The sequence below is a fragment of the Bubalus bubalis genome, chromosome 5 (assembly GCF_019923935.1).
Source record: "Bubalus bubalis isolate 160015118507 breed Murrah chromosome 5, NDDB_SH_1, whole genome shotgun sequence".
Lineage (NCBI taxonomy): Eukaryota > Metazoa > Chordata > Mammalia > Artiodactyla > Bovidae > Bubalus > Bubalus bubalis.
Window position 1 is genome coordinate 17,357,801 of NC_059161.1, and position 144,179 is coordinate 17,501,979.

At 43.3% G+C, this 144,179-nt stretch overlaps 3 protein-coding genes across 5 annotated transcripts in view; 2 read left to right on the forward strand and 1 right to left on the reverse strand.

Annotated features, from left to right (window-relative positions):
• Positions 1 to 2,037, forward strand: part of RGS16 (regulator of G protein signaling 16) — a 6,542-nt gene extending 4,505 nt beyond the window's left edge. For both annotated transcript variants that reach the window (XM_006048616.3, XM_044942753.1), the window contains exon 6: positions 134 to 2,037. In XM_006048616.3, the coding sequence (XP_006048678.3) occupies positions 134 to 355 (222 nt within the window). In that variant the 3' untranslated portion in view covers positions 356 to 2,037. The remainder of the gene's footprint in view (positions 1 to 133) is intronic.
• Positions 2,038 to 13,725: 11,688 nt separating this feature from the next.
• RNASEL (ribonuclease L) lies at positions 13,726 to 33,656 on the forward strand. Its single transcript, XM_006048615.4, has 7 exons — positions 13,726 to 13,864; positions 16,459 to 18,119; positions 25,796 to 25,881; positions 27,305 to 27,510; positions 28,393 to 28,522; positions 30,636 to 30,766; positions 31,431 to 33,656. The coding sequence occupies exons 2-7, from the start codon at positions 16,646 to 16,648 to the stop codon at positions 31,573 to 31,575; spliced, it is 2,172 nt and encodes a 723-aa protein (XP_006048677.4). The 5' UTR covers positions 13,726 to 13,864; positions 16,459 to 16,645; the 3' UTR covers positions 31,576 to 33,656.
• An 8,858-nt stretch (positions 33,657 to 42,514) lies between these two features.
• Positions 42,515 to 104,390, reverse strand: RGSL1 (regulator of G protein signaling like 1). 2 transcript variants are annotated; one of them, XM_044942755.2, is made up of 22 exons: positions 104,378 to 104,390; positions 100,962 to 101,044; positions 97,276 to 97,350; positions 95,725 to 95,854; positions 93,797 to 93,901; positions 92,608 to 92,769; positions 90,568 to 91,535; positions 82,053 to 82,115; positions 81,407 to 81,629; positions 77,092 to 77,199; positions 70,159 to 70,264; positions 65,586 to 65,779; positions 63,086 to 63,203; positions 62,561 to 62,675; positions 59,992 to 60,118; positions 58,261 to 58,432; positions 55,166 to 55,304; positions 54,800 to 54,924; positions 51,242 to 51,351; positions 45,484 to 45,576; positions 44,370 to 44,436; positions 42,515 to 43,251 (listed from the first exon to the last, which is right to left on the reverse strand). In XM_044942755.2, the coding sequence occupies exons 1-22, from the start codon at positions 104,388 to 104,390 to the stop codon at positions 43,215 to 43,217; spliced, it is 3,333 nt and encodes a 1,110-aa protein (XP_044798690.2). In that variant the 3' UTR covers positions 42,515 to 43,214. The 2 variants fall into 2 exon arrangements, with proteins under 2 accessions (XP_044798690.2, XP_044798689.2); XM_044942754.2 differs by lacking the exons at positions 42,515 to 43,251; positions 44,370 to 44,436; positions 45,484 to 45,576; positions 100,962 to 101,044; positions 104,378 to 104,390 and having other exon boundaries at positions 50,767 to 51,351; positions 97,276 to 97,916.
• Between the last annotated feature and the right edge of the window lie 39,789 nt (positions 104,391 to 144,179).

Sequence of the window (144,179 nt, forward strand, 5' to 3'; positions counted from 1 at the left end):
GGTCAACTCAGCAGAGCCCCAGTTCCTGGTTCAGAATCCAGTGCTCCTTCCACTGCCCCCTGCCAGTCCTCCCAGCCCCCTCACCTGGCTCTGATTCCCCCATTCACCCATGTGCTTGTCCTCCTTCCCACAGGTGAATATAGACCACGAGACCAGGGAGCTGACCAGGACGAACCTGCAGGCCGCCACGGCCGTGTGCTTCGACGCGGCGCAGCGGAAGGTGCGAGCCCTGATGGAGAAGGACTCCTACCCGCGCTTCCTGAAGTCCCCCGCTTACCGGGACCTGGCCACGCAAGCCACAGCCGCCTCTGCCTCCCCGTCCAGCAGCAGCCCAGCTGAGCCCTCGCACACCTGAGCCTCAGGGCCTGGAAGGAGCCAGCCGGGCAGAGAGATTGAGTCACCCACCCCCGAGGTGCTGTCCCCATGGGGGAGGCAGGTTCTGCAAAGCAAGAGAGGACAGTGAAGGAAAAAGCTGACCCGGTGACACCCTCACCTCCAGATCCTTGGGACTGAATTCCATGCGTGAGAGGGTCATCCCACTTCTAGGACCTGTGGACCAGGGCTGAAGATAAGGGTTGTGTGGGGCTTTCAAGGGGGGGAAGAATGATGGTACAAGAGTCATCATTGGCTCTGGCGATTCTCAACAGGACAAGGGATATTCCCAGGGGGCTTTGGAAAATGCATGGATAAAGGGGAACTTGAAAATGAGGGAGAGAAAGACAACCAGGTTAGCCAGTTTTGCTTGTCGAGCGGTTGACCTGTTTTCCTAACTTCCAGACTGTCCTGGGCATGAAGGGAGCCATGAATGTGGAGTCTTCCCATCCTGTCCTCTCACCTGCCTCTGGGCTACTGGTGGTGGTAGGTGGTGGTGGGGGGGGGTCCCCTAGCTTGCACTTCTCAACACTTCTGTGTCCAGCCTGGCAGTCTTGTCAAGGCCAGAGAACCAATGTGATGCTTGCCCCGAATGAGATATTTACCTCAAAAACTGGCTTTCAAGCCCCTCTCCAAATCAGTAGAGAGGCCTGAAAACAGGCCATCTTGCCCATGCAAAATGAACCTTGGTGCTCTTGGTGGGCTCTTGTGGGGGCCTCTGACTCCGTGTGTGCCGCTGGGTCCACCTGTGAGCAGGACCTGCTGAGAGCCTCTTGCTGGGATGTGCCCCCTCTTAGCTCTGAGCTGCCTGGAGCAAGACGTGGGGCCTCTTGGTGAGCAGCTTTAGTCCAGCCCTTATGCTGGGCAGGGTGGAACGAGGGAGAAAGAGCTCCTGGGAGACAAACCTCATGGCAGTTACAGAAAGTCCTGTTTAAATCAAGCTAATATTTTATTTTTGTGAGGAGAAGAACAGGGAAAAAGAGATTCCCCAGGATGGAAAGGGAACCTTGTGTTTCTTTCCTGTGGATTGCGGGGGTGTACTCACTGGGGTGTCCATGGAAATGAGGCAGGGACCTCGATGAACTTGGACAGCCTGTAGAAGCTGGGAATGAAACTGGGGCGGAGAGAGGCTGCTGGCAAGAGCAGGTCTAGGGGGAATCAGAACCTGCTTGTCACCCCAGGGCATCACCAAACACCCATTCCCTGGTGGGACTTCTGCCCCGGCTGGGCTGGGGAGGTGAATTAACCAGGCAGCCCCTCTTGCCCCCAGGGAATCCACACTGTTCTCTCTGCGCTAGGAGCTCCTCCAGGAGAAAAGTATTTAAGCCTAACATATTGTTGGTTTTGTGACAATGGTCATGGCACATTATTTTTTATTGCTGTTGTCGTGTTGTTGCTATTATTATTTATTGTCATTTGCGCGTCTGCCTCTCCTGGAGAATCCACAGGAGCTGGTAGCCTGGCTGCCTCTGTCCAGCAGATGCTACCTCTTGAAGTGCTGGGAACCTCTTGGCGCCCGCCAGGAACTCCTCGCCATTTAAATATTTATTTGTTGTTGACCACGGGAGCTGGTTTCCTAAATGTGAATGATGTACTTATTCAACCCCCGTTTTCCTATTGCAGCATGTTATTTTATTGTGAAATAAAAATAAAACCCAAACACGAGATTGATCCTGTCTGCAAGGACCATATGGTCAGGGGATGAGGGAAGGGAAGTGCTCAGGGCAGGGGGTGCCTTGTGGAAGAGCTGGTCTCCGGAAATGTCACAGGACACACGGGGAAACTTGCTGGTGTGTGGGCAGAGGTGCACGTCCAAGGCCTGAGTTTGCCTGGTGACTGGTTCTAACGGTGGCCTCCAGGATGGTAACTTCCTTCAGCTGGCGACGGCCCAGCTCATGTCAAGCTATTGTGTCCTGTTGACGGTGAGCCTAGCCTGGGACCTGGGACGCTTTGCAGCAAGGCTGCAATGCTTGCACCTGGATACACGTCTCCTCCAGCAACAAAATACAAAGGAACTGTGGGACTCAGCCGTGTGCATGCACAGCTGGTGCAAATTCCGTACCCAAAAGATACAAAGAGACCAAAAAACACAACTGCCACTTTTGAGCAGCCTAGAGCAAAAATAGGGTACTGCACAGGCACCCTGCACACACCACCACCTAAGGGGTGGACAGAACACCTAGGCTACCCCTCCTGCCTAAGCCTGAACAACACTCCACCCTCCCCTCCCAAAGGAACCAGCTCCCGCTCCTCCGGGAGCGAGCAAGCGAGGGGACCTGCTGTCTGCTCTTGCTCCCCACTGCTGCAGCAGCGGCCTCAGTTGAGCCGTGCCTGAATTGTCTGGCTGCCAGTTAATTTCTATTGATGGGGGAAGGCCAAGAACCCTGGCTGGTAACAGTTGGACCCGGCTCAGCTGTCATTGCAGAGCCCATCTCCTCTGTCCACCTGACCCAGCATGAGCTGTTCCCGGTTCCTGGAACAGCAAGGGGTGGCTCCCTCTGGCCAAGTAGCCACACATTATCAGTTGCAGGGGTTGGGGCGGGGAGGGGGGGCACTTCTGTGCCATTTTCACCTTTGCCCATTTCCAATTTGCATTAGTGTACTTTTGGGCTTCCTTCATAGCTCAGTTGGTTAAGAATCCAGCTACAATGCGGGAGACCTGGGTTCGATCCCTGGGTTGGGAAAATCCCCTGGAGAAGGGAAGGGCTACCCACTCCACTACCCTGGTCTGGAGAATTCCATGGACTGTATAGTCCATGGGGTCACAAAGAGTTGACATGACTGAACGACTTTCACTTCACTATGAATTCAAGGAATCAGCATTCCTTATAATTTCATAGACATCTCTGAGATGAACTTTGGGAAGCAACGTGATGCTTGGGACTACTCCATTCCCGGGGAAGAGAATGAGCAGTTTGCACTGGGTTAGAAAGAACTTGGCGTTAGGCTTGCAAGGATCAAATCTGCTCTTCCTCTGCCAGTCACCTCCTTGTTCTTCCCAAATTCTTCTCTAAGTTAAATTATCTGTTTATATACAAATCTAGGCTTTATATTGACTTCTATTTTCCCCTCATTGTTAGTCTTCAGAGAAAGCAATGGCACCCCACTCCAGTACTCTTGCCTGGAAAATCACAGAGACGGGGGAGCCTGGTGGGCTGCTGTCTATGGGGTCACACAGAATCAGACATGACTGAAGTGACTTCACTTTCACTTTTCACTTTCATGCATTGGAGAAGGAAATGGCAACCCACTCCAGTGTTCTTGCCTGGAGAATCCCAGGGGTGGGGGATCCTGGTGGGCTGCTGTCTAGGGGATCACACAGAGTTGGACATGACTGAAGTGACTTAGCAGCAGCAGTGTTGTTAGTCTGAGTAAAGTGACCAGACTTCAGGTACATTAAGTAAAAGAAAAGCCCATGGAATCATATTTGAAGCCCAGATCTAAGGGGCAGTTGTGTGTGTGATGCCAGGAGGGATTCTGAGGTTAAAGGTCAGAAAGGAAGATGGGAACAAACACCAGGGCAGGCCCTGATCTCGTTTAGTTCAATGACAGCTCTGTGAGGTAGGTGTGATCACCCTCTGATACAGACAGGGAAACTGAAGCTCCCAGGGGTGGGGTCTGGGGGAACATGCCCAGGGAAGCCAGTTTGAGAGAGGGGCAGAGATGAGACCTGAACAAACCAAGGGGGATGAGGTGGGAAGTCCAGTCTGTGAGAGATGGTCAAGGGATATGATGCATGAGGGAAGAAAAAAGACGGTACCCAGAGAGTCAGGAACATTGTCCCCATTACTTTCCTTCCACCTTTTTGTCTTTGTTGTTTTTTTTTTTTAAACATGCATTTATTGTATGTAGTGCATCCTGCATGCCTGGCAGAAAACCCAAAATAGCTGTAACTGTAGGTGGCCTCAGTTAATGGTGGATGGGGATTCTGGGTAAGTTCAGACAAGGGCACAAATGTGTATTTTCTGATGCAGTATAGGCTTCCCAGGTGGCTCAGTGGTAAAGAATCTGCCTACCAATGCGGGAGACTCCGGTTGAGATCCTGGATTGGGAAGATCCCATGGAGGAGGAAATGGAAACCCACTCTAGTATTCTTGCCCGGGAAATCCCATGGACAGTGGAGATTTGTGGGCTACCATGCATGGGGTTGCAAAGTCAGACACGACTAAAATGACTGAGCATGCATGTATGGCTGCCAGTAGGAAATGGTGGGTGTGGTCGGCAAATGGTAGAGCAATGAACAGGGGAAGATGGACTTCCAGGGACTGAGGTGGGTACTGGCAGGCTCCTCATCCAGTAAGTCCATCCTCGAGGCTTGTTGCCCTCTCCTAGCCCTTCTTCACATACAGGATGGTCTTGAAGTCCATGGTGTAGCCTCAAGGTGGTAGGTACTCATTAGAGATAAAGAAGACTCTTGGCTGACCTTGGAGATCAACGGCTCTTGGTCTTCCAGGTGTCAGGCTCAGACCAAACACGGGACCCCTGTGGTATTGGTTCTCAGGGTGTTAAGAGATTTCTTGAAAATCTTGCAGCCAGCAAGAAGTCTCCAGCATCTTTAAACTCACCAACTCAGTTCGTCCCCCCAGCACTTCAGGCTTTGGCTTAGCACCCAAAGCCCTTCTTGAGTGGGCCGCCCATGCTTCTCCGGCCTCTGCTCTCTCACCTGCCCCTTGAAAACAAATCGTACACGGCTCCCACACTCACCCTACTATTCAAGCCTCCTGCCTTCTGCCTCCTGGCCCACCTCCCTGCTGGGTTGCCTACTCTCATCACAGCTACCTACGGCCTCCTTTATCAGCCCAGGGAAGCAACTTTCAAAAGCTGGCCCAAGGGTCTTTCTGGGGCGCCATCCCTGAGCCCTTGGGTCTGATCATGGACACCTGTGCTTCACCTGTCCCCACTGTGCCAGTCTTTAGCCATAAAGCAGTGATCAGAGCACTCCGTGCCTGCATTCAAGCCCTTTAGTGGCTCTCCTTTGACCCTGAGTGAGTCCAGCTCTCAGGATGACATACAAGGCTCTCTGACCCGACACAAGTCCCTCTTATGACTTCCCCCCCGCTCAGGTGGCTCTTACCCACCTGCTGTTTTTCTCTGCTTGGAATGTCTTTTTCCTTTTATTTGTTTTTAACAATTAGAGCTTGGGAGCTGTGGAGGAGAATGCCCTCCTCAAAAAGCCTCTCGAAAATCTAGCAAGACCATCACCTTCTTAAGTGAAGCTTTCCCAAACATCCATTTCCGAGAATCTCTCTGACACTTCAATGATTCTAGGACAGCCTTGCCAACTAAAAAAAAAGCTCATAACCTGAAAGTTGAGAATTGTGTTTATTTATTTGGTGGGGATTTTTAGGACTTCAAGCCCAGGAGGCAGCATCTCAGGTAGCCCTTGAGAAACTGCTCTGGGGGATGGGGGTGGGGGTGACGGTGTGGTGGGGTGAAAGGGGAGGCGGGGAGGAGGGTGGGGAAGGGAGTCAGATTATACAGAAGTTTGCAACAAAGGAGGCAGATAGTCTGAACATCGAAGATTATTGTTAATTAAGGAAAATCAGCTACCTCAAGGAATTTAGGGCTCAACTATGTATGGGAAGATGAAAGAGTCAGGGCTCACTGAACTCATTCCTTTCATATGCATCTCAGCTATCTGGGGCCTGTATCCTTTTTTTTTTTTTTTTTTTTTTAAATTTTGTTGCATCCTTAGTCACTGTAGGGAGTGGTGGGAGCTGACAGCTACTGGATTGCAGGCACTGTTCTCCCTTCTGGGGGCCCTTGGGGCTCAGAAATTCATTTGGAGGGCAGCATCTCAAACCGATGCCTGTGACATCCTTGTTTATAGATGTGGCAGGAGATATTCCTTTTCACACCATCTTCTTACCTTGACTACTTCATGTAAGACATGACACTGTCACGTACCTCTCCACAGCTCTTTTTTTCACTAAACCACTCTCTTCAAGATTGGGGGCCATATTATTTGATCCAATGGGAGAGAACAGACCATGGCAGAGTGAAATCTGGCCTGTAGAGTTGGAATGTTGGAGTCGAAACTGGTTCATTCATTGTATGACCTGGGGGAGTTATTAAACCTCTCCAAAGGCTTAGGTCTCTCATCTGTAAAGGAGGATAATAAGAGTGCATGCACCCTTCATAGAGCATGGAATGAAAACGTGTTAGGCACAACACTCATGTCTCATGAATATTAAACTGTAATTATTATCTGATTCCAGGTACTCAGCATGGTCAATAAATATTTATTGACTTTTGAAAAGAATGGAAGAGTCTCAATTCAAAGCCAGGATTCCAAGTCTACTTTTCTAAGTATAGTACAGCTGTTTCCATACTGTATTTTATTTGCTATGAAGGGCATTCCAGAATTCCAGGAGAGGGAATCAAGTGTTGAGACATTAATCCCGACAATATTCACTTAAAGCCAGGTTGGCTGATGCTGCTTCCCCATCAGTCCTGTTGTTTCCTGTGACTGTGGAGGCCTGGCCCAGCCCTCACCAGGCCATTCCACACTCTCTGCTGCCTCCCTCTGGCTATGTCAAGTCAGGCTATGCAAACTTTTTCCTTGGAATTGCCTGTTCTTCAGTCGCTAAGTCATGTCTGACTCTGCAACTTCATGGACTGGAGCACGCCAGGCTCCTCTGTCCTCCACTATCTCCTAGAGTTTTCTCAGTTTCATGACCATTGAGTCAGTGATGCTACCTAACCATTGTATCCTCTACCATCGCTTTCTTCTTTTGTCTTCAATCTTTCCCAGCCTCAGGGTCTTTTCCAATGAGTTGGTTCTTTGCAACACATGGCCAAAATATTGGAGCTTCAGCATTAGCAATAGTCCTTCCAATGAATATTCAAGGTTGATTTCCTTTAGGATTGACTGGTTTGATCTCCTTGTTGTCCAAGGGACTCTCAAGAGTCTTCTCCAGCACCACAATTTGAAAGCATCAGTTCTTTGGCATTCAGCCTACTTTACGCTCCAACTCTCACATCCATAGGTGACTTACTGGAAAAACCATAGTTTCGACTATATGGGCCTTTGTCGCCAAAGTGATGTCTCTACTTTTTAACACACTGTCTAGGTTTGTTATGGCTTTTCTTCCAAGGAGCAAGCATTTTTAATTTCATGACGGCAGTCACCATCCTCAGTGATTTTGGAGCCCAAGAAAATAAAATCTGTCACTGCTTCCACTTTTTCTTCTTCTGTTTGCCATGAAGTGACGGGACCAGATGCCAGGATCTTAGTTTTTCTGAATGTTGAGTTTCAAGCCAACTTTTTCACTCTCCTCTTTCACCCTCATCATAAGACTCCCTTGTTCTTCTTCACTTCCTGCCATTAGAGTCATATCATCTGTGTATCTGAGGTCGTTAATATTTCTCCCAGCAATCTTGATTCCAGCTTGTGATTCATCCAGCCTGGCATTTTCCATGATGTACTCTGCATATAAGTTAAGTAAGCAGGGTGACAATATACAGCCTTGATGTACTCCTTTTTTAATTTTGAGCCACTCAGTTGTTCCATGACCAGTTCTAACTATTGCTTCTTGACTTGCATACAGGTTTCTCAGAAGACAGGTAAGGTGGTCTGGTATTCCCATTTCTTTAAGACTTTTCCACAGTTTCTTATGATCCACACAGTCAAAGGCTTTAACATTGTCAATAAGGCAGAACTAGATATTTTTCTGGAATTCTCTAGCTTTCTCCTTAATTTAATGAATATTGGCAGTTTGATCTCTGGTTCCTCAGCCTTTTCTAAACCCAGTTTGAACATATGGAAGTTCTTGATTCATGTACTGCTGAAGCCTCGCTTGAAAGATTTTGAGCATAACCTTGCTAGTGTGTGAAATAAGTGCAATTGTGTGGTAGTTTGAACACTCTTTGGTATTGCCCTTCTTTGGGACTGAACTTTTCCAGTCCTGTGGCCACTGCTAAGTTTTCCAAATTTTTGGCATATTGAGCACAGCACTTTCACAGCATCATTTTTTAGGATTTGAAATAGCTCAGCTGGAACTCTGTCACCTCCCCTATCTTTGTTTATAGTAGTGCTTCTTAAGGCACACTTAACGTTATACTCCAGGATGTCTGGCTCTAGGTGAGTGAACACACCACTGTGGTTATCTGAAGAAATCTCTAGTCTTTCCAACACCATTGTTTTCCTCTATTTCTTTGCACTATTCATTTAAGAAGGCCTTCTTATCTCTCCTTGCTATTCTCTGGAGCTCTCTATTCAGTTGGGTATATCTTTTCCTTTTTTCCTTGCTTTTTGCTTCTCTTATTTCCTCAGCTATTTGTAAGGCCTCCTCAGACAACCATTTGGCCTTCTTGCAGTTCTTTTCCTTTTGGGATAGTTTTGGTCGCTGCCTTCTATACAATGTTACAAACCTCCATCCATAGTTCTTCAGACACTTTGTCTACCAGATCTAATCCTGTTTGTTACTTCCACTGTATAATCATAAGGGGTTTGATTTACGTCATACCTGAATGGCCTAGTCAAAGCTATGGTTTTTACAGTGGTCTGTATGGATGTGAAAGTTGGACTGTGAAGAAAGCTGAGTGCCAAAGAATTGATGCTTTTGAACTGTGGTGTTGGAGAAGACTCTTGAGAGTTCCTTGGACTGCAAGGAGATCCAACCAGTCCATTCTGAAGGAGATCAGTCCTGGGTGCTCTTTGGAAGGACTGATGCTAAAGCTGAAACTCTAATACTTTGGCCACCTCATGTGAAGAGTTGACTCATTGGAAAAGACCCTGATGCTGGGAGGGATTGGGGGCAGGAGGAGAAGGGGACGACAGAGGATGAGATGGCTGGATGGCATCACTGACTTGATGCACGTGAGTTTGGGTGAACTCTGGGAGTAGGTGATGGACAGGGAGGCCTGGCGTGCTGCAATTCATGGGGTTGCAAAGAGTCAGACACGACTGAGTGACTGAACTGAACTGAACTGAACTGAATGGCCTAGAAGTTTCCCCTACTTTCTTCAATTTAAGCCTGAATTTTGCAATAAGGAGCTGATGATCTAAGCCCCAGTCAGCTCCAGGTCTTGTTTTTGCTGATTGTATAGAGCTTCTTCATCTTTGTCTGCAAAGAACATAATCAATCTGATTTTGGTATTGACCATCCATTGATATCCATGTGTAGAGTCATCTCTCATGTTGGAAGAGGGTGTTTGCTATGACTAGTGTGTTCTCTTGGCAAAATTCTGTCAACCTTTTCCCTGCTTCATTTTGTACCCCATGGCCAAACTAGCTGGTTATTCTGGATATTTCTTGACTTCCTACTTTTGCATTTTGATCCTCTATGATGAAAAGGACATCTTTTTTTGATGTTAGTTCTAGAAGGTGCCATCAGTTCAGTTCAGTTCAGTCGTGCCTGACTCTTTGTGACCCCATGAATCGCAGCACGCCAGGCCTCCCTGTCCATCACCAACACCTGGAGTTCACTCAGACTCACGGCCATCAAGTCAGTGATGCCATCCAGCCATCGCATCCTCTGTCGTCCCCTTCTCCTCCTGCCCCTAATCCCTCCCAGCATCAGGGTCTTTTCCAATGAGTCAACTCTTCACATGAGGTGGCCAAAGTACTAGAGTTTCAGCTTTAGCATCATTCCTTCCAAAGAACTCCCAGGGCTGATCTCCTTTAGAATGGACTGGTTGGATCTCCTTGCAGTCCAAGGAACTCTCAAGAGTCTTCTCCAACACCACAGTTCAAAAGCATCAATTCTTCAGTGCTCAGCCTTCTTCACAGTCCAACTCTCACATCCATACATGACCACAGGAAAAACCATAGCCTTGACTAGACGAACCTTTGTTGGCAAAGGAATGTCTCTGCTTTTGAATATGCTATCTAGGTTGGTCATAACTTTCCTTCCAAGGAGTAAGCGTCTTTTAATTTCATGGCTGCAGTCACCATCTGCAGTGATTTTGGAGCCCAGAAAAATAAAGTCTGACACTGTTTCCACTGTTTCCCCATCTATTTCCCATGGAGTGATGGGACTGGATGCCATGATCTTCATTTTCTGAATGTTGAGCTTTAAGCCAACTTTTTCACTCTCCTCTTTCACTTTCATCAAGAGGCTTTTTAGTTCCTTTTCACTTTCTGCTACCGCACAATTGCACTCAACTCACATGCTAGTAAAGTAATGCTCAAAATTCTCCAAGCCAGGCTTCAGCAATACGTGAACCGTGAAATTCCAGATGTTCAAGCTGGTTTTAGAAAAGGCAGAGGAACCAGAGATCAAATTGACAACATCCGCTTGATCATCAAAAAAGCAAGAGAGTTCCAGAAAAACATCTACTTCTGCTTTATTGACTATGCCAAAGCCTTTGACTGTGTGGATCACAATAAACTGTGGAAAATTCTGAAAGGGATGGGAATACCAGACCACCTGACCTGTCTTTTGAGAAATCTGTATGCAGGTCAGGAAGCAACAGTTAGAACTGGATATGGAACAACATACTGGTTCCAAATAGGAAAAGGAGTACGTCCAGGCTGTATATTGTCACCCTGCTTATTTAACTTATATGCAGAGTACCTCATGAGAAACGCTGGGCTGGAAGAAGCACAAGCTGTAATCAAGATTGCCCGGAGAAATATCAATAACCTCAGACATGCAGATAACACCACCCTTATGGCAGAAGGTGCCATAGGTCTTCATAAAACTGGCCAACTTCAGCTTCTTCAGCATCAGTGGTTGGGGCAAAAACTTGGACGACTGTGATATTGAATCGTTTGCCTTGGAAATGATTGAAAATTATTCTGTCATTTTTGAGACTGTGCCCAAGTACTGCATTCTGGACTCTTTTGTTGATGATGAGGGCTACTCCATTTCTTCTAAGGAACTGCCTAATTTTGCTCTTATCTAAGTTTGACTCTTTCTTTTGGAATTATATCCAAGAGATATAACCTTTAGTTTTGTTTATTAATGCAGTTTAATAATGATGTGAAACATTAATTGAATTGAAAATTATTAACATAATTGTTAAGAGAGCACAGTAGGTACAGGGGTTACAGTAAGATTTCTTTATTCAGCAGGGCTGAACTTAACTTAAAAAATTGAAGCTCTTGGTGTGGATGTGGAGAAAAGGGAACCCTTGTGCACAGTTTGTGAGATTGTAAATTGTAAATTTCTCAAGATAGAAAACAGTACGGAGCCTCCTCAGAAAATTAAAAATGGAACTGTCATATGATCTATTAATTTCTCTTCTTTTCTTTTTATTGTAGCTATATGGGATAATGGGTGTTAACTAAACCTATTGTGGTAATTACTTCATAGTATATGTGAATCAATACATCGTGCCATGTAACTTTAATTTCTAGAATGACATATGTCAGCTATTTCTCAATAAAACTAGAGGGAATTCCCTGGCAGTTAGGACTTGGTGCTTTCACTGCCAAGGCCTGGGTTTGATTCCTGGCCATGTGTCATGGACAAAAAAAATCAAAATCAAAAAGTAAAATAAAACTAGAAAAAAAATTTTTAATGGAAGCTCTTAGGTAATAAGAACAAGGTGTTTGGGGCATATTAAGTGCTGATCACAAGGTAATTCACTGTTACTGAACCTTTTAAATTGGCCCAGCTGTTCAAATTACTTTCTGAGGAGAAGAAAGATTTAAAACTTAAATAATTGAGGAATGATCCTAAGGGTAAGGAATGTAATGTAGTTAGGTGCTAGATAATGGAGTTTCAGTTTACATTATTTAGAAAATCTCTCTCTTGACTCATAATTCCCATTCTGGTGTTTTCAACCTTCTTCATTCTACTTATTATTCTCTGTAGGATTTTCCCCATAAAGCACATTATACATAATTTACTTATTTTGTTCATTTTCTGGCTTCTCCCACAAGAATGAGGGTAGGCATCTTTATCTGTGCTGTTCCTTGAGGTAGCTCAAATCTCTAGAACAATTGAATTCACTTAATCACTTTGTGCCTCATTTTCTCCATCTGTACAATGGAGTCAAAATAGCATCTATCTTAGGACTTAAGTGACTGAACAACAACAAAAATGTGTATTTTTTGTTCGCCCAGAACAGTTCCTACAGCATACTAAAGAGCTACATAAATGCTTGCTACTACCATCATTATTATTAGTTCAGATAGCAAAAGCAGTGTGTGCAGAGACACGGAGGTGGGAAGCAGCATGATGTGATGGGGGACTGGATGGTAGTAGTGATGATACCCATAAGGAACTGGGATGGTCAGGGCCATGATATCATGACCTGAAATCCTGTTCAGTTCAGTTCAGCCGCTCAGTCGTGTCCGGCTCTTTGCAACCCCATGAATCACAGCATGCCAGGCCTCCCTGTCCATCACAAACTCCCGGAGTTCACTCAGACTCACGTCCATCGACTCAGTGATGCCATCCAGCCATCTCTTCCTCTGTCGTCCCCTTCTCCTCCTGTCCCCAATCCCTCCCAGCATCAGGGTCTTTTCCAATGAGTCAACTCTTCCCATGAGGTGGCCAAAGTACTGGAGTTTCAGCTTTAGCATCATTCCTTCCAAAGAACACCCAGGGCTGATCTCCTTTAGAATGGACTGGTTGGATCTCCTTGCAGTCCAAGGGACTCTTAAGAGTCTTCTCCAACACCACAGTTCAAAAGCATCAATTCTTCGGTGCTCAGCTTTCTTCATAGTCCAACTCTCACATCCATACATGACTACTGGAAAAACCATAGCCTTGACTAGATGGACCTTGCATTTCTCAATGATTAACGGTTTATTTCTCCCTACTAAGATGCAAGCTCCAGGAAGACCCCCCACGAGGCATTTGTGTGATGAATCACTGTATCCCAACATCATTCAACTCCCTGCCTGAGGTCACCCAGCAGAACAGCCACAGCTCTGGACTGCCAGCCCTGTGCCCTTTCCAGAGTGCCCAGGCGAGTGAGGGAGCTTGGGCTTTGGGCTCACCCAGCTTTCCTGAGCCTTGGTTTCATCATCAGCAGTATTGTTAGGGGTTGACTGGGTACATATCTCTTGTGAAGCAATGAACAAAGTGCCGGGGACCCAGTCAGTGCTTAATAAATGTTTATTTACCGTTCATTTCCCTTAAGAAGATACGGGATTTGGAACAACATGGTCGGGATGGAACTGGATGCTGTGACCTGAAAGGCCGCAGGCATAGCGGCAGGATGCATACGGCCTCCCTGCCCCCTCCCCGCCCCGGGCTCCTTGGTCTATGGGATTCTGCAGGCAAGGATGCTGGAGTGGGTTGCCATTTCTTCCTCCAGGGATCTTCCCAACCCAGGGATCGACCCCAGGTCTCCTACATTGCAGGCAGATTCTTCACTGTTTGAGCCGCCAGGGAAGCCCGAAGATGCTTCTAGCTCAGGCCGCCGCTGCCGAGTGTGGGCGTGGTCAGCGTTCCCTCCTCTTCCTGTCACTCTCTGGGCTCCGCCCCGCGAGCTCAGTTTCCAGGAGGGGCTGTTTTCCTGCCGGCAACAGTATTTGACGGTTAGATGCCGTCAGAGGAATGACTGAGGACGAGGCATCTACGTTTAGAAGGTAGGATACGCAGAAGGAGGAGAGCTGGGAAAGCTTGAGAAGGTGTTTTCTTTGAAGGATTCCTCGGGCTTTGGGGACTGGAAGTGAAGTGGGTGTGGAATTGGGGGAGAGGAAGGAGCACACGGAGCCAGCCGGCCAGTCCCAGGGGACCCTTTGCACCTAAGCCCTTCTGAGATTTCCAGGGTTCTGTCATAATCCACACATTATTTCTTCAAGGCGTCTCTGTTTATCAGGCTCCTCTGGTCATGTGGGCAAAATGAAACTGAAAGCAGGACTCTCCTTTCGCAGGGCTTTTGTTGAGCTGTTTTTATTTTCTACTCTGATATTTTACTCGGAGTTCTTTTATTATTGTTATTATTATTCTTCCCTGGAGCAGGAAATGGCAACCCAGTACTCTTGCCTGGAAAATTCCACAGACAGAGAAGCCTGGTGGGCTGGCTACAGGCCGTGGAGTCTTACTACTATCTTTTTTTTTTTTTTTTTTTTTTGCATTTCCTCATAAATTAGTCTAAGGTGTGGTGTTCTTAAATGATTGTATTACTTTGAAGTTAGCAGTTGAAGGGAGCGCCTGGAATAAATAAAGGAGCAGAGAAGAAAAGAAGTTTGAACAAACCCTGAATCCTCCAGGTTTCTTTGAGCTTCTTTCTTTCCTTGATCTTTTCCAGCCCACCTCACATTCATTATCGCTAAAGTTGTTTACACAAACATTTGATCCAAAGAGTTCATTGCTGGGTGACTGTGCTTCCGCTGCACATTTGGTTAGCTCTCTGAGGATAGAGGCTTTGAGACTGTCAGGCAGGTGGGACTGCTGAAAAATGGTTGCTTTGTGATTTTTGCAGCAGAAGCAGTTATAAACATTCAGGTAAGTTTGCTGCCCTCTGCTGTCTGAATTGTATCTAAATTGCTCAGATCTGATGGAGGGCTGCTACTTCAGTCGTGTCCGACTCTTAGCAACCCCATGGACTGCAGCCTACCAGGCTCCTCTGTCCATGGGATTTTCCAGGCAAGAGAACTGGAGTGGGGTGCCATTGCCTTCTCCGCCAATGGAGGGCAGCTGGGCTAAACTGACCCCTCATAGGTTCCCTATTTGTGTAGCATGTAAAGCACTGGGTGGGAAGAACAGGGTGTGTTAAAGTTTTTTTTTTCTTTTTTTCATAAAGTGATGTAATTAGCTCTACCATTTATTGAAGGCCTATATTTTACCTTCTCCCTACTTCAGTGCACTTTATATGGGGGACTGTATTTTTTGTCATCCCTATTTGAGGAAACAAAAAATTCAGACTCAATAATCTAAGGTTACACAATTAGGAAGAGTCTAGAGTTACACAATGGCAACCCACTCCAGTACTCTTGCCTGGAAAATCCCATGGGCGGAGGAGCCTGGTAGGCTGCAGTCTATGGGGTCACTAAGAGTCAGACATGACTGAGCGACTTCACTTTTCACTTTCATGCATTGGAGAAGGAAATGGCAACCCACTCCAGTGTTCTTGCCTGGAGAATCCCAGGGACGGGGGAGTCTGGTGGGCTGCCGTCTATGGGGTCGCACAGAGTCGGACACGACTGAAGCGATGCAGCAGCAGCAGAGTTACACAACCAGGGGCCAAACTTAGATCTTGCAGAGGTGGGAGTTCGAGTTCTGTCCCCTACTCCAGGAGTCCCCACCCTCTGGGATCTGATGCCAGATGACTTGAGTTGGAGCTGATGTAATAATAATAGAAATAAAGTGCACAATAAATGTTATGCTCTGAATCATCTCCAAACCCACCCCTTCCCCACCCCCAGTCTGTGGAAAAATTGTCTTCCACAAGACTGGTCCCTGGTGCCCAAAAGTTTGGGGACTTCTGCTTACTCTACACTACTTTGAATAGGAGTGCACACTTTTGCACTTGCAAAGAGCCAGGAATGGACTGAGCATGCTTAACCAGAAATGCAGATTGATGAAAAACACATATTTTCTTATTAAACAAGGGTTCTGGTTTTTTAAAGAGGCCATTTATTTCTAATAAGAGTGTGTTTATATGGCATTGGAAAAAATGTATTAATATAGGTTGAGAATCTTAAAAACAATCATAGCCTTTGGTCATTCAGTTCTTTGAAATCAATTGTAAGAAATCTATTATAAGATCTATCATAAGAAAACAAGATCAGTTCAGTTCAGTCCAGTCGCTCAGTTGTGTCTGACTCTTTGCCACCCCATGAATCGCAGCATGCCAGGCCTCCCTGTCCATCTCCATCTCCTGGAGTTCACTCAAACTCACATCCATCGAGTCGGTGATGCCATTCAGTCATCTCATCCTCTATCGTCCCCTTTTGCTCCTGCCCCCAATCCCTCCCAGCATCAGAGTCTTTTCCAATGAGTCGGCTCTTCACATCATGTGGCCAAAGTATTGGAGCTTCAGCTTCAGCATCAGTCCTTCCAAAGAATATTCAGGACTGAACCCCATGAACAGTATGAAAAGATATATATTTATAATATTCAATAAAAAAAATTCTATAGTAAATGTATTTTGAAAACATTGCTAGTAAAGTTAATTTCTCTAATTCAAATGTTTTCTCACTCTTGTAACACTACAAATTACCTCTCTCATCTCCAGGTGAAAAGTCAGAAGACTGCAAGAGTATTGTGCCTCCTCATACTGGTGGTCTGTAGCCAGACAATTCCTATTTCCCCTGACAGGAGTTTCTAACAGTTCCATGTCTCTTTGATCAAATTCCAAGAAGATAAGTTTTCATTTTCTCAAAGAGAAGGCAAGAAAATTGTAGCCAGTGGTATATACCATCATGGAGACTGAGAGCCATAACAACCCTCAGGAAAGACCCACACCCTCTAATAATGGGAAGGCTTCAATGGAAGACAATCATTCGTTGATTAAAGCTGTTAAAGATGAAGACATTGAGTTGGTCCAGCAATTGCTAGAAAGAGGGGCTGATGTCAATTTCCAGGAAGAATGGGGCTGGTCACCTTTGCATAATGCAGTACAAGTTGATAGAGAAGACATTGTGGATCTTCTGCTTAGTCATGGTGCTGAGCCTTGTCTGCGGAAGAAGAATGGGGCCACTCCCTTCATCATTGCTGGGATTGTGGGAAACGTGAAGTTGCTCAAACTATTACTTCCTAAAGTAACAGATGTCAATGAGTGCGATGTTAATGGCTTCACAGCTTTCATGGAAGCTGCTGTGTATGGCAAAGTCGAAGCCTTAAGGTTCCTGTATAACAACGGAGCAGAGGTGAATTTGCACAGAAAGACAGTGGAGGATCAAGAGAGGGTCAAGAAAGGAGGGGCCACTGCTCTCATGGATGCTGCTAGAAGAGGGCATGTAGATGTCGTAGAGATCCTCCTTCATGAGATGGGGGCAGATGTCAATGCCCGGGACAATAGGGGCAGAAATGCTTTGATCTATGCTCTTCTGAACTCTGATGATGAGAAGGTGAAAGCCATTACTCGCCTTCTGCTGGACTATAAGGTTGATGTCAATGTGAGGGGGGAAGGAAGGAAGACGCCGCTGATCTTGGCAGTGGAAAAGAAGAACCTGGATCTGGTGCAGATGCTTCTGGAACAAACAGCTATAGAGATTAATGACACAGACAGCGAGGGTAAAACAGCACTGCTGCTTGCTGTCGAGCTCAAGCTGAAGGAAATTGCCCAGTTGCTGTGTCGCAAAGGAGCCAGCACAAAATGCGGGGACCTCGTTGCAATAGCGAAGCGCAATTATGACCCTGACCTTGCAAAGTTCCTTCGCCAGCATGGAGCCGTAGAAGACGTTTGCCCTCCTGCTAAAGCCTGGAAGCCTCAGAGCTCACGTTGGGGGGAGGCCCTGAAACATCTTCACAGGATATACCGCCCTATGATAGGCAAACTCAAGATCTTTATTGATGAAGAATATAAAATTGCTGACACTTCCCAAGGGGGCATCTACCTGGGGTTATATGAGGAACAAGAGGTAGATGTGAAGCGGTTCCCTAAAGGCAGCACACGGGGACAAAATGAAGTCTCTTGTTTGCAGAGCAGCCGAGCCAACAGTCACGTGGTGACATTCTATGGCAGTGAGAGCGACGGGGCCTGTCTGTATGTGTGCCTTGCCCTGTGTGAGCACACGCTGGAGAAGCACTTGGCCGACCGCAGAGGAGAGGCTGTGCAAAACAAGGAAGATGAATTTGCCCGCAACATCCTCTCATCTCTGTTTAAGGCTGTTGAGGAACTACACCTGTCTGGATACACTCATCAGGATCTGCAACCGCAGAACATCTTAATAGGTGAGTCCCCAGTCTTCTCCAGAAATGTAGGGTCTTTATTTATCAGAGGAACAGCTTTTCATGGCAGAATAGGAAAGAACTAGAGTCAGTGTGAATTGTTCAATTTGAGGATGAATGTAGCAAATCCATAGATACAGTGCGGTTTCTCCTGCTACCAGGTAGAACCTGTATTATTCCGTGTGGAGGTGAAGGAAGCTCATGGAATACCAGGCTAAGCTTATGCTGCCCTTGGCAAATACAATTATGAATGTGGGTCTTGGATGGAGCCAACTCCAAGTTCGAATTCTTAGAATAGTCTGCAAGTAGTAGAATCTGGAAAGTGTGTTCCTTCAGACAAGGTGGCAGCTAACGGTGAATGTTGTGTGTGTGCTCAGTTACTGTGAAACTTAACGGCAAAACTGAGGTCAAACTTGGGATCCAGGATAAGATGTGACACAAATGAAACACACTGCAAGCAGGCTGAACAAGTCAGTGTGCACGCTTGTAAACCAAGACCATACACTAAAGCAATGTTCAAGGAAACAAGCAGAGCTGAGTATAAAGTCCCAGGAGACAAGGTAGTGCAGAAGTAAGAGCCTCGGCTTGGCCTTCCTTGGTGGTCCAGTGGTTGAGAACCCGCCTGCCAATGCAGGGACACATGTTCGATCCCTGGTCCGGGAAGATTCCACATGTCGCCAGGCAACTACACCCATGTGCCACAACTACTGAAGCCCTTACTCAAGAGCCTGTACTCCACAGCAGGAGAAGTCACCGAAACGAGAAGCCCATGAACCAAAACTAGGGAGTAACTGCTGCTGTCCACAGCTAGAGAAAGCCATCTTGCAGCAATGAAGACCCAGTGCAGCCAAACATAAATAATAATTTAGAAAGATCCTCAGCTTCAGCCAGGTTTAGGGAGCCTTGCAGCCTAGTCCCACCACTTTGTAGTTTTGTAACCTCAAGCAAGTTGCTTAATTCTGTGAGTGTTGGTTTCCTCACTTGGGACTGATAATACCTCCTTCATAAGGTTGTTACAAAGTCTAAGTGCCGTGTGTCAAATGGACAAGTCACCTGTACATGGTATGTGCCCACTAAAGGCCAGGTACTTGTCTAGAGGGCTAAGGCGGAAGTGGATACCTAACCTACAGATATGCACTAGTTTAAACTTGGTGTAAGGGACCAGGGCAAAAAGAAGGTATGGGCATTTAGAGGCAGAGAGCAGTATATAAGGTACTGGAAGAGAGAAATGGGTACACATAAGATCTGGCTTTAGTTTGAGGACATGTGCTCATGCCATTCCTTCCTGGTTTTAAGCAGCTTTGCTGAGGAGATGGACAAGGGCCAGAAGTATGTACAACTCTACCTGGTGAGAGAGTCTTTGAGGTTCATTCAGGGGTGAGGACCTTCCCAATTCTATCTGCCGATCTTGATGCGAAAGGGTCACACATCATGTTCTAAAGAAAAATAATCTCTGACTACCTATTCTTCAAAATTTCTAGCACCATTTCTTCCATACCTAAGCGTGAACAATAAAGAATCGATTATATTTCTGCATCAAGGTGGTGAACCTAGCACATACTTCAGACTCTTCCCTGTATTAAATTCTTCAAATGATGGGAAAATATTTTTAAGTGAATTTGTAATTAAAATCAACATTAAAAAAAGAATTCTTAGAGGACAAAATCCTTGAGGAATCTTGGAGAGACTAAACATAGATAGGATGGGATTGAAGAATAGCATAGGAGCCCAGGACAAAGTCAGAAAGCCACAGAAAAACATCCCTCATGAAAGTGGGAAGAGTACAGAAAAGCACCACTCAAAAGTGATGGAAGCCAGAAATGAGAGAACCAAGGACCAGAGAGCAGGCAGATTGCTACCTCAGTAGAAATTAGGAAGATCAAACCCTGGGCTTCCCCTCTCCCCTAGGGACCAAGCATCTATAACAGGCCTTTTTGCCTGCAGACAAGGGGACTGCTTGAGACATTGAGTCACTGATGATTTTAAGAGAAACACTCAAATATGTTCCTTTATATGGCTGGGAAATATTCCATATATTACATATATATGTACCACAACTTCTTTATCCATTCATCTGTCGGTGGACATTAGGTTGCTTCCATGTCCAAGCTACTGTAAATAGTGCTGTGATGAACTTTGGGGTATATGTGTCTTTTTCAGTTATTGTTTCCTCAGGGTATGTGTCCTGTAGTGGGATTAATGGGTTATATGGTAGTTTTATTTCTAGTTTTTAAAGGAATCTCCATACTGTTCTCCATTGTTGGTGTATCAATTTACATTCCCACCAACAGTGCAAGAGGATTCCCTTTCCTCCACACGCTCTTCAGCATTTATTGTTTGAAGTGGGGGGTGGGGGGTGGGGGGTGGGTGGCAGGGAGAGGGTGGGACGAATTGAGAGAGTAGCACATAACATTACCATGAATAAAATAGATAGCTAATGCAAAGTTTCTGTATAACACAGGGAGCTCAACACAGTGCTCTGTGACAAGCTAGAGGGGCAGATGGGATAAGATTCAAGAGGAAGGGATATAGGTATACTTATGACTGATTCACATTGTTTTATGGCAGAAGCCAACACAATAGTGTAAAGCAATTATCTTCCAATTAACAATAAATTAAAAAACTCATAAGAATTCAGAAAAAAAAAGAGAGAAACAAAGAGCTGTTATACACACAGGCTATCTGCCAAAGCAACTATTAAGTGGCATGGCCCACTTACCCCAGAGCTTCACTGAAAAAAAAGCAAAGCAGAAGATCTGACAGTGCTCTCATCCCTCCTCTGTGTTGGATGGCATTAACAGAAGCAACTCACAGGATGTCAGGGAGTTTCAACTGCAATGTAAAACATACAGTCAAAAATCACCTAAGAGTTGCTGGTAGACTTCCCTGGTGGTTCTAGTGGTTGGGACTCCCTGCTTCCAATGCAGGGGCCCTGGGTTCCATTCCTGGTTGGGGAACTAAAATCCCACATGCCACACAATGTGGCAAAAAAAAAAAAAAAGTTATAAGAGTTGCTGATACTGAAAGGTTGTTGCTGAACCACGAAAGACGCCAGGATTCTTGGCCTCCAGAGGAGAAGAATTCAATCCAGGGCCAGTGACAAGGCTTGATCACTCAGAGCTTTTGTGTAATAAAGCTTTATTAAAGTATAAGAGATAGAGAAAGCTTCTGACATAGAGATCAGCAGGGGGCAGGAGTGCCCCCCTGCTAGTCTTTAGCCAGATTTTATATAGCTACTAGAATTCTGCTAATTAGAGAAAGGAAATGTCTCAAAACTCAGAGACTGGCACCAGGCCCCTCACCCACAACACACATTTTGAGATAACGTTGGCATCAGGTGAGTCATCCCGGGTTATAAAACAATTGACATGAATCTTGAAGAAAGGCAGGTTTCCAAGTAAATATAGAGTTTCATTAACATAGATTAGGGGAACAATGTGTGAGTAAAACATACTGTTTTGTCAAGTGGGTTCTGAGTCTTAGGCGGAACTGACTTGAAGACAGAGTCTAGGGTAAATACATAGTTCATTAACATAGCTTAAGACAAATGTTTCCATAAGAAAAATGCATGGGTTAGGTCAAGGTTTGAGAAAAGTTAAGTTCAGAAATGCTGGGCTGGATGAAGCACAAGCTGGAATCAAGATTGCCAGGAGAAATATCAATAACCTCAGATATGCAAATGACACCACCCTTATGGCAGAAAGTGAAGAAGAACTAAAGAGCCTCTTGATGAAAGTGAAAGAGGAGAATGAAGAAGTTGGCTTAAAGCTCAATATTCAGAAAACTAAAATCATGGCATCTGGTCCCATCACTTCATAGCAAATAGATGGGGAAACAGTGGAAACAGTGGCTGACTTTATTTTTCTGGGCTCCAAAATCACTGCAGATGGTGACTGCAGCCATGAAATTAAAAGGCACTTGCTCCTTGGAAGAAAAGTTATGACCAACCTAGACAGCATTTTAAAAAGCAGAGACATTACTTTGCCAACAAAGATCCGTCTAGTCAAGGCTATGGTTTTTCCAGTGGTCATATATGGATGTGAGAGTTGGACTATAAAGAAAGCTGAGCACTGAAGAATTGATACTTTTGAACTGTGGTGTTGGAGAAGACTCTTGAGAGTCCCTTGGACTGCAAGGAGAGCCAACCGGTCCATCCCGAAGGAAATCAGTCCTGAATATTCATTAGATGGACTGATGCTGAAGCTCAGATCAGATCAGATCAGTCACTCAGTCGTGTCCGACTCTTTGTGACCCCATGAATCGCAGCACGCCAGGCCTCCCTGTCCATCACCAACTCCTGGAGTTCACTCAGACTCATGTCCATCGAGTCAGTGATGCCATCCAGCCATCTCATCCTCTGTCGTCCCCTTCTCCTCTTGTCCCCAATCCCTCCCAGCATCAAAGTCTTTTCCAATGAGTCAACTCTTCGCATGAGGTGGCCAAAGTGCTAGAGTTTCAGCTTTAGCATCATTCCTTCCAAAGAAATCCCAGGACTGATCTCCTTCAGAATGGACTGGTTGGATCTCCTTGCAGTCCAAGGGACTCTCAAGAGTCTTCTCCAACACCACAGTTCAAAAGCATCAATTTTTCAGTGCTCAGCCTTCTTCACAGTCCAACTTTCACATCCATACATGACCACAGGAAAAACCATAGCCTTGACTAGACGGACCTTTGTTGGCAAAGTAATGTCTCTGCTTTTGAATATGCTATCTAGGTTGGTCATAACTTTCCTTCCAAGGAGTAAGCATCTTTTAATTTCATGGCTGCAGTCACCATCTGCAGTGATTTTGGAGCCCAGAAAAATAAAGTCTGACACTGTTTCCATTGTTTCCCCATCTATTTCCCATGAAGTGATGGGACCAGAAGCCATGATCTTCGTTTTCTGAATGTTGAGCTTTAAGCCAACTTTTTCACTCTCCACTTTCACCTTCATCAAGAGGCTTTTTAGTTCCTCTAAAATGCTGAAGCTGAAGCTCCAATACTTTGGCCACCTGATGCGAAGAACTGACTCATTTGAAAAGTCCCTGATGTTGGGAAAGATTGAAGGTGGGAGGAGAAGGGGACGACAGAGGATGAGATGGTTGGATGGCATCACCGGCTCAATGGATATGCTGCTGCTGCTACTAAGAGTCGTGTCCGACTCTGTGTGACCCCATAGACGGCAGCCCACCAGGCTCGCCCGTCCCTGGGATTCTCCAGGCAAGAACACTGGAGTGGGTTGCCATTTCCTTCTCCAATGCATGAAAGTGAAAAGTGAGAGGGAAGGTGCTGCAGTCCATGGGGTCTCAAAGAGTCGGACACGACTGAGCGACTGAACTGAACTGAAGTTCAGGTGGAGTTACATGTCATCATGGCAACACAGAATTTTAAGAGAAACCTGTTTTAAAATTTGTATAGAGAAGGGGGAAAAAATCTTAACATTTGTAGTTTGTTTCCTCCTGCCACTTAGAGAGATAAAAAATGTCTGATGCTTGCAGCCTATTTCCTCCGTTTGGAAACCCCTGACCCTCCTGCCTGTTACCCTCTCAATACCATGAAAGAGAGGCATGAAACAGGAGAATTTTTACCCAAAGAAACCTAACTATAACCAAGTGTATAACTTTCCCATGGCTGTGGAAAGAAATTGTCACAAACTTGGTGCCTTAAAACAATAGGAATTTAACCTCCCATGGTTCTGGAGGCCAGAAGTGTGAAACAAGTTCCACTGCTGCAAAGTCAGGTGTCAACAGGGCCAAAGTCCCTCTTGATGCTGTATACAGAAACTGGGCGTAAGCTTTAAAATCTTTATAGCACTTTAACAATGTCTGTTGAAACTAAAAATAAAAAATTGGGCTCAGATGGTAAAGAAACTGCCTGTGATGCAGGAGACATGGGTTCAATTGCTGTATCGGGAGGAATCCCCTGGAGAAGGAAATGACACCCCACTCCAGTATTTTCGCCTGGAAAACCCCATGGACAGAGGAGCCTTGATGGGCTACAATCCATGGGATCACAGAGTCAGACAGGACTGAGTGACTAACACTTTCACTTTTCATGGGAAAAAAAAATCAAATGCTAGAAGAGATGTGAAGTGTTCATTAAACACTTTCAAATTTCTGTAGCAGAAAACACCAAGTGGCTTAAATAAGTGAAGGGAATTATTGAAATAATTGAAAACAGTCTATGATTTATGATGTGGACCCCGTCTGCTCCTTATTCTCCATGCATTCCTATCTGGAATTCTCTCTTCCCTTTCTTCCCCATTCCACTCACCTATCCAATTTCTACTGATCTTTTCTCTCTAGGCATCTCTTCCTTTTTTTTTTTTTGGCCTCACCCTGAGGCTTGTGGGATCTTAGTTCCCTGACCAGGGATTGAACCCATGCCCCTTACACTGGAAGTGTGGGGTCCTAACCACTGGGTCTCCAGGAAATTCCCTAGGCATCTCTTCCTTAAATAAAACTTCCCCCTCTCTATGCAGCCATGTAGCTCTTCTCATGGTACACTTTTAGGGCATCCTGAACTTTTGGCTAGCATTTTCAAAACTGCAATTAATGTTTAGCCATGTATTTATCCCTTTACTATTGGTCTCCTTGCCCAGAGACTCTACACTCTGTAGAGCAAGGACTGTGTTCTCCTTCCTTGCCATCATTTTTTCTCTCATGAGACATTTGTTGAACAATTTGATGGGTTCATTTTTGTTAGACTCTGGATTTCCCTACAATGCTGAGGTCCAAATTCATAACGAAAGGGCTCTGAGTACACAGTTGCATGGGCTGGTATCTGCGGTTACCCAGCCTTCCTTCTCAGACTCCTTTAAGCCACCTCTTTGAGGACAAATCACCTTTCACTCTGTTCCCCACCTCTCTTATCCCTGTTTCTGAGGACTCAGTGGCTTCCTTCAAGGGAGGAAGATGCTGAAGCGGGGAGGGAGGCAACGACTCATTAGAAGCACGTGGTTGACTCGTGGTCACAGATGACAATGTCATAGTGGGCAGTGGCGAGTGGGCTTGATTTGGTGGAATGCTATGCTAAGGTGGTGTTGGATTTGGACCCTTCGGCTCTAAGGTCCAGTTTTTCTTCAGCTATAGGACGTAACCTTAACTCCTGCCAGCAGCTTCTTTACAAATCTGTGCTCTTTGACCCCAGGAATTGCATGAAGGGGGAGCTGGCTGTACTTATCCTCATGCTTCCCCAACCCATGGCTTGGGATGAGTAAAATGTAAATCTTGCTCTTGGCAGATACCAGTAGGTCAAAGAACTCAGTGCACATGACTGTTTTGAAAAGTAAACAGGGCAGATATGAGCTCATCATTGTCTTCCTCAGCGATGATGGATTGTACATTGAGTTACAGATTTATGTAAACTAATTCTAACATGGGGATTGAGGATTTTCTTTTTTAAAAATGTATTTATATATTTTTAATTGAAGGATAATTGCTTTACAGTATTGTGTTTGTTTCTGCCAAACGTCAACAAGAATCAGCCACAGTATACATGTCCCTTCCCTTTTGAACCTCCCACCCACCTTCCACCCTCTAGGTTGTTACAGAGCCCCAGTTTGAGTTCCCTGAGTCATACAGCAAATTCCCATTGGCTATCTATTTTACATATGGTAATGTAAGTTTCCATGTTATCCTCTCCATACATCCCGCCCAAGAATAAGCAATTTCAATGCATCTCCACAAACTCTCCTTTAGATTCCAAGAATGGTGCTTGCCTGGCAGATTTTGATCAAAGCATCAAGTGGACTGGAGATCCACAGGAAATCAAGAGAGATCTAGAGGTAATTTCTAGAAACAGTTTTCTTTTCCGTCTCTCTACTTCCTTATTCGTTCATTATCTTACTTCCTGTGGCTGATTAAAGGACATTCCTATTTTGCCTAGGAAAGAAAGAAGTTTCAAGGCATTTCCCTGGTATGATGGCCCTCACTCCCTTGCAGACAACAGCATCTCTCTGGGTGGGTGTGGAGTTGGTCCTTGCTGTGACCGTTTCTGTATCTCTTTGGATGTCTCTTTACCCTCACAGGCTAAATAGCAAATACATTGAGCATGCCACATTTCTTGAGGAATTACCTCCAGGAGATTTCTCCAGAATAATTCCACAATTCCTGTAGGAGGTATTTGCTGCCTGAAGACAAAGTAAATGAGATTTCTTTTCCCACTCTATTCAAATGCATGTGCTAAACTCCTAGGAGGGCCAGATACTAAGGCCCTCTGAAGCACATGGGAATGATGGGATTGATCCCCAGCTCAAAAGAGACTATATTTGGTCCCACAGGTTAAGATCCTAAATAACTGTTTCCCCAGAGAGGAGACAAAGCAGGAGACATATAGCCTCTGTAGACCACAGCTCCTGGATAGACTCTGAGCCATTAGGGCAGCTGGCCCCTGGAGTTCTCCAGGGTGCTGAACTTCCAACCCAATTGGTAAGAGTTCTCCATCCATGCCTGGCCTTTCTGGCTCAGCGGCTCCAGCTTTGAGCTCCTTCCCTGACTGGTGTCTTTCTTAATGCAGAAGTTCCTGTGCTGGTCTCCTCCCTAGTCTTTCTTCCCTGCTGTGTCCTGACTCCTGGGGTGTTCACTGTGTTCTTCTGGACCTGGTCTGGCTCTTTAATGTCCTGCCTGACACAGGCCCAACCCAAAGTCCCTGTTCCTAGCCAGACTCTGAGCAACCCCCTCCCCTTGTTTAAAACCCTCTCCCTTTCCCTGGTTTATCTAAAAATTCTATCTGTACTTTGAGGTCTAGCTCAAATTCCTCTTCCTCTACACAGTCTGCTCTGACAGCTCTGGCCTGGGATTATCTTTTGCTCCTTATAAACCTAAACTACACTTTCTTGAAGAGTTATCCATGCCCAAGCCCATACCCAACCTGTGGGCTCCTTGAGATTCTACCCATTTTCCATTTGCTCATAGCCTGTGCCCCACCCTCCAAAGTTCCCCAAATAGAGTGCTAATTCATAAGCACTTTTGACTTGATTTATGGGCTTCCCTGGTGGCTTAGATAGTAAAGAATCTGCCTACAATGCAGGAGACCTGGGTTTGATCCCTGGGTGGGGAAGATCCCCTGGAGAAGGGAATGGCAACCCACTCCAGTATTCTTTCCTGGAGAATCCCATGGACAGAGGAGCCTGGTGGGCTACAGTGCATGGGGTTGCAAAGAGTCAGAAATGACTGAATGACTTTCATTCACTCATGGCTTCTGTGCAGGCCCTGGGATTGCTGGTCCTGTATGTGGTAAACAAGGGAAGCATTTCTTTTGAGATGCTGAAGGATCTAAGAACTGAAGAGTTGATTGAGCGTTCTCCAGATGAGGAAACTCGGGACCTCATTCAGCATCTGTTAGTCCCTGGGGACAATGTGAAGGGCTATCTGAATGGCCTGCTGGCTCATCCCTTCTTTTGGAGTTGGGAGAGGTAAGGAAAACAGTGTATATTACAGGCCTCTAGGATGGAGATGGTGAGTGTATTAGTCAGGGCTCTTTATATTGGGTTGGCCAAAAAGTTTATTTGAGTTTTTCCATAAGATGTTACTACAGAAGAACCACAAAGAACTTTTCAACCAACCCAATATATATACAAAATAAGGAAATGCCTCATGCAATACTGGGGCTGAGAAGTTCCACCATCTGCCCTCTTGAAGCTGGTGATCCAGGAAAGTCAGTTGTATAATTTAGTCTGAATTCGAAAACATGGGAACCAGAAGAGCTGAGGATGCAGATTCTAGTAAAGGTCTGAAGGCCTGAGAACTTGGAGAACTGAGGGAAGGAGTAGAACTATGTCCCAGCCAAAGTGATCAGCAGGGAGGGGGCAAATTTCCCCTTTCATTCTGTTCAGGCCACCCATAGATTGGATGATGCCCACTCGCACTGGGAAGGGCTGTCTGCTTCACTGGTTCAAATGCTAATCTCCTCTGGAAACATCCCCACAGACACACCGAGTAATATTTAATCTGAGTGCTGTGTGTGTGGTTGGTGAAATTAACAGATGAAATTAACCATCATGGTGAGGTGGGCAGGAGTCAGGCTGGGAATCAGCAGACCCAGGCTTTTCTCTCAGCTTGGAATTTCCTGGGAGGATGTCATCGGAGGAGTGACTTAACTTCTCTGGATCTGATTTTCTCCACTGAAGAATAGAAAAATGATTCGGGCAAAAAAGAGACAGCGAGAGCTTTCCTATTGTGCAGATTGTTTAGAAACATGCTTGTATTACTCTTATCAAATGCCAAAATCTAATAGTTTTCTCTTTCTGGGAAAAGTGGGAAGGGTGGAATGATCATGATCATTCTGTCATTCTTAGCCGCTACCGGACCCTCCGGGATGTGGGAAACGAATCTGACGTGAAAACACGAAATACTAATGGCAAGATCCTCCAGCTTCTGCAACCTGAAACATCTGAACTTCCAAGTTTTTCCCAGTGGACAAAAAAGGTATGAACAACTCCTATGGTCTGGGAGTTATTCCAGGAATAAGAATCTGTGTCGTGTGTTATGTTGGTTTTCCTAATTTTTTTTATACTATGAGCCTGGTTCAGTCAAGGGGTAAGAGGGCTTTTCCTTGCCCTCCTCCCATCCCCGACCCCCTCAGCTCTTCTGGGTCTCTGCTCTAGGCGAGGTCCTCCTGAGATACTCACCTAGGCTCCTCTTTAGGATGGACTTGTCACAGCCCAAAAGCCTTTTCCTCTTCTGTGACTCTTTCTCTCAGGCCTTATTTTCCGAGTGAGGTCTATTTCCACTGTGACACGAGCAGCTGATTAAATAGAGTTTAGTCCAAGGGAGGTACTTCCACAGGGGCATTTCCATCCAGGGAGCCTGGCTGCCTCTGATGCCGGTGAATAGCCCAGCATTGAGCATCCACACACTCACACCTACTTTCTGGATGAGAAAACAGAGAAACAAAAAACAATCATCTTTCAAATTCCTTCTCTTCCAGAGAAGGTCCACCCAACTTGAACTCAATATAGTGGAACATGGGCTTCCCAGGTGGCACTAATAGTAAAGAACCCGCCTGCCAATGCAGGAGAAACAAGGGACGTGGATTTGATCCCTGGGTTGGGAAGATCCTCTGAAGGAAGGCATGGCAACCCACTTCAATATTCTTGCCTGGAGAATCCCATGGACAGAGGAGCCTGGCAGGCTACCGTCCATAGGGTCGTACAGAGTCAGACATGACTGAAGCAACTTAGCACACATGTACTTATGGTGGAGCATAATAATTAATCACTCATTCAGTCTAATTGGCACCATCAGAACTTTCACTATTATTAATTAGAAGACATCTGTCAAATACAAGTATGTGTTAGGACCACATGAGGTCATGGATATACAAAACAGAGTATAGCATCCAAGTGGGGCTGAGACACCTACAGAAGGGATGGCTGTGGGATACATGCTGAGTACCCCTGAGACATAAGCAGAGCATTATGGGAAAATCCATAACTCCCGTCTTTGAGTGGGACCAACATCTTTCATATCTTGGGCTTGATATAGGGCTCTGCTTCTCCCATACCTCCTCGTTTCTGGGTCTCATTTTGCTTTCCTTCCCTTGTCTGCCTCTAGACCACACGTCACACTCGTAATTGCTGGCTTAATCTGTCTTTCCCGCTGCCCAGTAAGTTCTGCAAGGAACTGATGGTACCACCCAGGCAGCCTTCTAGTCACCAGTTACTCTTCCTAAGGGACCCTCTGGCTTCATGGTTGTTGCATCTTATTCTCTTACTCCAAACTATTTCTAAATATCAGAACTATCTACAAAGAGTGTGAGCACAAATAGCCAGTGGAAATTTGCTGTATGATGCAGGGAGCTCCAACCAGGTGCTCTGTGACAACCTAGAGGGGTCGGAAGGGGTGGAGATGGGAGGGAGGTTCAAGAAGGAGGGGACATATGTATATACTTATGGCTGATTCATGTTGCTATATGGCAGAAACTAACACAATATTATAAAGCAATCATCCTCCAATTAAAAAATAGAAAAATAAATGAAAAAAAAAGTGAGAGCACAAAGAAGAAGGCATTACTAATATGAGAGCAGCTGTCCTGGGACACCTAGGAACAAGGAGAAACATGTAACCTTTGGAACCATAACTACAAACAAAACAAAGAACAGCCACACTCACTACGGCAACGGCTGCAAGGCCTGGTCTCAGTCAGGACAACCCTCCTTAAAGAGGCAATGTAATCAGGTTTGAATTTAGAAAGGTGGCTGCAGGATAGCAGTACTGTATAGTATAATGAGCCAGTTTCCTCATGTAGTAGCCAACGATTTCCTAAACCGTGTTTTACTGTAGTTAATTTCTATGAAAATAATTCTCTTGGAAAATAGATACACAAATTTAAAGTTATCTATGGTCCCACATCCAAATACACCCGCAATTAGCACTATGGTGCACCGTGTTTACTTCCATTCTTTTCTATTAATTTGCCTTTATTAATTAGTAGTAATTTTGGCCTATAGTCAAATTTGTATTCTGCCTTTTTGTGTTAACATTCTATCAGGATTTATTTTGTATTGTTACCACATTTTTGTGTAATTTTTTTTTTTAGGTTGACAAATCTGTGATGGAAAAAATGAATGTGTTTTATAAAAAAGGGAATACCTATCAGAACACTGTAGGTGACCTGCTGAAGTTCATCCGGAATTTGGGAGAGCACATTAATGAACAAAAGAATATAGAGTAAGAACTGTTTTCGCTCTTATAAGTCATATATGAGACGAGAATAATTTAAAAATTCAGGTTCTAAGTTTACATCTGCTATTGGATGGAAAGAAGAAAACTTATTTTGATGAAGGGAAAGTCATTCCTCCCTTCTGTTTGGGAAAGGCCCACCACAAGGGTCTTATAGTCAATGATGGACATTCCCATCAGGTTCTTGTCTTCGTTTTCAGTTTTTGTTGAGCCTGCTTGAACAGAAGGTCAGTGACTCTAATGAGAAGGGACACAGGAGACTCGGTGGCTGGGTAAAACAAATGTACATTGTAGGTGTAGCCCCATGTTAATTCAGTTAGCTTTTGCTCCCAAAAACCTCAGTTGCAGACTCACCCAAAGTCTGCAGTTTTCAGGGCTCTTTTGGATTTCAGCATTGTAGATAAGAGATTGTAGAACTGTATTATCTCCATTTTATGGATAATAAAACTGAGGTGCAAAAAAACTGAAGTTGCCGAAATTTACTGTTAGACGAACAGTCAGGAGATGAATCTTGCTCTGTCAGATTCCAAAGTCTTTATTTATTCTGCTATAGACACCAGGGGAGCAAAAAGAATCTCCAGGGCCATCTGCTGTAAAAGGGAGGATGCAGAGTTTGGGGCAAGCATATCAAAATATTTCTGTTTCATTTCAGGATGAAGTCAAAAATTGGAGAGCCTTCCCAGTATTTTCAGGAGAAATTTCCAGATCTGGTCATGTATGTCTATAAGAGACTACAGAACACAGAATATGCAAAGCATTTTCCAAAAAATCTCAACCTGAACAAAGCCGACGTGTGATGGAATTGGTGGTGGTGAGCAGGCTGGCCAGCCCTAGTGCCTTTTGAATTCAGGGAGGTACAATTTTGCTGTGTAAGTCATAACTCTCTGGGCCTCTTGATTTTTTATTTTTATTTTTTGGCCATGCCATGCAGCACGTGGGATCTTGTTTCCCCCACCAGGGACTGAACCTGGGCCCTCTGCAATGGAAGTGTGGAGTCCCAGCCGCTGGACCACCAGGGAATTCCCTGGGCCTCTTGACTAACCTGGTTGCTTGTGAGTGATGAATTGGATAGCCGATGTGTCAGTTCCTGGTGCGGTGCTCCACATTCTCCACATTCACGACAACAAAAAGCCTATGCTCAAACTACTTTGGTCCTTAGTAAAGCTTAGTGGCAGGAGCTGAGAGGGCATCCTGCTGAGATGGCATCCTCTTGCCAATTGCACCGAAGGAGTGAGTTCCTGGACCCCTAATGCTTTATTTTTACATCAATTATCTCATGTAATTCTTCCAACGACCTTGCAAGATAGGATTAATGTCCCCATTTAGGAACTGAAGAGCCCGACAGACTCAGGGAGTTTGAACAACTTGACCCAGCTTATATAGCCTGCACAGAGTGCCATATAAACGGATGTGGAGTTATTGTTAACTCTCACTCGGTCACCTTAGAACGTAATGACTAGCTCAGAGCTCTTCTGCATGAGACCCAAAAAAAATAGGTCAAAGGGACTCTAAGTGGTTCATTCGTTCCATTCATTCATTCATTAATATTTGTTGAGCACTAACTAGTATGTCTAAGCACCAATTATAAGAACCACGTTCCTTCTAGAATCACCTGTGCTGGTTTCCTATGGCCTAAGGCAGTATTTTTGAACTGTTGACATATTTTTGAACTGTTGACAATCTTGCCCTTCAGGGGCCATTTGGCAGTTAAAATGGCTGTCCGAGCAGAGGGTAGGGGGTGGTACTGGCGTTCTAGTAGATAGATGTCAGGGATGCTGCTGAATGCTCTATGATATGCGCAGGACAGCACCCGCCAAACAGAATGATCCAGCCTAAAATATCAGTGGCTCTGAGGATGAGAAACTCTGCCTTAAGAGGCCGTGACACCTCTGAGCTGGCTGGGAGCCCAGGACTGTGGAGTGTGTGGCCCACCTCACAAAGGAGTGACCAGAGTTTGATGTCTTGCTTTAGGATCTGTAATGAGACAGCACCTCCCCAGGAAGTCCTCTGAAGCCCCTCACTTTCCACACCCGAGTCTGAGTGTCCTATCTGCTCCCTAGCACCTACAGCCACCCCAGAGCATGCTTCTCTCCACCCAGAGCATGGTTCTTCCTCTCTGGAATCTAAGCTCCTCAGGGCCCGTGATATATTGGTGTGTGTCATTACAGCCTAGCAAAATGTCTGCCACATGGCAATGATCAATAATTATTCATTGAAGAATGAACGATCCATCTTATAGATGAGTAATATTTGTAGATGACATTTTGATGGTGTTTTATAATTTATAAATGACACCTGCATATTTTATCTTTTAGTTTTAAAAATAACCCTGTAAGCTAAGTGTTATGATCCTCATTTCGCAGATGAGGAAACTAAGCTTAGAGACAGATTGATTTACTCTAATGCATAGGAAATGTGACTGTCTTGATTTGAAAGGATTTTTCTGGCATGAAGTCTGATTTCTTTCCATTTATCCTCACTGGCCTGATGTGCTACGGTTCATGGGGTCACAAAGAGTTGGACACGACTGAGCGACTGAACTGAACTGAACTGAATCCTCACTGTGGTGGTGAAGATGAAACTTTGTAATGAGAAGAGCTGGGGAAGAACATGTCTCTTAGGTTCTTTTTAAAAAAGGGGGTGGGGACTTCCCTGGTGGTCCAGTGGTTAAGAACCTGCCTGCCAATGCTGGGAACAGGGCTTTGATCCCTGGGCCAGGAAGATTCCGCAAGCCGAGGGGCCACTAAGCCCCTCGTTGTTGTGTCGCACAGCTACCGAGCCTGTGCTCCAAAGCCCATGCCATAACTAGAGAAAGCCCACAGCACTGAAGATCCAGCACGGCCACAAATAAACAGATAAATAAAAATTTAAAAATACATACATAAAAAGAAGGCGGTCTCTGTATAGCTCAGGGAACTCTACTCAGTGCTCTGTGGTGATCTAAATGGGAAGGAAGTCCAAGGAAGAGGGGATATATGTGTATACATATAGCTGACCCACTTTGCTGTACAGTAGAAACTAACACAACACTATAAGGCAACTGTATACCAATAAAAAGAAATAAAAAGGAGATGGAATCGACTTCCCTGGTTGTCCAGTGGTTAAAACTCTGCTTCCAATGCAGGGGGCACAGGTTTGATCCCTGGTCAGGGAACTAACTGGCACCTCAAGCAGAGGTGCCAGTTACACAGAGATGAGGGGAGCTTGCCTGCCTAGAATGCGCTAAACAACTGTGCATGCCTCATGGCACAGCCAACGGATAAATTAAAAAATATTAAAAGAAGATGGTCTAAAACAGGTGTTATGGAATGAAATTAACAAGTGCTGGAAGAAACTTAAGACTTCTCTTTAAGGATTCAGGAGCAGTAGTTTTCAGTTTTAAAAGTAAGATTTGATTTTCTGATTTGTAGTGAGTACCTAGATATGACAATCAAATGTCCATTAGTAAAATTCAGTAAAACTTTGAATTATCTGAATGTCTGATTTTCTGAGTGACATTTCCTCTTTAGAGAGTGGTGATATCTATAGTAGGAAATGCTCAATGATTAACTCCTGGGTAAATTTTAAGAAAGGCATTCTGCTCTTTAGTAATGGGAAAAGGAACCTAATTTTAGCCCTCCATTAATCTGAGACACCCTGGGTGTCCTTATAGAAAAAGATCTGATCATTTTTCTCCCTGCTTTAATTCTCTAAGGGTTTCTGTGGATATGCTGCAAATATTTCTGATTCAGTTGCCATTATCACAAACATTTAATTGAGCTTGTAGTTCATGTTAGGTACTGTGTTAGGCACAGTGATTCTGTGCATGGATTTGTCAAGCAGAGGTGCCAGTTACACAGAGATGAAGGGAGCTTGCCTGCCTAGAATGCACTAAACAAGCAACATAAGAGAGAAAATTATGTTAAGAATAATCATTACCACCTCTTGAGCACTCAGCGCTTTCTAGAGCCGAATACTTTTACATATGACATCCTGAAACACATGTGACATTGCCATAAGATGCAATTATTCCCATTTTATATAAGATACAACTAATGCCCAGAAAGGGTTGCTAAGTATGGGTAGTAAGTGGAAGAGCCAAGGTGCAAACCCAGTTCTGCAAGTCCATAGAGTGTGGTTTTTCTGGACAGTCAAAGATGGCTTTTCATCATCCTTTTCATCATCTAGTCCTCAGCTACAGGAGTTCAGGTAGGCTGGGTGGTCACTGTGTCTTGGGGCTTTTCATCCATTCCTTCATTAAGCCTAGGAGGTCAAAATTACCCATGACCTTCAGAGCAACCAAATCCAATGGTCCTTCTCTGTCTTCATTAAGCTTATACCACAGCTGATTCAGGTAACTGTTCTCTTGCCCATGCCTCTGTCTTCTTTAGCACCCTCAGCATCACACTCACCTGCTTTCCTCCCCGCTGGCCTTTGCCAGCTAGCTCCTCCTCTGCTCAAAAGCTAAACACTGAGTGTCCCCAAATTAATCCTCAAGCAAGTCACTCTTTTCTCTTTCCCTGTAGTGTTCTTTTCAAGAGCTGTGACTAGTATCATCATAAACAGGCAGATGATATCCATGTTCTGAAATTTATCCACCTAGTTGCCTACAAATTATCCGTCTTTTGCTTCTTTTCCCCCCGTGCCCCCATATCCAGTCTATTAACAAGTCCAGTAGGTTCTCGCACCAAAATAAATTCTAAATCTGTTCACAGCCATTTGTGTCTGCTGTGCTCTGACCATCATCATTTCTTGTTGGACTGAAACATGAGCCTTGAAATTGGCTACTGTGCTTTCGTCCTCATGCTCCAATAATCTTTTATCCAGAAAATGATCTTGAAAAAACATGGGTCACGTCGGGTCACTTCCCTGATGAAAATCCTTCAGTGAGTTTCCATGGCAGTTAGGATAAAACCCAACTGTTGCCACCATATGCAGGGCCTTATGTGAGCGGACGGCATCTGTATTATTGTGCCCATTGCTTTGCTCTCTTACCTGGCAGGCTCAACTCCTCCCATACTGGCCTTATCTCTGTTCTTCGAGAATGCTGAGACCTTTGCCTCCTGGAGTTTGTGGCTCTTGTTCACCCCTCTGCCTGGAATTTGTATCTAGTTCCTTTCCATCATTTAGTTCTCAGCTACAGTGTCTGTACTTTGATGGGACTTCCCCTTATCCAAAGTTGTTCCTAACTGTCATTGTTTTTGAGGACACCATAGCACTATCTGAATTTTATATGAGATTATAAAATTTTTTTCACATAAAAAAAAACCTTTCTTCTTCATGATGATGAGAACATAAGCTCCGTGATAGCAGGAATGCTGTCATATTCACCATTATATTCCATCTCTGACACTTAGTACAGTGCCTGGAACAAAGCAAATTTTGATATATTTTTATTGACTGGAGAAGTAAATGCTTCTATGAGTGTAATATGTCACCATTAAGTTAGAATTATCTCATTATAAGCCTTTCTTTAATATATAAACATCTAGAAGGTCGAGATTTTTTTTCTTGTTCCTTGTGTTTGGCACTGAATAGGTGGTTTGGTAAAATTCATTGTTTGGTTGATCCTTCCGCCCCCGGGGGCTCTGTCATGTTAATATGGGTCTCTCAATGAATGCTGAGGGCCCGAAAAATACACAATTGAAAAGTGTGACAGCAGGTGTCGTGTGGGAGGCAGCAAAGGACATTAGGACGCTTTCTGGTGTCTCTCAAATTATTTCAAGACATTTGCCTGTAAGAGAAGCAGATGTCAGGTCCCTAACTTCCCCTGGCCTGTGGAAGAACCAAGTGGTAATAGAGTCAGGCCCATGGACTCTCAGTCTGTCATCCCTCGCACCAGCCCAGCTTCCTCTGAAGTTTGTTTGCAGATGAAACTTTCTTTGCTGTTAGCTTGCACACACTTAAGGCAACAACTGTACCCCACGTGCTATATTCAGAGGTAGGTGGTGTTTATGCCTGTTTCCCTGGAGCCTGGTACAGTGTCTGACATGTTATAGGTGCATAGGAGATGCTTCTTAAATTCACTATAATTGATTTTTGAAGGGTTCCTCCTGCAGCCTGGGAAGCTGGTAAGTCATGGGGCTCACTCCAAGGGCAGCTTCTTCTCATTGCCCACTCTCCTCCACTTCACGACAGTGGGGTTTCAGGATGCTTTGGGTAAAGTGCAGCAGAACCTTCCTCCAGAGGAAATGTTGGGAAACCCAACTTTCCCTTTGGGCTCTCAGGATTGCCAACATGGCCAGCACAGTGCCTGACATATAGGAGGCACTTAATATCAGTTGCTGCTATTGTTAATCACCTAGCTCATGACAGGCTTGCAGCAAATCTTTTATGCTCCTTCTCTCTTCTCCTATTGCAGGAAATAGAAATATCAAGGGGAAAAGGGTCACAATGTCTCATTTCTTCCACAGTGTTTTTCACCGGAGTCATGCTTTAATTGCTTTATGGACTGTTTGCTTAGCTTAAGAAAGGCTGATAACAAATAGAAGTGAGTGGAATAAAACAGGGGGATTGGATTTTCAGAGGCTCTAGAGAAACATTAACAGGATTAGACATTAATAATACTTATTCTTATTGTTTTTAAAGATTAGTATGTGCCTATCGCTATGTTTATCCCTAATATAAGCCTATGAAAGCTTAACACAAGAATCCTAAAGTGATTTTGTGTTTCCAGGAGGAGTGAACTCCAGCAGGGAGAACTATCAATCCAGAGACTTTCATTCTGTCTTTCTGTCCTGAAAATTCTCTCCTCTTCTGGAGTATTAGGTGGGATTCTGTTTTTGTGATTTTGTAAAATTGAGATAATCAAGTAGGATTTTACTCAGTAGCTCTTTTAATAAAGCCCAAATGAAAGTGACTGAAGTATGATAGCTTTGTATTTCTTTCATGATAAAGCCTCAGTGGCCAGAAATCCAGGAAGGAGGTGATTATGCCCCATGAGTCATGGCGAGAACAGTGTTTTGCTATCTTCAGTGATTAAAGAACAAGAAACACTACAGTAAACAAACCAAGATCTCTGTCCAATTCTCACATCCATACATGACTACTGGAAAAACCATAGCCTTGACTAGACGGACCTTTGTTGGCAAAGTAATGTCTCTGCTTTTGAATATGCTGTCTATGTTCATCATAACTTTCCTTCCAAGGAGTAAGCGTCTTAATTTTATGGCTGCAGTCACCATCTGCAGTGATTTTGCTGCTGCTGCTAAGTTGCTTCAGTCGTGTCCTACTCTGTGCGACCCCACAGATGGCAGCCCACCAGGCTCTGCCATCCCTGGGATTCTCCAGGCAAGAACACTGGAGTGGGTTGCCATCTCCTTCTCCAATGCATGAAAGTGAAAAGTGAAAGTGAAGCCTCTCAGTCGTGTCCGACTCTTCACGACCCCATGGACTGCAGCCTACGAGGCTCCTCCATCCATGGGATTTTCCAGGCAAGAGTACTGGAGTGGGTTGCCATTGCCTGAGCCCCCCAAAATAAAGTCTGTCACTGTTTCCACTGTTTCGCCATCTACTTGCCATGAAGTGATGGGGCTGGATGCCATGATCTTAGTTTTCTGAATGTTAAGCTTTAAGCCAACTTTTTCACTCTCCTGTTTCACTTTCATCCAGAGGCTCTTTAGTTCTTCTTCACTTTCTGCCATAAGGGTGGTGTCATCTGCATATCTGAGGTTATTGATATTTCTCCTGGCAATCTTGATTCCAGCTTGTGCTCCATCCAGCCCAGCATTTCTCATGATGTACTCTGCATATAAGTTAGATAGGCAGGGTAACTAATGAATTTATGGAGGCTCAGTGTGGACAAGTCTGAGAGATGAAAACTCCAGAGGGACTCTGCTGTTAAAGGGATGGTAAAGATTCACACCTCCATGGACCATGTATCTTATTGGAGGAAGTCCTTTTAGAATTTTCTCAGGATTTAGCTCTTTGGTTATACCACTCCTGGTCAATCACTTTCTTCATGTTCTGAGAGGTTAGGGGAAATGATGGAAAGAGGGAACCAGCAACTAATGTCTCCGCCCCCAACTTGGTGCCTGGTCCCTGTGGTGTGCACTTGGCCTGCAAGACTTCAGGTTACTCTCCACACAACCCTATGAGGGTAGACACTGTCACCTCCATTTCACAGAGAAGGGTGTTGGGAATTCAGGGAGGTTGAGTAATTTGCTGGTGATCACAGAGTTCCTAAGGAATGGAGAGAAAACCAGCCTGCGTCAGGGGAAACTGGAACTCTGAAGGAAAGGCAGCAGGGCCTCCTGCTTGGGCTCTGCTGGACAGGGGAGCACCCATGTGCCAGAGACTCTGGACGACAATGGCTGGCCCCTGGTTTTGATCCAGAATGGGGAGTAGTATTTCTACTAACCTCTTCAATTGGAAGTGACCTTAGGAGTCTTCTGGGAAGTAACATCCCTGTGCCCTTTAATGAGACTATGGGAGGCCCACAATTGTAAACATGGCTGTCTTCTATTCTGGCTAATGATATGCGGAGCTGGTTGAGGAGCAGGGGTGAGGACCAGCCCCCCCGAGGTGCTGCACAGGAGAGCGCCTCTCTTCTGCAGTGACACCTGGGTCATTTGGAGGCACTCATGATGATGGACTACTTCTACAGAAAGAGGAGCGATTTATATCGCTTCTAGGCCCACAGAACTGAAAAGCTTCCGGAAGGTGGAAGACAGATCTCTCTCAGGCTCTTTTGCTCTGTTTTGCTCTGTTCTTTCTGTCAGCCTTTAGTCTGAATGGGTTATATGAGCTTCCTTTAAAAAACAAAGTTCTGAAAGCATCAAGCATTACTGGAATATGAAAATGTTTCATAAGGAAATTTGGATATTTCTTCTTTATTGTGCTGGTCACAATTGTATTGATTACTAATTTGATTTTCTGGTTAACAGCACCGTCTACTCTAATGGACTGCGAGGTCAGCGTAATTGGCTGTAAGGTCAGGGCAGCCATGAACTGCATATTCTGTTTTCTCCACTCCATTCTCAGTGCCCAGCACAGTTTGCTTACAAATGCTTTCAATGTGTATTGATGACTCAACTATTACGTGCATTACTGTGCTAGGTGTTGGAGGTATGAAGAACAATAGGACATGGTCTCTGCCCTGTAAAAGTATATAGTCTAGTAAGCGAGGCACAGACGTGCATGTTAAGTCGCTTCAGTCATGTCTGACTCTGTGCGACCCCATGGACTGTAGCCCGCTCGGCTCCTCTGTCCATGGGATTCTCCAGGCAAGGATACTGGAGTGGGTTATCATCTCCTCCTCCAGGAGATCTTCCTGGCCCAGGGATTGAACCCATGCCTCTTATGTCTCCTGCATTTGCAGGTGGGTTCTTTACCATTAGCACCTCCTGGGAAGCCCATACACAAACAGGTATCTCTGAGAAGTGGGGGGAAACTGTTGCAGAAACAGAAGGGTAAAAGGAGAAAGGAGATAATCAGAAGATGTCAGTGCTGTGATGTCTCTTATCACCCAGTGGAGAAGAAAGGGAAGGTCATTTTAGATAATCATGTTGCTGGAGGTTGGAGTTCATGAGCAGGAGAGGCAAGAGATGAATGTGGAAACCTAGCCTGTGGTCGAGTTGTCAACGGTCTTGTGTCTGCCACTAAGGAGCTGAGGCTTTTTCAACTGGGCAAAGAAAGCCTGACAGTCAGCAAGGAAACAGTCAGCAAGGAAACAAGACCTTAGTCTCCAATCACAGGGACTGGATTCTCCCAACAACCTGAACTAGCAAGGACATGGATCCATCCATAGAGCTTCTATAAAGGAATGCAGTCCTGCACACCTTGATGTTAGCCCCATGAGTCCTAGGTCAGACTTGTGACCTTCACAACTGTCAGGTAATAATTTGATGTTGTTTTAAGCCACTAAGTTTCCAATCATTCATTATGGTAGCAACAGAAAACAAATACAAGGGATTTCCCTGATGGTCCAGTGGCTAAGACTCCACATTCCCAATGCAGGGGGTCCAGGCTTGATGCCTGGTCAGGGAACTAGACCTCACAAGCCATAACTAAAGTCTGCATGCCGCAACTAAAGATCCTGCCCGAGGCAACTAAGACTCAGCACAGTTAATTAATTAATTAAAAAGAAAAAGAATACAAGGGACAAGAGTAGACCAGCTTCCTTACCTGTCTCTTCTGCCTCAGCCCTTTCCTTAGAGGTCCATGGCCCCTGTAGGTCTATTGTGGGGACATCTCTTTCTTCATTCTGATGATCCAGGACCCAAACATAATTTCACAGAAAAAGAAATAGCTCAAAGAAAAAACTGCAGCTCACTGGGCTGTGGACCAAGCTTGCCCACATCCAGGTTTTGCTTACCCTGCACATGTTATAAAAATTCTAGACATCTCGTTCTTTTTTATTTTTCTTTTTCCTTCCTTCCCCCTTTCTCCCCCTCTTCCTTCTCTCCCTCTTTCACTTCCTCCTTCCTTTTCTTTCTTTCATTTTTTCCCAAGTAAAGAACTCTGACAGCACTGGGTTTGCAGCTCGAGCTGATTGTCAATGTCCCCTTTGAGCTGTGTCCCCTTTGAGCTCATCACAGCCTCTACCACCTTGTTATCCCTTGGGGGTTACTTTACCCTCTCACATGACCCACCTGCATCCTACAGGTGATTGACTTTGGGACATTTACCTACTTCTGGTGTAATCTCTAACACCAGATCTCTGAGGATCTGAAGTTTCTTATTCTCTCACTTCAGGGATCTCTGAAGTGAGAGAATAAGAAACCATGGGAAGCAATCAGTGAGACTCAATGAAAGAGTACAGTTTTTTCCTACTCAGAGTGGTCCTCCTAAGTGTCATGTGGCCTTTTAAATAACATGCTTGCATATGCTTGCACACCTGTGCATGAATACACCTATGAGTGAGCGTGCAGAGAGAGAAAGAGAATTGAAAAACAAGCAAAGATCACAGTTATGAATGAGCCCACTGAACAACCTTTCTTTTCCTTCAGTGGGACCCACTTACTGCCAGCCTATGGGTCCAGCCTTGCCTCAGGCCACTGCAAGGGTAGGCAGGCCACGGCCCTGAGTTGGTAGTTTATTAGATCCTCGTCCGTCACCTTGTTGCTGGCCTGACATCTTCTCTGGTTCCATGTTCTGATTTCTGTTCTTTTGGACCAAGCTCATTCCTGGTACCTCAGTTCCAGTAACAGAGCTCTTCTTCATCCTTTTCCTGGCATCTTTCCTTAGTTTCTTGCCTGAGTTTTGGGAACTGGAATTCTGTCTCATGCCCTCTGCTGCTTCTGTTAACTGAAGTCCTTTTCTGGAGCCCTGGCCCTGTTGGGGGAGGAGGAGGCCTTACTCCCTTCCTCTGGGTCCCCTTATGTTGGATGCTTGCTCTGCTGGACTTTGTCCCAGTGCCCAAGAGGCTCCCCACTCCTTGCCTATATCCAGACCCGCCCTAGGCATATTTGCCTACAGTATTCCTGGACCTGTCATAGCAGGTCCAACAGCCCCACCCAGATGATTCTACAGTCCTGGGTGAGCATGAGTCCTGCTGTCCTCACATCTTAACATTTATCATCTTGAGAAAAGTCTAGGGAATAGAGGTCATCAGCATAGCAGGATACTTTGTTTGGAAATTAGACCAGATTCTCCAATAAGCTTTATAATTTTCCCTTGTCCTGCAACCCATGGAATCAATGAGCCATGTGGAGGGCTTATTTAGGATATTCTGACTCATTTTGCTCCCAATTGTCTTCAAAGGACAGAAAATGGGCCTTGTCACTCTGATGACAGTAATTTGGCTTGTAGGCTAGACATTTTCCTGAGTCTCTTTATTGATTAATTTGGCAAATGGACAGAATTCCAGGGAAGAACTCTTCCTTTGGTGTAGAAAGCTGTGCAGATGGTCACCATGCAATGAGAACTGGCCAGAGAATTGGAAGTGGTGTGTTCTGGTCCAGACTCTGAAATTCATTTACCTTCTCTGTGTGCCAGCTCTTCATCTATTTAAAAATAAATGATCTCAGACATGGTCACTCACAGGGTTGTGAGGATCTGCTGAGACAACGGGGGTGTGAGTCATTGTCCGAATGGGAGGATCCTTGAAACAAAAGATCCGATCTGATAAAACAGTACCTTGATTCCTAGAGTGTTTAATGCCATTTGCACATAGGTCTCCTGGGATTCTTCAACCACCTTGCATCAAGGATTTGCTCAAGGCCATGTGGCTGCAGAGTGTAACAGGTTTCCAGACCCCGAGGGTAGGTGTTCTGTTGCACACCCACCATGGAAAGACTGTCTCTGACTCCAGGATGGGATGGGGTGGGGGGCAGAGGTGCTTCTCTCCACTCCCATCTTAGCCACCACAGTCTGGTCCCGCAATGTCCGGGCTGCTCCCCCACTGATCTTTCTGGGGGCAGATGGCGTCAGGGCATTTCATTTCTGAGCAGAAAAGGTTCTGTCAGCAGGAGGAGGCTTCTGAGAGATGATGTGCCTCTGTTGGGGTCTGACTTTATTACTTCTTCTCCTTTTTGGTGCTGGGTAATTTTGGTCTGAAGGAAGAGAGAAGAGTGGCCAGTTATCACAGTGGCATTGAGGTAACCAGCGCTGTACTCTCTGCTGGTTGGTTGCTGTCCTCCCCTTCAAGTGTGGCGATGGCCAAAACCGAAACCCTTTTACCCCCAGCATTCTTATCCTCATCTTCCTCTTCAAGAACTTGTAACTCTGAAGCAACCCATTGTCTTTCTGTGCAAAGAGCCCCCAAAGTTTCTGGCTTGTCTTCCAGGCACCAGCACCAGCAAATGATACTTGGGCAGCTCCAAGCCCCTGTTGGACTTGCAGCAGATCTGAGAAGGTGGGATGGCTGGTGAGAAGCCAGGCCTGCCATTCATAGAGCCTACTGTCTATAAACTTGACCTTCCAGTAGCTCTTTGGCACTGTTTCCATGACGCCCCTAGGGATTCTCCTATAGCCCTAACTTACCATCAGTCCCGCTCTGATGCTTGTACAGAAGTGAATTAGGCTAAATCGGATTTTGACAGTCTCAAATCCTTTCCATCCTTATTGCAATATCTGGCCATGCAGAAGAATAGCTCTTCTTTCCTGTCTTATACATGATACTCTGGAGGACTGGAGTATTAGTGTGCTATGTTGCTTCAGTCAAGTCCCACTCTTTGCGACCCTATGGACTGTAGTCTGCCAGGCTCCTCTGTCCATGGGATTTCTTCAGGCAAGAATACTAGAGTGGGTTACCATGCCCTCCTCCATGGGATCTTCCCAACTCAGGGATTGAACTCATGTCTCTTACATCTCCTGCATGGCAGGTGAGAGCTTTACCCACCAGCACCACCTGGGAAGCCCCCAGAGTATTAGGGCAGCCAGCAACAAAAGATCATGTGGGACACTTCCCCCAACAATAGCATTCTACTGGGAGGTGGATCAGGGGCTCCAATTTCTTAAAAGTGTCCGTTTTGATGGCGGTGGGCAACAACCCATAGAGAAACCCTTCCCTCACTACCCTGCCTATAAGCCTCTTGAGAGGCTCAGCTTCTGGTTCTGTATGCCAAGGGGTGTCGGGATGTGGAGCTAGGTTTCTCCCCCCCTCCCATCATATACTTGGACAAAGTAACTTCTTCTGGACCAAAGAAGAGGACTTCCAGCTCATGCCTACCCTGGGACAGGACACAGCTGCATGGCAGAGATCGCATGTCTTGACTGAGTAAAGATGCTAGATGAAGCTAAAGACAAATACAGAGAAAAACACATCAGCACTAATGGCACAGGCACTCATCGGAAGGTCATTCCAGGACGGCCTCCAGGGAAGGAGCCGGGAGAGGGAGGGGGAAGCAGTGGTGCTCCAGGGACACTCAGGAGCCTCATTTCTGGGCTGCAATATATATGTATTTTTTTGTCTTAGGAGACATTTCATTTGGATGCAGAGGTCATGATGCCAACCTCATAGATCCAAGGAAGTAAAATAAGGAGATTAATCTGCCAGAGGAGCACTAGAATCACAAGACTTTAGGGCTGTTTGGATTTTACAGATCATGGGAATGTTCTGTAGCTGCCTCCCTCATTAAGCAACAAGGGGACATAAACGGACAAGCAGGTAGGGCAAGCTGGCACCTCATGCCTTCGGGAAGCAGAGAAGCAGTATCTCCCGGCCTGGAAACAAATGCTGACAACTGGGATAGAAAGGAAAGGCTGGTTGGGAGAGACCATGTAGACCACAGAGGCAGGTTTAGTGCTTGGGGGTGGAACTGGCTCGAGGCTGAAGATGGGGAAGAAAAAAGGATGTAGCAAGGACCCCAAAATGTGAAGCTAGAGCCAGAGAGTTTATTACAGGGATAAGAAGATCAGTAGCAGGAGCCTCTGGAAAGTAGACGGTGTAGGGTGGAGGTCCTGTTTCAGTCAGCAGGTACTCTCAGAGGGAGGAAAATGTTCCCATTGGGATGTTACTATTGTCTCTTAATAAAGATCACACACCATGCCTGGAAATGGTTGAGAGCCAGGAGAGAGATAGAGAAGCTTAAGGCATTCCCCTTCAAGGGTCTATACCAGGAGCCATCATCAGGAAGATATAATTATTCAAATGAGAGCTGTGCATGGAGCCCTGGAAGGGTGGTCAGGAGACCTGGTTCTCACCCCCATCCCTTGTGAGTGGCAGTCACTTCACATTTTGGGGGTCTTGGTCTCTTCCTGCTCAGTAAGGAGACTTGGCCTCCCGTCACCCTCTAAATGAGTAGTGGACTTTTGACATCAGTGGACTTCCACCTCCAACTCACAGTTTTGGATTGAACTTCCTGCCGCATCCCGAGGTTGAGGCCGCAACCACTCAATACCTCTGCACAAGGTGAATCTGAGGATGGCTTGGTCTCCTGGAAGGAAGAAGGGGCACAGCACAGTGGTGCCCAGCAGAGTAAGTCTGTGTAAGTCAGCAAGAAAGCCCCTGTTTACCATTCTTCAGATTATAGGATGTGAGTCATAGAACACTACCTCCACCTCCACCACCTCTGCAACGGAGATCGGGGGCGTGAGCCTGAGACAGGGAAGCAAGATGGCCCAGGACTCTCCAGGCTGAGAACCCAGGTGGCCTGACCCTTAGCTCAAGGCACCCTGCTGCCCTCTTCAGACTTCTGAAAAGATTTGGGCATTTGCTTCCTGGGAACTCAGCAGGAGGAAGGGAGCCAAAGGCTGGATGCTCTGGGGCCACTCCTAAGGGACACTTTCTGGCTCTTCTGAGTGAGCAGCATTTGCCCTTCCTGCCTCTCCGCTCCCTCTCCTTTGCCTCTCACTGCTCCTCTCCTCCGCTACCCCCACCGGCATCCCCAATAAGCCCTTTCACCCCCAGGGACATTCTGCCCCACATCCTAAATAGATTGCTGATTTCCGTCTGCTGATGTGACACTGACAAGAATGACGAGCAATATTCATTGACCCTTGGGGTGACTGCAGTAGGAGAGGTAGATGATGTGTTTCGGACTGAGGTGAGGACACTCTCAGAGGGGCAGGACACTCCACACCAGCCAGCCTTGCTTCCCTTACCATTTGGGGGGGTCAGCCAGAGATGCACTGAGGTCTCAAGGACCCTTGTTTGCATTACAGGAAGCAGGTGGGGTGCTTGTTTGTGGGGGATGGGATAGGGGCAGGGGTGGGTGTCTGGGGAAGTGGACGTGAGAATGGGGCGGCTTTGAGCTGAGACGACAGGACACTCAGCTCCTGCTGTCTCAGGATGGTTAGCGGCCATTTTTAAGTTTCTTGTCCTGTCTCTGTGTTTTGTCCTGATGCTGGTACAGTTCACAGATCTGTTATCTTTGTTCCCCGAAATTTCTACTGCAGACACATCCAGCCTTACCCCTTGCCAGGCACTTCCCTGTGAACCCTACTGCCTCTCTTTAAAATTCCCTTTTTGGCTCAAGTACTAATCTCACAGCAGGTATCTGGGAAGGGGCTGAGTTTAACTGCTCTGCATTAAGAAAACATACATATGTATATATTTATTGATTAATATATGTTAATAACTGTATAAGCCTCTCATAATCACACTGCTGCTGCTACTACTAAGTCACTTCAGTCGTGTCTGACTCTGTGCGACCCCATAGACGGTAGCCCATGAGGCTCCCCTGTCCCTGGGATTCTCCAGGTAAGGACACTGGAGTGGGTTGCCATTTCCTTCTCCAATGCAGGAAAGTGAAAAGTGAGAGTGAAGTCGCTTAGTCGTGTCCAACTCTTAGTGACCCCATGGACTGCAGCCTACCAGGCTCCTCCATCCATGGGATTTTCCAGGCAAGAGTACTGGAGTGGGGTGCCATTGCCTTCTCCACATAATCACGCTACCCAGAGATAATTCTATTGATACTGTATTTCTAAGTTCTTTCCTGTGTTTCATAAAAATTACATAAATACATATTTATATATATTTACCATGCTAAAATCATACTCTCCCTCCACTTCCTAATTTTCTTACTTAACACTATATCCCATGCCCGAGGTCAGGGGCGGCAGCGGAGTGGAACAACCCCATGTCCAAGGAGCGGTGGCTGCGAGGGTGCAGGAGGGCCGAGAGAAGCTACTCCACATTCAAGGTCAGGAGGGGCGGCGGTGAGGAGATACCCCTCGTACAAGGTAAGGAGCAGCGGCTGTGCTTTGCTGGAGCAGCCATGAAGAGATACTCCACGTCCAAGGTAAGAGAAACCCAAGTAAGACGGTAGGTGCTGCAAGAGGGCATCAGAGGGCAGACACACTGAAACCATACTCACAGAAAACTAGTCAATCTAATCACACTAGGACCACAGCCTTGTCTAACTCAATGAAACTAAGCCATGCCCGTGGGGCAACCCAAGACAGGCGGGTCATGGTGGAGAGGTCTGACAGAATGTGGTCCACTGGAGAAGGGAATGGCAAACCACTTCAGTATTCTTGCCTTGAGAACCCCATGAACAGTATGAAAAAGGCAAAATGATAGGATACTGAAAGAAGAACTCCCCAAGTCAATAGGGGCCCAATATGCTACTGGAGATCAGTGGAGAAATAACTCCAGAAAGAGTGAAGGGATGGAGACAAAGCAAAAACAATACCCAGTTGTGGATGTGACTGGTGATAGAAGCAAGGTCTGATGCTGTAAAGAGCAATATTGCATAGGAACCTGGAATGTTAGGTCCATGAATCAAGGCAAATTGGAAGTGGTCAAACAGGAGATGGCAAGAGTGAACGTTGACATTCTAGGAATCAGCTAACTAAAATGGACTGGAATGGGTGAATTTAACTCAGATGACCATTATATCTACTACTGTGGGCAGGAATCCCTTAGAAGAAATGGAGTAGCCATCATGGTCAACAAGAGTCCAAAATACAGTACTTGGATGCAATCTAAAAAACGACAGAATGATCTCTGTTCGTTTCCAAGGCAAACCATTCAATATCACAGTAATCCAAGTCTATGCCCCAACCAGTAACGCTGAAGAAGCTGAAGTTGAACGGTTCTATGAAGACCTACAAGACCTTTTAGAACTAACACCCAAAAAAGATGTTCTTTTCATTATAGGGGTCTGGAATGCAAAAGTAGGAAGTCAAGAAACACCTGGAGTAACAGGCAAACTTGGCCTTGGAATACGGAATGAAGAAGGGCAAAGGCTCATAGAGTTTTGCCAAGAGAATGCACTGGTCATAGCAAACACCCTCTTCCAACAACACAAGAGAAGACTCTACACATGGACATCACTGGACTCTACACATGGTCAACACTGAAATCAGATTGATTATATTCTTTGCAGCCAAAGATGGAGAAGCTCTATACAGTCAGCAAAAACAAGACCAGGAGCTGACTGTGGCTCAGATCATGAGCTCCTTATTGCCAAATTCAGACTTATATTGAAGAAAGTAGGGAAAACCACTAGACCATTCAGGAATGACCTAAATCAAATCCCTTATGATTATACAGTGGAAGTGAGAAATAGATTTAAGAGACTAGATCTGATAGAGTGCCTGATGAATTATGGACTGAGGTTCGCGACATTGTACAGGAGACAGGGATCAAAACCATCCCCATGGAATAGAAATGCAAAAAAGCAAAATGGCTGTCTGGGGAGGCCTTACAAATAGCTGTGAAAAGAAAAGTGAAAAGCAAAGGAGAAAAGGAAAGATAGAAGCATCTGAATGCAGACTTCCAAAGAATAGCAAGAAGAGATAAGAAAGACTTTCTCAGTGATCAATGCAAAGAAATAGAGGAAAACAACAGAATGGGAAAGACTAGAGATCTCTTCAAGAAAATTAGAGATACCAAGGGAACATTTCATGCAGAGATGGGCTTGATAAAGGACAGAAATGGAATGGACCTAACAGAAGCAGAAGATATTAAGAAGAGGTGCCAAGAATACACAGAAGAACTGTACAAAAAAGATCTTCACGACCCAGATAATCACGATGGTGTGATCACTGACCTAGAGCCAGACATTCGGGAATGTGAAGTCAAGTGGGCCTTAGAAAGTATCACTACGAACTAAGCTAGTGGAGGTGATGAAATTCCAGTTGAGCTCTTTCAAATCCTGAAAGATGATGCTGTGAAAGTGCTGCACTCAATATGCCAGCAAATTTGGAAAACTCAGCAGTGGCCACAGGACTGGAAAAGGTCAGTTTTCATTCCAATTCCAAAGAAAGGCAATGCCAAAGAATGCTCAAACTACTGCACAATTGCACTCATCTCACATGCTAGTAAAGTAATGCTCAAAATTCTCCAAGCCAGGCTTCAGTAATACGTGAACCATGAACTTCCAGATGTTCAAGCTGGTTTTAGAAAAGGCAGAGGAATCAGAGATCAAATTGCCAACATCCGCTGGATCATGGAAAAGGCAAGAGAGTTCCAGAAAAACATCTATTTCTGCTTTATTGACTATGCCAAAGCCTTTGACTGTGTGGATCACAATAAACTCTGGAAAATTCTGAAAGAGATGGGCATACCAGACCACCTGACCTGCCTCTTGAGAAACCTGTATGCAGGTCAGGAAGCAACTGTTAGAACTGGACATGGGAACAACAGACTGGTTCCAAATAGGAAAAGGAGTAGTCAAGGCTGTATATTGTCACCCTGCTTATTTAATTTTTATGCAGAGTACATCATGAGAAACGCTGGGCTGAAAGAAGCACAAGCTGGAACCAAGATTGCTGGGAGAAACATCAATAACCTCAGATATGCAGATGACACCACCCTTATGGCAGAAAGTGAAGAGGAACTAAAAAGCCTCTTGAAAGTGAAAGAGGAGAGTGAAAAAGTTGGCTTAAAGCTCAACATTCAGAAACGAAGATCATGGTATCTGGTCCCATCACTTCATGGGAAATAGATGGAAACAGTGGAAACAGTGTCAGACTTTATTTTTGGGGGTTCCAAAATCACTGCAGATGGTGAGTGCAGCTATGAAATTAAAAGATGCTTACTCCTTGGAAGAAAAGTTATGACCAACCTAGATAGCATATTCAAAAGCAGAGACATTACTTTGCCAACAAAGGTCCATCTAGTCAAGGCTATGGTTTTTCCAGTGGTCATGTATGGATGTGAGAGTTGGACTGTGAAGAAAGCTGAGCGCTGAAGAATTGATGCTTTTGAACTTGAACTGTGGTGTTGGAGAAGACTCTTGAGAGTCCCTTGGACTGCAAGGAGATCCAACCAGTCCATTCTAAAGGAGATCAGCCCTGAGTGTTCTTTGGAAGGAATGATGCTAAAGCTGAAACTCTAGTACTTTGGCCACCTCATGTGAAGAGTTGACTCATTGGAAAAGACTCTGATGCTGGGAGGGATTGGGGGCAGGAGGAGAAGGGGATGACAGAGGATGAGACGGCTGGATGGCATCACCGACTCGATGGATGTGAGTTTGAGTGAACTCTGGGAGATGGTGATGGACAGGGAGGCCTGGCATGCTGCGATTCATGGGGTCGCAAAGAGTCGGACACGACTGAGGGACTGAACTGACTGAACACTATAAAATAGATGTGCTTCCCTGGTGGCTCAGACACTAAAAGATCTGCCAGCAATGTGGGAGACCCAGGTTTGATCCTTGGGTCAGGAAGATCCCCTAGGAGGGCATGGCAGTCCACTGAAGTATTCTTGCCTAGAGAATCCCATGGACAGAGGAGCGAGGTGGGCTACAGTCCATGGAGTCACAAAGCATGGGACACAACTGAGTGACTAAGACTTTTGCTCTTTCAAATGGTAGGGCTGGATGGAGATAGTTGGAACAGGAACCTTCACCCATGGTAGTGAAGTAGCTTGCCACCTCCGTTACTGACCATGGAGTCTGAGACCTATGTCCCCAGAGGCACCCCGGGAGGTACCGCCAAGGAGGAGTGTGTGGGTGGGGTACCCTTTTGCTAGCACTGAGAGCCACAGATAAAATAAGGTGTTAATGCTTCTCTGAGGGCCAAGGTAATAAGATGGCCACCCCCCAGCAAATGCCCTCTGTGAAGTCTTACAGCTGGTCCTTCTGGGCTTTGCTCTCCCTTCATGAGTCTCGTCTGCTAGAGAATGGGGCTGTGGGTCACAGTGAAGCTTACCTCCACTCCAAGGAGGGTACTTGTACACAGGTTTGGGAGAAATTATTATGTCCTTGAACTTCTTTCCCATGTACTGGAAGTAAGACTGGATTGCCTTCCAGGCACAAAACCTATGAGAAAAATGGCTTCGAGTCACAGAGAGAAAACCACCCACTGAAGGGGCTGGACCACTGAGCACAGAGGAAGTGGGTGGGGACAAGTCCTCACAGAGAGAGGGTCGTGTCCTACAGAGAGGAGGAGAGCCCTGGGCCTCAGAGTGCTGCCTGCCAGAGGCCCTCTGAGGCCGCCTCTTTGTCCAGGCCCGGCTCCAGGGAATGCCTGGCCTGGGTGGGATGTTAGGACTTCCTTCTGGAATCACCAGTGAATGGAGTCTGTAAAGAATGTGCAGCACTGAGGCCTGGGTGGGGCTAACTGCTGGGATGCTGACTTCAGCCTTAGAGTGGGGCGGGGGGCGGCGGGGGCGGGGGGTGGAGGGGTTGGGGTGGTGGATGCGGGTGGGGGGCGGGGTGAAATCACTACCTATAACCCTACCTGGAACAGTCAGAGTGTCTGACTGGCCTCCTCCAGGGGCCTGATTCTTAGTTTCCAACCTGTCCCTTAACTGGGGGCTGTGATCCCCTCAGCTCATTCCCCAGAGTCCTTTCCCTGGAGTAGACCCTGGTTCCTCATGTAGACTCACTGCAACCTAGGAACTCTCACTCCCTAGAAACCCTGGAACATTCCCCACCCTTCCTCCATGGCCTCTAACCCTTTGCTCTCTGTCAGCCTGCCCTTGGATGGCAACCTCTTGGAGGTCAGTCTTGGTGTCTTGACCTCCACCCTTCCTCCTCCTCCCTGAATGGTACTCTATTCATTCACAGTTGGTTTTTCCCATTCCACTTACTGAACTGGGTGTCCCTTTCATCATGAACCACCCACTACGCCACAAATGCATTCTTTATGGTGCTTAAGAGACCAAGAGACCTGGCTTCTAGTCCTGGTTTTACTACTTACCAAGTGATCCTGGGCGAGTCCCTTAATCACTCTGAACCTCAGTTTCCTCATCTATAAAATAGTGACAGTAAGACTTTGCCCCACCCACCTCACAGCGTTGATGAGAGGCTGTCTGGGGTAAAGTGCATGAACACAGTTTGCACAACATGAAACTCTGTAAGTGCACAGGAAAGGAAGTAAAGAACTGGCTCCATGAGGATTAGGGATTCAAAGCCTGCCTGAAGCACCTCTATACTTCCTCAATAGGTCTGAGGAAGAGCTGAGCACTGACTCCAACCAGGAACAGCATGTATTTCTCAGGGGCTTCTAAATGTCTGGAAAGTTTCAGGATGAGTTTCCATTGAGTCCTGGTTTGGAGAACTAGAATCAAGTTTAGATTTAAGTGCTAGATAAAAATTGGTGTTCAAAAGGCTAACCTGGGAGCTTCCCTGTTGGTCTAATGGTTAAGACTCTGTGCTTTCACTGCAAGGGGTACAGGTTCGATCCCTGGTCGAGGAACTAAGATTCTGCATGCCACGTGGTGTGGACACACACAAAATAATAATAATAAAAAATAAAACAAAAGGCTAAACTGATTATCTTGATCTTAGATTTTTGTATTTTTTTAATTCTACATTAAATAATTTATTATCTTGGTGATTTTAAAGTAAAGGCTGATGATGGGTAAACAACCTGTGGTTTAGTCACTGAGTCATGTCCAACTATTATGACCCCATGTACTATAGCCTGCCAGGCTCCTCTGTCCATGGGATTCTCCAGGCAAGAATATTAGATGCCCATCAGCAGATGAATGGATAAGAAAGCTGTGGTACATATACACAATGGAGTATTACTCAGCCATTAAAAAGAATACATTTGAATCAGTTCTAATGAGGTGGATGAAACTGGAGCCTATTATACAGAGTGAAGTAAGCCAGAAAGAAAAACACCAATACAGTATACTAACGCATATATATGGAATTTAGAAAGATGGTAACAATAACCCTGTGTACGAGACAGCAAAAGAGACACTGACGTATAGATCAGTCTTATGGACTCTGTGGGAGAGGGAGAGGGTGGGGAGATTTGGGAGAATGGCATTGAAACATGTATAATATCATGTATGAAACGAGTCACCAGTCCAGGTTCGATGCACGATACTGCATGCTTGGGGCTGGTGCACTGGGACGACCCAGAGGGAGGGTATGGGGAGGGAGGAGGGAAGAGGGTTCAGGATGGGGAACACAGGTATACCTGTGGCGAATTCATTTCGATATTTGGCAAAACTAATACAATATTGTAAAGTTTAAAAATAAAAATAAATAAATAAATAAAAAAGAATATTGAAGTGGAGCCATTCCCTTCTCCAGGGGATCTTCCTGACCCAGGGACTGAACCCAGGCCTCCTGCATTGCAGGCAGATTCTTTACTGACTGAGCTACAAGGGAAGTGTAAACAACCTTTACTTCTATTTTAATAAACAAAAAAAATTTTTATTTGTAGGAGAGGGGAACCCTTAGGAGTCAGAATCACAAAATAGTCTAAATGTCCAAATCAGCCTGGTCTGGGAACATTTCAGCCAGCTGTCCTCTGGTCACTATCCCCTAGGGTACTGCCTGTCACTATGTTGATGGCATGAGCTGGAGCTGGAGTAGATCACAGGAGTTAATAACTGGCTGGGAAGACTGTGAGGACCTGGGCCAGTCTCTCAGCCCAAGCCATGACAAGCAGGTTCTGAAAGCAGTGGGCCTCACGTTGTATCTGTCAGGCAGCCATTTGGTTAGTTTAATGTTTGTATTTTGACCTTCACAGATTCCTCACCATGTTTTCACTTTGAGTTAATGGCCACATTTGCTACTTTAATCTTGAGAGATATGGCATGCAAATCTGATTGTCCATCTCCTTTGAAAATGGAAATATCTATAGTCGTGCCCCTAGTGATAATTATGGGATTTCAGCCTAACAGAGCAAAGGTTTTCTGGTTACTGCCTTCATGAGACTCCTTGAGCACAAATACAATTGTGTTAGTCTTGACAGAATTTCCCCCCAAGTACTTGCAGTCCACTCTCATCCTTGGGGCCTTCCCAGGTGGGGATAATGGTAAAGAACCTGCTTGCTAATGCAGGAGATGTAAGAGATGCAGGTTTGACACCTGGGTCAGGCAGATCCCCTGGAGGAGGAAATGGCAATCCACTCCAGTATTCTTGCCTGGAGAATTCCCATGGACAGAGGAGCCTGATGGGCTGCAGTCCATGAGGTGGCAAAGAGTCAGACGCGACTAAAGCAACTGAGCACACACGTACCCTCATCTTTAGGTGAGGAACCAAAACCTAAGAAACCTAACACCTCTTCCAAGCAAGCCCAAAAGAGAGGGGGAGCCAGTTACACACCCCTTGCATGGCTTTCCACCCTCTCACTCAGTGTTCAGTGTGAGGGATAGAGTGGGTGAGCAGGAGAAGGACATACCACTGTAGTTCCCACGAAAGTAGAAACTGAAACAGAGGGCTAGAGGAAGACAGAAAGGTCTCTCAAAAGTCAAATGTGTTTTTCTGACCTCATGGTCCTCAGATGAAGGGAGAAAGTTACCTTTTCCAGAAGTACATAATGATGGGGAAGACAGACATGATAGCCCCATGGAAGATGCTCCGATCCAGGTGGCCGTCTGAAATGGCAGTAAGGATCGCGTCCTTCTGGGCATCAGAGATGTTCACCTACCCACAGAGTGGGAGCCTGTCACTGGCAGAGGTTCCAGGGAAGGCAGGAAACCTCTTTTGGACCTCAGGACTTTTAAGACCATCCCCTCCCCAAAGGCAGAAATTTTTAATGGGACTGCTAGGTAAAGGTCATTGGGTTGACCCAGACTTAGGAGGTGCCTTATGAAAGCTTTCAGGATTCTTATAGGGGCAAATGCTTCTTGGCAAAAGGCCAGAGAGGAATGGGGGTCCTCCTTACTCTTAGCCTTGGAGGGACATCTGCATGCAGGTACAGCTTTAGGATGATACTAATTTTGGACTTCATTAGGATCACATCATTTTCGTTGTATGCCCGGTTGACTTGTCGCACACGAGCTGAACTCACCAAATCATTAAATCTAAAAAGAAGTAGTAAAGAGGAAATCAGCAAGGAGAAAATGCAAAATTAAACAGTGTTTCTGGCCCAGATCTATTTCTGTCCTAAAAACATAAGAGCTAGTCCTGAGCCAGGTCATTCATTCAATCATAATTCATCCATTGGCAAATGTTGAGCACCTACCACATGTCACAGGTTATGCCAAGTGCTTCTTCAAGTATATTTCTTCACTGCAAGCTCCCTTATTTATCCCATCCTCCCTTCTTTACCCATCCTGGACCTTCATTGGTTTTGCCTGCAACTATTTCAAGAGCTAAGTGTTATCTTGCTCTTTTTTCCCCTCCTGTGCTGACCCTCTCACAATTACCACCACTCTCTGAAGCAACGTATTCCTTTCCTTAAATTTTTTTTTATAATAGTAAAATATGCAGGACATACAATTTCCAGTTTAATCATTTTTAGGTGTAGAGGTCAGTGACATTAAGTACATCCATATAAACTGTGAAGTCATCACCATCAACTGACTCCAGAACTGTTTTCATCTTCCCAAACTAAAACTCCATACACAAAAAAACACTAACTCCCATTTTGTCTTTCCTCCAGCCCCTGGCAGCAACTGTCGTCTAGCAGTATATTCTTTTACTAACCAAAATATCTGTCAGTTATACCTTAAGTACACAGCATACTTCTCTCAGGCCATTTTAAATCTTAACCGTTTAAAATCTTCCTAAGAGTAGAGTACCATGGGCCTCCCATTATCAGCTTATTCTGCATGTCCATTCATATACTTGATCAGCGGGCAGTTATTAAGGTTTTACTCTGTGCTGGTGCAGTTCCAGGAGCAGGGGTTCAGCAGTGAACACAGTAAACTATATCCTGCTTTCCAGGAGCTCATAATCAGTGAGAGGAAGAAGACACATTTACGTAAACAGATGAATAATTCAATATGCAGTAGAATGCTGAGGAGACAACAAAAGGGGATGAGTGATAGGAAAGGGGGCAGGCACTGAGACTTGTACAACGAAAAAGAAAAAGACAGTCATCCGAAGATCTGAGGGCAGGGGCTTCTTCCCGCCAAGAGGGCAGGAGTGCAAAGGCTCTGAGGCAGGCACCATCTTGGGAGGGCACCGGTAAGACAGAGCAGAGACCCTCCTTGCTAGAGCGTGGGGTGAGTGGCAGGTAGCGTGAGGTCAGCTCCAAGATACAGACAGGCTCTGTTCATCAAGGCTCTTTAGGCAGTGAGAGGATGTCTGGACTTCCTGCCAGCGGGAATGGGAAGCTGCTGGCACGCTTTAAACAGGAGAGTGATATAATCGGTCTACGCTGAGAAAAGGCTGCTCTGGTTGCTGTGTGGACAAGTTTGTAGAGGGCAAGTGAGCAAGCAGAGATGATGGTGGCAGGACTTGGAGCACCAGGGGGGCTGTTCACGCTGGTATTATTTTTCTGCTCCTCACTCGCCTCCCCCTTGAACACTTAGAAAACAAACAAACAAAAACCCTCACTAACCGCTACTCATCCTTCCAAGTTCAGCTTAGGTGACCTGTCTCCCAAGAAACCGCTCCTAAGCACTCAGTTGTCTAAATGTACTTCCTGGGCTTGACTTGACAATTATCATCCTACTTCTTAACTTCCATTTGTGTTTTTTCTCTGCCATCCCATTAGTCCGTGGAGGTCTTGGAGAACAGAGAACATGCCTTAGCAGGTTTTTTTTTTTTTATATCTGCAATGCTAAATTCAGTGCCTAAGAAATAATAAACAATCAATAAATATATGTGGAACTGAGCCAAACCCTTCCTTGGGGTACCAAGGGAGGGAGATCTCTTAACCAAACACCCCTAACTGGTGTGCTGAGTTATCAGGTAGGTGCCCTGCATGTCTAAAGAACACATTGCCCGATCCTGATGGCATACCCACCATACACACTGCTGGGACCTTTTCATGAACTCGCTCGCTTTTCTGTAACTAACTGAGGCAAATAGTTACAGAGAGCTATTCATATCTCTTTCCAAGTATTTTTGCCTGTTGTTACTTTAATTTGTAATTTATGAAAATTGAAAAACTATGAACATGAAAAGAAAAGGAACTTGTTGTTTTTGTGAAAACAAATTTGAATGCTTTGGGATGTTTCAATAAAGGCAAGTTTCTATATAAAAAATTGCTATTGGGACTTCCCTGAGGCCCAATGTCTAAGACTACCCTCTTTCAATGCAGTGCATGAGGGTTCAATCCCTGGTGGGGGAACTAAGATCCCACATGATAACATAAATTTTAAAAACTGTATTAAAAAATGGCTAATGAGATCAGCTAGACTCCAATTTTTAAAAATTAAAAAATTAAAAATTACTACTGAGTTAGATAGGTGTGGAAGGCAATTTTAAATGTTGAAAAAATAAGTATAAAAATCCAGAAGGATTAAATTGTTTTGCAGTAACTATAGTTTCTCCCTCCACTACAGAAGAGAAAAGTTAGAAATAGTAGATCACATTTTAGGTATGGTTTACACAAGAAAAATATGTAGACCTCCAATTAGTGGAATGGTTTTGGCTTTACTTCAAGTTTTACAGGTAAATTTACATGAGTATGTTTTAACTTAAAAATTTATCTGCTTAATGTCATACATTCATATACACATATTTTATTGTTATACTTCCTTGCTTTAATGAAAGAACTATTGGTCCAGTTATGCAACATAAGTGGACATCTATCATATTAACAAATAATAGGGAAAAAGTGCTCCACTTTCTGGGTATAAATAAGTGCATTTCAACAGCGGGAACTGCAGAATACGGAGGAGCTTTTAAGATTGAGAGGAAAGAATGGTGGGCATGGATTCAGGGACCTTACACAGTGAGGTTTTCAGGTGGAGACTGCTGCCTGGCAGAGCTGAAGTCCTTGTGTCTCTTCCAGGCCACTGCAGTCTTTGCTGGGAGGAACTAAGTGTGGAAAGCCATGAAGGGAAGGAGAAATAGGAAACTTACTTTTCCATTTCAGAAAAGAAATAGAAATCATTGACGGCATAGTTGATGATGATAATCCTGTGACCAAATACCCGGCGCTTCATAAGGACGATGTCTCCATTTTCATGATCTGTGCTCCGGACACTGGGATTTGGCATTAGGCGTCCTGATATGTTTGGGGCTGTGGAGAAATCTGAGAGAGGGGGAGAGGGAGGAAGAGAGAGAGAGGAATTAACATTTATCAATGGGATCATTCGTCACAATTCTATAAAAATAGCAAGAATACTGACTAAACCTTTTACGTGTACATGCTGTGTGTTTGGAGCGGGTTGCCAGGCCCTCCTCCAGGGGAATCTTCCCCATCCAAGAATCAAACCCATGTCTCTTACATCTCCTGCAATGGCATGGGGGTTCTTTACCACTAATGCCACCTGGGAAGCCCCTACCCTTTTATAGCACTTACTATTGCCAAGAATAGTTCTAAGAGGCTTTACATGTATTAACTCATTTAATTCTCACAACAACACAATTATTATTTCCATTCTACAGGTGAGGCACAAAGTCACTCATGCAGGATCCTCCCGTTAGAAAGTGGCAGATTCAAATCTAGGCAATCTGGCTCCAATATCTGTGACTCTCATTTTCTGTCTTGCCTGAAAAATGGGATGCCATAAGGGCAGATCATATGCTGCAAATTCATTACTGTATCTCCAGCACCTGGAAAAGTGCTGGCCACACTGTGGATTCTCAAAAAGTGCACTGAATGAACAAATGAACTAATGAATGAGGGAGTTGAATAAATCCATACAAACAACATGAGGAAGTAGTTTTGTAACATGTGAGAATTCAAAGTTCTTGAGACTGATCACTACCTGTCTTTTCTGGCTTCTGAAACAGAATGCACTGGGCTTACATCCTCACTATGTGGAACGAGGCTTGCCTTCATACCCAGGACCTGGAGTTCTTGCTAGACCCCAGGCTAATGCAAGCATTGAAAGCAAACAGGACCCTGCAGGGCCTTCCCAGGGACAGACACCTCCACCTCCACCCCCCACGTGCCCTGCCTCTTGTTTGAAGAAAAGCTTTAGCCTCCTGGGCCTTCTCTGAGTTCCAAAGCACAAATTGAATCAGACAAGTGAGAAAATGCAGCAGCAACTAAGGAAAAGAGTCAAGCAAGACAAAATAATAGTAGTTATCCGTAGTTTATCCAACCAAGGACCTTTGGTTCCTCTTCAAAGGCTATAGATAATAATCTATATGAGCCATATCCTTGAGTTGTTTTTTGGACACTAAAACCCCAATCAAGTGAAAGAAGTTAATTGCATGCTGACCACCAGCATGTAGATCCCAGACCAATATGAACCAGAAGGTTGATGAGGTTGACCCCCAATTATCTCACTACCAACCAATCAGAAGAATATCAATGAGCTGATCAGGTACCCTGCAACCCTCTCCCTCATCTTGCCTTTAAAAATCCTTCCCTAAAAGGCAACAGGAGTTCGGGTCTTTTGAGCATAAGCTGCCCATGCTCCTTGCTTGGCTCTGTGTTGGATGCCTCGCAAAAAATGCTATACCTTTCTTCACCACAACTCAGTGTTAGAAGACTGGCTGTGCTGCAGGTAAGTGAGTGAACCCAGGTGTGGTTCTGCAGTAGCATGACATAAAGCAGTAAGCTCTGTAGCTTCTTACCTGGGTTAACCCTTGTAGCTAAAATATCAACAGGGAAGAGGAATAAATAGAGAAGTGACTTACTTTCCTTGCTGTGTACTTCCAGGTGAAGATAGTCTTCAAGTTCCTGGCGCTTATGGGGATGAGACATAAATCTGCGGTAATTACAAAAGCTCCTAATAAAGCTGATCATCTTCAGCCAACCTCTCTTCTGGGGAAAGAGAAAGGAGAGTCACATATTCATTAGCATAGCCTGCTGTTCACTGAGTCTACTATGTGCCAGAAACTTAACATTCATTACATTGAATCCTCATATCTCCTTTAAAAAGAGTAAGTTTTAGCTTCAATTTAAAAGTAAGGAAACTCAGGTCAAAGAACTTATATAACCTTCCCCAGAATAAGCCAGAATCACCCAGGCATGGTTGAGGCCACTGACAATGTTCTTTCTACCATAGTCTTCCTACAGTGAAGATTTGAGATGCCATGAATGGGAGAGGGCATGTGAGAGCTAAAAACAGAAAGAGACAGAGGACAGAGATACACATGACTCACAGGAAGGGGAATAATAGCTCAAGCAGATTTTGAAATGTTGAAGAAATAAGGAAATGAGTAAATCATTTCTAAGCATTATAAAAGGAAAATATAACTACACATGTACACACTCATACACTCCCCCCACCACCACCACACAGGGACACATTAAAAATGCATGTTACATTTCTTCACCTATTTCTTAATAGATTACCAGTGACAATTCTCTAGTTTATTTACCCCTTGAAATGGCAACCCACTCCAGTGTTCTTGCCTGGAGAATCCCAGGGACTGGGGAGCCTGGTGGGCTGCTGTCTATGGGGTCGCACAGAGTCGGACAGGACTGAAGTGACTTAGCAGTAGCAGCAGCAGCAGCAGCTGATATTCAGAGCTAGAAAGAATCTTGATTAACTAGTTCAGTTGTCTCATTTCATAGAGAGGAAACCTCAATGTAAGCTTGGCTTTAGAGAGCTAGTGAATGAATGAATTTTAGTTGCTAATTTGTGTCTGACTCTTTTATGACCCCATGGACTGTAGCCTGCCAGGCTCCTCTGTCCATAGGATTTCCCAGGCAAGAATACTGGAGTGGGTTCATTTCCTTCTCCAGGGTACCTTCCTGGAGATCCCTCCAGGGATCAAACCCGCAGTCTTCTGCAGGTGGATTCTTTAATGCTGAGCCACCTGGGAAGCCCACAGAGAGTCAGTGGCAAAGCATATAAACTACTGGATTTAGCGTCAGAAGTTTTGAGTCTGGAGCCCATCTTCACCTTAATTGGGTAATTTGGGTCAATTTCCTTAATGTATGTCTCAATGTCTCCATGTGAAAGATAGAAACAATAGCCTTCAGGGTTATGGTGAAGGTTAGTCATAATATATGTATATCACTATGTGCGGTGCTCAGCACGAAGCAGGAACAAGTACATGCTGAATCCTTTTTACACCTTGTTAACCAACAGCAACTGAAAGACCTGAATTAAAACTCAGCATCCTGGTGTTGGATGCAGTATTCTTTTCACTCTCCCAAATGATCATTCATGGTACTCTGACATAGAGTTGGGTTGACCCACATATGGAGGAAATAAAAAGGAGAAAGAAGGGAGCAGCATGTTATCATACCTGGGGTTCTGCATCAGTGGGCATAGGCATTATTTTTTCACTATTCTAATATAATTGTTTTTATTTCACCCAGTGGGTATATAATTTGATATAGTTGTGACTATAATACATACATGATTTGGAGTTCTGTTGGGTTAAAAAATTTCTTTGTCACATCTTTTTAAAAAAATTGAATGAAAATTTCTTTAAACTGTACTCTACAATTTTCAAAAACTTCACACATGTGATTTTATATAGTCCTATAATAACTCTTCCTTCCTGACCCTTATCTTGTCCCTCCCTACCTTTCATCTTTCTGATGACCAGTTCTACAACATGCTGATCAAGTGATTATTTAAGAGGAGTATGTACTTTTTTTCTCAAACCCTATGAAGAGACTTTCCTGAATCATATTCCTGTCTCCTCTTTCTTTCCCTCTTCTGTCCTCCCATGGGAGAAAGCATGTGTTCGATAATTGATGAGCTTGGAAGCAGGACAGGGCAGGCTTTGTTCTTTAGCCTCCAGAGTTCTCTCTGGGAGCTGCTGGTCTGCAGACACCTGTGTTCAGGCCTGCCTTTTGTCATACAGCAGGGAGCTCACCCAGCTAAGTGGGGGTCTAACTGTTCGTCTTTGTTAGTGACTGGACATGTAAGAAAGTAAGGGTACAGAGAGGATTATTAAACCCACTTGACTTCACAGCCAATCCATGTCCCCCAAATCAGCTTTCAGTAGTTAAAAACCAACCAACAAACTGACATTTTGATCTCCATATGACCAGCCTCTGTGCCTGCCATTCAACTGGTTCTAATCACAAATAGCGAAGACAGGGGTTTCTTGAAATTCCCTCTGTAACAATTGCTCTGAGCCTCAAATTCTTCCGTTGGAAATGGAGATTTGAAAACCTATCCCAAAGAGTAGCTGCTTTGGTGAATAAATAAGCTAACAGTGCAAGTCTTCTGTGTGGTCGGCAATGCCTAGGCGTGGTTTCCCGGTCCCCAGTCTTGTCTTTGCTATCTTCCCCACTGACCTGGGATTCCTGCAGGTAAACTGCCGTCTTTGAGGGCTTCTTGGGTGAAGCTATTGGTATTTCAGCTTCCTTCTCCAAAGGTTGAGGTGGAAACAGTTCTTGGTAATCTTTAAACCTGCAGCAGGAGACCAGGAATATTAAAGAATGCAAAAACATGGTACATGAAAGATAACAGTCCAGGCAAACCTCTCTCAGCTTTTGGAGGAAGGGGAATTTGGTGAATGGTGAGATATTCAAAAACACTCCTCTAACCATTCCAATCCTTTGCTCACGTCAGTCTGTTCTTCCTGACCAATACTGTAGTGTTCCTCGCTCAGGGAGGTGAACAGAAATGTGTGTGTGTGTGTGTGTGTGTGTGTGTGTGTGTGTGCAGGTAGGCAGGTAAGAGGGTTCAGGGCAAGTTCAGCTTTTATTTTGTAGGGACACTTGGCAGTGAACCGTGAGAGTAGACTCTGACACTAATGTGACTTTCAGAAGTCAACGAGCAGCTTCAGAGAATCACTGCCTTCACCCAGCAACACTCACCACTTTTCTTCCAGAGATCTCATGACAAAGCCCTGGAGCATTAACAACGTTGTTGTGCTGACATGATGCATGAGAGAGACTTCCTTGATAATAGGGGCATTACACTGCAGCATTTGTTCTAAAAAATGCAAGAGAGAAGAAAAGTCATCATTTTCTTAGGTACCGTTTCTGAGGTGGCTAGGATTTTTTTCATCCAAGAGCCTTATGGTTCCTTGTTCTCTATCTGGCCAGATTCAGCTCTCCACAGTTTGTTTGAAAATCTCAAAAGTACATTTGGACTGCTATGTGTATGCGTATTTGTAGAGCAAATACTTCCTGGTTTAGTCCATTCCAAATTTCAAAGATAAGTGCTTAAGGGGAAAGCAATATTTAAAGGACTCCATTTCTGCAGCTAGTTTGAAGTTTTCAGTTAAGAGAATAGAGGAATAAAGGATTAAAGTTAAGTGGCTGAGGCAGATGGGAAATCCAAGATTACCAATAAATATTCTAAGGGCAATATGATTCTCCAGGAGTTCAAAGACTACTGTGTTCATTAAAAAGATTTAAAAGCTTATTAAGGACAGGATCTGCATATTCTTCTTTCTCTTCTAGCTCATTCAAAATGATGCACAAAACTTAATATCCTGAGACTCAACAAATAAATATTACTTACAAGTAAAGACCTGCCCATTTTAGCTTCCCTGGTGGCTCAGATGGTAGAGTGTCTGCCTGCAATGTGGGAGACCTGGATTCGATCCCTGGGTCAGGAAGATCCCCTGGAGAAGGAAATGGCAACCCACTCCAGTACTCTTGCCTGGAAAATTCCATGGACAGAGGACCCTGGTAGGCTACAGTCCATGGGGTTGCAAACAGACATGACTGAGCAACTTCACAAGTAAAGACCTGCCCATTTTACTGCTTTTTCTTCTTTCATAATTTATAACCTATCTTGGTTTAACACAAGCAAAACACACACACAAGCCTATCTGTTCATCTGTTCCAAAACAGGAGGCTTCTTCATTGCTTTGCAAGAAGATTTGTTTACCTCCAGGATGGGATCATGCTCACCCTCTTTGGTTTTCCTCTAGAATTATAGGTCAGTACTTGACTTGCAGTTTCTGCTTCTGGACAAGATGAATTTACATGGATCAGATTTACCCTCCTGCCTTAGGCAAGAAAATAAGGCAAAACTTACGCAACAAAGATTTTCAGGGAGACAGTTCTCCTTCTCAGCACCTTTCAGTACTCTTTTCATCCCATAGATGGTGGACACTCTAGCTTTGCATCCTGCTAACACATGATTTTGGATCTAACTCCAGTCTACTTGATGTGAAGGATCAAATGACTGGAGTTTGAATTCAAGTTTCACTAATTGGACAAGTTAGTTAACTTCTCCATGTTTTACTTTCCTCATTAGAAAAATGGAGTTATTTATCCCTACCTTCTAAGTTATTTATACCTATCTCTTAAGAATTAAATTAAATCCTACTTTCAGGGTTGAGAGGATATATTTCACATACAAGTACAAGTATCTTCTTTTACTTGTGGTATTATATTTTGGTTTTATTATTGTATTATTATTTTAGTTTTTCTATAGCAATTTTCCTACTTATAAAAAACTAAATACTAACACATGTTAAGAATTTAAATAAAACTCTTGCTTCAAGCACATTCTGATTTTAACCCACTATCCATTCTGTCTTATCAATATTATACTTCAGGATGGTTACATATAAAAGAACAACAATGCATGTAGTTTTTTGGGCCTGTGTATTTTTCTTTCAGTTTTATCTTTAAGAAAAATAATGATAGATTTGATTTGTTTTTTCTTCTTTGAAACACTGCATGTTATCACTTATATGTGGAATCTAAAAAATAAAAAAAAAATGAATATAACAGAACATAAACAGATTCACGGATATAGAGAATAAGCTAGTGGTTATCAATGGGAAGAGGGGAGGGAGGTGGCACAAGATAGGAGGAGGGGATGAAGAGATATGAACTATGTATAAGATAAATAAGATATAAGGATATGTTGTTGGATAAAGAAATGGCAACCCACTCTAGTAATCTTGCCTGGAAAAACCACATGGACAGAGGAGCCTGGTGGGCTGGTGTTCATGCGGTTGCAAGAATCGGACATGACTTTGTGACTTCACCACGACCACCAAGGATGTATTATATAGCACAGGGAATATAGTCTTATATTAACTTTGTATAATATAATATATAATAATATATAATATAGTAATTTATAATAACTTTAAGTGGATTATACTCTATAAAAATGCTGAATCACTATGCCCTATATCTGAGACAAATCTAATGGAAATTAACTATACTTCAGTTTTTAAAAGTGGATTTATTATTATTCTCTGCTTTCACCGTCTTCAGCTTTGTCTCAATACTGCCCCATGTGGCCGCTGCTCTGTTCTGCTTTCTCAGGGATAGAGCAGTCTCTTCCCCAAACCTAAGATTCTAAAGAGTAAAGGAAACAATTTCAGGAGAGGAGAATGCATACCAGGAGAGTTTTTTCCGTGGAAGAAAGTCTTGATTATGTTTTCAAAGAGAGACTTATAAATCTTTTCATTTGTCTCAATGCTGATCTTCTGTATGGCGACCAGGAACTGCAATGGGGTTTCAGCCCTCCGTTCTCTGAGGAACTCCCTGAAGAACTCCAAGTGCTGTGTGTTTAGGAGGACTTCTGTCAAGTTTCTGGAAAACAAGAAAGCATCGTTGACAGCGAGAAAGAGACGGTGACCCTGGATTCTTCTCCAGTTAGGGAATGGGGAAGGGCCTCTGCCAGACTTCAGGGCTTTGAACTGTGATTGAAGAGCAGAGTGGATAAATTGGTTACTCTGCTTGTTTCCTAGAGATTAACTTAATGTACCCATCCTAAGCTTGGTCTAATCATTTGACAACCCCAATGGAAGAAGAGAAGGAGTATTTTAAAGGGGCTTTTTTTTTTTTTTCCAAGGAAAACTTCTTCCATTATGGATTCATTGGCAGTCATTTCAGCAAGACAGAGCATGAGTGACCAGCAGTTGTTATAGATCAATATTTCTAAATTTCCACTGCTGATTTCTTCTTTCACTGTTTCTTGTGTACAGGTGTTGCCCTAATGTTTCAACTCAATTCTCTTGACTCTTGCCTTATGATTTTTTTCTGCTAGGTAATCTCTACATCCTCTGTGGTTTCAGTTTTCATTGACATGAGGAAGTGACTTTCACTGTTATGGTGAAGCTATATCTCTAGTTTCTGTGAACTCCACTTCACAATTTCAGCTGCCCATTGAACCTTATCTTTATGTCATTTGTCATTGGTAGAACCTCTCCATACAAATTCACAAGTTGTCCAACTTGTTCTTCTCCTATTAAATACTTGTCTTGTTAAGAATGATGTTAGCTATAAGTTTTTTCTTTTTATTTATTTATTTAATTGAAGGATGATTGCTTTACAACATTGGTTTGATTTCTCTCATTCATCAACATGAATTAGCCCTGAATTAGGTTCCTCTGTGTATGGGATTCTCCCAGCAAGAACACTGGAGTAGTTGCCATTTCCTTCTCCAGGGGATCTTACGAAGCCAGGGATCAACCCTGGGGTTTCCTGCAACTCCTGCCTTGGCAGACAGATTCTTTTACCAGTGAGCCATGTGGGAAGCCCATGAATTAGCCACAGGTGTACATATGATCTCTCCCTCTTGAACCTCCCTCACATTTCCCACCCTTTCCCACCCTTCAGGTTGTTATAGAGCCCCAGTTTGAGTTCCCTGAGTCAAACAGCAAATTTCCATTGGCTATCTATTTAATATATGGTAATGTATATGCTTTCTCTCCATTCATCTCACCCTCTCATAAATGTACTTTTAAAGAATGAGATGATTCCCTTCTAAGTTTATTGAGAATTTTTATCATAAATGGATGCTAGATTTTATAAAATGCTTTTAATGCATCAATTGATATACTTGTGTGAAGTTTTTTCCCTTATTTTATTAACATGATGCATTGTATTAATTTATTTTCAGATGCATTATTTGCATTCCTGGAATAAATCCCACTTGGTTATGGTATATAATCCTTTTTAAATGTGGTTGAATTTGGTTTGCTAATATTTTATTGAGGATTTTCACACCTAGGTTTGAGAGGGTTATTGGTCTGCAGTTTTCTTATGATAATTTTGTTTGGCTTTGGGATCAGGACAATACTTGCTGCCTCATAAACATATTAGAAGTGTTCCTGAAAAGATGCTCAACATCACTCATTATCAGAGAAATGCAAATCAAAACCACTATGAGGTACCATTTCACACCAGTCAGAATGGCTGTGATCCAAAAGTCTACAAGTAATAAATGCTGGAGAGGGTGTGGAGAAAAGGGAACCCTCTTACACTGTTGGTGGGAATGCAAACTAGTACAGCCACTATGGAGAACAGTGTGGAGATTCCTTAAAAAACTGGAAATAGAACTGCCTTATGACCCAGCAATCCCACTGCTGGGCATACACACTGAGGAAACCAGAAGGGAAAGATCACGTGTACCCCAATGTTCATCACAGCACTGTTTATAATAGCCAGGACATGGAAGCAACCTAGATGTCCATCAGCAGATGAATGGATAAGAAAGCTGTGGTACATATACACAATGGAGTATTATTCAGCCATTAAAAAGAATACATTTGAATCAGTTCTAATGAGGTGGATGAAACTGGAGCCTATTATACAGAGTGAAGTAAGCCAGAAAGAAAAACACCAATACAGTATACTAACGCATATATATGGAATTTAGAAAGATGGTAACAATAACCCTGTGTACGAGACAGCAAAAGAGACACTGATGTATAGAACAGTCTTATGGACTCTGTGGGAGAGGGAGAGGGTGGGAAGATTTGTGAGAATGGCATTGAAACATGTAAAATATCATGTATGAAACGAGTTGCTAGTCCAGGTTCGATGCACGATACTGTATGCTTGGGGCTGGTGTACTGGGACGACCCAGAGGGAGGGTATGGGGAGGGAGGAGGGAGGAGGGTTCAGGATGGGGAACACATGTATACCTGTGGCAGATTCATTTTGATATTTGGCAAAACTAATACAATTATGTAAAGTTTAAAAATAAAATAAAATTAAAAAAAAATCCAAATATAAAAAAAAAAAGAAGTGTTCCTTTTTCCTCTATTTCCTCAAAGAGTTTGTAGACTATTGGTAGCATTTATTCTTTAAATATTTCATAGCTTTCTCCAGTGAAGCCATCTGTCTAGACTTTTATCTGTGAGATTTTAAATTATTAATCCAATTTCCTCTCTTGATATAGAGATTTACTCACATTTTCTATTTCTTGAGTCAGTTTCAGAAATTTGGGTATTTCTAGAAATTGCTCTATTTCATCTAATTGTCATTGTCATACTCCTTGCATTTTCTTACAAACAGGTTAGTTTCTTTAGGGTCAGTGGTCCTCTCTTCTGGTCCAGGTTTTGGAAATCTGTGTCATCTCACTTTTTCCCTTTTGTCAGTATAGTTAATGGTTTATCAATTTTGTTAATCTTTACAAAAAACTTATTTGTGCTTGGATTTTCTCATTTTTCTTCTCTTCATATTATTGATTTCCACTCGTTTATTATTTACTTCCTTCTACTTCCCCCGAGTTTAGTCTGAATATATCATTCCACCACCTTTAGTCTCCATTGTTTTTTTAACTGAAGTATGGCTGATTTATAATATTATATTAGTTTCAGATATGTAATATAGTATTCACAGACTTGAAAATACTAAATTTTCAAATAGACTTGAAAATCTGTTAAAACACAGAATACACAGGGTGAAGGGACATAAAACATAACAGTAGAAAGCTAGATTGGGGGAATTCCTGGGTTGTCTAGTGGTTAGGATTCCACACTTTCACTGCCAAGGGTGCAGGTTCAATCCCTAGTCAGGGAATTAAGTTTCCACAGCTGTATGGAGTGATCAAAAAAAAAAAAAAAGAAAAGAAAAAAGAGAGAGAGAAGGAAAAGAAAAGACTTCTTTTATATTCAACTAAACTAGGAACTACATATTTCTGTAGACATAGTGGAGAGTGGTGAATAGTACAAACTGGAACAGCAAAAGGAATAAATGATTGAATTTCAGGGAATAATTCCAGTTCCTTAAAAGGGATAAATGATTGAACTTCAGGGAGTAATTTTAGTTCCCTGAAGAGGAGGAAGCTCCATCTAGAGAATTTAGAAGAGACAGAGGACTTATAACCCTCAATGAACATTATCAGTAACTGAAAACATACTTCTGGAAGCTTTCTCTATACAAAATATTCTGCCAGTGACATTGACTAACAAATTTGTATGTGCTAATACATCTCTATCATCTATAAGAGAACTTTTCATGCAGTCAGTCATTAATAGATAATACTAAATTAAAAAAAATAAGTGCCTGAATGAATGACATGCGTAAGAAAATTATCATCAAGTTGAGAAGGTGGAAAACATACTTAAAAAATTAAAAAGTAGTAAAAAATAGAACATGGTAAGTTCTTGTATTTTAAAGGTTTATTACTTCAGAGGAGGTAGAAGTCATAGCAGATAAACAACTGGAGAACTTTATTTTGTAGAGATGGAACTTATGCTAAGGTGAGTGGAAAGAAAGAATGGGCATTTCTGAAAGAAAAGATCACAGACTCTTTGTCTAGCATTGGGAACTTAGAGGCTGAGACAAGAAGTAAGGAGCTAGTTAGGAGACCACTACAGCTGTATGCAATCCACAAAAACACAAACTGGCAAGGATATCCATACAAAAATGTTTCTTGGGGTACTAGTCATACCAATGAAAAAGTAAAGATAATATACATGTCCATTAAAAATATATAGTTAAATAAACCATGCAACATCCATACTATGGAAGAAGGTAAATCTATTTATATTGACATGAAAGGATATCCATGATAGCTTGTTAAGTTTTAAAAAGTTATTGTATAATATTCATTGCATGGTGCAAATTTTAGAAAATAAATAGTGATTTAAAATAACAAAGTATCCCTGTGCATGCACAGTATGATTAAGGACAGCGTGTGCATGAACATATTGTTGTGACCAGATCCTATGTCTTACCTGGGTCTTATCAAAGGCTTCCTCACATTTGCCCTTTTAAAGAATGACATTCTCCTTTTTGAGCGTAAAACCATCTTTGGTTCCCTGAAAACTTCCATAGTAAAATCTAAAAATAAAATTACAAAAGTGAGGAACATCATATTATAAAGAACACTGCAGACAGTAAGAAAGAACAAAGTACGAAGGACATTATCAACATTGAATGCATGTAGAAAAACCAAAGTCCCCAGTGGCCAGTGGCCTGAGATAGCAGCTGTTATGGGGACTTGCTCCCTAAAACTCTCCTTCATGGATCACAGTCTTGTCATGGCAAAGGGACTTATGTAACTCTATGAAGCTATGAGCCATGCTGTGCAGGGCCACCCAAGATGGATGGGTCGTAGTGAAGAGTTCTGACAAAACCTGGTCCACTGGAGAAGGAAATGGTAACCCACTCCAGTATTTTGACTGGACTAACCCATGAACAGTATAAAAAAGCAAAAAGATATGACAACAGAATATGAACCCCTCAGGTTGGAAGGTGTCCAGTACACTACTGAAGAAGAGCAGAGGACAATTACTAATAGCTCCAGTAACAGTGAAGCAGCTGGGCCAATGTGGAAACAATGCTCAGTTGTGGACATGTCTGGTGGTAAAAGGCTGATGCTGTAAAGAAAATATTGCATAGGAACCTGGACTGTTAGGTTCATGAATCAAGGTAAATAGGACATGGCCAAGAAGGAGATGGCAAGAGTGAACATTGACATCTTCAGTTCAGTACAGTTCAGTGGCTCAGTTGTGTCCGACTCTTTGTGACCCCATGAATCACAACACACCAGGCCTCCCTGTCCATCACCAACTCCCAGAGTTCACCCAAACTCATGTCCATCGAGTCGGTAACGCCATCCAGTCATCTCATCCTTTGTTGTCCCCTTCTCCTCCTGCCCCCAATCCCTCCCAGCATCAGGGTCTTTTCCAATGAGTCAACTCTTCGCATGAGGTGGCCAGAATACTGGAGTTTCAGCTTTAGCATCATTCCTTCCAAAGAAATCCCAGGGCTGATCTCCTTCAGAATGGACTGGTTGGATCTCCTTGCAGTCCAAGGGACTCTCAAGAGTCTTCTCCAACACCACAGTTCAAAAGCATCAATTCTTTGGCACTCAGCTTTCTTCACAGTCCAGCTCTCACATTCATACATGAACACTGGAAAAACCGTAGCCTTGACTAGACGAACCTTTGTTGGCAAAGGAATGTCTCTGCTTTTGAATATGCTATCTAGGTTGGTCATAACTTTCCTTCCAAGGAGTAAGCGTCTTTTAATTTCATGGCTGCAGTCACCATCTGTATTAATTTTGGAGCCCAGAAAAATAAAGTCTGACACTGTTTCCACTGTTTCCCCATCTATTTCCCATGAAGTGATGGGACCAGATGCCATGATCTTAGTTTTCTGAATGTTGAGCTTTAAGCCAACTTTTTCACTCTCCTCTTTCACTTTCATCAAGAGGCTTTTGAGTTCCTCTTCACTTTCTGCCATAAGGGTGGTATCATCTGCATATCTGAGGTTATTGATATTTCTCCCAGCATTCTTGATTCTAGCTTGTGCTTCTTCCAGCCCAGCGTTTCTCATGATGTACTCTGCATAGAAGTTAAATAAGCAGGGTGACAATATACAGCCTCAACATACTCCTTTTCCTATTTGGAACCCGTCTGTTGTTCCATGTCCAGTTCTAACTGTTGCTTCCTGACCTGCATATAGATTTCTCAAGAGGCAGGTCAGGTGGTCTGGTATTCCCATCTCTTTCAGAAATTTCCACAGTTTATTGTGATCCACACAGTCAAAGGCTTTGGCATCTTAGGTATCAGTGAACTAAAATGGATGGGAATGGGCAAATTTAATTCAGAAGTTCATTATATCTACTACTGTGGGCAAGAATCCCTTAGAAGAAATGGAGTAGCCCTTATAGTCAACAAAAGAGTTTGAAATACAGTACTTGGGTGCATCTCAGAAACAACAGAATGATCTTGGTTCATTTCCAAGGCAAACCATTCAACATCACAGTCATCCAAGTCTATGCTCTTACCACTGAAGCAAAAGCAGCTTGAGTTGACCAGTTCTATGAAGACCTACAAGACTTTCCAGAACTAACACCAAAAAAGATGTAGTTTTCATCATAAGGGATTGGAACGCAAAAGTAGGAAATTAAGAAATATGCAGAATAACAGATAAGTTTGGCCCTGAAGTACAAAATGAAACAGGGCAAAGGCTAAGAGAATTTTGTCAAGAAAATAAGCTGGTCACAGCAAACATCCTTTTCCAACAATGCAAGAGATGACTTTACACATGGACGGCACCCAATGGTCAATACAGTAATCAGATTATGTTCTTTGCAGCCAAAGATGGAGAAGCTCCATACAGTCAGCAAACACAAGATCTGGAGCTGATGGTGGCTCATGAGTTCCTTAGTGTAAAATTCAGATTTAAATTGAAGAAAGTAGGGAAAACCAGTAGGCCATTCAGGTATGGCCTAAATCAAATCCTTTGGGATTATACAGTGGAGGTGACGAAAAGATTCAAGGGATTAGATCTGATAGACAGAGTACCTGAAGAACTATGGACAGAGGTTCGTAACACTGTATAGGAGGCAGTGACCAAAACCATCCCAAAGAAAAAGACATGCAAGAAGGCAAAATGATTGTTTGAGGAGGCTTTACAAATAGCTGAAACAAAGAAGAGAGGTGAAAGGCAAAGGAGGAAGGGAAAGATACACACAACTGAAGGCAGAGTTCCAAAGAAGAGCAAGGAGAGATAAGAAAGCCTTCTTAAGTGAACAATGCAAAGAAATAGAGGAAAACAATAGAATGGGAAAGACCAGAGATCTCTTCAAGAAAATTGGAGATACCAAGGGTGCATTTCATGCAAAGATGGGCATAATAAAGGACAGAAATGGCAAGGACTAAACAGAAGCAGAGATATTAAGAAGAGGTGGCAAGAATGCACAGAAGAATTGTACAAAATAGGTCTTAATGATCCGGATAACCATGATGGTGTGGTCACACCTAGAGCCAGACATCCTGGAGTGTGAAGTCAAGTGGGCCCTAGGAAACATACTACAAACAAAGCTAGTGGAGGTGATGAAATTCCAGCTGAGCCATTTCAAATCCTAAAAGATGATGCTGTTAAAGTGCTGCACTAAGTACTGTATATTAGCTACTGAATATATGACTTTACATATAAAAACACATATAGATTATAAGTATATGGATAGAGAAAAATATGCTATGCCAACACTAGTCAAAAGAAAGGAAGAGGACTTCCCTAGTAGTTCAATGGTTAAGAATCTGCTTGGCAATGCAGGGGACACAGGTTCTATCCCTGGTTGGGGAAGATTCCACATGCAACTAAGCCCATGCCCCACAACCACTGAGCCCTCACTCTAGAGCTCATGCTTTGCGATGAGAAGCCATGGCAATAAGAAGCCCACAGGCCGCAACTAGAGAGTAGCCCCCACTAGCCTCAACTAGAGAAAGCCTGTGCACAGCAATGAAGACCCAGCATAGCCAAAAGTAACTTTTTAAAAAAAAGAAGAGTATTAATTTTATACAGAACAGTCTTCAGAGAAAGGAGAGATATACATAATGATAAGGGGGTCAACTCTCTAAGAAGATACAACAATTTTTAACATACACGTGCCTACTGGAGTATCAAACTATGTGAACAAAACAAGAGCTCTATGCGCGACAGAACTACAAGGAGGAAAATGTAAATCCACTTTCAAAGTTGGACACTTCAACACTCCTCTGTCACAGATGGAAAGATCCAGCAGGCAGGATATCAATAAGGATCTGGTTGAAATCAACAACACCATCAATCAACTGGAGCAATCAACTAGATGGCTACAAACCATTTTATCAAACAGCAGTGGAACACACTCTTTGCTGAAGCTCACATGAAACATTTACCAGTGCTAAACACATTCTGGGCCATACACATACCTTACAAAATTTAAATGAATAGAAATCATACGTCTGCTGTCAGATCACAAAGCACTTAAACTAGAACTCAATGACAGAAAGATAGCTGGAAAAATCTCAAAACACATGGAGATTTAAAAACATACTTCTAATAACACATGGGTCAAAGAAGAAATTTTTAAAGTATTTTAAATTAAATAAAAATGAAAGCACAACTTATCAAAATTTGGGAGATGAGAAAAAGTAGCAATTAGAGGAAAATGTATAGCATTACATGTGTATATAAAAATAGAAGAAAGATCATCTAAATCAATCCTCTAAGTTCTACCTTAGGAAAGTGAAAAAAGAAGAGCAAATAAAATCCAAAGTAAGCAGAAGAGAAGAAATAATAGAACTTAGAGCAGAATTCAATGAAATTGTAAGGAAATCAATAGAGAAAATCAATGAAGACAAAACATGGTTCTTTGAAAAAATCAATAATATCAATAAGTCTCTGGCTAGACTAAGAAAAACAGAGAGAGGACACAGATTACTTGTATCAGAAATGAAAGCAAGAATATCACTACAGATACCATAGATATAAAAAGGGTAAGAAAAGAATACTAAGAAAAACTCCATGTCACAGTTTGAAAACATAGATGAAATTGTTTGAAAGGCACAATTTACCAAAAGTCATACAAAAAGAAATAGATGATCAGAATATATATATATATATATTTGAAATATGAAGATCTTTGTATTGCATCTCAAAGCCCATCAATAAACAACCACTAAGAAAGAGGCACTAAAGGAGCAAGAAGATGGAGGGACTTAGCCAGTTGATGTCAGCAAGTCTGATATCACAGTCCTTCTGAAATCACTGTCTGTCCCAGTCCATCCCAGCATTGGCACAATGAGCTCATGAACAGAGTAGGTAGGTGAAAGGGATGGAGGCTGTGTATGGACCCAGTAGCATGGGCCCCATACTCATTAAGGCTGATTTAGCTACCAGTGCTGCCGAATGTTCAACTTGCCAGCAAGAGACAAACACTAAAACTAAAACTCACATATTTCAACATCCTTCATGGAAAACCAGCTACCCACTTGGTGGCAATTTGATGACACTGGACCTTTTTATTCTGGAAGGGGCAGCTGTATTGGACTGGAACTGACATGTATTCCTAACGGTGAGGTTTCAGTTAGCATTGATATTTGGGGCTTACAAGTGTTTGATCCCCTGAATAGGATCCCCCGTAACACTGCCTCTGATCAAGAGATATACTCACAATATAAAGCGGATTGGCAAAGGGCATACAATAGTTGGATCCACTAGTTTTGTCACCTATGAGAGCCGCTGGCCTGGTAGAGTAACAAAGCCATTTTTTGAAGGTCTAGCTGTCTGTCACACCAGCTTGGAGATGATACTTTTTGAAAAATGAGGCATCATCCTCCAGGAAAAACCGAAGACCATAATATGGTGCTGTGGCCCCCAGTGAGTCAAATATTGAATATGAGAATCAAGGGATGACAGTAGAAGAGATCCATTTATCATCAGTTTTGGTGACCTACTTAGGGAAATGTTTAATCTTTACAACTTTAGGTTCTGTGGATCTGGACCAGCGCTGTCCAATAGAAATATAATGGGAGCCACATGTATTATATAAATTTAAAATTTCTAGCAGTCAAATTTAAAAAACTAAAAGGAAAAGAATGAAATTAATTTTAGTAATGTGCATTATTTAACCTATTGGTACCAGCTATATTTCAAGAGCTCAATGGCCACAATTGGACTAGTGGCTCCTGTATTGGACTGTGCCAGCTTGGAGGTCCAGGATCCCAGAGTGGGAATGCTACCACTAGGGACACAGTAGGAGCTCAGTCACTTTAAGTTCCTTATGCCAGAGGCTAGCAGGGAGGCAAAGGAGTCACTGCACTGGCGGGGCCATTGACTATGGTCATCAGTTATGTAGCAGGGGCTGTGCAGAATGCACTTGGCCCTCCTGGTATCCTTTGTCCAATTGTGATGGTAAATCAACAGGTGAGCAGCCACAGCCTGAGAAGTCCTGATGATCAAGGGCTCATGTCTCTCAGGGGTGAAAGTCTAGGTTATCTTGCCAAGTAAGTCCCCTGAGACCAGCAGAACCACTAGCAGAACCATAGAAGGAATCTGTCACGAGCAGAAAAGCAAGGAGAAAAGGAGTATTTGTTGTGATCTCCAGACAAGCCATAATAGTGTGTGTCAGCCTTTCTTAACATAAGTTCCCTAGGAAAGGAAGCCACCAGACTCCTGGAAGAACTGTTCCAAGATGGGGTAAAATTTCCTTACAAAGTAAGTGGACAATACTGAGTGCTCTGGTGCATGCCTTAGCTCATTTCTTCAGGAGCAAAGCACTCATTTTCCCAGCTGCCTGGAGTTACTGGCTGCTGCCACAGGTGAGGTCCTCTCTGGAAGTGTCTTTGGCCAAAGGGCACTGCCTGACCCAAGGTTATGTCCTCCCAAAGTCAGTCACATCCCATTTGAGTCAGTGAGGAGGTACAAGTTTCTTGCCTCAATGAGGGACAACTCTGAAGGGCTATCTTAACTTTAGAGCTTCCTATAGGATCTGCTGATGTTTATCATAACTACCTCACAGTTCAGCATCTACCTCTGCCCAGTTCTGCTTTCCTCATGCCCATATGGGTGTTATTTCTAAGAACATACCCCCCCAAAAATCTCCTTTCACAAAACTATGACTCCAGAAATCTTGGTAGGAGGCAAATCTGTATTGTTGAAAACCCCAGAGTGATAACTAAGTAAGAAGGTAGGAATTAACAATTTCATCATCGTCTTCATTCATTTACAATTGCATCTGACTTTCATGATGCCCTTCTTTGGCTTTGTAGGAGAAAAGACAGACATGGTCATTCTCTGCTGACCATCTTTTTTTGGTTTATGCCTCTTGTGGTTTTGAGATTCTCTCTTACCTGGTTGTCTCACATCTATCCTTGAGTTTAAACACTTACCTATATGAGGTACTTTTTCACAATATATTTTGTAGTCATCACTGATCTTCTCTATGGCCACCTTTGGATACTTATAACAGAGTTCCTCAAAGGCCATTTTCTCTATGTCTATCAAATAGGGGAAAACAAAAATGGAGTCTTGTCTACTCTGGTATCAAAGATTCACACACTTTTTTTTTTTTTTTTGCAAGTATTGTCTTTAAAATGCTATTTAGGTAGGACAATAGTGTTTTACTGGAATGTTTATATAGGAAATACAAGTTTCCTAGGCCAAATCAGAAGCAAGAAAATACTGCCTCCCCTATCCTCTAGAATGGGGGCTTTTGCCTTTCTTGGGGAGACCTGACCCGTGGAAATTTTCTGCTTAAGGGTAACTGATATGACTTTGGAAGAGGCACTAAGTGTTAACATATATACTAGAAGTAATTCATCCAAATGAATATGGACCCTTTCAAACCCCATCTAGTATAGGGAGGAGCTGCAAACGCATTCAAACATTCTGCTATTGCGCCAAAAAATTTGATGCAATTACCTTCAGAATTCTCATATCTCTGAATATCAATAGTTGTGAATAATTGTCCTTTGAGAGTGAATTATTTTTTTCTAAAGGTAGTTATAGATCATGTCTAGTCATGCATGGTGAATTGGGAGGGAATGACTTTCTGTATTCAAAATGAGATGGGACTGTAAGGGTGAGGCAGCAAGAGAAGTTTTAATGAGGTATTGCTGCTGCTAAGCTGCTAAGTCACTTCAGTCGTGTCCAACTCTGTGCGACCCCATAGACGGCAGCCCACCAGGCTCCCCGTCCCTGGGATTCTCCAGGCAAGAACACTGGAGTGGGTTGCCATTTCCTTCTCCAATGCAGGAAAGTGAAAAGTGAAAGTGAAATCGTTCAGTCGTGTCTGACCCTCAGTGACCCCATGGACTGCAGCCTACCAGGCTCCTCTGCCCATGGGATTTTCCAGGCAAGAGTACTGGAGTGGGGTGCCATTGCCCAGGCAATCCTAAAGGAAATCAGTCCTGAATATTCATTGGAAGGATGAATATGAACTGATGCTGAAGTTGAAACTCCAATTTTTTGGCCACCTGATGCTAAGAACTGACTCACTTGGAAAACACACTGATGCTGGGAAAGATAGAAGGTGGAAGGAGAAGGGGATGACAGAGGATGAGGTGGTTGGATGGCATCACCGACTTGATGGACATGAGTTTGAGTAAGCTCCAGGAGTTGGTGATGGACAGGGAAGTCTGGCGTGCTATATCCATGGGGTCGCAGAGAGTCGGACACAACTAAGCAACTTAACTGATACTGAAAGGCAATGGCAGAATAGCAGCACTGTGCCTCCCAAGGTCAAAACACTCATTCGTGTTATAAGCGCTGAGATTTAGGGTAAATCTCATCACCCACAGCTTCCCTGAAACTCTAGAGCAGTCCAGGACTTTTGCAGGTTATACTGGTGGGATCTAGGAGGCATACGGGGTGTGGCCCGCTGAGCGTCAGTGCCCTTAGGTCAGCATAGTCACTGTCATCGTTACCGTCTCTCAGTCAGAAGACTGCAGTGCTAAAAGCAGTGGATTATTGCTGCTATCGATTCAGTTTTCTAGTCTTTCATCAATCCCTCCCTTGCTGAGAAACCTTGGGCAAGACTCTTACCTCGGCTCAGTTTCTCTACAAGACATATGAGAGTATTCTAGCTCTGATGCTCAGAGAGTTTATGGCATCGTCTGAGTGGAGGCATCAGCCTACTTGGGGAGCCAGGGCCCGGACTTGGACAAATGCACCGGAGGCCCTTCACTGGGGTAGATTTGCATTTCAAGAAAGCAATGGCAGAGGGTATGCTGGAGGGAGGGAGGGGGCATCTCCATGGAGGTGATTACCACTCTTCCTGATCCCTCCTGGCATTTCATGGCCATCAAGGGGAATGCCCCTTGCCCAGCATGTGTAGGGTCAAATTTATCAGCCATCCTTTCTTTCACTTTTCTCTTGATTCCTGGGAGAGGACTGGAATGTTTGGGATTTAGAGAAGGGGAAATCCTAAGGTAAACCAGATGGCCTGTTCATGCTAGCTTTTAATAATTCATGCCCGAGTATGTTCCAAAGGGCAAGCACCCAAACCACCTGCTTTGTACACAGAGTGCACATCCAAGTTTTAAAAGAGGTGAGGGTTACATTTTTTAGTGTAATCTAACAAGTACTACTTGTTGAGGACCTACTTGCTGTGCAAATACATTACCGCCTATCCTTTCAACAATGCCATCATCCCCGTTCTGTAGATGAGGAAATGAGACTCAGGGAGATACAGTGGCTGGCCAAGTAAGCTCACAGAGCAAAGGAGTGGTGGAAATGAATTTTCAAAGATCTTGATTACAAATTTCATGGCTGCAATCACCATCTGCAGTGATTTTGGAGCCCAAAAAAATAAAGTCAGCCATTGTTTCCCCATCCATTTGCCATGAAGTGGGCTCCAAAATCACTGCAGATGTTGATTGCAGCTATGAAATTAAAAGATGCTTACTCCTTGGAAGGAAAGTTATGACCAACCTAGACAGCATATTCGGAGAAGGCAATGGCACCCCACTCCGGTACTTTGCCTGGAAAATCCCATGGATGGATGAGCCTGGTAGGCTGCAGTCCATGGGGTCGCTGAGAGTCAGACACGACTGAGCGACTTCACTTTCACTTTTCACTTTCTTGAATTGGAGAAGGAAATGGCAACCCACTGCAGTGTTCTTGTCTGGAGAATCCCAGGGATGGGGGAGCCAGGTGGCTGCTGTCTATGGGGTCACACAGAGTCGGACATGACCGAAGTGACTTAGCAGCAGCAGCAGACAGCATATTAAAAATCAGAGACGTTACTTTGCCAACAAAGGTCTGTGTAGTCAAGGCTATGGTTTTTCTAGTAGTCATGTATGGATGTGAAAGTTGTACTATAAAGAAAGCTGAGCACCAAATAATTGATGCTTTTGAACTGTTGTGTTGGAGAAGGCTCTCGAGAGTCCCTTGGACTGCAAGGAGATCCAATCAGTCCATCCTAAAGGAGATCAGTCCTGGGTGTTCATTGGAAGGACTGATGTTGAAGCTGAAACTCCAGTCCTTTGGCCACCTGATGCGAAGACCTGACTCATTTGAAAAAGACCCTGATGCTGGGAAAGATTGAGGGCAGGAGGAGAAGGGGACAACAGAGGGTGAGATGGCTGGATGGCATCGCCGACTCGATGGACATGGGTTTGGGTGGACTCCGAGAGTTGGTGATGGACAGGGAGGCCTGGCGTGCTGCGATTCATGGGGTTGCAAAGAGTCAGACACGACTGAGTGACTGAACTGATTACTAGTATGTATGTCATAACTCAATAGAATGTCAAAAAACAGTTATTACCAGCTTTTACAAAATGAAATGGAATAACATAGAGAGTATGAGAGTATATAATCTTATGTAATAAGGACAGGTGTTGCTTTGTGAAAAAATTTTAATATATATTTATACACACACATACATATACAGGTATATGTTTCCCAAAATGAAGTCAAAAGTATTTATCGTGCTTTGAAGTTTGAGAAATATTGCAGTACTCTGACTGCCTCAGCACTGATAATTAAAGCAGTTTGTTCAATTTGAACAATAGTGGCTACTCTTACTATTGCCAAATGTTGTGTTAATAGCTTTCATGGATGGTCTTGGGTCATCTTCACAACAAGCCTATTATTCCCATTTTACAGTTGAGAGAAACGGGGCTTGAAGATAGGTTAAATACATTGTTCATGTTCACACAGTCACTAGCAGAGCTAGGATATAAGCCAGATCTGTGGGGCAGCAGGGCCTTGTGTTCCTAATCAAGGCTCTCCACTGCCTGGGTGGCTGGTGTGTTACGTTGGGGGAAGCGAGTGGCTATTGAAAATATATTCACAGAAATGTCTTAGACCTGATTCTGGGGAGGAATGGCACATGTTTTTCAGATGCATGAAATGGAGTAATCAGTATATAACTGTGGTGATGTCTTGGTGGGCATGAGCCTGGTCAAACTTGAGTTCTCTGGTTCCCTTTCAGAGCCAGTGGGGGCCTCTGCAGTCAGTCAGTCTGGATTCAGATCTTGACTCTGTCACTTACTGTGTGACCTTGGAAATGTAACTTGTCCTTTCTATGCCTCAGTTATCCTGTACTTACCTCACATGTTATTTGGAAGATCAAATGAGGTCCTCTTTATCACCTTTGCATTGCATAGTGCTGACACATAGTAAATACTTAATGTTAAAATACTAATATTTCAGAGCTGCTTGTATGTAAGGATAAAAAAAAATTATGGTGACTGACCTTACCTGCCAGAAACACTGGAGACTTCCTTTCTACCCGGAGGGACCCACCTTGCTTCAGGTCCTCAGTAGCTATCTTTTGCCATTGCATAGATTCCATTTCTTCCATGTTAGCCAAACCCTGGCTTAACTCCAGTGATTCCTCAAATCTCTTGTAAAGAAGAATGATATCTTCTTTTCTTATAGATTCTTTTTTACGCCACTTGGTGCTGATGAGCCTGCTCTGAGTCTAAGAGAAGGAGATGGTGGCAGACAGCATTTGCTATAGGAACTAGGCCAGAAGCAAGATTTTTACAGTTTGGTCCTTCTTTGCCTCCCTGTCACATGGACTCTGATTATTTTCAGTTTGTTAAGAACTATTGTTCCTTTACAGATACACACACACACACACCCCATATATACCACACATCTTCAAATCAAACTCTTTCTCTATAAGTGAGAAATTCTATATGAATGTGACTTCTTCAAAGCGAGCTTATGCACTTGGATCTTTTTCCTTGAGAGGTTTCTCTTTAGAACATGAGACCATCAACCCCAGTTAATAGAAAAATAACATTTCATTGACTTTAACAAAGAGCACTTCTGAAAGAGCAGTAACTCCCTTTTCTTCCCTCAACCTCATGATTCCTCCCCAACTCAAAGTCCCTCCTACTGTAAAAATGAGAAACCAGTAGTCCTCTTCATCCAGGAATTCAGTATACCAGGGGCTGAGGATCTGAAATCCAAATACAACATAAGCATTATGAGGAGATGCTTGCTGCCTTTGTCCTGCTAGTATTCACATGGGAGAAGAGAAGGCTGCAGATTCTGGATTCTCTAATTTGGAGATATGGAATAGCAAACATTAGCCATGACCAACCAGGAAGTATTCCTTTGCCTCTCTGAATATGACAGCTCCCGTCACAGCCTCTCTCTGAATCTCAGAGAACAGTGATTGATATTTACTTAAGAAGAGGCTTCCCTAGTAGCTCAGATGGTAAAAAGTTTGCCTATAGTGCAGGAGACCAGGGTTCAATCCCTGGGTCAGAAAGATCCCCTGGAGAAGGGAATGGCGATCCACTCCAGTATTCTTGCCTGGCGAATTCCTTGGACAGAGGAGCCTGGCAGGCTACAGTCCATGGGGTCGCAGAGTCGGACACGACTGAGCGACTAACATGTTCACTTTCACTTTGAGAAGAGAAGCAACAAATCCTTTACTGAAGGGCAATTATTTGACATCTAATACTTATTTATTCCCTTGTAAAGTACTATCTCATTGAATTCTTAAAAGGGTCCTGGAAGCCAGGCATCTCTTTTTGGTATGTCTATTCTTAACGTCTCCCACTTGAAGACCTTACCCACTTGAATACTCCATCAGATTAAAACAAACAAATAAACAACAACGAAAAAAATCCCACAAGTCAGTGCTTAGCTAGATTGATTTATCTGCGCTTACTTTCATTCATTTATTTATTTGATGACTATTTTCTGAGCGCCTCCAGACACTGTGCACATGACTGAAAACACAGAGACCAATAAGCTACAAGCCTAGTTCTCAAGGAGTTCACTTTCTAGTATGACTCATGCTATGATAGAGGTGAGAACAAAGTTCTTTGGGAGCAGAGAAGAGGAAATAATTAGCTATGTTTTGAGTTCAGAAAATCCAAGTAAAGTTCATAAAGGCAAGAAGAATTAAATCACAATTTATACCTTGCAGTATAAGTAGGAGCTCACCATTCTGACATGGAGTAAAGAGCATTCAGCTAATTGGAAGAGATTAAGCAAAGAGACAGAGAAGGGAAAGAAAATGTATGAGAACAATGAGTATTCCAGGATGGCTGAGCTGTAGCTTTCTTGTAAAGAGCTCAGGGCTGGGGCAATGGCAAGGAATGAGGTAGAGAAGGCCAATTGGGACTATATATAAGGAACTTGAATGGTTTGATAAGTAGTCTGGACATTATTTTACGGGCAATAAGTTGCTTATAATAATTTAAAAGGAATGTAAGATTGTCCCCAGAAATTGCCCAAGTCATGCTGCCAAAAGGTGAGTTTAAGAGCATGAGTTTTAATAACTTTATCAGATCTCCTAGGCTTCTGAGGAAACCAAAGTGAAGTATATTCCTGAAAGAATTCAACTCAGTGATTGAATAATAGCAATCTATAATGCAACATAGTGATGGATAAGCTCTAAATATATATGTATCAAATACTAAAAATCAACATGTGAAATGAGTATTCCATGGATGTCTATTTAGGTTTCAAAGATTTATGAGTGGCGACATCAGCATCATGGTATAAGATGCTCCCTTGTCTCTCTCCTTCAATTTACAACTAGTGAACACCCACAATTCAACAAATGCATCTCTGTCCAACACACCAGGATGCTCACGGGGTCCACCCATCTGTACACTAAAGATGGGTGGACTGGCAGAAGCATCCACAACTCCAGCTCCTTCTCTCCCTTCCCTCCCGGCACCTGATCCAGGTGTTCCCGGACACAGTGGAGACGTCCATCATCCCAGGGCCCCAGGAAGTGATGCAGCGACAGCAGCAGTACCACCAGCAGCAAAAGGTACCAGACACCCCAGAAGCGCAAGCGGCAGCCGTGAGGACACCAGTGGCAACGCTAGCGGAGGCGGTGGAGGATGGAAAGTGCCACTTCTCAAACGCAGCCAGAGGCACTCAGGTAAGAGAAAGCAAAAACTTGTGCTGCATCACCTCCTACTAAGAAACAAAAGAAAAGCCTCTAACTACCAACGTTTTGAATTGTTGTTGTTTAGTCGCTAAGTCATGTACAGCTCTTTTGTGACCCCATGGACTGTAGCCTGCCAGACTGTAGCCTGGAATTCTCCAGGCAAGAGTACTGGAGAGGGTTGCCAATTCCTTCTCCAGGGGATCTTCCCAATTCAGGGATTGAACCCACATCTCCTCCATTGACAGGTGGATTCTTTACCTCTGAGCCACCAGGGAAGCCCTTTGAATTGTTATAATCAAGTTTTAAACCTTTACCTAAATAAGGATGTTTGCTACTAATATTCAAATGCACTGGCAGAGGAACAACTTATCAAGCGCTATGAAGAACACAGTCACACGGTATCATTAAAAGAAAATGATGGTTCTCCAGAAACCAATTCTCCACTAAAGTCATGAAATACTACAATCTAACTGACAGAGAATTCAAAATCGTATCATGAAGAAAATCAGTGAGCTGTAAGAAAAAATCAGAAAAGCAGTTCAATGGGTTCAGGAATACAATTACTGAACAGAGGGATACTTTACCAAAGAGACTGAAACTCTAAAAAAAAAAGAAACAAACAAAAATTCTGAACCTGAAGAACTCGATAAATGAGACAAAGAATGCATTAGAAAGCACTGGAGGGAATTCCCTGGCAGTCAAGTGGTTTAGGACTCCATGCTTTCCCTGCTGTGGGCCCAGTACAGTCCCTGGTTGGAGAACTAAAGTCCTATCAGCCACATGGCATGGCTAAGGAAAAAAGGGAAAAAAACACTGGAAATAGAGCAGACTCTACTGAAGTGAAGACTAGCACACTCAAAGGTAGAAATCCAGAAATGATCCAGAGAGAAGAGGAGAGAGAACTAAGAACTTAAAAAGAAGAAGAAAAAGGAGAAGAGGAGGAGGATGAGGAAGAAAAAGGACAAGAGTTTCTACAAGAGCTATGTGATGTCATCAGGAAGGGCAACATAAAGCATATCCCAGAAGGAGAAAAGAAGGGAAAGGGAGCAGTGAGTTTCTTTAAAGAAATACTATAAACCTGGGGAAGGAACTTGATATACAAGTTCATGAAGCTAAGAGAATACCTAATTATCATGCCTCAACACAAAAGGACATTCTCCAAAACACATTGTTTTAAAACCGTCCAAAGTTGATGACAAAGAATTTTAAATGAAGCCAGAGGGAAAAATAATGGTAACCTACACAGGAACCCCCATTAGGCAGCCAGCAGATTTCTCCTATCAATTATCTAATAATAGTAAAATAATATCTAAAAACACCATGATTGTTTTTTAAAATTTAACCTACTATTTTTATTTTTCTATAGTTCTTTTTAGTTAGAATGTTAAGAGTTTCCTTCAGAATTGAGTTCGTCCATCACTTGGTACTTTCTTGGCCTCTCTTCAGGACAGTGTGTAAGGAGTTAGATAGCAAATATTTCAGTCTGTGTGGGCCACAGACCAAACTTTCTGTTGCAATGATTTAACTGTGTAGTTGTAGCACATGACAGCATGTGCTACAAACAAATGTACTATAAACAAATGGGCATCAGATCAGTCGCTCAGTCGTGTCCGACCCTTTGTGACCCCATGAATTGCAGCATGCCAGGCCTCCCTGTCCATCACCAACTCCCGGAGTTCACCCAGACCACTTCCATCGAGTCAGTGATGCCATCCAGCCATCTCATCCTCTGTCGTCCCCTACTCCTCCTGCCCCCAATCCCTCCAGCATCAGAGTCTTTTCCAATGAGTCAACTCTTCACATGAAGTGGCCAAAGCACTGGAGTTTCAGCTTTAACATCAATCCCTCCAAAGAAATCCCAGGGCTGATCTCCTTCAGAATGGACTGGTTGGACCTCCTTACAGTCCAAGGGACTCTCAAGAGTCTTCTCCAACACCACAGTTCAAAAGCATCAATTCTTTGGCGCTCAGCCTTCTTCACAGTCCAACTCTCACATCCATACATGACCACAGGTAAAACCATAGCCTTGACTAGACGAACCTTTGTTGGCAAAGTAATGTCTCTGGTTTTGAATATGCTTTCTAGGTTGGTCATAACTTTCCTTCCAAGGAGTAAGCGTCTTTTAATTTCATGGCTGCAGTCACCATCTGTATTGATTTTGGAGCCCAGAAAAATAAAGTTTGACACTGTTTCCACTGTTTCCCCATCTATTTCCCGTGAAGTGATGGGACCGGATGCCATGATCTTCGTTTTCTGAATGTTGAGCTTTAAGCCAACTTTTTCACTCTCCACTTTCACTTTCATCAAGAGGCTTTTTAGTTTCTCTTCACTTTCTGCCAGAAGGGTGGTGTCATCTGCATGTCTGAGGTTATTGATATTTCTCCCGGCAATCTTGATTCCAGCTTGTGTTTCTTCCAGTCCAGCGTTTCTCATGATGTACTCCGCATATAAGTTAAATAAACAGGGTGACAATATACAGCCTTGATGAACTCCTTTTCCTATTTGGAACCAGTCTGTTGTTCCATGTCCAGTTCTAACCGTTGCTTCCTGACCTGCATACAAATTTCTCAAGACCTCTCAAGAGGTCTGGTATTCCCATCTCTTTCAGAATATTCCACAGTTTATTGTGATCCACACAGTCAAAGGCTTTGGCATAGTCAATAAAGCAGAGATATATGTTTTTCTGGAACTCTCTTGCTTTTTCCATGATCCAGTGGATGTTGGCAATTTGATCTCTGGTTCCTCTGCCTTTTCTAAAACCAGCTTGAACACCAGGAAGTTCACGGTTCACATATTGCTGAAGCCTGGCTTGGAGAATTTTGAGCATTACTTTACTAGCGTGTGAGATGAGTGCAATTGTGCGGTAGTTTGAGCATTCTTTGGCATTGCCTTTCTTTGGGATAGGAATGAAAACTGACCTTTTCCAGTCCTGTGGCCACTGCTGAGTTTTCCAAATTTGCTGGCATATTGAGTGCAGCACTTTCATAGCATCATCTTTCAGGATTTGGAATAGCATGGCTATGTTGTAATAAAACTTTATTTATGGACACAGAAATTTGAATTTCGTATAACACCCATGTGATCTGATGCATTTTTCTTTTGATGTTTTTTCCTACTGTTAAAAAATGTAAAACCAGGGAGTTCCCTGGCATCCCAGTGGTTAAGGCTCCACATTTTCACTGCAGAGGGCAGGGGTTCAATCCCTGATCAGAGAACTAAGATTCCACAAGGCTACAACAGCCCCCAAAAAACCAACCCCCAAAACCCACAGCTGCAACTACCTGTCTAGTAAAGATATTGGTGTAAAACCAGTCTTAGCTCGCTGGCTACGTAAATACATGAGGTAAGCTGGATTTGGCTCCAGGACTGGAGTCTGCTGGCTTTGCAGCAGACTAGGGGAATCTGGACGCTGGCTCTGCACTTGCCAGGAGACCACAGTGAGACCTTAGACCTTGCTCTGTCATCTGTACAATGAGAGTGGAAGCTGAGGGAACCTCCAGGGCTTCCTCTGATGCTAAGGTTCTATGGATCTGATTAAGGGGCATTAAGAGGATGAACGTTTGTGTACCTACCACTTGTCAGATGCTGCGCACACAGTGCCTTTCTCTGAGGGGGCTGTTGCAATCCCCATTGTAATGTTGAGGAGGCAAGGACAAAGGGGCCCCACAGCCTTCTACCTCAGATAAAACAATTTGAAAGTGGAGAAGTTGGCCTTCAAATCCACAGCTGTTTGCTCTCTTCACTAAAACTCAATGTCCTTTGTGTCTCCAATCTTATTTCCTTTCTTTGAAAAAGAAACTTTTTATTGTTGTAAAATATATATAACATGAAATTTGCCATTTCAACCATTTTTTATGTGTACAATTCAGAGGCATTAATTACATGCATTATATTATACAACTATTACCTCTGTCTATTTCCAAAACTTTTTCATAACCTCAAATGGAAATTCTGTACTAATTAAGCAACAATTCTCCATTTTCTTTGCCCCCAGCCCCTGGTAACTGTGAATCTATTTTCCATTAGATTTGAACTTTCAGTTTAATTTCTTGTCATCATTGTTGGTCTCCTTGTCTATGAAATTCCATATCCCTGACATCTTCAGCACTGTCTCTCAATCTTCCTCTCTCTGGTTGGAAACAAGAGCTGCTTTAAGACTGATGCTGTCTTCCACATCTTTCCCTTTTTATTTATTTGCCTTTTACAGTACAGTATCCTCAACATTTCTATAAATTTATTGAATTCACAAATATAATAACAAAATATGATTTTATCCCAACTCTCATTTTACGTCTGAGGACAAAGAGACCTAGGAAAACTAAAGAATTTGGACTTCCTAGTTTGTTCCAGACCACCTAGCCAAATGGTGATAAAACCAGGATTTAAAACTTCCCCTATATTCCACATGGATTCTGTTTTCACATAAGTGAATCAGAAGTTAGGAAATAGACATATATTAGCTGGCATGCTATCAGTATTCAACAAAAGGTAACTGGATAATTGGAGGATGGTTGAACGGATGGATGAAAATGAGAGTTCTTACAGAAACAAGTGTCTCAAACCAGAAAATATTGCCCTGAGCAAAGCCCAAAGTAAGGATCATCTCCAGTTGGGATGAACTGATTCAACAAGTGACTGCTGAATGTACTATTGAGCACTCGACACTACACTGACGGTAGCTTTCTAGGTGCTTGGAGACTAGTGACCAAACATGAAAACCTCTGCCCTCATGAGGAGAAGGAAAAGGAGCAAAATAAGTTAAAAAAAAAATCTATCTCTATAACACACACACATATAACATATATACATATTGTGCATTTATTTAAAATATAATACAAGTATATGTGTGTATAACAGATGTACACTGTACACACAAATGCATACATGTACATTATAAGGATTATACATGCATACACACGAAGTGTATGTATGTGTGGAAGGATACATACATGGATCCAGATCATGGTAAGTGCTAAGGAAAAAGTAAAATGGGGATAGGGCTGAAGTTTTATGTAAAGTGGGCAAGTAAGGCCTCACTGAGATGATTTGAGCAAAAACCTGAGGGAGGCAGGGACTCAGTCGTACGGGGATCCACACATTACACACAGCAGGAGCAGCGCGGCTGAGCTGGACATGTGTCTGGCATGACCAAAGTGATGAGCTTGGGGGCAGAGGAAGGTGAAGCCAGAGAGGAGAGGCAGAGGACAGACACTGTAGGCCTTGTTGGTTTTAGCAAGGACTTTGGCTTTTACTGGAGACAGCCATCTGTCTTCAATGTCCTCACTTTTATTTTCAGTTAAATCACACAACTTATGTTGTGGCCAGTGTGGAAATGGATCTGCTGAGGGCCAAGAGCAGATCCAGAGGCATCAGCCAGGAAGCCATTGCAGTGAACCAGGTAAGTTTGGACAGAGCTTGGATAAGAGTGGTTATAACAGATGAGGGAAGGAATATCAGATTCTGCATATTTTTAGGGTTGGACCAACTGAATTCACCCATAGACTAGACACAAATGTGAGACAAAGAGGTGAGTCATAAATGATATCAAGATTTTTAATCTTAGAAACTGTGATAGCCCAGCATTGTCTAATAATATAAATACTTTTAATATCTTTGCAGCAGACCAAAGGCCAAGGGAGGGAGCTTTGCTGTGTGGATGTGCTGATGCAGGAAACACAGCCTATCTAAGCCTCCATCTAGTTCCAAATGCCTCCATAAAGGGTGGGGCAGGTAGGGAGAGGGCTCTGGAGCTTCTACTCGGGAACTGTGCAGACAGCGTTGACTGTGCACCCCCTGGACAGATCTCATCCAACATTGCCCAGATGTGCAACCCTGGATAATTAAGGTGCATTGGAAATTGTGCTGGACTTAGAGCCAAGAACTCCTGGGTTCTAACCCTGGTTCCTTTACTAGTCCAGCACAACTTCCAATGCACCTTACTGGCCCTGTGGTTTCCCTACCCTTCTTTGTAAGTAGTCCCTTTTTATTGAGCTCTCTCCTCAATTTGGCTCAGCCACTTGTTTTCTGCCAAGATTTTGAAAATAGTCAACCTATTACTTCCTGTAGGTGTCTAGGATAGCCCCATGCTTTTATCTAATGTTTTGGGATAAGAATAAATCCTCCCACTTGGCCATTTCCATGATGGCTAGTCTAGGAAAGGGAGACCCTGTATTTTGATTCATGACATTTAGCTCAGAGTTCTTAAAACATCCTTCAATAGAAGAGTCTGAGGTTGGGAGACTCCATATCAGGGGGAATTGAAGAAATAAAAGGTGGGTAGTGACTATTCTTCCACCTTCATCCTACTATGGGGTTCTGGCTACTTCTTGGGAATTTATATAACTTACTCATAAGCGATCAACCAACTCATCGATACGTATTGTGTGGGTAGTTAAATCATTAAGTTAGTCAGTATAGATGACCAGGTAGGATTTTTGGTAAGTCTTGACCTAATCTTCCAGATACCAACCCATTTCTGTGATGCATGGCCTACCTTGCATATCTCCTTCTGGGTTCTGGGAATCCAGGGGTTCACATCCCCAGAAGGCAGCATCTCCTTCAGGCCTTCAATGGTTTGGGATTTGAGTGGCAGGCATGGACCAATCTGCTCATTCAGGTAGAGCTCACAGATCCTGTTGCCCAACATGTGCCGAAAGATGGCTTTCCCAGTCTTCCTGTTACTCATTAGGACACTGAGGAAATGGTGCAGGTCCTGCCAGAGGTCCAAGAGTTGGATCTCCACTTTCAAATTTAGCTTCTTCAGGTGGTCCCGGAAGGGGCTCCCTGCACAGGCATCCGCACACAGGGCCCAGTGGGTGTACCCCAAGGAGAGGTTCTGCTTCACGGCCTTCTTGATGGTCATGTGGGAGGAGTAATTGATGATGGGGGTGACAGTCCTCAGGTGGGTTGAGAACGCTGTCTCAAAGAGGCCCTCCATGTGGAGGTGGCTCTTGGCTTTCTTCTTCACATTGGACTTCCTGGCATAGAGAACATCCTTTTCCGGGGAACTAATGATTCTGTCTTTTGAAGAGGCCTCTTTTGGGAAAGGCTTTTGTATAACCACCTTGTCTTGAGAATCCAGCTCCTGGGGGGGCACTGTGTTGGTATCTGGATTGGTATCCATTTCCAGGGACCACAAGCCACGGTCTATCAAGTGCCACATCTTCCTCTTGATCTTCCTGCTTGAGTAGTGCTTCTGGGGTTGGTGGGCCTTCTTGATGTTCATATTCAGAGGGAGCCCTCCTTCATGGGTATAGCAGATACTGTACAGGCGAGTCTCATATTCCTGCATCAGAGCCTGGCATGATTCCTCCTTGGCCATGACTATCTTGGCGTGGGTGTAAAAGTTGGGGAGCCAATAGCTCTGGAGTTTGAACAGGGCCACTTTTTGCATGTGGCTCAGGATCTCCCTCCTGGTGGTTGACTGGTTGGGATGCCAGATGGACAGGTTCAGGAGGGCCTCTGGAAAAAATAGAGAGAGAGGATGAAAATGATGTGGGGATAGTTAAGTTTTTTAATTTTTCCAAATGTTTTTGTGTTTCATTCATTCTTCATGCAACCCTAGACAGGTCAGAGATAAAGTGAACATGATTTTAGGATTTGTTCAACACACAATGACCCCTTATTACTCTGATCACCTTGCTTCTTCCCCAGAGAAATAACCATTTTGTGGGATTCCTCAAGTTACTTTTTAGACTACTGAACATTATTGTAAAGAAAAGCAAGTGGTACCAGCAAATATGTTTAAGAACAAGAAACATGTACCTCTGAATGGAATTTCTCAAAGTTAGATCTGACTAAAGGAAGGAGTTTGGTCTGGATAATTTGGTAAAGTCCTGACTAGCCCTGATTTTAATGTCATCAATTCCCAATTATCTATATAAATAGAGGGGAGTGTGACTAACCCCAAATACTGCAGCTTCTGGAGCACATCATTTGTATTTGGGTTAGGAATGCCTCCTCACTTAATAAATAAATACATTTGAATGAATTTGATGTTCTAGAGAAGGAGTTGGCAAGTTTTTTTTCTATAAAGAGTTAGATAGTAAATATTTTAGGCTTTGTGAGCCATTTATAGTCTCTGTTGTACAGTCTTCTTTGAGTTTATAAAAATAAAAAAAACAGTCTTAGCTCATAGGCCACATGCACTGCATTTGGCCTGTGGACTATGGTTTGTTCTAGAGAACCCTAATTGAAAACAAAAGAAAACAGCAACAACAACAACAAAAAAACACAAAACAAGCCATGCAGGCTTAGCAAGTACAGGAACTGTTCAATTACCTTGTCCCAATTCCCCTTCACTCTTTTCAGCTAACCTTCACTAACAAGCAACATCTCAGGAAGGGGCACATACCAGCTTATGGCCAACTGTCTCTCTCAACTGTTCACTGTTAAGGGTTGGGGTTCCCACTGGCATCCCTAATGGAGAGAGGAACCGTTTGCAAGGCAAGGGACTGAGGACTATCAGACATTGGACTGATTTTTTCTTGCATCCCCCAGGGATTTCACCTCAGATATGCTTTATGATTCTTACTGATGTTCATGTTGCAGAGAGTCACCACCCGTGAGCTTTCCTGCAGATGGGTGGCCTTCAGCACAAAGAGGAGGGAAAGGTAGTGGTTTCTCACTTCCAGGTCCATCTCATCTATGCTCAGGATCTTCTCAACAAGAATCCAGAAATCCACCAGTTCTTCACCTACGGATCAGACAGGATCACCTATGGATCAGACTGAGCTGCACCCCAGGCTTGCCCCTCCAGTGGCTGCATCTGAGTACGGAAGCTGACACCCCCACCCCACCTCCACCCCCACCTGCTCTACTGCCTCCAACATCACCTTGAGCCACTCCTTTGGCTTAAGGGATCATTTCCAGAAATGTCCTAATGCAGGAGCTGATGGGAGACATAGAGAAAAGGGACTTAATGGGTAGGACTCTTTCATGATTTTTTTTTGGGGGGGTGGTGTTAGAAAAACTGTCAGTTTAGGAAAAACCACATGAGAGTAGGTCATTAGACATTCAAGTTTTGTCCAAAAAATAAAGATCAGCATAAAAAGAACACTTCTTAGATCATGGACCCAGAGCAGCCTGCAGAAGGACACTGGAGCCCAAAGGTGCCAAGGACTACATGCCCCACTTTACCGCTTTGCCAGGGCTGAAGTCTGAATGACAAACTATAAGACAATCTGTCTAGTTCTTCCCTGCCTGACCCCTGGAAATCCAGAATTTCACCTTTATACTAAGATTTGTTCCTGTGTCAAAGTTAATGATACTAAACTGGAATGTCAGCTAGTATTCACAGCCAGCCTCCTAGACTCATCACCTACTGGACCCAGTAGAACAGAAAGCACTTTTGCTACAGGGATTTGTGTATATACTTGTTCCTTGTCTGTCTCCCCACTGTCACGGCAGCTTTGGGAAGCAGGGACTTAGGGCTCTTGTTCACCTTTGTATCCCCACCAAGCAAGCACAGTGACTGCCATACAGTGGTGCTCAATAAACATTGTTAAATGAATGAATGAATGAAAGGGACTCTGAGTGCTTTTGCCATAACCTACACAATAGACCCCAGTTTCCAAAGACTTCTACCCAAGCTGTATTATAAAGCACTTTTGTATTCACCACAGATACACAGAACTGTTAGTAGCAGCAGTAGAACTGCTCCAGGGTATCCTGGAAGCTGTTAAGAACTTGCAAAGGCCCCAGGAACAACTCCAAGAACCCACCTGCACTGCCCTTGAGGTAGGTATAGAAGCGCCACATCCCTCTGACCCCGCCAATGCATTTCTCGAGTAGCCACTGGTCTGCCTTTTGCCATCTCATCATCTTGGCTGCCAGGAAAAGTCCATGGTAAGAGATTGAGAATGAGCTCTTCCCCCAGCCCCTCTCTCAGCCTGGCACATGGCCAGACTCCCATTCACTCAACGGGAGTGAGGAGAAATGGTGGCCATTGAGATGAGTAGGGCTCTGACTACGTGGTGCTTTTGAAGCCAGAGGCAGGCCCTCTAGTGACACGTATCCAGTGACATGGGGCGGGGGGAGGGGCGTACCTACAAGCATACGTACAATCCACAGATCAAAATCACCCTCCAGACAAGGCCCCTGGCCTTCCACGGTCTGCAGCTGACAGCAAGTTTTCCAATACATGTGTTGAAGGAGGGAGATGAGTATAATGGGCGATTTGTTACAATATTTCACTCAATGGGATTTCCCAAATCATCACTTTCCCTAGTTTCCTTTGGCTAGTTGAGCTGAGTCAAGTTATCAGTTTAACCCTGGGTGAAAATTTTATTCATTCATTCTTTCAACAAGCATTTATTATAGGCCTACTAAATGCTGGGTACCATTCTAGGTGTTTGGGATACATCTGCAAACAGAACAAAAATCCCCACCCTCAATGAGCTTATATTCTAGCAAAGGAGACAAACAACGAACGATAAGCATAATAAATACATTTTCTAGTAAGGCTGAAGGTTATAAGCACTATAGGAAGAAATGAAGAAGGCAAGAAGGGTATAGGTAAAGCTAGGCAGGGGCTGGATGGGTGGGCCGTGGGTTTCCAGGGTAGCTTTCATTGAGAAGGTGAGAAGTGCACAGAAATTTAAGGTGAAGTGGGGGCACCAATGTGAATATATTGGAGGAGCATCACCCCAGGCAGAGTGAACAGCCGGTGCAAAGCCTTGAAATGCAAATGTGCCCAGCACGTGTGAGGAACTGCAGAGGACGAAGTGGTTGGAATGGAATGAACCACAGAGAAGTAGGAAAAGATGACATCAGAAAGGAAATGGGGCCAGGTCTCTAGGACCTGGAAAGGCATTTCAGGGGCTCTGGATTTCAGGTTGAAATGGGAGCCATTGGTGGTGGTGGTGGTGGGAAGGGACAGCAAGCAGAGGAGTGATATGATCTAAAGGAAGTTGTAAAAGGCTCACCCTGGCTGCTGGGAGCAGAGAACAAGAGCGCAAGCAAGGAGACTGATTCAGAGATGATGTCAATAGCCAGGTGAGACAGGCAGAAGACAAACTTATGGTTGCCAGTGGGGAAGGATGGAGGGAATGGATAGTTAGGGAGCTTGGGGTGGACATGCACACACTACTATATTTAAAATGGATTACCAATAAGGACCTATTATACGGCACGGAATGGAATGGAATGGAATTCTGTTTAATGTTATGTGGCAACCTAGATGGGAGGAGAGCTGGGAGGAGAATGGATACGTGTATTTGTATGACTGAGGCCCTCTGCTGTCCACCTGAAACTATCACAACATTATTAATTGGCTATATCCCAAAATAAAATAAGAAGTAAAAAAACAAAACAAAACAGCCAGGTGAGAAATGATGGTGGCAAAGGCCAGGTGATAGCAATGAAGGTGGTGAGCTGCCTTTGATTCTGAACGTATTATAGGCACTTTGGCCATCATTACCTCTCTCGTTTCTAGCTGCAGTGAGACAAATAGCCCAGCCCAATTAACTCCTGTTTCTTCTTCTTGGTACCAATTTTTCAGCCTAAGATATCACCTATTGCCACAATGCAGGCTAAGCCACCCACACATCTAAGGCTGTAAAGGCAGCCAGTATTTGTAGGACTGAGACACATAGGAAGGTTTGCACCTGGCTCCCCATGTTTCTATACACACATGCCCCCACATGCTTACCTCCTTCTGGGGACTTAATGAAACTGATGAACTCCTGACAGAGAATGTAATGGAAACATAAGTTGGCTTTACAGAAGAAAGGTAATCGATATTTTTCCAACCAGGTCAATAATCCTTTGTACTTTGCAATCTAGAGTCCAAACAAAATAGGAACAGAAAGGAGAAATGGAACTGAATTGCTAAGAAATGCAGCTTAGTAAAAGGAGCAATTACATAACCTTATGCTTGTAATATTTGGCCCAGAGGCATGTTGATTAAAAATAGTATCTAAGAGGCTCTCAAGGGAGTGAATGGATTGGTAGGAAAGAAAAGACTTTTTCCTTCATCAAAAAAACCTTATTCCTGAGTGAGGTTAAGAAAAGACCTAAGTAATAAACAAAAACAGGGCAATGACACAGTCCTAAGCTTTGCTTGATAGAGGAGAAGCAGAAGGGATTTTGGTCTGTGGTGTCAAGTCATAACTACTCAACTTGCTTCTTTGTAAACACACTTACAACTTTTCACAAGCTCCCAACCCATATCAACTGCACAACACGTACAAAAACACACAAAGACTGACACATACCATATAAGTAAGGGAGGAATACCCAAAGGATCGAATCCCAGAGATGGGAAATGAAGATAAAATTTTTAAGTGTTGGGATTCTCCTTGGGAAAACAAATACATGCATAAGAATCAGAGTCCAGTGTCTTCCTCAGCAATCCAGATCCCAGAGGAAAATAGAACTTTGCTGTGAGCATGGCTTAGTGCTTAGTGTGATCATTCCGATCCCACCTGTCACAAAAAGGGCATGAGGGAGGCATTGCTGAGTCCAAGGTCTACAGAGTAGAAAAGGAGAACAGGAAGAGGGGAGAGAGAAAGACAGTGGACAAGGACAAGGAAAAAACATATAAAAAGAAGAAAAGACTGGGGGAAAATATACGCCCCGTGGTCAAGTATTCATTAGGAACTGTTAAGCGTCATATTGACCTGAGCTACACTCGTTGGGAAGATCCCCTGGAGGAGCAAATGGCTACCCCCTCCAATGTTCTTGCTTCGGAAATCCCAAGGACAGAGGAGCCTGGTGGGCTACAGTCCGTGGGCTCACAGAGTCAGACAGGACTGAGTGACTAACGCTTACTTTACAATGCAAATAATTGTTATGGGCCCATGGGCTGCACTTCCTTTCCCACACCCATGCAGGTATTACTTATCAATTCCCAGACTCTTTCTGGCTTAGGTGTGGCCTGCAGAGTTCTTCTCAACACAGTGCTCCAAGCATCGACTACCCAACCATCACAGTGGACATGAGAGGTTAACTTCTTTTGCTAACCATGGACTAAAATACAGAGAAAAGAACTCAGCAGCAACTGCCTGCCTAAGCAATAAAAATGCAAAAAGGAGAAATGTCTACCTGGCTTGATTCTGTTTGTCCTACTCACCTGCTTATAGCTTCTTCCATAGTCACCCTGTCATGAGCTCCTGTCCCTTCCACTCCCCCGATCCACACTTCAAATCCATCTGCCTCTTCACCCATCCCAAACCATCCACCATTCAAGAATCATGCTCACCAAGTCGTGGGGTATTTCTGGCCACAAGCTCCATTGTGAATTTTCAACAGTGTAAAATGGTGTCTGGCCAAAGACCTGAAAAAGAAAGCTAAGAAACAGCCAAAGGGGTCTAGAGCATCTCTTCGTGAAAGTGTCATGGTTCATCTGTAGTCACAGGGGAAGAGAGGTTCCACTGCTTTCCTATTTCAAGGGACATTAATTCTTAAATTTATTCCAGTGAATCAACTTGCTTTGCCCAAAACAACAAAGAAAGATTAAATTACAAGATTCATTTATCTTTTGGCTCCATCCTGCCCTGACCTGGGAGTTATCTTGTCTGTGTGCAAAGGCCAAAGCTCATGACTTTAAAAGGTGTTTACTTTGTGTATTGCATTATTCATTTCTCCAGGACCTAGAAAGTTAGAGCAAAGGCTTAAAGCCTTTTCATAAAGAGAAATATCTTTGGATTTGCCTAACCCATTGAACTGGAGAAAGTAGAGAGGACTGAGGAGGTGAGGAATAAGGGTACAAATTATTGATACTTAGGGGGGCATTCAGTTCAGTTCAGTTCAGTTGCTCAGTCATGTCCGACTCTTTGCGACCCCATGAACTGCAGCACGCCAAGCCTCCCTGTCGATCACCAACTCCCGGAGTTCACTCAAACTCACGTCCATCAGGTCAGTGATGCCATCTAGCTATCTCATCCTCTGTCGTCCCCTTTTCCTCCTGCCCCCAATCCCTCCCAGCATCAGAGTCTTTTCCAATGAGTCAACTCTTCGCATGATGTGGCCAAAGTATTGGAGTTTCAGCTTTAGCATCAGTCCTTCCAAAGAACACCCAGGACTAATCTCCTTTAGAATGGACTGGTTAGATCTCCTTGCAGTCCAAGGGACTCTCAAGAGTCTTCTCCAACACCACAGTTCAAAAGCATCAATTCTTCGGCACTCAGCTTTCTTCACAGTCCAACTCTCACATCCATACATGACGACTGGAAAAACCATAGCCTTGACTAGAAGGACTTTTGTTGGCAAAGTAATGTCTCTGGTTTTGAATATGCTTTCTAGGTTGGTCTTAACTTTCCTTCCAAGGAGTGAGCATCTTTTAATTTCATGGCTGCAATCACCATCTTCAGTGATTTTGGAGCCCCCCAAAATAAAGTCTGACACTATTTCCACTGTTTCCCCATCTATTTCCTGTGAAGTGATGGGATCAGATGCCGCGATCTTCGTTTTCTGAATATTGAGCTTTAAGCCAAGTTTTTCACTCTCCTCTTTCACTTTCATCAAGAGGCTTTTTAGTTCCTCTTCACTTTCTGCCATAAGGGTGGTGTCATCTGCATATCTGAGGTTATTGATATTTCTCCTGTCAATCTTGATTCCAGCTTGTGCTTCTTCCAGCCAAGCATTTCTCATGATGTACTCTGCATATAAGTTAAATAAGCAGGGTGACAATATACAGCCTCAACATACTCCTTTTCGTATTTGGAACCAGTCTGTTGTTCCATGTCCAGTTCTAACTGTTGCTTCCTGACCTGCATATAGGTTTCTCAAGAGGCAAGTCAGGTGGGCTGGTATTCCCATCTCTTTCAGAATTTTCCAGAATTTATTGTGATCCACACAGTCAAAGGCTTTAGCATAGTCAATAAAGCAGAAATAGATGTTTTTCTTTTTTTTCTTGGAGAAGGCAATGGCACCCCACTCCAGTACTCTTTCCTGGAAAATCCCATGGACGGAGGAGCCTGGTAGGCTCCAGTCTATGGGGTCTCTAAGAGTCGGGCACGACTGAGTGACTTCACTTTCAATTTTCAGTTTCATGCATTGGAGAAGGAAATGGCAACCCACTCCATTATTCTTGCCTGGAGAATCCCAGGGACAGAGGAGCCTGGTAGGCTGCCATCTATGGGGTTGCACAGAGTCGGACACGACTGAAGTGACTTAGCAGTAGCAGATGTTTTTCTGGAACTCTCTTGCTTTTTCCATGATCCAGGGGGGCATTAAGAATATCCAAAATCATATAGAAAATTCTAGGCTACTGTCCTCTTTTGTCATGGAGAAGGGACTGAGACCTAGGCAACGAGCTTTGAGACTAATGGGAAATGGTTTCTATGTTTACAGGTATCTATGCTTCTGTGTTTCTATGTTTACAGGTATCTATCTCACCATGGTCATCAAAATGTCTCAAAGTATTCCCAAAGTGGCAATGGCACCCCACTCCAGTACTCTTGCCTGGAAAATCCCATGGACGGAGGATCCTGGTAGGCTGCAGTCCATGGGGTCACTAAGAGTCAGACACGACTGAGCGACTTCACTTTCACTTTTGTGCATTGGAGAAGGAAATGGCAACCTGCTCCAGTGTTCTTGCCTGGAGAATCCCAGGGACGGGGAGCCTGATGGGCTGCCGTCTATGGGGTTGCACAGAGTCGGACAGGACTGAAGCAATTTAGCAGCAGCAGAGAGGCTAAAGCTCCAATTTCTGGCTGAACTCTTGGCGTATTACATTTCTAAGGCATCTTCTTCTTTTGCTACTCAGTTCTCCAGTCATTCTTGCTTCTTTATCCACCCTTCCCCCCCATCTTCATCCTCAGCCAGTTGTCAAATACCTAGTCATTTTTCAAGACTTGGTTTGTGTCACCTCTTCATTGGTCCATTTCTGACTCTCCCAAGTAGGAATGGCCTGTTCTTCCAATGTAACCACCTCCTAGAGATGTCAATCATGTCACGCACAACCCTTTTTTGCACTCACCTTAAATACTGGTCTCCACATTAGACTGGGAATTCCTTGAAGACACGATGGTATGTCCATGTCCCCAGTACTAAGCCTAGCTTCTGGCACAAAATGACCACACAATAGGTATTTGTGGAATAATAGTGTTTTTCCTAGTTGTATGACATTTCAACGAGGTAGCATCCCATGGAAAAAGGCGCACTGAGGTGAGCAACTATTTATAAGGCACCAGCATTCAGATGTAACCAAATATTCCAACCAAAAAAAAAAAATGCAGGATTGGTGTAGGCCTGGGTTTAAAAATATTTTGATGTATGAAGTTTGTTTTGATTGAATAGATTAAAAAGCTATATAGATTTGCTTCCAGTTAACAACTCAACAATTGCTATGTGTTAAACACCCAGTGAGGGGAGTAGAGCAGAGTGAATAATCCATGGTTCTTGTCCTGCAGGAATTCACAATTTCACAGTCCAGTGGAGAAAACACACACATACAACACGAGAGAGTAGCAAAGTATCAAGGAGCACAGAGGCAGGAGGAGATAAGTTCTGACTGGGAGGACCTAGGAACTCCTTAAGGAGAGCAGGATTTAAGTAGCTATCTGAACAATGATTAAGAGTTTGGTGGGTGAAAATATGGAAACTAAGAACCCAGGCAGGGAGAGGCATGGAGGGAGAGAATGCCAGGTGAATGCCCCCTGCAGGATAGAGATGGATCACGGGAGCACTGGGTACCAGCAAAGGGTGTGATTAGAGATAACCATGGACAGGTAAGGAGGCTGGGGATTTGGGATTTGATTATATCAGTAATGGGAACTCCTGGAGATTTTAGAGGATTTTCTGATTCATATTTATTTGCTCAAATTGAAATAGTTTTGATTTGATATGATGTTTTTATTTATTTTTAAAAAAGGCACTCAGCTCAGTGATATTCACTATTTGGCTGTTGATGAAACATTTGGATTTAGGTCTGAGAATGCTTACCGGGAGAGAAAGAAATGTGTTGAAAAAATCGGCAAAGATTTCATCCTCTAGCAGAATTATAAGATTTGTCGAACCAATTATCTCTATAGGGGGAAAAAAAAACTCTTATAAGCAAGATTGCATTTAGGATGAGAAAATGAAGGAGTTGAATGGATCATTTCACAAGGGCAAATTTCCACATGATGATGGCCTTTAAAGTCATCCAACTCAATTTCCCCCCCTTTCCAGAACCCTCCTCAGCAACCCTGCTTAAGCACTCCCAGCTGTGGGAAGCTTGCCACCTTATAGGGCTGCCCATTCCATTTATGAAGAAATAAAATAGTTTTTTTCATTCTGTTCAGGGGGTTCTCAAGGCAAGAATACTGAAGTGGTCTGCCATTCCCTTCACCAGTGAAACTCAAATACTTTGGCCACCTGATGCAAAGAATTGACTGATTGGAAAAGACCCTGATGCTGGGAAAGATTGAAGGCAGGAGAAGGGGATGATAGAGGATGAGATGGTTGGATGGCATCACTGACTTGACTATGAGCAAGCTCCAGGAGTTGGTGATGGACAGGGAAACCTGGAGTACTGCAGTCCGTGGGGTCGCAAAGAGTCAGACATGACTGAGTGACTGAACTGAATTGAAAATAGTTTAGTAATATCTTTCCTATTGTGAACTGTTTTCCTTTATTTTCTTTCCATTTGTTGAAATTCCGCCCTCTGAAGCTTGACCAAATTCACCTAAGTTCTCTTTTAAAGGGCAATGCTCCCATATTTATAAAGATATCACAACATTTTGGTTACCTCCGCCCACTCTGGCTAGTCACTAAGCATTTCTTCAGTACTTCCTTGCGTGGCCTTCTTTCCATTTGGCTCCCCTCTCATTGGCTGGAGGGGCACCCATAATTCAAGTATTTCACATTCTTCCCAGGGAAGAGCATAAGACAACTATTGCCCATCTTCTAAGTTATGCTAGTTCTAAGTTATACTAGTGTGGCTGGAAATGAGGTTAGCTCTGGGCACTCTCACATTACACTATTCACTCCACCAGCTTTAATTTATGCAGTCACTTTTCAGAAACGAAGTCAAATTTCAACTAGTTGGTTTTGGCCCAACATTAAAACCCCCAAAGAGCTTTTTTGGAAAAATATTGGTTATGTAACATATTTGTCATTTCTCTCAAGCTTGATCATTGTGCTGCCCAAATTAATACAAGGAAAAAATGCTGACTGTCTCAAAGCCAAGCATAGAGACCACCAGTGGCTTCTCTAAGTTTACTCTAATTCACCCTCTATGCTTTTTAGTGTATAATGTTAACTAGCGAATAGTGTCCTGTTAATGGCCCAGCATTTTTCTATCATATCTAAAATTTATAATGAAAGACTTACAAAATGAGAAACCTAACTATTAGACACTAGACCTGTCTCTCAGTTTAGCTAAATGTGTGATGAGAAGAGGAAGTGTCACTCCACCAGGATGAAGTTACAATAACATAAGAAAACTAAGCAATTCCCTTCATTGCTTTTCCTAATGATACTTTGGTGGTTATTATTTTCTTGTAATAGAAAGAGAAACCCAGACAGTCAAACACTATTATAATAGAACATATGCCAATTTTTGCCCTCTGTTCCACAGATGTCTTTTTTGCTATCTAGTGTAAATTTTTATGTTTTTCTGTCTCTCTCTTCAGCCCTCTGCACATCTTTTTATAATTCCCTGATTTATTTAATCTATTCCACATGGATAACTTAAAAATCTATGTTCTCAGTCCAGACTTCTTTCTTTGACTCTAGGTTTCAGTATCCAATGAGCTATGGGATATCTCCACATGACACCCATCAGACACTTTCATCTCAACATTTTCAAAGCTGATCTGATAGTTTTTCTTCCCAACCTGCTCGTTTTCCTGTATTCCCAGTCTCAGTTACTGGAACCACCATCCAACTGTCTGAACCAGAAACCTGAAAATCATCTTTGATTTCTCTTGCTCTCTGTTTCTCTCTCAATACTCCCACACGCAATGGAGCGGCATATGCTTTCTCCTTTTATGTGTCTCTGGTATCTATTCTTGCATCTCCATCCATAAAGTCACTTTCTTATTTCAGGCCTCTATCATTTCTCATCTAGACTGTTGCATCAGTTTCTTCAAATGTTCTTGCTATTTCTAATCACTGCCACCATATTATTGTTAAAACTCTTCAGCAATTCTTCATTGTCCTACAAGATAAAGGCTAAATTCCTTAGCACAGAATCTGAGGCTTCACCCAATCTGGTTTTTGTGTTCCTTCCAAGCCTCACCTGGGAGGCTCCACTCCATGTTGCCTCCTGTTGACCAGCCAATACATTGCTCTTTACTGCACAAGGTATACACTCTCACATCCAACCTCTGTATCTTTGTTCCCACATTCCCATCCCCTGAAACATCCTCTCAACCCTAGGCTGCTTTGCAAATTATCAAGAAATGGTTTATATGTAATCTCCCTGGTAAACCAAGAATGGCAGAATATACCACAATAGTAAAATTGATCACTACTCCAGGTCACCTCACATGGTCATGTACAACGTCCATCACAACAATTAACAAGTCATTGTTTTCACTCACTGATGCATCTATCTTCCTCACCAGACTGAGCTCCATGAGAGGAGAGGCTTTTGTCTGTTCATTGTTTTTCTTCTAGACACTAACAGTGTTTGCAAAGTGTTCTGTAAGTGTTTAGTGAGTTGTTCCTTCAAGAGAAGATCTTCAATCTTTTGGATTCTTGTTCACTTGTTTGTCATTCATAAAGCCTGGTAAGGATTTGTTGAACATATTATTGAGAGGATCTGACCGCAGGAAAGTGATGTTTGGAAGAAATTTCTCGATCGATTGTTTTTGTAGCCACACATACATTGATGGTGATAAGGGACTGGACTGTGACAGCGCTTGGCATTAACAATACAGTCTTCATGGGGTGTAGGAAAAAGGCTCTCCCTATACTCCCCTTCCACATCCTATTTCTGCATTCCTGTTTCTCCATTCTTACCTGTTCTGCCTTCAAACTTTAGAATAATCTGAGGCTTTCAACATTCATTCTATACAATACTGATGTTGATTTGGTAATAAGGAAATTGTTGGATAACCCAAACCTCATGCCAGCCTTCTCCCTGGAGGAGGTATGACATGCAATGGCCTATATGCATGTTAATTCTTCCCTCTTAGGTATTCCTCCTAGTGGCCTTGGTTGTGTTATCAGTGGGCCCCTAACTGATCCTCAAAGATCTGATGGCAGGGGGTGGGGGGAGGGGAAAAGAGAGAAGAAAAACAACGGGCACGAATAACACAGTCTACATGTGGTGTCCCTGATTGACTCATTCCTGTTAACACTGCGAAGGTGAGTGGTTTGCCTTATTTGAGGTGCTCAAAGCTGCTGAGACATCCCTTTCAGAGACTCACCAGCATTGCTCATGTCTCCTTGCTCTTCCTGCTACTGTGATTGTTTAGGAGCGGAATCAGCCCCCAGTCAACAGAACCCTGCCCCTTATGAATGCACAGTGACACCTCCTGCTAGGGGTTCCAGATTCCATACCTCTGGTATAGAACTCAATCTGATAAATCTTATGTTAACTGAGCTCCTGAATTCCCTTAACTATACAGACTCTTCCTATACCTAGGGCTTTAGTCCATACTATTTGGCATGCATTGACAGTTTCCTTTTAATTGTTGTCTAACAATTCCTAAGTTGAAGTTCTGTCTCTTGAACTTGACTTCATTCTTTGAGGGAATAGGAATCTGTTAACTTCTGATGTGTCTTTTGGATCTAATATCCTTCTAGAAATTTAACTGGTATTCAATAAATATTTAATGACTTGACTCTCAGATAAGCTGGAAAATTCAACCTAATATCCATGCTGTTTTCTACCCCTTCTCTTCTTTTCCAGATAGTTTCCTCTGGTTGGTTGTGGGTTTGAAAAGAGATTGAACACACATTAGCTTTCATGTAGAAGAATTAGACTAGGTGTTTGTACTTTATTCTCATTCAACTCTTAGTCATGCAAAATAGGGGTTATCATCACCTCCTTTTCAATGCAAAATAGTAAATGCAACATTGAGATTGGGCTCTGCCTATCTGATTGAAGAGCTTGTGTTATTTCAAATATGCCAGTAAATCAAACCTTCCTTTCACATGAAAAACATACTTTAATGGGCTTAGAAATAACTCTCCTGGACTTTCTCACAACAATGTATTTTTCTGTATAATTTCTTCCACTGCTTCTTATGTATATCCTTATATGTTTAATTAGACTTTCCCACAGATGTTATAAAGTAAGATGTAAACAATATCTGTATGGAAAGGAACTATTTAGAAAAAGGTATCCCACATATCAAAGAAATTAACTGTAAGACTGAAACAAAGCTATTCAACATTTTCATCCAATCACAGCATACAAATGAACTGGAGATTTTCTGTGACCAGTTTTGAACAAGAATGTATTCCTGATCAATTTCTCATTCATTTAGGCCAGTTACTCCAAGAAAACAGAGGGAAGCAAGAGGCAATATGGGAAAGAAATTATAATTCTTTCATTTTAATTTTTCTCAGGATAATATGTGTGTGTTTAGTCTCTCAGTCATGTCCAATTCTTTGCGACCCCATGGATTGTAGCCCGCCAGGCTCCTCTGTCCATGGGGATTCTCCAGGCAAGAATACTGGAGTGGGTTGCCATGCCCTCTTCCGGGGGATCTTCCCAACACAGGGATCAAACCCAGGTCTCCTGCACTGCAGGCAGATTCTTTATCAACGAGACACCAGAAGCCCAAGGATGGTATAAATGGTATAATGTTTTTTCAATTGTAAACTGGGCTAGGCCTACTTCTGGGGTCATGAGCAACTCAAAGACAAGAGCAGAAAGTTTTTTGTCCACATGCAAAGAGTCTTAGAGATGAAGAACAATAATAAATGATGAGAAAATAGAAGTTTCTAACATATTCCCAATGTACCAAGGTCTAAAACATTTACCATGAGTTGGAAATTTGGAACTCAGCATAAATTTACTCACAGAGAACGACTTGTTGTAAGACAAGTGTTCAGAATATTTTGATGTGGAAATTAACTTTTGTTACTCATTTTTTATTGCCTTCAAATGGGTTTGAAGACTAAGCTCATGTTCACTTGAAGGAAAGGCAAATCATTTTGGGTAGTCCCAGCTTTGGGTCCGGAGAAGGCAATGGCACCCCACTCCAGTACTCTTGCCTGGAAAATCCCATGGACAGAGGAGCCTGGTAGGCTGCAGTCCATGGAGTCACGAAGAGTCAGACATGACTGAGCGACTTGACTTTCACTTTTCACTTTCATGCATTGGGGAAGGAAATGGCAACCCACTCCAGTGTTCTTGCCTGGAGAATCCCAGGGACGGGGGCCTGGTGGGCTGCCGTCTATGGGGTCACACAGAGTCGGACACGACTGAAGCGACGCAGCAGCAGCAGCATTGGGTCTGATTTGCCACATTTAGATCCCTCCTACACTGTCCTGGGATACACATAAATCAGCCCAAAGAGGATCTTGAACACCGAAGGGGTCAAGAATAAGTGCATTGATTAGGGTTTTGTGGAGTTTTGTTTTGGTTACTCAGTCTCTGACCATTCTCCTTATTTGAGATGAAAAACTGTGAGTCTTGGAGGGACTGTCTCCCATTATAAATGCCTGAGGGACCAGACAGCCCCTCTGCTGTCCTGGCAGCAAAGACTTGGACACCTGTCCTAGATTCAGCAATCAGATCCTCCATCCAGACCTTTTTATTTTTAAGGGGTGACTCAAAAGCTCAGGGGCAGGGAGAGCTAATGCATGGCGGTGCCTATGACAGCAAATGCTCACTGGTGATGGTGCCAGCGGAAGTGGCAGACTGGAGACGGCCACAAAGGCGGGAAGAAGATGCGGTGGTTGCAAATTAGCTTTGATTTTGTTGGAGCAAAAACATAAATGAGTGAATCGCCTTTGGCACATACCAACCAAACAGGCCTGCAAGAGTTAAATAATTTTGGTTATTCTTTAGCTGTTACTGCTAATAAACACTTGTAACTGGACATGTCCTTCACAAAGCTAATTACTCTCTGACTCCATATAGATTATACTCTGCACCTGGCATTCTTCTCCCTCTACACTCTCTTCCAGCATTCTGCATTTCAGAAAGAAGGTCCAGGGCCGATAACTTCAGGAATACCAGGCCTAGTTGCTGAGTTGCCTGATGCTAGCTGTGGTCATTTTGAAACTTTGCAGGAGAAAAAAAAATGCAAGACCTTCATAAGGATATAAAACCTTTCGCTATTCCTGAGAGATGGTGGCACAGTTATTAAGCGAAACATAACAGGCTATGTTTCGCTTTTGCCTGGCAAAAATAATAAAGATACTCTTTTCTACTTCCTCCAAATTCTGTCTCTGTATTTCTATTTGGCATTGGTGGACTGGGAGCCAAGATTTTGGCAACAATTTTAATGTGAGGTGCTGCTAACCACCAAAGATAAAGTATATGTTGATATCATAATAGTAACTATGGGGACTTTCCTGGTGGCCCAGTGGCTAAGACTCTGTGCTCCCAGCATAGGGGCTCTAGTTCGATCCCTGGTCAGGAAACTAGATCCCACATGCCACAACTAAGAGTTTGCATGCCAAAACTAAAGATCCTGTATGCTGCAACGAAGACTGAAGATCCTGTGTGCCACAACCAGAACCCAGCACAGCCAAATAAATAAATAAAATAGTAGTAGCTATGGCATGTGGGTATCAGAATGGTCCAATACACAGGTTCTTGGTGGTGCCTATTGATTACAGAGTCCCTTGGGAAAAAATATGTGGCAGCTTGCTCAGATTCTAGTTGAGAACATAAACTCCATGGTGGCAGGAATTTTTTTTTTTATTGTTTTATTTAATGATGCATCCCAAACATCTAGAGCAGTTTCTTTCACATAGAAGTGCTCAAATATTTGAGCGAAAGAATTAATATGAATACAAACCCCAAAATGAGCTGTCCTGTAGAATTCTAGACCCCTCATCCAATTTTCAATCCTGAGTCAGACCTAGAAGCTCTTAAATAAAAAGAAAGTATTTTGCGCTTTAGGAAGAACCTTGCATTATCTTTCCAAGAATTTACTGACTCTCTTCCAAACTTTCGCCAGAGATTACTGGAGTAAAGTAGATGCCCAGAACTTTGGGAAATCATTGTTAAGCTGGATCTGACCCAACACACAACTGGGAAGTGTTAGAGCTGAGATGTGAGCTCAAGTATAATTTTTAAAAAACAATCTATTTTATATTTGCCTGATAATAATAACCATCTGGGAACTTGTAAAATATACAAAACTCTTGAACCTCACCCAGGGTTTTCTACCAGAGTAGGGACCTGGTAATGTGTTTAATGAACATCTTGGGTGATTCTTATCATCACACAATGTGGGGAGACGTCTGGCACCCTTTTACTTTGGGAATTCTAAGGTCTTGAAAGGGTCAGGAATCTAACTGCACGTAGTTCACTGTTGGATTTTAGTCCTTGCTATTACTGGGGTGACAGCACCTCATTTGATTGCTAACAGCTCCAGCGCTCAGCATCCTTGAGCTGCGGGGGAAGACAGTAGGGCGGTGATTCAGAGTAGAGAGTGGCTTTACATAGCTTTATTGAAGGCAAGTCTGAAAGCATAGTGTCTTAAGAAACGTGGGTATAGATCAGTGCTGAATAGACCACTCTTTCAGAAAGAGAACTAAAAGAATTTCTTTTGCCCAGGTTATGCTAGCTCTTTTCCAAAGAAGTGATAATCTAAGGAATAAATGTGATTATTAAACTATCAAGAGCTTCACCCTGAATTCTTTTAAGATGAGTGAGCATGTGTGTCTGTTACACTGATTAATGAATGAGGTAACTGATGATTGAAGAAACATGGTAGGCTACAAACATCTTGGAATACATTAAACATCGAGAAACACATGTAAACATACTTTTAAAAAATGTGTGCTATTTTGTGAATGCTGTTTTTTATGTAATAAAATGCTTAATTTTTGTTTTGTATTTATTTCAAAGTCTGACATTAAATTTACAAGAGCCTTTTTAAGTTCTTAGGAGAATTTTCTTTGTTAGGTTTGTAAACCTGCCTGCTATTGAAAGATTTTTTGAAATCATATGAAATGTCTAAGAAATTTTAGTTAACAAAATATGGAAGTGGTATCTGTTTAGGAAAATTTATCCAAAGTATTATTTTATTGAAAAATAAGGAACAAGTGAAAGTAATTTAAAGTAAAATTATATTTATAAGCAATTTTGTATGCTAAGTTTAAAAGTTTAATAATTAGTTTATTAAATATATACCATAATATATTGAATACTGATTATAACACAAGCAATAACAAACATTTTGTTGTTGTTGGCATCATGTTCCCTTGTAATAGCCTATTAACCTGAAAAGTAAATTATCAAGCATTCCATAAGACAATTTCCAGGGTTCTTCCTTAACTACCTTTCTTACGTGGGGCAGGAACTCAGTAGTTTTCTCTGGTAGTATCGGGCCATGAAATTCCATCCCTGGAACTATACCACCAGGCTTATGAGTACAGGAATGTGCAACCTCAGCATGCCTGCCCTGAACTCCTCTAACAAACTCCTTCTTATCCCTTAAAACCCAGATCGGAACAAAACTGACATTTCATCCACGTTACACCTACACTAGATACTCTATTTACACATTCAGTCAACTCCTCATTGTATGCCTATTCTGTGATGAGCTAAACAAGCATTTTGATGATTTTTATAGAGTTGCTTAAAAAGCAGTCATTTTAGCTCACATGTTTTGACACTGCTATATTTTTGAGACACACACACACATATATCTATATATTTATGTATATATATCTACCTGTATCTATGTATGTCTACATAGATATCCATATGTCTATATATCCATCTACCTGTGTATCTAGGTATATAGATCTATACATATACACCCTACATCTATGTTGAATCTATGCTCATTCATGTCTACATGTCTAAGTTTAATAGGAAACAAATAGACCTTCATGGTGCTTAAACTTGGAAAACACTCGCTTAAAGCCTTTGACTGTGTGGATCACAATAAACTGTGGAATATTCTGAAAGAGATGGGAATACCAGACCACCTGACCTGCCTCTTGAGAAATTTGTATGCAGGTCAGGAAGCAACAGTTAGAACTGGACATGGAACAACAGACTGGTTCCAAATAGGAAAAGGAGTACGTCAAGGCTGTATATTATCACCCTGCTTATTTAACTTATATGCAGAGTACATCATGAGAAATGCTGGACTGGAAGAAACACAAGCTGGAATCAAGATTGACAGGAGAAATATCAATAACCTCAGATATGCAGATGACACCACCCTTATGGCAGAAAGTGAAGAGGAACTCAAAAGCCTCTTGATGAAAGTGAAAGTGGAGAGTGAAAAAGTTGGCTTAAAGCTCAATAGTCAGAAAACGAAGATCATGGCATCTGGTTCCATCACTTCATGGGAAATAGATGGGGAAACAGTGGAAACAGTGTCAGACTTTATTTTTTGGGGCTCCAAAATCACTGCAGATGGTGATTGCAGCCATGAAATTAAAAGACGCTTACTCCTTGGAAGGAAAGTTATGACCAACCTAGATAGCGTATTCAAAAGCAGAGACATTCCTTTGCCAACAAAGGTCTGTCTAGTCAAGGCTATGGTTTTTCCTGTGGTCATGTATGGATGTGAGAGTTGGACTGTGAAGAAGGCTGAGCACCGAAGAATTGATGCTTTTGAACTGTGGTGTTGGAGAAGACTCTTGAGAGACCCTTGGACTGTAAGGAGATCCAACCAGTCCATTCTGAAGGAGATCAGCCCTGGGATTTCTTTGGAAGGAATGATGCTGAAGCTGAAACTCCAGTACTTTGGCCACCTCATGGGAAGGGTTGACTCATTGGAAAAGACTCTGATGTTGGGAGGGATTGGGGGCAGGAGGGGAAGGGGACGACAGAGGATGAGATGGCTGCATGGCATCACCGACTCGATGGACGTGAGTCTGAGTGAACTCCGGGAGTTGGTGATGGTAAGGGAGGCCTGGCGTGCTGCAGTTCATGGGGCCGCAAAGAGTTGGACACAACTGAGTGACTGATCTGATCTGATCTGATACATTTTTCTACCTTCTTCTTTACACCTCCCTCATTTCTTTTAAATTGATGTGTGTTAGTCACTCAGTCGTGTCCGACTCTTTGCGGCCCCATGAACTGTAGCCTGCCAGGCTCCTCTGTCCATGGGATTCTCCAGGCAATACTGGAGTGGGTGGCCATTACAGTACAAACAGAGAGCAAGTGCCCCTTTCCCAGCTCATGGAAAGATGGTGCCCTCCGGTGGACAATGGTAAAGATCACACCTTTCTCTCCAAAATTCTGTTTGAGTCTTTTGTTTTTTTCCAGATCTCTTCAAATGATTTTGCATTCCGCCGTGATTAGGGTTACTGTCAGAGTGCTCGTACCTACCATGATATGAGGAATACATAAAGTTTCTTATCACCTGGACAGCAGGCCTGCCCATTCCATTTTATTAGGCCTCAGTAATAATTCTTTGTGATTATTTAAACCTTCAAAATAATCCTTTGAAGGCCCCTGCTAATATTTATTATTTCACCTCAGAGATACATGTTGTGAGACATAATAATATTTGAGGCATTAATTTACTATAAGAAATGAGCTCATCAGTATCTGACCTCAAAAGTACTCAGAAGAGAAACATCTGAGAAACTCAGAAGAGAGACATCAAAACGTGGCTTTGGTATCTCTCAACCTTTTATATTTATATAGACAAAAATTTTATATTTGTATAGAGAAAAATACCTTAACATATTAATATTTGGGCTTTTCTTGTCTGCCCTTATATATAACTTTTCTCTTAATTAGTGAAAGACATTACTGCAAGATGAGGTCATATTGTAATGGCAAAAAAAATTAATTTTTAGGTTAAAAAAATCCAAAATACACTTGCAATATGAAGAAAAGAGCAGGCCTAAGTGAAGTAGAAAATGGAGTTTTGCCAAATCACTAGGAAGGAGTGTAGATGAAAAGCAGACTCCCTACTATCGCTACCCCAAGGCACTGAAGGAGTATTAGCTAGGCCATGGGAAGGAGGAGCTGTAGGGCTGGACAAGGCCTGAAAAGATACCCAAGGTTGTGGGTGAAAAACAAAGGGAAGGGACCCAGAGGTGACAACCAGGAAGAGGGTAGAACCTCCAGGGGAAAGTGCAGAGCTAAAGTGCAGAGCTCCATGGTCACCAGGAGCAAGGAGAAGCACAAAACTGGACTAGTGCCTGGAGAATATTTTATCTCCACCTGGTGGGGGCAAGCGGGAATCATGGTTACCAGATCATCCCACCAGTGCAAGGTGTGAGCTTTGATGGAGAGCTAATCCCTGCTTGCACAGTGGATGTTCAGCACATGGATACCAGCCCTCCCCCTCATCCTGAGACAGCGCTGAGCCCCCTGTAAATAACACTGAAAGTACCCCCTTACTTTGCAATTCTCAGAATGCTCACAAGCCCCTAAAAGCAGAGGGCAGAAGCTTGTAACAGCCAGACAATTTACCCCTGCTACACCTTAACTTTTTTTTAAAGGCTTTATTGAATTTGTTACAATATTGTTTCTGTTTTTTTTTTTTTTTCCTTTTTTTGGTGGCAAGGCATGTGCAATTCGACTTCCCTCACCAGGGATCGAACTGCATCCCCTGCACTGGAAGGTGAAGTTCTAACCACTGGGATGCCAGGGAAGTCCTTACACCTTAACTTTTGAACAAGAAAATTAATAAGAATAAGGCAGAACCAAAGGAAAGAGGCTCCATCTAGTTTTCCTAGGAATTGGAAGCAAGGGGGAAACTGAGAGGATAATGACTCTCTAGAATCCTTGCCTCAATCTCACTCCATCTAAGCATAGATATTTTAACTGTGACCATGAATGAGGGAAGCTTAGATTCTCTATACTCTGGGGACGGGAGGGAGAGATCCGGATGGGTGTGCTAAAGACATTCTTTTACAAGTTCCCAACAATTTACTCCTCAGAATTCCATTCCCTTTGACATGCAGCTATTAGCATTATGTGACATGGCTAAATGTCTAGCTACCTTAAGCCAGCTTGTTAAGACTTTTGAGTTTTAGGTTATCATCTATAAGCCTACCTCATACAATATTTGTGAGGATTAAAAAGAAAAGTGGGCGGGGGTGGGGGGGGAAGTGGGTAGAATAAACAAGCCATAGGATTTCATTTTATACAAGACGGTCGAAAAAGGAATGGGTCCTGGTGAGTCTTACTTGGAAATCGGTTGAGGTGTGTACAGAGCAATGGGTTGATCTACCCAGGTAGAAGAATCTGGCAGACACTACACTGGGTGAGATGGGGGTGGAGAAATTCTGGAAGCAGGCGAATCCTTCTGAGGCCTCACTATGTGCAGGCTTCTGCTCTGTTCTACTAGACCCTGCAGAGGAAACTTCCTTGATGGACTTTGGTGATGGTGGTGGTGGTTTAATTGCTATGTCCAACTCTTGTGATCCCATGGACTACAGTCCTCCAGCCTCCTCTGTCCATGAGATTTCCCAGGCAAGGATACTGGAGTGAGTTGCCATTGGATGGTATCACAATATATTTATTCCAAACTCATCAAAATGTATACATTATGTCCAATTTTTTTTTCCGGTATATTAAGTACATCTCAACAAAGCTTTAAAAAAAAGCATCTGACTTTCTGTTTGATAAACCATAAAGTAATCAAAAGAAAGGCCTCAATAACAGTTCTGTGAGTTCTAGATGGTCAAAATATTAGTTCAGATGTAGTATGAGTATTGAAGTGATCAAGAAAGAGAAAGGATGAGGGGGTAGTTTTATGATAGGTAAATTATTATGCTGCACTAAAGACTGTAAATCATTTTAATTACTAAATGTCAGTGACCAGTGGTAGGTATTCTATGTGGTAGGTGAGGGATATTTATAAAAACCCAAAGGCAGGGTATAGTACATTTATTTTCACATTCTAGTGGGTTGCGGCGGGTGGGGGGAGGGGCGGGAGTGAGGAACACAGAGAGGAGCACAGCAAGCAGACGCTTTGGCTGAAGCTGAGGTGAGATGGCGGAAATACTTGGGGAGTTGAAAGTGTAGGTCACAGCAACAGGCCTCTTGGGCTTCATTTCCTTTTCTCTGCTCACTGCTTAGCAAACAAGACTGAGAGAAGCCTAAAGAGGAGCGAGTCATATGTCTTTGGCACTTCTGAAGGAAAGACACCTGGTCTTCCTCTCTGACAGCTTCTCTTCCCTCAACTTCTCCTCCAGATGTTCCGGAATGTGCAGGTGACAGGAACCATTCCAGGCTCACCTGATCTGGGCATCAGCAAACTTATGGCAGAAAGTGAAGAACTAAATAGCCTCTTGATGAAAGTGATGGCTTAAAGCTCAACATTCAGAAAACTAAGATCATAGCATCCAGTCCCATCACTTCATGGCAGATAGATGGGGAAACAGTGGCTGACTTTAGTTTTCTGGGCTCCAAAATCACTGCAGATGGTGACTGCAGCCATGAAATTAAAAGACGCTTACTCCTTGGAAGGAAAGTTATGACCAACCTAGACAGCATATTAAAAAGCAGAGATATTACTTTGCCAAAAAAGGTCCGTCTAGTCAAGGTTTTTCCCGTGGTCATGTATGGATGTGAGAGTTGGACTATAAAGAAAGCTGAGCGCTGAAGAATTGATGCTTTTGAACTGCGGTGTTGGAGAAGACTCTTGAGAGTCCCTTGTACTGCAAGGAGATCCAACCAGTCCATCCTAAAGGAGATCAGTCCTGGGTGTTCATTGGAAGGACCTGATGTTGAAGCTGAAACTCCAGTCCTTTGGCCACCTGATGCGAAGAGCTGACTCATTGGAAAAGACTCTGATGCTGGGAGGGATTAGGGGCAGGAGGAGAAGGGGACGACAGAGGATGAGATGGCTGGATGGCATCACCGACTCGATGGACGTGAGTTTGGGTGGACTCCGGGAGTTTGTGATGGACAGGGAGGCCTGGCGTGCTACAATTCATGGGGTCCCAAAGAGTTGGACACAACTGAGCGACTGAACTGAATGGAAACGTAATGATACCACCAAAAGGAAAAGCCATAGATCCAGATCATCAGCATGGCAAGGGAAATTACGTGCCAGCAGAAGAAGGTGGTAACAAACAGAATATCATTTTTGTCATCATCCATCCATTTGTGGCCAGAGATTGGTTTGAACAGCATAAAGCCTATCTGAATCAGCCAAGAGCCTGCAATCATATACAAAAGAGCCTTCATCACCCAGAACCTCAGTGAGTTGGGAGCCCACAGCTCTGCGATTACCACCAGCAGCAATAGGAACAAGACCTGGATGAACAGGATGTGACTATATAACTCCACTCCTTCTACGTCCTCCAAGTGAGACACCATCAGGGTCACAATCAGAAACATGCTCAGCGCCTGGGCGCCTTGCTCCAGGGCAGGAGCCCTTTGGGGCAACACGTTCTGGCTCACCACGTCTACACATCCACTCAGGAAGAAGGTCGCGTAGAAAGTAAGATGCTGCCACTGTTTGTCGTAAATAAAGTTTCTCTGATGAAATATCTTGCTGATAAGTACAAACTGCCCTTGAACGCTATGCAGTTCTTGGGCCACTAAAATAAAGCTGCTCAATATCTTCACCAGCCCCACATAGTGTATTTGCTGCAGCCTTGCCCATCTTCCTTGGCTCCAGGGATGGCGTGGTGGATATTGGACAGGGCGGTTGCTTATCAAGGCCTTAGAGATGAGTCGTGCGTGATAAAGTCCATAGAAGAAGATAGACAGTCCTGGGAACAGATGACCCTCGAAGCCTCCCATGAAACTGAAGGTAGGTCTGACCACAGGCAGAGACAAGAGGCTCAGGTGTGGTCACGTCAGGCTCTAGAGTCTGCAGGGAGCCTGTAGACTTTTTGAAGTCTACTTATATTCTCTATTCAGCTCACAGCATCCACATACAGAAGGAAAATGATCTTGGAAAAAACCCAATATCATAGTGGGGTGGGTGTCATGGTTTCCGTTCTTGTCTTCTGCTCTGGTTCACTGATAGCTGATCAACCATTGCCAGATGAAGAAATAAACACATTATCCAGCACAATGCTTGAGCAACTTCCCTTCTCAGAGACTGTGCTTCAGATTTCTCATTTCTACCTTCCTTACTTCCTTCCCCAATTCACAGAATGTCAGATAGTACTCAGAGAAAGCAGGGAGAACACACAATATAGGTAAACATCCTCATATATACCTTCATACAAATACTAGGAACAAATGTGCTCTTCTGGGTATAAATAGTTAAGGCTCACAAGTAAACATACACAGCCCAATTATTCTGGTATTATTTGATGATGACCAGAAAAATGCTCACTCCTGAGAATCTCCTCTGCTCATCTCCAGATAGACCTAAAGTGCCACCACTTGAGGTTCCTTCCTTTGAGTTTGAGTGTTTTTTCAAATTATATAGGCAAATAGGTTCTATGCAGAGGTTTTGTTGTTGCTCAGTCATGTCCGACTCCTTGTGACCCCTACAGCATGCCAGGCTTCCCTGTCCTTCACCATCTCCCAGAACTTGCTCAAACTCATGTCCATTGAGTCGGTGATGCCATCCAACCATCTCATCCTCTGTCAACCCCTTCTCTTCCTGCCTTCAATCATTCCCACCATCGGGGTCTTTTCCAATGATTTGGCTCTTTGCATTAGGTGGCCAAAGTATTGGAGCTTCAGCTTCAGCATCAATCCTTCCAAAGAATATTCAGGGTTGATTTCCTTTAGGATTGACTGGTTTGATCTCCTTGCTGTCCAAGGGACTCTCAAGAGTCTTCCCCAGCACCACAGTTCGAAGGCATCAATTCTTCAGCGCTCAGTACTTTTTATTGTCCAGCTCTCACATCCGTACATGACTACTGGAAAAACCATAGCTTTGACTATACGAACCTTTGCAGGCAAACTGTTCTTTAATATGCCATCTAGGTTTGTCATTGCTTTTCTTCTAAGGAGCAGGTGTCTTTTAATTTCATGGTTGTAGTCACCACCCACAGCAATTTTGGAGCCCAAGAAAATAAAGTCTCTCATTGTTTTCATTGTTTCCCCATCTATTTGCCATGAAGTGATGGGACTGGATGCCACAATCATAGTTTTTTGAAGGTCGAGTTTTAAGCCAGCTTTTTCACTTTTCTTTTTCACTTTCATCAAGAGGGTCTTCAGTTCCTCTTCACTTTCCACCATAAGAGTAGTGTCATCTGTGTATCTGAGGTTAATATTTCTCCCTGCAGGCTTGATTCCAGCCTGTGCTTCATCTGACCTGGCAGTTCACATGATGTACTCTGCATACAACTAAATAAGCAGGGTGACAATACACAGCTTTGACATACTCCTTTCCCAATTTTGCACCAGTCTGTTATTCCATGTCTGATTCTAACTGTTGCTTCTAGACATGCATACAGGTTTCACAGGAGGCAGGTGAGGTGGTCTCGTATTCCCATCTCTTTAAGAATTTTCCACAATTTGTTGTGATCTATGCAGTCAAAAGCTTTAGTGTAGTCAATGAAGCAGAAGTAGATGTTTTTCTGGAATTCTCTAGCTTTTCCTGTGACCCAACTGATGTTTGCAATTTGATTTCTGGTTCCTCTGCCTCTTCTAAATCCAGCTTGTATATCTGGAAATCCTCAGTTCACACACTGTTGAAGCCTAGCTTGATGGATTTTGAGCATCACTTTGCTAGCGTGTGAAATGAGTGAAATTGTGCAGTAGTTTGAGCATTCTTTGGTATTGCCCTTCTTTGTGATTGGAATGAAAACTGACCTTTTCCAGTCCTGTGGCCACGGCTGAGTTTTCCAAATTTGCTGGCATACTGAGTGCAGCACTTAACTATGCAGAGGTACTGATTTGAAATCTCTTGCAAAAAGCATTTCAGTAAAAATTTCTAGGTAATTTTATTTTTCAAAATAATTTTTATTCATTTATTTGCTTTTGGCCGGGCTGGGTTTTCATTGCCATGCAGGCTTTTTTCCTAGTAGGAGAGAGCAGGGACTACTCTCTAGCTGCGCACTCTCTAGTGCACATGCTTCTCACTGAAATGACTTGTGGGGCCGGCTCTGGAGCATGCAGGCTTCAGTGTTGCAGCACATGTGCTCAGTAGCTGAGGCCCCTGTGCTCCTGTGGTGCATGGGCTTAGTTGCTCCACGGCATCTTCCCAGACCAGGGATCAAGCCCATGTCTCCTGCACTGGCAGCTGGATTCTTTCCACTGAGCCACCAGGGAAGCCCAGGTAATTTTCTTACGCATACTAAATTTTGAGAATCACTGAGTAAAATATAAGTACTTATAACAAAGAAGATCCTATTAAGTTAGTAACCTTCGTGTGAATTAATCATCAAATATTTCCTCTCATAAGGAATCCTCCTACGCTGTTGGTGGGAATGTAAATTGGCGCAGCCACTATGGAGAGCTGTATGGAGGTTCCTTAAAAAACTAAAAATAGAGCTACCATAAGACCCTGCAATTCCTCTCATAGGCATATATCCGGAGAAAAACATGATCTGAAAGGATACATGCACCCCAGTGTTCACTGGAACATTGTTTACAATATCCAAGACATGGAAGCAACCTAAATGTCATCAACAGAGGAATGGATAAAGAAGATGTGGTACATGTATACAATGGAATATTATTCAGCCATTTAAAAGAATGAAGTAATAACATTTGCAGCAACACGGATGGACCTATAAAGAGTGTCATACTGAATGAAGTAAGACAGAGAAGGAGAAATATCATGTGAGATCCTTTAAATGTGGAATCCTAAAAGAAATGACACAAAAGAATTTACTTACAAAACAGAAAGAGACTCAGACTTAGAAGACAACTTATGGTTGCCAAGGGGAAGGGATAGGGAGATTGGTATGGTCATGTAACACACTGCTATATTTAAAATGGATAATCAACAAGGACCTATTGTATGGCACATTCAACTCTGATCAATGTTATGTGGCAGCCCAGATGTAAGAGATATTTTTGGGGAAATGGATACATGTATATTTATGGCTGAGTTCCTTCACTGTTCACCTGAAACTATCAGAGCATTGATGATTGGCTACGTGTGCATACTAAGTCGCTTCAGTCTGTCCGACTCTTATCAACCTGATGGATTGTCGCCCATCAGGCTCCTCTGCCCCTGGGATTCTCCAGGCAAGAATAATGGAGTGGGTTTCCATGCCCTCCTCCAGGGGATCTTCCCAACCTAGGGATTGAACCCATGTCTCTTACGTCTCCTGCATTGGCAGGTGGGTTCTTTACCACTAGTGCCACCTGAGAAGCCCATGTTAATTGGCTATACCCTGATGCAAAATAAAAAGTTCAAAAGACATATTTTCTCTCATGAAATAGCATTCATTTAGAGTGGTGATGGTCATATTATCTTTCATAACAGTCAATCAAATACAAAGAATGTCTCAAATTAATAATATTTTATATTAATCCTGTAGATTTCCATATTGGTTTGTTTATCTCTTGTTGCTACTATGAATAGATCTTCCATTTTACTTTTACTATATAAGAAACTATAATATTATATTGATCTTTATATTAATCATTTTGTTGCATTTACATACTGTTCTTACAAATTTCCAAATGCTCTTAGTCATCATACCTGTAAATAATGAAAAACTTATGCCTTTTTAGATATATTTTTGTCTTTTCTAAATGCCTTTCCTAATTGAGTTGGCATGGTATAAATCTATTGCTGTTTTGTTTATGAAAGCTTCCCTCTTCTGAGAAGTGTCCCCCTCACACCATCTTGGTTAAGTGGGAGCTGTTATCTATTAATAGATTCTGCTTTCCTAGTAAAAGATCAGTCAAGGAATGGGCACTTGATCCAGGGGACACGGGTTTGATCCCTGGTCTAGGAAGATTCCATATACCATGGAGCTAACTAGGCCCATGGCCCACAACTACCAAGGCCACAAGCCACAACTGCTGAAGCACAGCTATTGAAGCCTGGGTGCCCTAGGGCCTGTGCTCCGCAACAAGAGAAGCCACTGTAATGAGAAGCCTGCGCACTTCAACTAGAGAGTAGCTCTTGCTTGCTGCAACTAGAGAAAGTCCATGTGCACCTACAAAGACCCAGTACAGCCCCAAATTAACTAATTTATTAAAAAAAAACACACAATGCTGAGAAGCTATTTTTCTTTAGGGTTCAGTTCAGTTCAGTTCAGTCGCTTAGTATGTCCGACTCTTCGAGACCCCATGAATCGCAGCACGCCAGGCCTCCCTGTCCATCACCAACTCCCGGAGTTCACTCAGACTCACGTCCATCGAGTCAGTGATGCCAACCAGCCATCTCATCCTCTGTCGTCCCCTTCTCCTCCTGCCCCCAATCCCTCCCAGCATCAGAGTCTTTTCCAATGAGTCAACTCTTTGCATCAGGTGGCCAAAGGACTGGAGTTTCAGCTTCAGCATCATCCCCTCCAAAGAAATCCCAGGGCTGATCTCCTTCAGAATGGACTGGTTGGATCTCCTTGCAGTCCAAGGGACTCTCAAGAGTCTTCTCCAACACCACAGTTCAAAAGCATCAATTTTTCGGCGCTCAGCCTTCTTCACAGTCCAACTCTCACATCTATACATGATCACAGGAAAAACCATAGCCTTGACTAGACGGATCTTTGTTGGCAAAGTAATGTCTCTGCTTTTGAATATGCTATCTAGGTTGGTCATAACTTTCCTTCCAAGGAGTAAGCGTCTTTTAATTTCATGGCTGCAGTCACCATCTGCAGTGATTTTGGAGCCCAGAAAAATAAAGTCTGACACTGTTTCCCCATCTGTTTCCCATGAAGTGATGGGACCAGATGCCATGATCTTAGTTTTCTGAATGTTGAGCTTTAAGCCAACTTTTTCACTCTCCTCTTTCACTCTCATCAGGAGGCTTTTGAGTTCCTCTTCACTTTCTTCCATAAGGGTGGTGTCATCTGCATATCTGAGGTTATTGATATTTCTCCCGGCAATCTTGATTCCAGCTTGTGTTTCTTCCAGTCCAGCGTTTCTCATGATGTATTCTGCATATAAGTTAAATAAGCAGGGTGATAATATACAGCCTTGACGTACTCCTTTTCCTATTTGGAACCAGTCTGTTGTTCCATGTCCAGTTCTAACTGTTGCTTCCTGACCTGCATACAAATTTCTCAAGAGGCAGGTCAGGTGGTCTGGTATTCCCATCTCTTTCAGAATATTCCACAGTTTATTGTGATCCACACAGTCAAAGGCTTTGGCATAGTCAATAAAGCAGAAATAGATGTTTTTCTGGAACTCTCTTGCTTTTTCCATGAGCCGACTTTCTGAGTCATAGAGGAGTATTCCCTTTCTTGGTTTTAATAGTGATAAATGTCCCTTCAAAGTGGTGGTATCAATTTTCATTCAACCCAAATTAATCAACAAGTTCTCTAGATTCTCCTTCCTAAGTAACTTTTCCGGTCTGTTCCTTCTAGTCCAAACCTACCCACTGCATTTGTTCAGGGATCACCAACCCTGCATTGTTGCAGTATCTCTTGACCAGGTTCCAATCCTCATCAATTTCTATCTACATTGCAACCAAGTGAGGCTTGGGGAATAAAGACCAAATCATGCACTGGTTACTTTGAATGCTCTAGTGGCATCCCATGACTTGTGGATAAAATCCATGCCCTTAGAATGGGCTTCAAGGCCTTGGCCTCATTTCCAGTCTCTTCCCACATGTACCATTGTCTCCAGGCATATCAGAAGATTCCAGCTCAGTCTAGAATGGACTTTCTATTACATATTTTTTCTCTACCTGAGAAACTCTGCCTTTCCTTCAAGGTTCAACTCAAACACTGCCTCCTCTCAGCTGGGAAGGATTCCACTCATGCAACATCTTCTCATCTCCATAGTTACGCTTGTCACCCTGTTTCACCAGTCCTTATTTCCTGGGAAGTCTTTGAAGCCAGAAACCATGTCCTGTTTTGTCCCTTTATTTTTTTGAATTTTTTAAATTTATTTACTTATCTTTGGTTGTGCTGGGTCTTCACTGTTGCACACATGCTTTCTCCAGTTGTGGCGAGTGGGGGCTACTCTCTACTTGTGGTGCACGGGCTTCTCAGTGCAGTGGCTTCTCTTGATGCAGAGCATGGGCTCTAGGTGTGCAGACTTCAGTACTTTCAGCTCACAAGTTCAGAAGTTTCAGTGCGCAGACTTGTGTGTGTCTGAGTTGCCCCTCAGAAAGTGGGATCTTCCTAGGCCAGGAAGAGTTCCCTGCGTTGACAGGTAGATTCTTTAACCACTGGACCACCTGGGAAGTCCTGTTTTGTCTCTTTAGAATCTAGCTCCATGCCTGAAGATCACTCAATGGTTGTTTGATGGGTGAATAAATTATCACATAAACACATGGTCTCTACCATAAAATGCTTATAATTTAGTTATAAAGACAGAATGAATACATACAAATGATACATACTAGGTCACTAATGCTAAGAGTAAAATACCAAATGAGTGAACAAATGACCAGAATATGCAATTAGAAGAGAGAGCTCACTCCAGCTGTAGAAGTCAGGGCAAATGGGATCATTCCCAATGAAGGACTAGAGAGACTGATTTTTGTGAGTTCCATTTGTCCTTAATTAAACACAGAAGAGGCAGAATGAAGGGACGCAGATGACATGGCATAATTATAACTTCTCAGAGACACAGACTCCTTTTGTATAAACTGATGTTTTTCAACCCTTTTCTTTTTTTGTCCTCCCTAAGAAAGCTTTTCAACATATGTTCCCTTATAATCCCTTCATGAAAACTTAATACCTAGATATACTGTCTATATTTTTATGTCCTATGGCCCTTTGGAAAGCCACAAACCATTGTAACATCTAAAATCACACATTTTTAATTCCTCTGGGGTGACAGTGCATCCTTTGAGAGCACATGGTGTAAACCAAGGGCGGAGTATGATCCAGCAAAGAATCTGCACTCTATACTCTGATGCAGTACAGAGCTCACCTTCAAAAAATGTTTATCTTCCAAAAAGGTTTTTCTTTCAACAGTAGGTAGTAAGGGCTTCTTAGTGAGAGGTAGATGAGATGGCCTCAAAGATTCTTCCCAATTCTGGCTGTCAGAACCTAGAGATCTCAGGGGGAATGTCCTGGTATTTAATTAGAAAACTAATTTAATTAGTAAACTAAACCCATTAGGAAACTCATGTTCTATTAGAGGGATGTGAGTGAAAATTGCTTTCCTCTTACTCCTCTCTAGTCAATAACAGGGTGACAGCTGTGAGAGAAGGAAGTGTCACCAAAAAGCACGTCTCTGGTTTGCTGTTTATTAGCCAAAAATAGATGAAATGCAAATCAGGAGACTTCATTTGTCTAAGTGTGGTAGAAACCATGAGCTCCCCTCTATGAAGCCAGACAGAGCACTGATGGGGTACCCATCAATGATGGGGAAAGAGCAAGTGCAAGACTTACTTGCTGATGCTCTGTGACCCACCAGCAAAAGCCTCCGCCTGAGACGACACTCCTGGAACTACTGTGGATGCTTGGCTACTCGATGGTTTGCTCCCAGGGACAGAGTCTAATGGGCACAGGTCTCAACTGTAGAGCATGCATCTTGCTACACATCAGAATCACTAAAGAAGAACTTTATTGAAATGTAGACTACTACGCTTTTAAAAAATAGAGAGAGAGTATTCAGGGTTTCCCTAGTGGCTCAGAGGTAAAGAATCCGCCTGCCAATGCAGGAGAAACATGAGTTCGATCCCTGGTCTGGGAAGATACCATATGCCATGGAGCAACTAAGCCTGTGTGCCACAGCTATTGAACCTGTACTCTAAGAGTTCAGGAGCCACAATTACTGAAGCTGTCATGCTCTAGAGCCCATGTGCTGCAACAAGAGAAGCCACTGCAAGGAGAAGCCTGTGTACCACAACTAGAGAATAGCCTCTGCTTGCCGCAACTAGATAAAAGCCCACACAGCCACAAAGACCCAGCACAGTCAAAAACAAACATAAAAAAAATTTTTTTTTAATGCAGGGTACTCAGAGTGACTCTACTGAATAGTCTTTAAGTCGGGGTCCAGGAATCCGCACTTTGAGTCACATGCCTTCTCCCAACACTGGTGATCCCAGTGCAGGCTATCTTTTACCTGATGCTTGGAAACCATTGCCCTAGATTAGAAAACACCACTCTGGTCATCAGGTCACACCTGGAAGCTATCTTCCTGCCCTCACTGACCCACAGATTCCCATAGGAGTGTGGGTAACATCCTTGTAAAAGCATAATCCAAAAGTATCTTACCAAGAAAGGCTGGCATGCAGGAGAAAAAAGGACAGGGGAGGAAAGCGGCTAAGAGGGGGATGGGTTGGGGAGGGAGGGGGAAGGGAGGGTGGAGGAGAGGAAGGGAGATGGAGAAGGTGAGGGAGAACAGAGAACTCTGCAGAAAGAAGACAAAGAAGGTGAACACAGCCCAGCCCCTAGGAGCGAGAGGTGATGAAAGGGGGAAAAAAGGGAGCTAGAAGGCTGTGCTTTCTCTCTCCGGGTAGGGGAGAAGAAAGAAGTCCTCCTTGTCCAGGCTCAGGAGACAGTATCTGTTGGTGATTAAGGAAATGGATGTATGAGACCTAGTTTGGCTAATTGCTGGGCAGATGTTTTATCTTCTCTAAGACTTATTCTCCTCATGAGTAGATGTGGAATTGTGATTGTGAGGATTCCATGAATTAGTGCATTTGAAAGCAAGTTATAAACATAAGGTACTTTAAGCTGTTAATCTCAGAGCTGGATGAGACCACAGGGTCTATTTCCTCCATGTCCCTTTTTTCTTATAGGAAGAAACTGAAGCCCAGAGAGCAGTGACCCACAGGATGTCACATGGTGACTGGTGAGTGGGTAACAGTATATGCTGAGATACTCAGTCACAAGCTTTCAAGAAGAATTTCAAGAGAACCCCCAGGCCAGCATCAGGCAAAAGGGGCAGGAAGCAGGGGAAGGCTCTTTCCCAGTCAGCCCCCTCAACTGACAGCCCCGAGGCCACAGGAGAGCCAAGTACTCTGGCTGGTCCACAAGTTGGATCTTGGTCTGCCCCACCCTGCCCAACCCCTCAGCCATCTCGTTAAGAGGAAAGGCCAAGTGAGGCATCCTCAGAATTGGGGGACAGTGAGAGCCAGCATCAAATGAGCAGAAGCATCCCACCCCCACACACGTCCACCATTAAAACTCAGCTGGAAATGCAGCTGGAAAAGGTTCTGATGAGATCAGGCTGGGCTTCCTGGTAGAAGGATGTGTTGGCTGAAGTTTGCTGGAGTGGCTAGTCAATATGGACTCCAGAACACAGATACTTAGAAGCAGGAATGTATCTGTCTTTATCCAGTGCTAACCAAGGAGAAAGACTGGCTCGGGGAGGAAATCTGTACTATATTAAAGAAGTGAAATATTTTTGGAGAAGGGACAATTTATCAAGCCTTTCCTTTACCTGCTTTATTTTCTCCATGAGTACATTTAGTTATCTGTGTCCTGAGTCAACGTTCTGAACTAACTTATCCCTTGCTACTGTGATCTCAGGTGAGGAGCAGGGTAGGGGTGGAGTGTGGATGGGTGGTGGGGGGCATGGGGTGTCTCATAGGCAGGTACAAGTAATTCAGCCCCTGGAAAGACATATCCTTTAATGTTAATGAACACACTTGGCCTTCTGGTTTGTAAATGTCCATTAGTCTTTCAGAACCTAAACAGACTGATAAAAGTGAACTTCTGGATCTGTAAAGCTGAGGTGTTGGTCCCACTCAGGATTTATCCTGCCTTCCTGTGAGCCCCAAGCCCTGCCCCAGCCTACTTTCCACCATCTCAGCTAAACAATACTCTAATACTGCCCAGATCACATACTTACACTTAAGAAAAACACCCCAGAAATATCAATGCCTTAATCCATTTCAACAAGTGTGTATTAACCAGCTATAATCAGCCAGACACTATACCAAAAGCTAGTATTACAAAGATAAGTAAGACATAGCACCTGCCTTCAAGGGACTCAGAGGCAGTACCTTGTGTGATCCATAGACCACCAGCATCACTGTGGAGCTTGTTAGGAACGCAGACTCCCAGGCCCGAGGCCACACTTACTGAATCTGAATCTGTATTTTGCTAGGATCTCCAGGTAATTTGTATGCATATAAAGTTTGAGAAGTACTGATCTAGCAGAAAAGATCCAACTAAAACTATCTTGAATTAAACTTTGTGGAGGTGAAATAAACCAAGTATGGTGGGAATAGCAAGAAGGGTCTGGTTAATTCTGAGGCAGGAGTAGCCATTTGCACTGAAACTGAGCTGGCCAACAACTTGGGGCTGGGAACAACTGAGAGTAGGCAGGAGCACTCATTCATGGAACAGGGCATGAATAAAACTGAATGTGTGTGGTGTGTGGGATGCAGGTGGGGGTGGAGGAGAGGGTGAGGCTAGGCCACGTACAGAGTCAGACTGGGACAGACTGGAACAAAGGTCTTTCAGGAGCTCCTAAATCATGGATGGCTGCCCAGCCTATATGTGCTGTGTTCTTTGCACGGCCCTTGTCACCAGCCTTCCACACTAGGATCCGACCAATGTGTGGACAGCGACAAGCTTCTTCCCAATTCCTGGCCCTCGGTGACCCCTGGAGGATGAGGGGCTGATGTTTGCAGACAGACAGCAAAGGATGCCGAGTCTCAGATCTCATGCCAGGCCACCTGGTCGCTGGCAATGACTGTGCAGAATGACCTTGGTAGGAAGTGGATGCACAGATTCCCACGGATTCCCACAGATTCCTGGCAGCCCAAACAGCCTCTGGGGAGAAGGCTTCTCCTTTATTCAGCTTGTAAGAGAAGCTGACTCTGGAGAAAGTCGAGAAACTAATGACATACAATGGAAGGGGATTGAGGCAGAGTTTGGGCTGTCCTGACCCAGCCTCTAGCTGTATGACCATAAGGAAGTCTCTGGGTCTCAGTCGTAAAATGAAGAAGATGGGCCCTGACAGCCTGTGATTCTGGAGACTTTTAGTTTTAGAAAGGTCTGCCATGTTCCCCTTTTCTCCAAATTACTTAGATTCTTTAGGAATTTACTGCCTAGTAGCAAAATAAAACATCCTGGAATAAAAAAGACATCTTGGGAACAGGATCTCCACCCAACTAACAAGAGCACCTGGATTATATTGTCCATCAGGGTTACAGTTAGAGGACTAGATACATAGATAGATTATAAAACAGACATTAGACATCTACTATGTCTTGTGTTTGGCAACCGAGCACCAAAAATGCAGTCTTTGATTCTGGCCAAAATGTTGTCATATATATTTGGAGAAATATGACACATATTAGTAAAGAAGAAGTGAAGTGAAGTGAAGTCACTCAGTCATGTCCGACTCTTTGTGACCCTATGGACTGTAGCCTACCAGGCTCCTCCGTCTCTGGGATTCTCCAGGCAGGAATACTGGCATGGGTCACCATTTCCTTCTCCAGGAGATCTTCCCAACCCAGGGATGGATCGAACCTGGGTCTCCCGTATTACAGGCAGACACTTTACCATCTGAGGCACTAGGGAAGCTCAGTAAAGAAGAAAGCAGTATATAATTCCATAATAAAGTGTTCTGTCAATGATCATTGTTAACATTTCACAGTGCTAAACATTTTATAGGAAATACCACATTTACCTCACTCAAACCTATGAAGTAATAAATCATTTAACACATTTTTGCCTGTAAATAATAGAAAACCCTGCTGCTGCTGGCTTAAGCATTAAGAAATTTACTCTCTCACTGAACGAGAAACCCAGAGGTAGTGTGGCTTCAGAGCTGATTAATATGATGACTGAATGAAATCATCAAGGGTCCAGTTTATCTCTAGTTTTCTTCTCTGACATTCTCTTTGGCCTTGTGCTCAGTTTAGCAACCATCATGGCTTCAAGATGCTGCCACACTTAGAGACACCATATCCTCCAAGAATGTCTAGTGGCAGGAGAAGACAGCTCTATTGTGTATATAAAATATTCCTTTATGATGGAATTGTTTACCAGAAGAACTAGAACAGGCTTCCCCTCCCATCTCTCTGCCCAGACTTAGATTTCATTCCACCCCTAAACCCACCAGCAGCAAGGGAATCACCACTGGGCTCAGACTGCTCTACTCCACTTTACTCCTTGCCCATGGCTGGTAAGCAGGCCCACCTCTCTCTGAGAGCGAGGAGGGAGCTAGTGAAGAAAAAGGGAGAGGGGAGTGTTCTATAGGAAGAATAGAGAAGCAAGTGGTTGTTAAGGCAAAAAAAAAATTTTTTTTACAGTTTTAGAAATGGAAATTTCAAGAATTAAATAACTTGTTCAAGGTCATACAACTTGTGAGTAGCAGAGCTGGGATTCAGAACAGAGCCCGTACCCTGACATGTTCCAAACCAGGTCAAAGTCACCTGCCTTCTGCAGCCTCCCCTGCCTTCCTGACCTCAGCCTCCAAGGGTCAGAGGTTTCTTGCCCTCTCAAGGCTGCAGTACACAGATGCTATTACTCTCCATGCCTCCTCCAGGGCCAGGACTCATCCATCATTTTATTTCTCTTTTTCCCCCCTTTTCCCCAGGCTTAGTTTTAAAATAAACCTCCATCTACGCTCCTCATTTTCCTTCTCAGTATAAAACATACCTCTTTTCTTTTGCCTCTTCCTCAGTCTTACCACTGCCCAGACCTCAGTCCTAATACCAGGAAATGTTTAAAATAAGCCAAGGCTCAGACTTTGGACCCTGCCAAGCCAAAGTTCCAGTTCTGGCTCTGCCATGTACTAGCCGCGTGACTTCAGGCTACTGACTGAACGTCTCCATGCCTCAGTCTCCTTACCCGTAAAAGGAGGATATTTACCAAATGAGGTTATAGTAAGACTTGAATGAGACAGAGTTTACCATTGCCCTCAATAAATGGGAATTATTAGCAGCTCGGCAGGCTCCATTGTCCATGGAAGTCTTCAGACAAGAATACTGGAGTGGTAGCCATTCCCTTCTCAAGAGGACCTGCCCAACCAAGGGATTGAACCTAGGTCTCCCACACTGCAGGCAGATTCTTTACTGTTTGAGTCACCAGGAAACCCTATTTTTCTTAATTAGTATGATAAAAATGAAAACTCATGTTACCACAGTTTGTGGAGCTTTCTCCACATTATCTGGCTTAATCCTCATAACAGCCATGCCAGGGGGAGGATGCTCCCTCTCTGAGATGCTGAGGAGACTGTGTCTGAGAGAGGTGAAGAGCTCTGTTTCATTCAGATTCTTCTAGTACATTCTATGGTCCATCCTTGGGGTGCTAGCCCCTCACTAGGTGTGTCAGCTCACCCTCCTTGTTGTGGATTATCTGTTATGGGCTGGAATGTGTCTATTTCCCACTCCTAAACTCATTTGTTGGAGGCCTAACCGCCAATGCTTCAGAATGTGACCTGATTTGGAAACAGGTATATTGCAGATGTAACTGTATGAGTGAAGATGAGATCAGAAGGAAGCAGGATGACCTAATACTAATGGGAGTGGTGTCCTTACAAAAAGAAGAAATTTGGAGCACGTCCCTGGTGGCCCAGTGGTTAAGAAGACACCTTGCAATGCAGGGGGATGAGGGTTCAATCCCTGATTGGGGAACTAAGATCCCACATGCTGCAGAGCAACGAAGCCTGCAAGCTGAGCAAGCCCACATGCCACAACTAGACAGTCTGTGCTGCAGCAAAGATCCCACGTGCCACGACTAAGACCCAATGCAGCCAAATAAACAAACACAGTTAAAAAAAGAAAGAGGAGATTTGGACACACACACACACATGGAGAACACCATGTAAAATGAGGGCAGAAATGGAGTGATATTTCCACACCACAAGGAACACCAAAGATTGTCAGTAAACCACCAGAAGCCTCGGAAGGAACCAACTCGGTTGACATCTTTATGCAGAAATCTGTGTTTCAGTTCCCCCTCATCCATACTTTTGGCACGAACATCCTAGCTGGTAGGGTTTCTCTGTGGGTTTAGCCCCACTGCCTGCCCCAGGGTTAACTCATGAGCCTGGCATCTAGCTCTGTGTTACAACTTATATTTTATCACCTGGGGATTTGGGGCTTCTTTAGAGCTTGGATAACAATTGATAATCTTCTGTACCATTTTTCTAGATTCCTCATAGATGCATTAATATACAATATTTGCTTCAGGAAACTCAACTCAATGCTCCGTAGTGACCTAAATGGGAAGGAAATACAAAAAAGAGGTGATCTATCTATCTATCTATATGATTTCCTTTGCTGTACAACAGAAAATAACACAACATTGTAAAGTAACTATACTCCAAGAAAAATGAAAATATAATAATCTCCTTTGCTACTTCTTATTTATTTTATCCAGCATTGTTGTTGTTTAGTCACTAAGTCATGTCTGATTCTTTGTAAATCTACAGACTGTAGCCCACCAGGCTCCTCTGTCCATGGGACTTTCCAGGCAAGAATACTGGAGTGGGTTGCCATTTTCTCCTCCAGGGGATCTTCCCAATCCAGGAATAGAACCTGGGTCTCCTGCATTGCAGGTGGATTCTTTAGCATCTGAGCCACCAGAAGCCTGGAATGGAGGTGGGTGGGATATGGTATTAAATCAATCTGTTATGTTGCAAAAAGATGGAAGTCCTTGGAGTAGATATAAAGAGAAGCTCATTTTCTAATCCATTTATGCAAACAAATTACTTTTTTTTTTTTTAAATTACTTTTTAATGACAATGAAACCTAAGCTTATTTGTCATCAAATTGTCCAGGAAACAAATTAAATAGGGTGTTTATTTTCAGTTTTTAAAATAATTTTAGACATTGATATCACTAAAATGTGTTGAAACATCTCTGGTACCTTTAATAAGGTGTGGTGAATATAGTTTAATTTGTTATTTTTAATGGCCCAGTTAGTTATCTAGTTGTGCCATCATATAGTCAGGGACGTCATAAGGCAGGGAGTGGGATACACAGGGGGCGCCGTGATTATTCACACTTCAACTCAAACTGTTAATGTCATTTAAATTTTGTTTTGTTTGTCAAGAGTTTTTTTTTCCCCCCCTTAGGCTACCAGCTAGTTCTTATCTGCTGTCAATATGTCAATTTTCCCTTCAATTAATATGCTGTTTTTAATCTATGACCTAGTCAATGAATTACGGAGATACACTTATTAACATTATATATAAAAGATCGAATTGGTGCTGAGTGAGGTTTCTAGATACCTGTCAGCAAGGCTGAGGTCCACTACTTGAATTTTAGAAAGTTGATTCCAGTTAAACCGTGTGTGTGTGTGTTTAATATTTACTTATTTGTTTGGCTGCACCAGGTCTTAGTCGCGGCGTATGGGATCTTCAATCCTCATTGCAGTATGCAAACTCTTAGTTGTGGCATGTGGGATCTAGTTCCCTGACCAGAGGGAGTACAAAGGCTTAGTCACTGGACCACCAGGGAAGCCCCAGCTAAAGTTTTTAAGAGTGCTGTTTTCTCTTACACCTTCTCTACGTTCCAGATACTTGAGGTTTTCTATTTATAATCTTCTAAAAGTAAGTGAAGTGTAACTATGGATATTATTCTTAGAGATTCCTCTTCAACACTTAACTACATGAATAAAAATGTGGATTTGAATGCTCTTTCATTTTTCCTTCTGTGTGCCCTCCCTCTCCCAGCTAATACTGCTCTGTCCTCCTCTCTAAGTGTGCATGCAAGCAGCATATTGTTATGAAATAAAATTGGCTTCATAAAACAATGATGAAATAATAAAATTGGATCCCCCAGTCAAATTCCTAATTTTTCTTATGACATACACTTGGAAAGTCATATAGCTGCTCTGAACCTCAATCATCTAATTAAAAAGAGTGATAATTCTTCTTAGTTGTGAAAACTGAAAAGTGGTAATGCTTGTGAAAGCATTTTCTAAAAATATTGTCATTAACCAGTGTAACCTTCTCACATATCCTTGCTAACAATTATTGAGAACTATTCTGTGACAGACACTGAGTTAGGCTTTATAATTTTTTTCTCATTTTGTTATTCTGTCCAACTCTTTGTGACCCCATGAACTGAAGCACGTCAGGCTTCCCTGTCCTTCACCATTTCCTGGAGCTTGCTCAAACTCATGTCCATTGAGTCAGTGATGCCATCCAACCAACTCATCCTCTGTTGCTCCCTTTTCCTCTTGCCCTCAGTCTTTCCCAGCATCAGGGTCTTTTCCAGTGAGTCAGCTCTTCGCATCAGGTGTTCATACTATTGGAGCTTCAGCTTCAGCATCAGTCCTTCCAATGAATATTCAGGATTGAATTCCTTTAGGATTGACTGGTTTGATCTCCTTGCAGTCCAAGGGACTCTCAAGGCTTTTCTCCAACACCATAGCTCAAAACATCAATTCCTCAGCGCTAAGCCTTCCTTATGATCCAATTCTTACATCCATACATGACTACTGGAAAAACCATAGCTTTGACTATATGGACCTTTTTCTCATTTAATCGTCACCAAAAAAATCCTAATTTATGCTAACAATAACGCTAATTTTATCCTCATTCTGAGAATGAGAAAACTGATGCTTAGAAGGGCTAAGTACTTAACCCAAGTTCACGCAGGTAATAAGTGTTACAGTTAGAGGGTTTTAAGCTCAGGCAGGAGGATGCCAGGCCTGAGCTCTGAGTCTCTATACAATGACAGAATTCAGATATTTTGCTGGTGGTGTCAGGGAAGGAGGAAGGGGAGCAGGTTAGTGAAGGCCCCTCAGATCACATCCCCGTGCATGGCTGTCTCTCCACCATTCTCTTCAGGCACAGAAGCAGTCCTGCCCCAACATTCCCACAGCCAGCTTTCAGAGTGACACTTCAAGAATAAGTCAAACTCCCTTCCAGGTAGAGAGGACAAACCCACCTCCCTGCTGGCCATGTTGAATTTTTATGGATCCTTGTATGCAGCTGCCACTGCAACGCTCCCGTGTGCCATGAGTCAAGCAAGGCCCTAACACCTATGGAGATACTTCTGGTTGTTTCTATCACCCCAGCCAGCAGCTGATGGTCTAATAGAAAGCTAGATTTCTACAGACTTGTATATGGCTCCAAGCTCTTGTCAGTGCCCAACGTCACAGGTTTACAAACACTTTTTTTGCCTGCTCTTTCCTTCTAGCTATGCACCTGACTAATCTCTCTATGTGAAAAGCCCCAGGATCAAAAGAGGATATTGAGTTATAATCTAATAACCTAACAATCTAAAGAATTCAGCAACGACTGCAATCTCCTGTGAGAGTTTTCCTTACAACTTGGGCCATGTGAAAAAATAAGATTACTGAAGAAGGACTGAAACTAAGTGGGGTTTAACTAGATGGAGCTGTCACCTTCTGGCCTAATAGTATTGCTGCTCTCTCTCATGGTTCTCCATTACTCCATCATTTATTGACTCCTCAGAACTGGATGGCATTTAAACATAAACTAATGGCACTAATAAATCTTCTCTGCAACACACTCTGTGGATAGCAGATCCTTACAATAAGCATCCTCCCTGTTTGACAGATAAAGTAATTAAGGTTCAGGGACTTGTCGGAGGTCACATAGGCAGGAGGTGGAAGACTGGGATTTAAACCCAGGTTGAGTCGGGACCATAGCCTGGTACTTGTTCCTGGGCCACACTGACTCTTGGACTGACCCTCATCACTCATTCTCTGGGTAACGGGACTGTGTCCATCTTGCCTGATCAGAATCTCAATACTGTACATGACAAGATGAATAACCCTACTTCTAAAATACCAGCTGGGTTGCAGTTTTCTGACCCTGATTCACAGAAATGAAGAGGCATTGTTAAGGCGTCTAGGCTCCTGTCTGAGAAACCAGCGCCTGCTGCTAACCGCCGGCTGACAGCGGTACCTGGCTTCCTGCAGAAACAGTCTGTTTAAAGCCAGCATCCAATTACTCATTCGGAAAAACTCCTTCTCCCCACCCCTCCTTAGATCCCTGGTGAGTTTCTATTTCCCATTGATCTTTATCCCCAGAATTGTATTCCCAGAATGGACCTAACTCAGGGAAAAAGCCAAAGGTTGGATTTGCATAAAAATATGTGCTTTTCATTAGATTGTCAGCAGCACAAGTTATAACGTGCCCAACTTCAACACTTGGAATAGAAATATAACACATAGTCTGAGAAACACAATTAATGCTATACTCCCACTATGTCCCTGACTATCAAGATCTCTGGCTCCCTACTGATTCATCAGACCCAAAATAAATGCTACAGTCTGGCATCCAAGGTCTTCTGTTATCTCCAGTTCTCTCTAGTCAAACCTAGCTATTCCTCCAAAGCTCCCTAGCTTGGCAGGCAGTCCCCTCCCCTGCCCAACTCTTCCTCTCTGGTTGCCTTGGCTCATGTCTGAAATGCCTTCTCACCTCTATCCTCCCCTCTAACCCCATCATTTCTTTTAAGACTCACAAGGCTCCAGGAAGCCTTTCCTGACCAGCCTCTATGTCTGCATTTCTTTTCATTAGCTCTTATTCAGTAAACTGTTACTGAGTCCAAGCTCACTCTGCTCACTGCACAACAGGCTAAAAAGGCTACAGACAGGTGTTGAGGCAAGGAACATGACTTTATCTGGAAAGCTGGCAGATGAGAAGGTGGTGGACTAATGTCTCAAAATAACCATCTTGTTGGGGTCTGGATGCCAGGTTCTTTTACAGAACAGGGAGGGGGAGGTGAGGAAGTAAAATTTTAAAAAGCCATTAACCTTACAAATATCGCCTAGAATGGCCAGTCTGGAGGAGGGAATGTGTTAATTTATCCCTTCCTATAGCCCCTTCCACAGATGTATAGGGTTCTAAACAAAGGCATTTTAGTTTAACAATTAAGTAGAGGGGCAGTGTTCCCCAAGCAGGACATTATGTATGATTATAATAAAAAAGCAATGAGAAGCAAAGATTAATGTCAAAGAAACAGATCCAACATGTAGTCAGAATTGGCTCTTCCCTATAACAAACCAACAAATACTGAGCACTTCCATTAAGTCATCATGCCCTTCTTTGCCCAACATTTTTTAAAGCCTTTTCTGTGTGCCAGGCACTGAGATATGCATGTTGCAAATCATCCTCTTGCTCTGCTCTCCTTTATAGGAAACCTCCTCAAAGAAGTTGTTTGTACTCGTGTCTCAATTCCTGTCCTCTCATGCTCTTTTGAACTAACTTCAAACAGATTCTTGCCCCCACCTCTCCACTGAAATTGTTCTTTTCAAGGCCACTAATGATTTCTATGATGCTAAATCCAATGGTCACTTTCCAGTCCTCTTCTTTGTTGACCTTTCAACAGGATTTGATACAAGCATCTGACTATCATGTCCTCTTATAAAGAGCAAGTTTTACTTAAGAGAAGTTAGATAATATTCCAAAAAAATATGTTTCATCCTCTTTGACATTATGAAATAAAAGCTGAATACACACACACACACTTAAAATTACTATAATTGTTTTAGCTGTAACTGTAATCTGATATAAGGACGGCTATTCAAATAATGGATCTTGCTTCTAAAAATGTATTTTCTCCCCAAATAGTAACTTTTGATAAAATCTTGCACAAAGCAAAAGTACAATGTTCCTTTGACTTAAGTAATTAAATATTAAATGCATATTACCATACTAAAAAGAATATTTTGTAAAGCAGAGAGTCTAGTTTCAAATAATTCAAATAATTATAATTTTTCACATAAGTGAATGCCTGACAAGACAGTAACAGTTGTGTGGGACTTGAGATCATTCTCTTTGTGTGATATTGGTTCACACACATCAGGATATTGAATAGTCCTTGATTCTGCTTATGAAAAGCCAGTAGCACCCCCAATCATTTTTAAAAACCAGAAGTGCCCCATAAGAATTCCGCAATGCTCCTTTGGGAGTGACACTATGTGGGAGAATTCTCTGTGGTCTTCTGCATGTCTGAACAGCTCATGAACAGAGATGTGGACTATCTTTTCAAGGACACTGGTGTAGCAAACAGCTTTGGAACATACAGATAGGGTCTGTCTCAGAGCAGAGGATAGGCACGCTTATTGCTTATTACAAAAGCTACAGGTTTCCTCAGCCTGGGGTTGTTTTCCTGTCATGCAACCCACTGTGTGTGTGCAGGTCCCTCTGGCCCTCTCCACATTGCCTTAGGGAACTGAGATTCAGGGAACAGGGCAGGGAAAGGCGGGTTCTCTGTCTACTGCTATTAATGAGAGTAATAAGGTCTTGTCTGTGACCCCAGGAACTCATGTCTTCTGTCAGCAACCATTAGGCTGTGGTAAGCTGACCTTAAAACTCACATCCTTCACAGTTCCTGAGAATCATTTCACTGAAAATCAGTAGAATTATATGCTAGCTCCCATTTCTATATTCTAGTCCTGACTTCTCCCTGAGCTCCCGATACTTATAACCAATTGCCATCAGTACTTGATTGGAGTAGGAAATGGCAACCCACTCCAGTATTCTTCCCTGGAGAATTCCATGGACAGAGGAGCCTGGAGGGCTGAAGTCCATGGGGTCGCAAAGAGTGGGCCATGACTGAGCACGATATCAATACATCAACATCCAACAAGCATCTCAAATTTAAAGTGTCCCCAAATAAACTCCTTGTCTTTCCCCCAAATCCTTTTTCCCGAAGCCTTTGTATCACAATACAAGGAAATTCATCTTTCCAGTTCCTCAGGCTAAAAAATTTTAGTGCTAGCTTTTTTTCTTTTAAATGCTTTCTTTCTGTTATGCTACACATCTAGTCAATCTCTTAATCCTCTTGACACTACCTCCAAATATCATACAAACTCTGACCACTTCTCACCATCTTCACCTCTCTTATCCTGGTCCACACCAGTATCAATTCCCACCTGGATAACTATTATCTTCTTAACTGGTCCCTTCCCCAGCAGAGACATTACTTTGCCAACAAAGCTCCATCTAGTCAAAGCTATGGTTATTCCAGTAGTCATGTATAGATGTGAGAGTTGGGCTATAAGGAAAGCTGAGCACTGAAGAATTGATGCTTTTGAACTGTGGTGTTGGAGAAGACTCTTGAGAGTCCCTTGGACTGCAAGGAGATCCAACCAGTCCATCCTAAAGGAGATCAGTCCTGAATATTCATTGGAATATTCATTGGAAGGATTGATGTTAAAGCTGAAACTCCAATACTTTGGTCACCTGATGTGAAGAGCTGACTCATTTGAAAAGACCCTGATGCTGGGAAAGATTGAAGGTGGGAGGAGAAGGGGATGACAGAGGATGAGATGGTTGGATGGCATCACTGACTCAATGAACATGAGTTTGAGTAAACTCTGGGAGTTGGTGATTGACAGGGAGGCCTGGTGTGCTGCAATCCATGGGGTTGCAAAGAGTTGGACACGACTGAGCAATTGAACTGAACCAGGTTTCTGAAGGATTCACTAGTTCACATCACTTCTTTTACATCTCTGCTCAAATGTCACCATTATCACATAAGTAATCACTCATTTCAGTTCAGTTTAGTCGCTCAGTCATGTCCGACTCTTTGCGACCCCATGAATTGCAGCACGCCAGGCCTCCCTGTCCATCACCAACTCCCAGAGTTCACTCAGACTCACGTCCATCGAGTCAGTGATGCCATCCAGCCATCTCATTCTCTGTTGTCCCCTTCTCCTCCTGCCCCCAATCCCTCCCAGCATCAGAGTCTTTTCCAATGAGTCAACTCTGCACATGAGGTGGCCAAAGTACTGGAGTTTCAGCTTTAGCATCATTCCTTCCAAAGAAATCCCAGGGCTGATCTCCTTCAGAATGGACTGGTTGGATCTCCTTGCAGTCCAAGGGACTCTCAAGAGTCTTCTCCAACACCACAGTTCAAAAGCATCAGTCCTTCAGCACTCAGCCTTCTTCACAGTCCAACTCTCACATCCATACATGACCACAGGAAAAACCATAGCCTTGACTAGAAGGACAACCTCTCACAGGCCTGGTGAATCCTATTCCCTTTCTCTGCTTTATTTCTCTTTCTAGACTTTACCAGCATCCAGTATATACATACATTGCTTGCTTATCTTTTATTATCTATCTCCTCCCATTAAAATGTAATTATGTGTTGAACGAGTGAATCAATGCAATCTTCACCACACACCTTTATAATTGCAGAAGTAAAATTTGAAATAGTTGCTAGAACTGAACTGCTCATACCATGTGTGGAGGGAGAGGATAAAATGCCATGAAACAACTAACAAATAAAACCTGAAACCAGGAAGCCTCAGGTTAGATCCTAGTTATATCGTCAACTAGCCCTGTTCTACTGGGTAAGAGAATAACATTGACCAACAGTTATTTCATTTGTTAAACAAGCACATCCCTGCCTATCCCGTGGGTTGTAGTAATTGTCAAACTTAGTAAGATATTCCCAAAAGCTCTTCAAACTGTAAAGAATTTGTTTTCTGGTTTTTATCTTTAAAATATACCACATTTTTCATTTATTCCCATTGACACAGTTACAGCCTTAATGATCTCGATCTCCAAGCATTCCTGTGTTTTCTTGTACACCTGTCTTGTCTCAAGCAGTTCTGTCTGTATTAAATGCCTTTGCTCCACCTGTGCCACTTGCCCTGGCTCAGATCCCCTATTACAAAAGCTCCCGATCGTAAGAGACTCTCCTTCCCATTTCCCTACATGACACTGGAATATCACTGTCAGGCTTTTCAGGGTGTGTGTGTTATTAAGGGTGTTACTGTTCCCTAGCAGCTGCCAGGTTGCAGGTATTGGGCCCATTCACCTTTGCGACTCCCACAGCTCTTAATACAGCATGGTGATAGCACAGCCTCTAGTTGACTGAGTGAGCTCAACATGTCAGGAAGCAAGCTAGAAGGACTTTATGGTTTCTCACTGATATTCTCTGCAAAGAAATCCCCACTTTCCAATCTCTCACCAATCTTAACTTCTTACATGGGTTACAGCTGGGTGATGGGCAAAAGGCAGCAGTGTGACTCCAAATCTTCCCTTTGAAAGTCTTGCATAGAGGTCCCCGCACCTCCCCTTGGAAGGACAATGGGATTTCCCAACATGGTTGTATTACTGGCCTTTGAAATCTCTGTTGAAGCTTACAGAGGCAAAAGTGTGAGCTACAGCTAAGATCTTATTTCGAGTGTTTGTTGAATTGAATACCAAAAATGGAAAATGACACGACAGAGCTCCAAATGAGGTCTATTACTCTTGAGACAAGTCCAGATGACCAACTCTGCTAGGAACACAACGGCTGATGGGTTCTTAAGCTCCTTTCTGGAAAAGTCTTTAATGAGAAGACTGGGGAAACAGCGAAGAGAATGTCTTTGAAAGAAGTGATGATGTAGATATGATGATACACTTGGAAAAGATACTCATGATATCCTGAAGTTTGTAACAAGATGGGAACAGTTCTAACCTGGACACGAGGGTCCTTTGATGAAAGGAGGGAACTGCCTCTGCTGGGGACTGCCTGTGGCAATCCTACACCTCCTTGTTTAAAATCAGTATATACCTGCAGATCCCTCCCTTTCTTGCCCTCAAAATCCCATGTCCCAGTAGAAATTCCTGGGAATCTGTTTTTCACCAACTTAGAGCCTGGAATGAAGGGGAGAAACAGAAACAGGCACAAGGGACACAAATTACCATTATTCAAGCATATACAATGATTTACACACTTGCCTATTACAAGCCATTTAATCTATTTTTTAAAACAATAATTATTGACTTATTTAGCTACACTGGGACTTAGTTGTAGCATGTGGGATCTTTAGTTGTAGCATGTGGGACCTAATTCACTGCCCAGGAATTGAACCTGGGCCCCCTGCATTGGGAGCACAGAGTCTTAGCCACTGAACCACCAGGGAATTCCCACAAACCCTCTAATCTTTACAATTATTTTGAGAAATATACAGAACTAGCCCCATGGGGAAGCTGAGCTCAAATTATTCAGATTTCCCCATGAAAACATAGCTAGAAGAAACAGGGTAGGTACAACTTGGCTTTCCCAGAACACTCCCTGGACTGCCCTGTCAGTGCTCATCCTGTGCACTCCACCAGAAAGACCACTGCTCATTTCTACTGGTCCAGACCCCACTAGTCTTAAAAGGATAGCTCCCATCTAATAACCTGCTCACAGCAGTTCTTGGTTCCTTCCAAGGTGGAAATAGTTGCTTCTTCCTCAATCAGATGGAACTTTGTACCTCTTTTCTGGCATGTCACAATCCCCCCATAACATGGCCATTTGTGTACATCTTATTTCCTCTGCTAGAACAAAAGAATCCTTGTGGGCTGTGACAGTGTCTTATTCATCTTGGTACTACTTACAACATGTAATAAAAGCATTAGAGCAAATTTCTTGCTCGTAGTAGGTATTCAACACATGTTTGTTGAATGAGGAACACAAAGGCATTGCAAAAGGTGAAATCTCAGGTGTGCTGGTACCAGAACTCCTTGTATTCAGCTCAAATGAACAAGATCTGAGGGTTCGCTGTCATCAAAAGCAAACGCTGGCCCATTTCCAGAGGGCATCTACCCCTTCCTGGCTTCTGCTTCAAAGTTTCCCCTAAGTCCCAGTCGCAGCCCTCTTGATCTTTCCCTGTTTGCCCATTAATGTTAATTTGGGACATGAAAAGATCCAGGACTGAATATTTCATTCAGGCTAGGTCTTCTCCATCCAGCAACTGCAGACAAAACGTACAGAGAGGGCAGAGGTTATCAGGATGAGGCCAGTGCATGTAGCACTTGTTTAAACCCTGGCCCCTCTGTTCATGGATATACATCTTCAGTCAGCTTTGGGATGCTAAGAAGATCAGGAGAAGTAGATTATATCTCTTCATAGAGATGTCATGAGTCTTCAAGAAGTTCCACAGCTCTCCTTCAAGGAGGGATTCAGAAAATGCCAATTTGTGTGCAAATAGCTTTGTTTTGAGTCCTGGCTATGGACTGCTGCTAAGCTGCTAAGTCACTTCAATCATGTCCGACTCTGTGCGACCCCATAGACGGCAGCCCACCAGGCTCCCCCGTCCCTGGGATTCTCCAGGCAAGAACACTGGAGTGGGCTGCCGTTTCCTTCTCCAAAGGCTATGGACTAAGATCACTCCTAAGAATATCCGTTATTGGGACTTACCTGGTGGTCCAGCAGTTAAGACTCCCAGCTTCTATTGCAGGGGGTACAGGTTTGATCCCTATCCAGGGAACTATGATCCCACATGCTGCATAGTGAGGCCAAAAATATATATATATCATTTATCATTATCTGAGTTCTTACTATATGCTAAGTATTGTGCTGAATGTTTTCACATGGATTACCTCTTTTAATCCTCACAGTAATCCTCAGGGAGATACTATAATTGACATTATTTCATATGATGAAAGCTAGAGAAGTTAACTTACTGGACTGATATCTTATAACTACTGGACAACAGAGAAGGTAACAAAGCTGAGATTCCAGCCATGGCAGAGCAGGTCCAGGGTCTGGACTACTAACCACCTCATCTTATTGTTTCTTAGGATGTCTCAAAATGTTTTCTTAGCAGACAAAAAAGATACTAACCAATAATGGCTACCTTAGATGCTACTGCTCTGAATGAAGTACCGGTGGGGTAAGGCCCTGGTTTTTTTTTAATTCAATATATAAAAATTCATTTATTTGAGGAATGAAAGAACAGAAGTTGTCACATAAACAATTGATGCCAGGAGAATGCAAGGACAACTCTGCCTATCTGACATGCCTGTATGTCAATCATGTCCAGGTTCCAAGATTCAGCAGGACGGTTTGCAAAGTTTTACAGAGCTGGAGCCAGAGGGGTGAGCAAGGTCAGAGAATGCAGAAGCGCAGTAAAGTGTTGCCAATAACAACACTTATTGTTAATAAATGTTGTTTAGTAACAACAAATAATGTTGTTCTAATAAATGTAAGTTACTCAGTCCTATGGAAATCTTCTTAAAGGAGGAACAGAAGTTAGGACGAAAATAAGAAATAACACAAACATAAGATAAAATTCTAAAAATAAGTCCAACTACATCAATGATCACAATAAATGTATCTTAAATTCCTGTCAAAGTAACAGATTTTCAGAACATGTTAAAATACAAAGTCAAGCAATATGGTGATTACAAGACATATGCTTAAAAAACTGGGCACAAAGGTTGAAAACATAGGCATTAAAGTAGATTAGAAAAATAATAAAAGAAAGTAGATGTTATAATACTAACATCAGACAAAACAAAACTAAAGATGAAAATCACTAACAATTAAAAGGGACAAATATATTTTCTCTTTTCTATTCAATTCACAAAGAAGATAAAATAATTATCAATTTTAATGTATGAATATTAACACTGTGGCATCTGTATGCATAAAATAAAAACTGATAGAAATAAAAAGAAAAATGAACAAATCTGGAGTCATAGTCAAAGAATAGTCAAAGAATACAACATGCTCATCTCAGAAATCATCATATATATATCATATAAAAATTAACAGGAATATAGAATATTTCAATACTTCTCGTGGAACATTTATGAAGGAAAAACAACATATTTTTAAGAAGCAGAAATAACATCAACATAAAAAAGATAACAAAAGAATAAAGAAACAATTTCTTTGGAAATTAAAATATGGTCTTCTAGATAACTTTTAGGTTCAAGAAAAAATATAATTAAATTAAAATGTAAATGAAAAATTATCCAGAAGTGAAAGACAATGAAAGCACTCCATGATTCAAAGCCCATGGGATGCAACCAGAATGGATTCAGATAAAGAAGGAAGTCTTGAGAATTCCCTGGCAGTCCAGTGATTAGGGCTCTGTGCTTTCACTGTTGAGGACCTGGGTTCAATCCCTGGCTGGGGAACTACGATCCCACAACCCATGCAGTGTGGCCAAAAAGAAAAAAAATGTCTCTTTGACATTTTCTGAGCTTTCAGTCTCTTTACACTAGAGCTGCACCATTCAATACAATGTCCACTATCCACATCTGACTAGTTAGATTTAGACTCATTACAATAAAAAATTCAGTTTCCAAGGTTCCTTGGTGGCTCAGTTGTAAAGAATCTGCCTACCAATGCAGGAGATATGGGTTCAATCCCTGATCCAGGAAGACCTTACATGCCATAGAGCAACTCGGCCCAGGTGCCACAACTATTGAGCCTGTACTCTAGAGCCTGGGAACCGCAACTACTGAGCCCATGTGCCACAACTATGGAAGCCCATGTGCCCTAGAGCCCACGCTCCAGAACAAGGGAAACCACCACAGTGAGAAGCCCATGCACACCAACTCGAGAGTAGCCCCTGCTGCTAAGTCACTTCAGTCATGTCCGACTCTGTGCGACCCCATAGACGGTAGCCCACCAGACTCCCCTGTCCCTGGGATTCTCCAGGCAAGAACACTGGAGTGGGTTGCCATTTCCTTCTCCAATGCATGAAAGTGAAAAGTGAAAGTGAAGTCGCTCAGTCATATCCAACTCTTAGAGACCCCATGGACTGCAGCCTACCAGGCTCCTCCATCCATGGGATTTTCCAGGCAAGAGTACTGCAGTGGGGTGCCATTGCCTTCTCCCCAGATCACTGCAACTAGACAAAAGCCCACACAGCAACGAAGACCCAGAAAAGCCAAAAAGAAATAATTTAAAATTTTAAAAATTCAGTTCCCTAGTTGTACTGGCCACATTTCAAGTACTCAATAGCCATAAGTGGCTAGAAGTTATCATACTGGACAGCACAGATTATGGAAAATTCCCATCTTAAGAGAATGTTCTATTGGGCACTGCTTCTTTAGGGTTTGCCAGGGCAGTTCCAATATGTCAGCTTAGCTTGACTATAGGCCACCATTGAGGCCAGGTTTCAACTGGCCAACCCGGCCAACTATTTATACCATTCCCAGATGCTCAAGGCACATATTGAGCCTAGAATCTCAGGAAAGTAAACTCACATTGATAAATGTGGCCCTATCGACTCTTCAGTTTCACTTTACATGTCAAATACCTTTAGAATTCATCCACGTTCACATTTCCCACACTCTGGCAAGGGCTGATTGGTGAGCTTTTATGATTCTTTTGGTGTCTTGATTTCCTCTCTCACCCCAGACCAGGTCTCGTACATTCTTGTCTGGCCTGTATTAGGATCTACTCTTGTTATGGACACAAAGGTAGTAAAAGTGGTGGGAGTAGGTCCTACGAAGACTGGCATCCATTGATGACGGATCCCTCCTGGATATAGCCA

What these genes read in the sequence shown, in the direction of transcription:
- RNASEL (XM_006048615.4), top strand. Translation starts at nt 16,646, where the DNA reads ATGGAGACTGAGAGCCATAACAACCCTCAGGAAAGACCCACACCCTCT. An exon ending in AAATCAAGAGAGATCTAGAG is followed by an intron (nt 25,882 to 27,304) that starts GTAATTTCTAGA and finishes GCTTCTGTGCAG; the next exon opens with GCCCTGGGATTGCTGGTCCT. An exon ending in AATGAACAAAAGAATATAGA is followed by an intron (nt 30,767 to 31,430) that starts GTAAGAACTGTT and finishes GTTTCATTTCAG; the next exon opens with GATGAAGTCAAAAATTGGAG.
- RGSL1 (XM_044942754.2), bottom strand. Translation starts at nt 97,419, where the DNA reads ATGAACCATGACACTTTCACGAAGAGATGCTCTAGACCCCTTTGGCTG. An exon ending in TCTCTGCAACATGAACATCA is followed by an intron (nt 91,536 to 92,607) that starts GTAAGAATCATA and finishes TATTTTTTCCAG; the next exon opens with AGGCCCTCCTGAACCTGTCC. An exon ending in CCACGGAAAAAACTCTCCTG is followed by an intron (nt 63,204 to 65,585) that starts GTATGCATTCTC and finishes TGCATTTTTTAG; the next exon opens with AACAAATGCTGCAGTGTAAT.